Raw genomic sequence first — 125,219 nt, 5'->3', positions numbered from 1 at the left:
GTTTTTGGAGGATATGTAACTATTTAGTCTGATATACTGCAAAGGAATGCTTGTCTTTAAATAAATCCAAACAATAAAAAATGTCATAGGGCATTAAGTGTTTGAAGAGTATCACTGCGTTACCAAACTCTTGATCAGTTTTGTGATTGTCCACACCTATGTTAGGATTCTGAGGGTGGAATTTCTTCTCTCTGCCCCTTGACACCCCCCCCCCCCGCCCCCCCTTTTTTTTTTTTATTCCTCTTCTACCTACAGTCTGTTCCAAGGATTTATAATTCCTTAAATCAATGAAAAGGTAGATTAGGTTAGCTAGTGTTGTATCAGAGGGTGAAAGGGAAAATGCAAAGCTTATCTTGTTTTATGATAACACTGTTGATAATAGTGTTACATAAGAAATAATTTCTTTTTATGTTTTTAGTAGGGCATTGGCAAGAGGTAGGAGTAAAATATTAATTGGGCTTTAATGTTTAGAATCTCATTAAATAGAAAATGTCATGCTGTCTGCTGTAGAGTCCTCAGTACAGGAAAGTCATGCACCTGTTGGAGGGGGTCCAGAGGAGGCCACAGAAGTAATCAGGGGGATGGAGCACTTCTGCTATGAGGAAAGGCTGAGAAAGTTGCGCATGTTCAGCCTGGAGAAGACTCTGGGGAGACCTTATTGCAGCCTTTCAGTTCTTAAAAGGGGCTTATAAGAAAGATGAGAAGAGACATTTTAGCAGGGCCTGTTGCTATAGGATGAGGGGTGATGGGTTTAAACTGAAAGAAGGGAGATTCAGGCTGGACATGAAGAAAAATTTTTACAGTGAGGGTGGTAAAATGCTGGCACAGGTTGTCCAGAGAGGTGGTGGATGCACTGTCCCAGGAGACATTCAAGGCCAGGCTGGATGTGGTTCTGAGCAACCTGATCTAATTGGAGATGTCCCTGTTCATTGCAGGGGGTTTGGACTGGATGACCTTTGAAGGTCCCTTCAAACTATTGTATGATTCTATGATCTTTGGAGGTTTTCTATACCAGATTGGTAAAGCTCTGAGAAACCTGATGTGACTTTGGTTTTGAGAAGCTGAGCTTTAGACTGAGATATTGAAATGATTATGTACGCCTTGAAAAAGTAATTAAAAAAATACATGATGTGCATGTGTGTTTTGTTTAGAGCATGGATTCACAGAAGGATGTTCAGCCTCCAAAGCAGCAGCCAATGATTTACATTTGTGGAGGTAAAGAAAAGACATCAATTTTTTTACTTGTTACTGGAGATTTGGTGTTTTAATAATGAAGAATGCCTAATCATTATACTGAAGAGTGCATAAATATGAATAGTTGTAGTGTGGTTCCTGGTGTTCTTTAAAGTTTTACACACTGATGGTACCATATACATGGAGTGTATTTGGATAGCAATGTGGAAGTAATTCATAAGAGCTTGTGGAGATTGCTGCGCGGAGGTCATCCACCTCCAGAGGATGCTTTCTCCAAGTGTCTGCTTGTGGTGCAGACAGTGGACCTTCTATTTAGTGCACTTCAAGAGTTTTTTGAAAGTGCTAGGTGCACAGATGCTACTCATCTTTTCTTGAAGTGCAGTAGTCAAATCTCTCTTATCTATATATGTCAACAACTTAAGAACTGGTGATTTTGAGCCATCACTTTGGGAATACCTGAAGTATTTTGTCTTTAAGAAAATAAACTTGGGTTGGGAGAATGAGCTGAAGATTTCATTAGTAGGCAGTCTAGTTGTATCAAGAGTGGAATATATTCTATACAGTAACAATCTGGTGATTTTTAGCAAGATCCTCTTTGATCTTAATAGAACTGAAGATTGTGAATTTCTTTTTTTATGCAGTATCTTGATACCATTCAGCTCTTGCTACAGATCCTCCGCAGCTGGTTTTTGTTACATTTGCCACAAATAGGAATTTGACTGTTACGATTTTTGAAAGTTACTGGTTTTGTTTAACCACTCTCTTTATCTTCATCATGTCAGAATGTCATACAGAAAATGAAATAAAGGCAAGAGATCCCATCAGATGCAGAGAATGTGGCTACAGAATAATGTACAAGAAAAGGACAAAAAGATGTATCCTTTTACACATGCACTTGACAGCATTTGGAAAGTTGTGGATGGAGACAAGGTATATATAAGGGCAACAGAGTGGAAGATTTGAGTAAGGATGTAAGAATCTTTCAAGGCCAGAAATCAGTATAGTAGAGCAAAGTACTATAGGGAAATCTCTGCAGTGTGATTGGGCGCCTTGTACTTTTTCCTGGCACTTTCTCTCTTTTTGACATTTTCTATGCAAAATATATTAAGCTATGATAGTATGCTGGGTGGTGTACTATGGATTGTTGGTATTATTCAGCCTTTTAAGAAAAGATGCTGTGGGGTTAATTAAAGATGAGTTTTGAAATGCTTTTATGTAGTTACTTGTGATTTTAGATTTAGACAATCTTCTTCCCCCCCATCTTTTTGTTTTCAACCACAATGCATTTTTTTTTCTTTAACTGCACTATTTCAGTGGTGGTTTTTGATGCCCGATAATGTCTGCTGAAGATACAGTGATGTCATGAGGGCAGTTTAATCTTTCTGATAACTTTGCTTTGTAAATTCATTCATGTACAAATGCACACTGTTATTTGTGTTTTAAGAGATTGAAATATTAAAGTTTACTGTTATACTAAATTATGTCTCTATTGTCTTCCAGCAGTAGATTTCTAAACTTATCCTTTAAATTGTAGTTGGAGTATGCAGTGGTCATTTAAAGTTCAGTGGTATTGTGTTCTTTTTGAGTTAACCTCGTTTTCATTACTCTCATCTAAACATTATTTGCATTTTAACTTCTGTTACATGTTCTCTGGACTTTTATAGACTCCATAAAGTAACAGTGGTTTGAATAAATTCTACTGAAAATAAACAGGTTACACAAGGCTAGGCCTGGAATGCAAATCTCCATTTCAAACGAGCAAATCTCAAAGGACTCAAAAGCACCCAGTTCAGGCACCTGTTTGTAAAGGAAGTGTCAAAAAAATAATCTCTCGGAAAAGAAGAGGGGAGGCAAGGTAAACATCAGGAACAATGTGTAAATGGGAATTCCAGTGTGCTTCTTGTCTTGGTTGTGCCTGGGAAAGAATTAGATCTGTGCTATAATTTGGGTAGTGTCCCAAAACAAAAAATAGCATCTTGTTTTGTTTTTCTGGTGGCTTCTCAGGGGACTGTAATAAAAACATCAAAGTGGTTTTGTATTGATGAGCCAGTACTTTTTTTTTCACCTGTTTGGAGTGTGTGTTAAGATAGTTTATCTCTTATCATTATAGTGAGGTATCCTTGTGCCAGACTGCATGGCCATGTACTGGCTCATAAATGAACTGCAGTGGGTCATTTCCTCTGATAAAAAAGCATTCTTGAGATTGTATTTTGGAGCTGTTTGATAAATATTGTCTTAGGTATCTTATCTCATTTTAGCTGTAAATACATTTCTCATCTCATTTCTTGGAAGCCAGATACACTTCGGTGTAAATGCATGAGAATACAGCAATTTTACTGCACAGTTGCAATCGGTTTGTTCTCCCTACTGGCACACGTAGCATGCAGTGTGTGCCTGCACAACAGCAACGAGGGCTCGAAGGCTTCTGAGAGCTGCCCGCTGGGGAGAGGGCAGTTTTCATGCTGCAAGCGGCCTGCTGGCACGAAGGCACGGGCTCTGCGGGGCTGTGGGCAAAGGCACAGATGAGCATCTGCTCCCATTAGGAAGTGGTGCGGACGTGCTTCACAGAGCAGTGCCGGGGGCTGCAGGGCAGCACCACTGCAGGCACCAGAGTTGGGAGGGGATTGTTCTAAGCTAAATAAAATACTACATTGTATACTGTAGTATACAGTAGGGCTGTAGTTTTAATACAACATAACCTAAATGTTGTGTTTCTGTGTCGTGACCCCGGCCACGCCGTGCGAGGGAGAGGAGCGACCCCGACGCCATTCTCCTTAGGCCTAGCGTTTCGCTCCCGCCCCTCACCCTCCACTCCACACGGCTCAGCAGCGCATGCGCAGCGGGAGGCGGGTATTGGCTGAGGCGAGGCCTAGGTTGCGCTCGTCTCCCGGAGGCAGTGCGGCACCAGGTAGGTGAGTGCGGGTGTGCGCTGCGGCGGTGGCGCCGCTGCTGCTGCTGGAGCTCAGCGGGGCTGTGCGGAAGCCTCGCAAGGCGGTCACCGAGGGGGGCAGCTGCACTGCCCTGCCGTTGCCCCGCGGCCGTCCGTGCGAGCCGCCGGCCGCCATGTTGTACGTGGCAACAGTTGCTAGGGACCTGGTGGCCGCGCTGTGGTGCTAGGGGAGCCGGCGGTGTCGGCTTTAGAGTAAATTCCTGACGCCGTGGGTAAAGACGGTACTCTCAGAGCCGCGGAGCAGGGCTCGGCGGTGCGGCTGCGGGGAGCTGCCCGCAGGCGAGGAGCGCGCTGGGCTGCGGCGGTGCCGTGCGACCGAGGGGTACGTGTCACCGCCTGGCCCGAGAGCTGCTCCGGGCAGCTGCCTGACAGGTACGGAAATACTGACACGGGAGAAAGTGCTGCAGTCTGTGATGAGTGCCTTTCTTGCTTTTTACTCCTATTGTTTCCTGTATTGCTCTGTTTCTCCTCTACTGAAACCGCACATTCTCAGGACAGAATCCTGTCTTTATGCAATACCTAATTACGACCAATTACAATCGAGTATTGCTTAAATAATAAACTTTTTTTGTGCAACTAAAAATTAATGTAATTGTGTTACTTTAATTGAGTTTATACGTTGCTATTATTGTGTACTAGCTAGCTGTTCTTGTTAAAATAACATCACTTTACGCACTATATAACATGGGGAGGAAAAAAAGAATAACATCTGCTTCACAGAGCTTGAAATCAAAATAGAAGAAGATGCAGATAAGCAGTTCAAAGGTACAGGGAGACAGGAAGTGTCCCATTTGAAAACCTCATTTCATCAGCTAGAGACTTACTGGAAAAGATTTAGATTGGTAAACTAAGATAATCAGAGGTCTAGAAAATGCAGTTAGTGAAGAAAGACAATTGGTTTTATTTTGGCTAAAGAGAAGGCAAAAGTTACCACACCATTACATGCACTGAGTTGGTTAACATCTTGCCTCTGAAAAAAAGTACAGGGTACTGCACCATCCACACCACACTTGCTTAAAATAGATAATACCATACTGTGTTTAAAGAATAATGGAGAATCTAGTAGGCAAAAATTGATATCTTTAAGCACTCTTTCTGACATGTTCTGCCTTGCAGAATCAGTAGGCTTGTCCATATTCTTTTTTCCAAAGCATATCTCATAACTGTACTTCTGTAAGAAAATCTCTCTGAAAACCAGTTTGTGTGGTCAGGTCTTAAAATTTGAATTTTTTCTTTTGTGGCAATAGTTCTGCTTGCATAACAGAGTAGTACTTCTGAGCATGAGTAGAGTTATTTCTTAAATTAGCATTGCTTTAAAATATAACTGCCTATGGAATTGCTACATTTGTTTCTTTTTAATATTTAGTTATGGGTGATGAGTCAGTACCATTTTTTATGGATCAAGGAACCACTAAAACATTTCAAATACCCATTGGTCACTTGGACTACAAGTTCATTGAAAAATGCACAGACGTTAAACACCTGGAAAAGATTCTCAGGATATTAAGGTAAACATATTTTCTTACCTTCATTACTAATTATATTAATGCTCTGTAAAATTCAACAGAACCTGTACCTAAATATTCTATTTGTCTTGAACCTTTTTGTGACTCTCTAATTAAAAAAAAAAAAAAATTTTGTTAAAAGTGTCCGAATGATAATGCTAGAAATCCAAGTCTTGTTCTAACCATCCAAAAGATTTGAGTAACCCAGTGCCAGTTTTTCTCAAATACTGCCATCTTGCCTGAGTGTGGTCATTTCAGGTGAAATTCTTGTTTAAATTCTACAGAAAAAAAAAACACAATCATTTTTTCCTGAGCACTGTGATGATAATTTTGAACTGTGTATGTATGTGCATTGGAAAGTGGTTGAAGCCTAGCTGACTGGAATTTTCTGGTTATAGTCCTGAACCCAGGACAAATTGTAACAGGAAAATACTCTTCTTCAGTCTCTGTGATGACTATACATGAAGAGAAATATGGAAGATCCAGTGCAGTTCAGTTCTGTAACTTTTATATCTTTGAATTTTAAAGGTCTGGTGAGGAGGGATGTTATCCTGAACTGACATTGTTTTGTGAAAAGCGTATTGAGCGCTTAGATCCAAGGAGCAGGGCTCTGAGAAAAGAAAAGCCTGCAGCCACAGCTTCTGATTTCACAGCTGAAGAATGGGAGATAATTAATGGTGAACTGATGGTACAGTATAACTAATTTATAATGGTCATAATACAATCTCATTGATGTTATCAATCTTCCTCTTCTTGTGCATAAGTAGAATGCAATTGTTTGATTAAATGAGGAAGTGATCAAAAGATTATGGTGGTGGTTTTATTATTTTCTTGAGTTGGTGTCATTGAATCTTTACTCTCCTTTTTAGCTCTACAAATTTTTTTTGTAGATTTCTTTTTATTCAAAAAAGCACAATTGCTTTTTGTCTTAATTGCTTTCCCCATTAAGAGCACTGTATTATAAAGACAGTTATTAGTGTCATTGTAGACTATGAAGTATATCTGCTTTACTGCCTTAACGTACAGATACTTATTTTTTTTCAGAGCTGGGTGACAGAAATGAATGAAGATTATAAGAAACCGCAATTCCTGAGAACAGATCCACTACATGAAAGACAAGATAATTTGCCTCCTATTCGTTGTTCCAGTTGTTTTCCTGCTAATCAGGTATCTCTAGTTTTCTATTGTGTATTAATCATATGCCTTTCTAAAATCTGGAAATTTTATCTCCATAGACTTCCAGCCACTGAGCCTTTCTTACTAGTTTCATTTTGTTAACCAGGAAATATAAACCTTTTAAGTTTCTCTACAAAAGACTAATGTGCCTCCTTAGTACTAGCAGGTGTCTTGTAATAATGTTTTAATTCTGATGAAGCAATCACTCTGGAGCAAATCTTCTTAAATACCCTTTTATGTTCTTTGATTCACATTTCAAAGTGGTGTTAAGCATATGAGCTAGGTTCCTTTTGGAGAAGATTTTCTCCAGCTGCCAGTAGGCTTTTGTTCCATGAGACCAGACAGGAGCTAGTCCTGTTTGTTTGGAAGTGAGAAATTTTATAAAAGGATCCTTATAGGTCATGTGATATTTTTTATTAATTGATAATTTGAAAAAAATTTTTGGAATAATTATTTATTATTATAACTTTTGTTTTCCATACAAGGTTGAGGTGTTAGCATTATTACCCAGAAAACCTAGATACAGCTTTATGCCTTGCCTGTGGTATATAATTTCCATCCCTTTTGTCCAAGCAGATGGCTTCAGAAGTAATTGTAACCTGTCCTGGAAGAGTTCTAGAATTCAGTCTTTTAATATAGCAGTGTGGTTATAGCACTACTAGATAAGTACTGAATAAAAAGAAGCTGTTTCTATAGTATGCACTAAATTTATACCTGTAAATATAGATTTTTTTTTTCCTTTTTTCTTTTTTTTCTTGCTGATAAAGCTGGGTGTAATTTCACAAATTTTAAACAGTTTTTTGCTAGTCATTTAGGACTGTAATTATTATTTACACTGGCATCACATAATTTTGCAATGTGGTATCAAGTACAAAGTCGGGATGATAAATTTCTACTCTCTACTAGAAGAAAATCCACAAGCCCTTCTATAATTTTATGTTGTTATTTGATTGGAGACTCTTCATCTGATCTGATGCATAAAAAGTTCAGTATCTTCAATGAAGCCAATTCTGGAGAAAACCTTACTGACCCTAAAACAGTGGATTGTACCAATGGGTACGAGTTTGGTAAATGAAAGCATCTTGTGTCTGTAACCAGATTTTCTTGCTGATGTAGGTACAGTTTCAATTCACTACTAATAGCTTATAACTCTAGATGGTGGTCTCTTTTTATTGATGTGGCGTCATAGGGAATATTTTCCAAAAAAAAGAATAGAGTGAACTTTATGCCATATTTCCCTCTTTAACACAGTATGGAATTTTCTTATACCCCTGTTTTTCTTTCACACTGCCCAGAACTGTGAGGTTATATGTATACCCCAAAAGAAAAGAGGACTGGAGAGACAGCTTGAGTTTTTCTGTTCTTTACTGTCCACATTGTTTAACTGTTACTTTTGCTGCTTCACTTTTTCCAGGACAGAACTAAAGCATTGGTTTAAAGATACTTCCCAATGACTGCTGATGGGATTTCAACAGACTTGGGTTCCTTTGCCAAACACAGTTCTTAATACTATTCCAGAATGATTTCTGTCTTCAGATACCTCCTCACACTAAAGTCCAAGTTTTATGTTACAGAAATCCACTGTGATAGTATCTGTAGTGCCTTCATATATTTTGGATATTCTGAATTAAAAAGGAATACCGGTTAGCTGACACCGAGTAGTAATGTCTTACACCATAACAGAAAGCCCAGAAGAGAGCCAAGGCCTAATTCTGTGTCATCTGTACTGAAGCCAGTCCATGTTTTGATATTTGGTCTAGAAATTGTTTACTGGGCTTCAAAACCTGTGGGATCAATGCATTGTGAGTTGTGGCAAAAAGAGGACAAGGGCAGAGATTTTTTTGTTTCAGTTTCTTAGCATGCAAATGATCATTTTTCACCAAAGCCTCTTGGATGGGATGTTCTGAAGTATTACTCATTGAGAAATTCCTGACTCTCCTGGAGCTACAACGTGGTTACAGTGGTCCCAAGAATGAGACCTAGAACTTTAAAAATCATGCATTTTGAGTAAACTCTTCTGCCTTAGTCCTTAAAAGGACGTAGAATCATACAATCATAGAATGGTTTGGTTGGAAGGGACCTTGAGATCACCTTGAAGGTGTCACAGGCAGGGACACCTTCCACTAGACAAGGTTGCTCCGAGCCCCATCCAGCTTGGCCTTGAACACTACCAGGGATGGAGCATTCACATGCTGTAGTTTTCTCCCTAAATTAAAGTTGCATTAGTAAATACCTTAAATGAGTTTTCTTCAGAAAGTTTCACTATTTTTGTGTTCCTTTAAGATAAGGACTTCTTGTTTAAAAAAAAAAGATTTAACATTTATTAAATTCCTAAGTTTGTAATATAAGCCAGGATGTAGAATGGTAACTCATGTTTCAGGAAGCCATATTTAGGAGTTACCTCCTCCAAACATGCATTTAGACAAAATGTGTTTCTCATTTTGTCTAGCTTGTCATAGAATGGTTTGGGTTGGAAAGGATCTTAAGATCGTCTAGTTCCAACCCCCTTGCAGGGAAGCCTCACACTAGACCATGTTGCCCAAGGCTCTGTCCAACCTGGCCTGGAAGCTTCTATAAAGACTCAGAGCATTAAGAGTAATTCTGAAGTTGCATACTGTAAAAGTTTGTGTAACCTAACTTTATAGTTAGAAGTGTTCACAGGAAGGGCCACATTTGCATTATGTAAATTGCGGTGTTTACTTCAACTGCAGAGGTATTTCCTAGTTACAGTGTCACCACTGGTAAAGCTAGTTTAAGAGGTTGCTGCTTGTTTCTTTGGTCCAGTTTATCATGTGCTCAGTTGAAGTGCTACAGATATTTAGGGATTGTGCTGCAATTTCTATCAAATTGTATATTTGATCCCAGAAAATTGTAAATCTGCAACTCTACAAACAATTGCAGTGCAGCTCAGTGGATGTTGGATTGCAAGGTTAAGAAGAGGGCTGAACGGCCAGGACAGAGTAGATGGTAATATTTTGAACTGAGTGTTCTACCTGTTTGGAACCACACCTTGCTATTAAGTATTGTTGAAGTCAACAAGAAGAGAGGGACATAGCAGAAATATAGTCTCAGGACAGAGGTAGAAGGGTTGACAAAGGTGCCAGCTATGGAAATAGGTGCCATTAGTGTAGGAGATGGGTTGTGATACAAGCTAGTTGAATCTGTTACTGGGACTGATTGTTGCAGGAAGGTCCTAAGGATGAATTTTAGGTAAGGCAAACCTCAATGATGGATCTTATTTAAAAGCTAGAATGAGTGTAAATTATCTTGGGAATTTGCTTGAATGGAGTGTGACATAGTCAAAAGAAGTCCAGACACTATTTTGAAGTCAAAACATTGTAAATTTGTTTTGAGGGTTCCAGGGACAATATTAATCTGTGCATTGCATTATCTTGGGAATGGCGAGCCTAAAACAAGGTTACTGCTGCCAAACACCTCATCACAAGGCTGTGTTTTCCCAACACTGAGTTTTCCTTTGCTGTGTTGAAAAGATGGTTTGCAAGGTGGCAGCACAAGATACTAATTAAGAAGAGCAGTTTCCTATCTGAAATTTTTATCCTATTCCTCTGTGACATTACCGGCCAGTGAAGATAAAGTGTGAGGCTGAAGAGTTCCTCAGATTACTAGGATATGTGAAATACATGAAGATTTTCTTTAAAGCAAGACAAAGTTTTGAAGACTATGCTGAGAAGAGTCATGAATAGTGTCAGTTACTAGGAATATGTATTGCAGAAACAAAACAAAAGGCTGTGAATTTCCACTTCAGAAACTTGTTTTACAGGCTGGCTGTTTCTTTTTCAGAACAAAAATTTACAGAACAAAGAAAGAAACAAGAAAAACACACCACGGGATTACAGTGAATGGGAAAAGTATGTTAAATCTTTTATATATATATTTAATCTTATTTATTTGTTAAATGGAATATTGGTTGTTGGGATGAGGGAGAGAGGAAGTAATGTAAAAGCAGGGCAAGTGCACACACACGCAAAAGAAGCCAACACAAGGAAAGGAGATAAGATGAAACATCTTCTTCCTAAATAGTCATGGATAACTGAACACAGCCTTAAACTCTCTTTTCCTTTGGTTTATAATAGAAATATAGTAACCCTTTCTATTAGTAAAGGAGTCTTGTTATGCAGTATCATTAAATCTGTAATTTTATTAATTTAAGGTTCGATGTGGAAAAGGAGTGTTCAAAAATTGATGAAAGCTGCGAAGAAAGTAACTCAAAAGCAAGATTCTTTAGCAGGCCAAGTCCACCTATAATCAAAAAGAAAATAGACACAACTGGTAATGTCTTAGAAACGTACAGTTTTTCTTCAATTGTAATACTGTGTTGTAGAGTGTGAATACAAATTATAGAGTTGAAGGTTTCTATCTGCTTCTCAGTCCCTAGAGATGTGAAACATTAGGAGGTCAACTGAACATGAAGCCATATTTGAAATAAAATCTAGTCTTGGTGTTGATAATCAGTTAAATATTTATGTTGTGTTTAGGTTGAGAGTGCTAATTAAAGAAGTAGAGCATACATCTGTTACAAACCAGTGGTAGAGGTTAGCTGAGTGCTTTCATCTTGCACTCTGAATGCTCATTGGAAGAATTATTTTTAGAATAATTTAGAATAATTTTTATTCTAGAAAATACAATACAAATTTGTCTTTTAGTAAGTCATGTTCTTTTAAAAAATAATAAAGATTATGGCATTCAGAATATTTTAGCTGATAGTGTTTTGATTACATCTGTGCCAGTTATTAGTTTTTTATGTATAAATATTTATTTTTCTAGGCATGACAAAGAAGGAGAAGATTTTTATTGCTACTCGTGAAAAAGAAAAGGGCAATGAAGCCTTTGCCAGTGGTGATTATGTGGAAGCAGTGACATATTATACTCGGTGAGTAAATACTGTTGTGTTCTTTCATTTTAATGGCTATTACTTCTGAATATTATTTTTAGAGCAATGTAATTAAAGCAGCTTCTTACTGAGACAAATAGTGACAATTAGATTATTTTTTAAAAGGGCAAAAAGGTTTGACAGAAGAATCCTTAAAGCATTGTTGCATCCTGATAGTAATTTTTATTTATCAGGAAGAGAAATGGTTAAATAGTGATGGGATGTAATTTGCAGGTTTCACAAACTTCCTCAGATTTTTCAAACCCTGTGAGAGTCAAGGGCAAGTTTACAAAAATAAAAGGATAAGCAGTGTGCTGAAAAACTAAATTCATTACAAATTAATTGTAAAAAACCATATTGGTAGGATTGCTTCAGTTGGTAATAAGTAAAATTAATAACCTCTTCTTAGGAGAAAGAAAAATCACTGTGTACAGCATCACCATAATACAGTCTGTAATTAGCAGCAGTCCAGAAAAAAAGTATATAGACAGAGGATTAAAAAGAATTAAGACTCTTTCAGGTTACCTTATTTAGTGCTCAGTGCACTACATTCAGACATCGGCTTTATATTAATAGAGGTTGTTGCTACAAGATCTCTGTTGTATTTGTTTCAAAAGAAGAAGAGCATAAGATGGACAGAACAGACAACAGGAAGAGAAGGATACGATGGGGCAGCCACAGCTTCTCTCAGCAACCTTTGCCAGTGCCTCACCACCCTTACAGTGAAGAAAGTTTTCCTTGTATCTCTTGCAGTATGCTGTCACCCTGACACTTCCCTATTGTCCCCTCTTCACGGTGAAGAGTCCTTCTTGCTAGGTTAGCAAGGGTGTGGGCAAAGATCCTCTTGTACTATGTCATATGCATCCCAGTTGTCCTTGTTCATCAGAGATGATCCTGTTGTTATAGAAACTAAAGCCCTACCTGCAATACCAGCCACATAGCCAAACCTGGAAAATTCATCCACTGACACCTGGGTCTTTCCCTTTTACAAGCAAGATCAAGGAGAAGCTCGTGTGCCCTCCCGTTATAACTTCCAAAGATCTGTAGTTAACTCTTGATACTCTCAAAGGTTTCATTTGACAGTTTTATTAAAGACTAGATGGATGGTAGCAAGAGGTAACAGTTTAAGTGATAGGTGAGCCATAGCATCTTTCTGCAGCTTCTCAGACCTAAGCCCTGGCAAGCAACAGACCTCTGAAGATGGTAAATCTAGTTGGTGGATGGTTGCCTCTGGTCTCACAGGAAGGAGTTTAGAGTATCAGTACTAATATTGTTATAATACTGTTTTCAGCTTCTAATAGCAAAGTATTTCTACATTCAGGCTTTCTAGCTATGAGCCTACCATAGTCAATATTCCCTTCTTTCAGAAGTATATCAGTAATACCCACTGCAGCTGCATATAACAACAAAGCTCAAGCAGAAATCAAACTTCAGAACTGGGACAGTGCTTTGCAGGATTGTGAGAAGGTACTAGATATGGAACCTGGCAACTTAAAAGGTAAAGGAGAACATAAACTTGCTCTTCTATGTGGTACTTTATTTCTAGCAAATAAAATAGTACATGTCTATTCATGTTGTCCATTGACTTAACTGAGCTTTAGATCAGGTCCAAGTATGAATAAGGAAACAGATGAGCTCCCCAAAGTAATTTTAATAGTATTTCTGAGGTCAGGGAAGTTTTAGGCAGTTCATTCTGTTGATCTGTAATGCATATTCTTATGTGGTAGCATGGGGCTAACTTGTTTTTCATATGACGACTTAAGCCCTCTTTTGTGCATGCAATGCACTGTTTCCATAATACCCACACTGAAGTTTTAATTACTTTAAAAGCAACATGAAAACAATAGAAGTTGCTGATTTAATCTTTTCTGAAGGAAATGGCTATATTTGCATGGGTGGAGGAGAAGAGTTGGAAAAATGTAAAAAGATGCTTCACAGTTCATGATTGGCATCTCAAAAGGCATTATGTGAAATTGCATCATTAAAAATGATCAAGAGAACAGACACACTAATACAGTCATTATGAAGTAAATGCAGAATTTTAAAAACTGGTTTACTCTTGAAAAAAAGTGTATTTTTATCCACTTTGTGATTCAAATACATAAATAATACTCTTTGTTCCTTTGTAGCTCTTATGCGTCGTGCTACTGTACACAGTCAGCTGCAGAATTACCAGGCAGCTACAGAGGACCTGAACAGAGTATTAGGTGTTGAACCACAAAATGCTATAGCTAAGGTAAAGACCAGTGAGTTTACTATGTCTAGCAACAGGCTGTATGCAGTTGTAGCATGAAGTACGTAGAGCTTATATTGTTTGATTTGAATATGAGTTTTGAGGACGTGCTCTGCTGTGACAGCAGTCAGTTTCTCAAGATCACATAGGTACCTGTGGTGGAAATTAGGTACTTGAATGTGACCAGATCTTCAGCCTACTGAAGTACCTTTACTACTTAATTGTGAGAACTTGTAGGCACTCAAGTCTTCTCTACCAGTGTAATTTAGGTGCCTGAATTTTTGCTGCTGAACATGATTACAGTATTAGTGTCTTAGCTGATCAAAGTTACTTGGACATTTGGCTCAAGAAGATCCCTGGGATAGGTATATTTAAACCTGACACATAATTCACACGAAAAATCTAAAGAGATGATAAGCTTTTATTGTTAACCTAAAAGGAGATTACTTGGGTTCTGTCCTTAGTTCAGCATGATGTTATAAATCCTCATTTCTCACCCCCAGGCTAGAATGAAAAACCTTTCATACCTTCTGATGAACCTGGACCCTCCTTAGCCAATTTTGGATCTAAGAAAGCCAGAAGCTTTCTTTGGAAACTCAAGGTCAGGATGTGGTCCTTGTACGACTATTACTTCAGCTATTTAGGAGAGGATTGTTTGTGTCCTTTCATTGGTAGCTTCTTAGGGGTGTTTTGTGGGTTAGAACCTAAGCCTTGCATTTGGGCTCTTCTGTGTCCTGAGAATCTTCAGGACCAGGCAGTTCTGATACTAAATGTCTCTTTGTCAATTAGGAATCCATCAAACTGCTACATTCCCTTGCTTTTTTTCTTTTTTTTTTTTTTTTTACATATGACTTCTGGATGCTGTGCAATTGCCTCATCACCTGAATTCTGTTCAGCTGCTTTTGGCACATTTTGCCCTGCTATCAACTTGCTGATTGCTGCTTTTTTCCATGGAATTATATGATCGCTGCTATTGCTTGCACCAGTGAGGGAGGTCCAAGCCTATTATGTCAAATTCACTATATACAGCATTCATCCCTTTTAGAGCATTCTTGGAACTGAATTCCTGTCCAGAGTCCTGTTCCACAGTTTCACATCAACCAAGGAATCAACCTGCCTGATTTCCCCCTCCTTTCTTTTTAAACACCTGTCTCTAGATTTGAATTCTGAAAGGGCTTTTGGGATTTTTTTTTTTTCAGTCTGCAAGACTGAACCACTAAATAGCTTGTGAGTCTGTGTTGACAAACTCCACAACAGTCTGTGAAAAGATTGTCAAATCGGCTGTACTGACACTTGTTATAATATCAGGCATAAGGTACTCCTTCATTTTGAGTACTCTTCCAGAGATGTAAATTCATTAGTAGCTTTGCTGAGTAATGCTTCTGTAGCTGAAAGCAGATGTCTGTACTTTGTTCTTATCTCTGCCTGCTACTATGCCTTGGCTGAGACATTTAGAAGTGACAAGTGCTCGACAGGGAATTTTGTCAGTTGGTCTTTGCTTGAAGGATCCTCAAAACCCTCTTCAGATAAATATGAATGTACTGAAGACATGTAGAGTTAATGTTTATGTGCAGAGTCACTAATATAAAGGTAAATTGATTGTCTCTAACTGGAATTCTTCAATATACTTTGTTCACATGAATCATTGCCTGTTCCTGTCCTTGTTTTACCTTTTCCTTGAGGAAGTGGGTACTGAAATGGCATTTCCTTTTACAGCATTGAATTCAATTCAGAATAGTGCATAATGTTGGGTCTCTGCTCTGGAAGTGTAAAGTGCAGTTGGAGTATTTTATCTTGAGTAATCAAAAATGTTTATGGAATGAGAGGCTGTTTGGTCATCTAATTTGCAGTTCTTACAAGAGGAGCAAACCTTTTCATTATTCAACAGTGTCCTTCTGCTAACTGCCAGAAACCATAGCATAAATTTTGATAAACTGATTTTAGGGGTTTTTTTTTGAGATTCTGGAAATAATCCACTAGAAATAATCTGTTTTCTTACTCTTTTGAGTAGACCATGCCAGATACTGCTATAATGCAGTTTGCTGTTTTTCTGTCTGGGTTTTGGTTGGTTGTGTTTGTGTTTTTGTTTTGTTTGATTGTTTGGTTTAGGTTGGTTTTTTTTTTTCTCTTGAGCAGTTCATTCAAGAAAAGTATTTGTGTGATATCTTCCGAGTTTCTAAGAGACAGAAGTAGAGTGTTAATCTTGGTTTTGATACTGTCTCTTGGAAAAGTAATGTCATGTTTTTTTTCTGTGTTTTTATATTGCAGAAAAATCTGCTAGAGGTTGAAAAGAAACTGAAAGGTTTAAAGCCTATATCTGAGACTCAAGGCAAAGGAAAAAGGATACTTATTCAAGACATAGAGGATTCAGAAAGTGATGAAGAAAGAGGTGAAAATACAGTTGAATGTGAAAGAAGCAGTGGAAATAAAAGTAATGTCAGGTTACTTTCTGTTTACTTTCAATCTGAGAAAAAAATCTTTGCCTTTGTTATTGCTATCTTTATTCACACAATTCATCCATATTTGCTTGCAAAGAATTTTGCCTGTTTGAAGACTAAAATTGCCTTCACTACTTAAATTTGAGTGAAATCTAGAATTAAGTTTTATTACACATCTTTGGAATTATTTCTAGAAGGGGTATAATGGATGGATGGAAAATATTGCTATAAATCACCTAATTCCCTGAGTTCTGTATAATTTTATACCTATCCTTTGGTGTGGACCCAGTTGGGAATGTTCTCGGGTATTAGAGAACATTGTGTGTTCCTTAGCTCTTTCTCTCACACAGGTCTCCTGCCTTCCCATCATTGCATTTTTCTTCTGCATGTTTCTTCCCGTAACTGGATCAGAGGGTGTAAAAATAACCAAATGGCATGTAATTTGGTTATTTTGCTGCTGTTTGTTTTGAAATCTATCAATCTTTGTTTGTTTGTTTGTTTGTTTAACCTAACAGATCATCTGGTCTGAAAGTATGTATTAGAGGTGAACAATATGTAATTCTTGTACTGTATATAGTTTCCAAGCAGCTGAATGCAGCTCCTGTTCCTGGATTAGTGTGTGAATAACTGCAAGACTGCTGAGATGAAGCTACTGGTATAATCAGAATATATGACTTGGAGGAGGAAGGGAAGCAATAGGTGCTACTGAGGCTTGCACTGGCAGGTTGTTTTTAGATTCAGCTGCATGTCTGGGCTCCGGCCTTCGACAGAGTGACATCCTTAGGTTGATTCCCACCCTTTCTCCTTTCTGTTGGCTCTTTAAGGTAATGTGGCTTGACAACTGTGACTTCTGTGTTTTCTGTTGTCGATGTAGCTCTTTATCTTGAAATTAAATCAGTGTGTGGCTTTTACAGGTTAATTGTAAATATTAAACTGTGCATGTGTGAGTTAATAATGCCTTATTTGCAAAGAAATTTAAGGAAAATATATTTTTCAAAATCAGTAGGTATCTACTAAGTCACCTCAGCTAAAACCCTGGAAGAAAAGACGGATCATGTCCTTAGTCTTAAATACTAGTTAATTTGGGGCTGCTTTCATTGGGAGCGTTCAGATGACTAAGTGCCTTCTAGCACCATAGGAAGACTCCCATTCTGTTGATGAAAGGTTAGGCTTTTAAACAGGGGATTGTCAACTGACGTAAATGTCGCATGTGTTCATGTAGGTATTTCTGAGATTTAGGAGACAAGCACCTTCATATATTACTCTGTTTTCAAGTACAACTAGAAGCAAATACAAACTCAGTTCAGTTATTGAATAAATCTGGTATGTTCCATGAACCTAACAGCACTAAATAGACTAAACGTCTTATCTGTCTTTTTTATACATCTAGTCATGTAGTCACAGTCAGTCCAGTAGTCCATGTAGTCCAGTCATGTAGTCACACTGATTTCACATTCTAGTTGGTAAGCGTTGTGCATTCCTACTAAACTTATAGCATGGAGATTGGAAGAAAACAAAATATTTTTGTTTTCCTCAGCTCTGAAAAGTTGATTTCTCAGACAAAACAGTATATATAAAGAGTGTAGTCTCTCTTCATCTGTGTAACTGAGAGGAAAAGTAAATCCTTTCTGTACAATAGAAATGGAAAATTGCTTATGTCTTAAGACTGTAAAAACTAGCAGACACTGTAAAAACTAAAGATCTTGTATGTGACAAAGCGCCTGATATTTTGACATGTTTATAGAAGTCATACAGTGATAAATACGGTTTAAAGATAAATGTATTTTAAGTAGCCCTTTTAATTCATAAAAATTTGCTGACCATATAAAAAAAAAAGGAAAAAGAAAAATTATTATTAAAATTTAATCTGTGGAAATGTGGACCATTCCAGTTGTCTTCATATATAGCCAGTCCAGTGTGGATAAAAGACTTGGAAGTGTTTCCTGGCTTCATAATAAATGAATTAACTGTGAATTGAACTTAGATACTTTTCATTCTGCCACCATTATTTTTGTGCCATGCTTCTGGAGAATAAAAACTTTGTATAGTTGGAAACTACTTTCAAATGAAAGACAATGTCATCCATTAAAAAACCCCAAACAAATATTCCTTTTGGAGTATTCAGTAGCTTTTGTTTAATGACATTCCTTCCAATTTAAGTTTGCTATTTTAATGATAACATGAATTAAAATTCTTGCTAGTTTGTATTTGCTGTCATTCTAATCAAAATCCTGCCCACACTTTTCACTTTTTATACTTTAATTTTCAGTAACTTTTCTTTGGAATTTATGATCTATCCAGAGGGTTTTTTTTTGGGTTGTTTTTTTTTTTTTTTTTTAAGCAAAGTTTGTAAGTGCTTTTTTTTTATTTATTTTTTTTTCCTATGACAAGCCCAGAATACTGCTTTCATTAATATATTTCTCTGCAGCGACCAATACAAGAGTAGCGGTTATGTTATTAAGAGCGAAAGTGAAAAACAGTGAGAATGAGATTTGAGAAATATATATCTGAGCAATTTTGTGCATGGTGTTCACTCAGTTCAGAAATACTTAGGCAGTTAGCATAACCTGACAGCTAAACCCGTTGACTATAACTACTCGTATTATCAGGAGGGCTCCTGATAATAAGGCTATAAATGTCTCCTGTCCATCCAGGATCAGTTCTCTGCACTTTATTTTCAGGAAATTTTCTGCTGTGTTCAGAAAGTGATGTTCATATTAATGACATTCACGTCATTACCTGTCATTATTCACACATTATCGACTTTTCTGTGGCTCAGAAAGTTGGGCTGTGCTTCTAGAGTGTTTCACTGCCTTTTCTAAAATCTTGTCAAATTGCCTGTTTGTCCATGGCATTTAAAATGTTGGGGTTTTTTTTCCTTTATTTTGCTAGAAGGTGTACAGAGTATTGTCTGGTTTCGTGGATGTAAAGCAAAAAGTATTTTAGCATGTATCCTAAGGAAATTACTGTGATACTATCACTGGCTTCGCTCATTGGCCTAGCTAGCTTTTCTCCCCTCATCCTCTCAACCAAATGGACTTTAAACCTTTTTGGCATATTGGGCACTGCCTAACTGCATGGATGGATGTATGTCTCAAATAGAAATAATTTAAGTTTTATAAGGAGTCTGTGTGAGTAGAATAGATGTATCCTATCATTGTTCCCACTGTGTAGTATGAACTTATTATTAAACATGCTATTTCAAGACAGAGGCCAGAGCTAGGAAGGACAGTTGGAGCTTTTGTCTATTAGGCACAAGAGAATCAATTGTTTTTAAACCTCTTATGTTTTGCCATTCTTTTCAGTTTGATTTCAGTAGCATGTTGTGCCTTAAAAAAATAATAATCCTGTAATTTGGAACAACCTGGAATTCATCCATATTAAATCAACTTCATAAGTTTAGTTTGAATTATTGGAAGTGTCACTGCAATATACAAAGGCACAAAAAATGCTGTTGGACAGATGAACACATCAAGTTAAGGGAAGGTGAAATCCCAGCACCCCAGAATACCAAACACAGAGTTGCCTTTGTGTGACTGGTACTATCACTAGTCAGGCATTCTGCAGAAATCTGTATTTGAATACTGTGGTGGCAATCTGGTAGGAATTCAGGTGAAGAAGGAATATATATGTTAATATCTGATACTTATATGATTTTTCTGAATTAAACGAGTAATAAAGAATAGTGAAAGTTGAATCATCAGGATTATTTGTAAAAGGCTTTTTGACACTATGTTTAAATGAAACCTCTGAGAATGATTTATAAGCTTTTATGCCTCTTATGTTGTATTTGAGAGTTTTGAAGTGTGCAACATTACTGGTTTCCTAGCAGTGTGTTTTAATTTTAACATGCAAGCATTTTGATTTGGTCACGGAAAATCGAAGTACCAATACTGCAATAGCCAGTATGTAAAGAGTTAATTTCAAGGTGAACTCTGTACCATTCTGACACCACAGAACAGGGGTTTATAGTGTGCCCGGTGAGGGGAAATTACATTTCATAGTAATACCTTCTCAGTAATAATTGCAAGTTAGTTGTAAGTAGGAAATTTATCTGTGTTCTTGAAAGTGTTTTCTAAGGCAAATAAATCTTTATAACACTAGGATGCCTGAAGGATTTGGTCTTTAGCTGTGCACCCCTCTTTTGCCAGGACGATAGTTTCTCCTGATGATGCAAGCTCTAACTCAGCTCATTAACTTCCTTGTAGGAATTGGCGTGCCAGTCGGAGGAGAGGCGGCAGCGGGAGAGGCTGCAATGGGCAACGCGCTGAGGAAGTTTCATAGCAAAGGAGGGGGCAGTAAGGCGGAGGACAGGGAGACACAGAAGCAGAAGGAATCCACTGAGAGCAGATTAAAAAAAGGCACATCAGAGAAAAATACGCAGAGGCAGTTGTCAGACTGTGAAGGTGAAGTTAATGGCTGTTTACACAGTGATCAAAAAAGTGAAAGCCCTGAAGCTGAGGAGGTCTCCGGATCGCTTGAAGCAGGGTCTCCGTCGGCTGGTGGTGGCAATTCCATTTCACTTCCTCCTGCTGCAGCAAAACTAAAAAGTGAAGGAAACGAGTTATTTAAGAGTGGGCAGTTTGGAGAAGCTGTGTTCAAATACTCGGAAGCAATTGAGTATGTCAATGGTCTAGGTGAGTGTAATACCTTATACTTAAATCTAGGATTGTTGTCTAGATTATTTAAAGGGAATACAAATGAACTAGCCTAGCCTAACCCTGGATTTTTGGCAAGAGTTACTGAGCAGTAAATTCTTCGTGATTTCAGTGAAGGACAGTTTACATGACACGAAATAGAAGATTATGACTGAAACAATACTTTTAACTTCCTAGGGCAGAGCTGTTTGTATTTATTTATGTGTTTGAATAATTACATATTCTAAGTGACGTGATAAAGGAAAGCTGCTTGCAGCTTTGCATTGTCAGCAAACTACATCACTGCAGTGTCACAGTATGTGAGTCTTTAATTTTTGAATGTCATTTTAGTAACCATCTTTGATTTTAATTGTAACTTCTTCTAGGAGAACAGAGTCCAGATGATTTAAGTATCTTGTACTCAAACAGAGCAGCATGTTACCTCAAAGAAGGGAACTGCAGTGACTGCATTCAGGATTGTAACAGGTAAATTGCAACCTCCCATGTGGGGCGACAGCATTCCTGATGATGAGTAAACATTTTAACTGATATATTGTTATTGTAGTTTGACTTTAGAACAGTCAGTAAAGACTGATTCCCTAAATCTGATCTCTCTAAATAAGGGAGATCTTTGTCAGTTATGTAAACAATCACATGGAACCTAGGGACAGAGTAGCTTTTAACTTCCTGTCTTATGTGAGTGCAGTTGTTTGTTAGGCTTCTTGTGTATGCAGAAATGCATATCAGGATTAAAACTTCTAAGACAAATGCAGGTTTATTTCAGTGATGCTCTGTAATAACTTATGTGCAGAAACTTCGTTAAGCCAGATGGATATCACAGTGTTGGAGATTGCTTACAAGCATGTGCATGGTGTACATGTGTGTATTCTCTGTGTTTGGTTTGTTGTTTTGGTTTGGGTTTTTATTTAATACATACTTGTCATAGTTATAAACAGTAATTACAGCTGTTCAGGAATTGAGCTAAAATCCTTTCTGCTTATTGTGGCTTTTAAGGATACCAGATTTAGAGAAGATTAGACACCTTCAACAACTTTGAAACACTGCCTTCCACTAAATTATTAGTATATTTCTAGAAGTCTTTTTTTATATTTTCATAGTTAGGCTTAGTAAGACTGATGCTTAACATGCAAGAAAGGATCCCAAGGCAGTTAGAAATCATACTAATTAATAATTTTTTTTACAGCATAACCCAACTGTTGCAAATCCCCCAAAAATAAAAAAAAAATAAAGTACTTTTGTATTAATTAAATATTTGACTTACTGTATATATTCTGCCTGACAGAAAAGTTTTCTGAAAATGTAATCTGAAAAAAAAAAAGAATGACTTGTAAATAATATTTTGTTAAAATAGATGAAGGACCAAGCACAGCTGGCTGGTAAAACAAGGCATACTTAACAGCCATTGCATTTTTCAGGAGGTTTGAAGTATGTAAGACTTCAGTTGAAATCAGTAATAGGACAGGGGGTTTTGGATTCTTACCAGTTGGAAGCTTATTTTCTTACTGCGTAATGATAGTGTCCTTAATGTCATGCATATTTTACAGTTACACAAGGAGCCATGATGCCTAGTGAGCACAGCAGCGGTAGAAGTAATTTAGACTGGGAAGCAGAACTGCAAAACTGCAAATACACAGGAACCGGGAAATGTCAATTAAATGTTCTCTAGGCAGCACAACACAAAGAATGATCTATGAATAGGTTACTTGATTTCAAAGTAAAAAGTGGTGTAGTCCTTATATTCATGGCATAAAAATAAGTACTGAACATTTTATCTTTTATTAAGTTCTGGCTATTTAGGGCTTAGAAGTGTATAAAACCCCCTCTGTTGGATCTTGGTTTGTAGTGCCTTTTGATTCTTACTACAGAGGTGAAATAGAGCTTCTATGCACTAATGTTAATTTATTTAGTACTGTAGTGTGGTTTGGTCCCTGGCTGTATAGTTGCATTCTACTCTGGAACTGTACTTTCCCATTCCCACAGATGCTGTTCTTCAGGCTGTGGCTTCCTCTAAACTTATTTATAGTTGTTTTTTTTTTTTCTTGATGTTAGGAACCTGAAATCACATCAATACTCTTCTGAGTTACAGAATGTCAAGCATTTTTGCAAAGGTTTGCAGGTGCTATGATGTTGTGTGCTGTTGTAATTTTCAAATGCATCCAGCAATTTGCAAATGCAATCCAACATAAAGACAAATGGAACAGTAGTGATATTTATGAAATGGAAATTGGAAATATTTTTTCTAGTAATCTTTTTTCTCTAGCTTTAGGAAGAGTAATGGTGCAAAGCCAGTTCACAGAAAGGGCAGCCAGCAGCCTCCTGGGTTTCATATGAACAGGAGCACAGCCACTGGACTGAGGGAAGTGATTATCCCCTTGTACTCAGCCCTTGTTAGGCAATATCTAACTAAATTAGATGTTGTCTAACTGTGCTGGTTTTGAGCTTCACCAGTACAAGAAAGACAGTGATCAGCTGGAGTGAGTGAGTTCAATGAAGTGTCACTGAGGTGGTTGTGAACTCTGGAGCACTTGCCTGGAGAGGAGAGTCTGAGGGAGCTGGGTTTGTTCAGCTTAGAGAATGGCTTCTAGAGGTCCTAACAGCAGCCTGACAGTACCTGTGAGGAGGGGTACCTAGAGGATGGATTCTGACTCACTCTGGCAGCGGCAGGACAAGAGTCAACAGGCAAAACCACAAGGTTCCAACTTTGTTTTAGGAGAGATCTTTTCCCCATGAACAGTGTGGGGCATAGCAGCAGGTTGCTCAGAGATGTGCAGAGATTCCTTTAAAGGTTTTCAGGGCCTGACTGGATAAGGCCCTGAGCAACCTTGGCTGATCTCAGGGCTGACCCCACCTATAGCAGATGGTTGGACTAGGAGTCTCTCAGCTTTAATTACTTTACGATTCCATAAAATCAAATTGGCTAGATGCATCTTAATTTCAGTATTTCAAAATTTATATCTCTTCCTCTGTAGTAAGAATCACTGATTTATAGAAGGTAGTCTTTAATAAATAAGGCCTTTGTGGACTGCTTCTTCATATTGCTGTAAAAGCACATGGTATTTGGGAGGCGCTATGATTGCACACTGTCAGGAGTTGAGCTCAATGTTGACTAGGCACACAATCAAAAGAGTAAACAGGCAAAAGACAGGCAAAACAAAAACAAAACAAAAAGTCAAAAATAGGTGCATATTCATGTCTTATTAAATGTATTTTTTACATGCACGCTTCCATGTAAGGAAGAAGGATGGAAAATCATGTAGGCAAAAGCACCCTGTACTTGAAATCCCCATACGTCTTGGCATTGAAAAGAAAGATAGGTTTTGACTTAAGAAAGTTAGCTTTTGCTCTTGAACAGCTACCATTACAGTAATCTTTTCTCTCTGCTAAAAGCAGTTTTCCAGATGGAAGATGGGGATTTGAGTAGAGTAAGTTGTAAAAGCACTAACAGTTTCAGAAATGTGTGTCATTTGGAGTATTAATATAAACCACTTAGTGCCATTTTCCTTGCTTGTGTTAGTGTAAGACCCATCTGAAATAGCAAAGTTTTTGTGTATATCATAAAAGAATATTACTAATATTATTTCAGTTACTCTGTTTCAATCCTGCATTTTTCTTCTTTTCCTCCAGAGCTCTGGAGCTTCAGCCGTTTTCCCTTAAGCCTCTTCTACGACGAGCAATGGCAAATGAGTGTATGGAGCGATATCGACAGGCATACATAGATTATAAAACAGTCCTACAAATAGACAGCAGCATCCAAGCAGCAAATGATAGTGCTAATAGGTAACTCCACTTACAAATCTCGTATCAGTCCAAACAGAAAAGTAGAATTCAGTAGTGTTTGTTTTACACACACCCTCAGTTCAAAGTCAGGATCCTCACAAATAGTGTTATAACTAGAGGGCTGGCTGTCTCATTTGTTTTCCTGTAGCTTCACAGTTTTCCTCTGCCAGCAGTAGGTCGCTTTCTGTTTTAAAAACATATTTTAAAGTTTTTTTTTCTGGCACTTCAACATGTTTTCTTTCTTTTATTTGATACCACATAAAGTAGTTCTTTAAGGTCCATATTTTTTATCTGACATTTCTGTTTCCTTTTCATATTAGCAGTCTTCCTGTGGCAGCTGGAGATTTATGTTAAGTGTGAATCCTTCAGCATGCTGCAGTTATGGAAACACTGAGGGAGCTTGATACAGTGTTTGGCTGCAAAACTTAAAGGTGTAAAAAATAGGACTGAATATTATCTTAAACTGAAATGTTAATACTTCCAACATGAATTTTTGCTGCCAAGAGAGACTTCTCAATTTCTGTAATTATATTTTAATAGTGTAAAATTGGTGTATACACACCATAGTGACTGTCTTATTAACCCATAGTAAGTATTTAAGTGCATGAATGATAGGTTTTTCCAATCCCTTTTCTTTCCTTTTTTTCTTTAATGGGCAAAAAAAAAAGTATTTATGAAAGTGTAAGAGCCATTAATTGTTGAGCAGGAGCCCACATGCATGCAAGTCTTAACAATGGAACCTAGTACCTTTTTAAGACAAAGTCACGAGCACTTACATTATGGCTTCATTAAAAAGTGGATAATATCTTTAAATTCTGCTTACTTGACCAGAGGTGGACATGATGACACTTTATCATCTGCTCTTAGAAATCTTATTTTTGATAGCAACAAATTGTTACTGATCTCCTATATCTGTCCCAGTAATGGAGCACTTGGATTGGTGGGATGCATAACTGCTTGTCCTTGTATCTGTGCAATTATTATACTTTCTTTTTTTTAAATCTTACTGGCTTATTTTATCTCCAGATACTCTTTTCATACTTCTTGACTTGTAACTTGCTTAGTAATAAGCTTATTTCCCTTTATTTCTCCTAACACTCTTCCTTTTCTCCTCTCTAGGCCTTCCTTATACTTTTAGCTTCACTGCTCATTACTCTTTCCTCCCTGGCAGCCCATCACCTTATTTCAGCTGCTTCTTCCTTCTCTTCTGCTGGTAATTCATTTTTGCTTGCAGATACTTAGTTTCTAAAGCATAGACCTCCCGCATAAGTGAACTTTTGCTATAATTTATTTTTTTAATATTTATGAATTAAGCTGAAATTGTTTCCCAAAGTATTATTTCCAAAGAGACCTTTTTTAAAAATAAATGTTAACAAAAAATGCTATTTCCTCTACTGCCTTTTAACTTAAAGGGACAACCCCAAAACATAGTTCAATTTATTTTCTTTTTTCATTATTTTAGGAATGTCAGGTCTTAACAACCTGTTTTTATTGAATAATTTCTTTGTTTTTAATTTCTGGTGGGAAATCGGGTGGTGATGCTGAAGGAGAGGAAAAACTCATCATCCTGCTTGTGTCTGAGGGTGGGTTTGATAAATCATGTTAAGGCTTGTCTTTCTGTACTTCCCTAACTAAGCAGGCTTTCCAGAAATCTTAGAATGGAATGAGTGTTCAGTCTGATAGTTTTAATCTCACGTAAAAGACAAATATAATTTTTAATATAAACCCTTTACCTGGTTATTTTGCAATCAAAAGGAAATAATGATTATCATCAAATACTGTGGGATTCTTTCTGCTGATCTAATTCTAGATCAGGTTTTTCCTCAAACTTTTTAAGCCCATTATGATAAATAGAGAAAAATTGAACAGTGGCAGCATGTTTTACTGTAGAACTCTTGGTTTACTTTGTGGGACTTTCTAAAAGACCAAAACTAAGCAAGAAAACTGGATTGGATCCTTTATACTCATTCTAGTTCATTCTTCATGTCACATTCTAGGTTAGTTCTTTTTTGGGGAGATGTGTATTCATATAGTGGTTTTTATACCTGTGTTAGATAGAAGTACACCTAATACACAGATTTCAGGTTTATTTGCTGTGGTATCATGTAACTTGACCTGCTACTCAATTCAGAATTTTTCTTTGTTAAAGTAGATATTAGACTTGTCCCCAGTTGAACTTGACTCTTAAGATCACTTTGAGATTAGAAGATGTTTACCCCACTGTTATTTTCATTCTCATAATTGATGAATATGTTTTGGGTTTTCTCTTGGTTTGGTTTTCTTTTTTTTTAACATCACAGAAGTTGTAATGGAGCCATGAAATCTTATATGGCTTTAATCATTATATTGACTTAGGACTTATTCCAAAATGTATCACAGCAATGGGTAACTCCCACTTGAATGGATTTTGAATTGAACCTCTCATGTACAGAAATAGTTGACCTATATATACATGTACATATAATACATATATAGAAAATAATATATAATATATATGTTATATGTAATGCATACTGTATAATGGCTAATACATAATGTATAATATATAAACGTGTGTGTTGTAAATAGTTTTAATATATTTTATTATTTCCCATTTTTAAATGGGGATAAACAATGATTGATTGATAAATATCTGACTATTATTTAAAATGCAGCTTAATACCTGCTTTGTGACCTGCACTAGTTATTTAGAAAACTGTTGTGTAAGAGATTTCATCTGATATTGGCAAATCTAGGTATCACACTTTGAGGGTGTTGTAATCTACACTTGTTACAAATAACCTCTATGAACAGGTGAGAAAAGTAAACAAAATAAATCTTTTTTTCCGATTTATTTATAGCATGTGGTAGGCAGCATTTCAAGCTTAGTTGCAAAATCACTTGCTTAAATATTTACAGATCCTGCTGAACTCAGCTTCTTACCTTCTAAATGCTAACATAAATACTCTAAAAAGCAGAAAAAGTATAAATCTGAAACGAATGCAGCACCACCACTGACTGCTGTGACAGTCGTTTAAACTTATGCTTCAGGATAACTGCTTGGTTGTTTTTTTTAAAATGAGAACATCGCATTATTTAATTTGGGTGTAAGTCATTGAAGTGTGAGTTAACTATGTGAAAAGTCATGTTGGTGGGACTTTCCTCTTTCAGAATAACGAAGGCATTAATAGATCAGGATGGTCCCAGTTGGAGGGAGAAACTGCCACCAATTCCAGTTGTCCCAGTTGCTGCTCAGCTACACAAATGGGATGGAGGAAACTTTACTTCAGAAAATATGCCAAGATGTCCTACAGAGAGCGAAAGAGAACGGTTGTCGATGAATTGTACGTATAGCAAATGCATATATTTTGTGTGTGTGTGTGTATATATATATATATATATACATACAAAAAAGGAAAATGGCTTCTTGGCCTTTTGGCTAAAATCAAGTGTAGTATCTGTTCTTACCAGTTTAATGTCTGATATGATGAGAGGACTTCGCATTAAGTGACTTTTTGTCACTAGGAGTTGAAGCTGGAGCTTGCTCCTTTTTTTTGGACTTGATGACCTTAAAGATCTTTTCCAACCTAGTTGATTCTAAGAAAGATCCTAATTATAAAATGGAATAAGATTTAATAATGTCAAAGAAACTGCTTTAGAAAATATTTACCAGAGACCTTTGTGATAAACCAATTTAGGTGATTGTCATTTACATGATTTGGTTTCATGTGCTTCAGGGAGCCACAGATATGATTTATTTTAATTTCTTTTAAATTTTTATTTTAATTTCTTTTTTTAAACTAAGTGATGTAGTTTGCAGCATGTAATTTCCGAAGTTACATAAAATACATCAGAAATACTCATCATCGGTATACTGAGTCCTCTCACAAGTATCAGTGGTTTCCCTGACATCATACTACAGTTATATACAGTTTTAACCCCAAAAAACACCACACAAACAATCACTCGGTAACATAATCAGCTGCATAATCTGTAGCTGTCATTTAATTCTTCATGAAAGCATTACTCAGTTCTTCAGACTAGAAAGGGTAGACTTGTAGATGATAGTTGTTTGTGACATGGGCTATAGGAAAACACTTCTGAGTTTTACTTTTTTACAATGGATTCTAGCTATGACAGTGGCCAGTAGTCACCTTTCAAAGGTGTTAGTTCTAGATTTGTTTGTATATAAGCAGTGTGTGCTTAACTCCTTTAGGATACGTTCTTCCTTTTGACTTTTTTTTTTATTGCAGTTTCTATTTTTCTCTTCCTGTAAATCAGGTGAAGGAACCTTCCTGGAGCATTCTTTTTGCAAAGGCCTTAACTATGATTTTTCACTCAACTATTAATAGGTTCCCCTTCGAGTTTATTTAAATATAAAGAAAAATAGTGTTGAAGATAATCTTCACCTTGATTAATGCAGGGGAGGCTGCAATGCTAACTACTGGGTTGCTGGCTAAATAAGTAGCAGTGATTGGGTTATCTGTCCATAACACATTACTGCAGTAATGCATGTCCTCAAATAATCTGCACTTTTGGGCACTACAGATTTAATTACTTTAAAAAAATCTTTCAAATAGTATTGAATTTATTTGTACCTGATGTAAAACAACAGGCAACTTACATGTTTGTGAAAACTGGATGTTTTTCTCAGGAATAAGATGTAGTTCTAGAAACTTGCAGTAATGTGGTTAAGAAATTATTTGAATAGTAGTGTGTACTAAGCTTCAGTAATGCTACAGAAAATTGTTTTTCATTAAAGAAACGTGAGGCATGATGCTGTATAATTTAAGCTCAATTAAACTGATAAAAACTTTACTTTTTTTAAGATGTCCAATGTCAAGTATTTTCATTACAGTTGCCACTATATGTTGTTACTGATTCATGGATCTTAAGGAACAGGCAGCAATTGGGTTTAACACTTGGATTATTTTAATGAAATAGAAAACTGATACCTTACAGTCATTGCTATTAAACATAAATGCTTAGCTAGAAAAGTGCTCTTTGTTGTACTGATTGTACTCCAGGCTTTTTCTGCTATTAAAGAATATGACTTGTTGGATTTTTATTTCAGTGTATAACCAACCTTCTTAAACCTTTCAAGTAGTAAGTTTGGATCTGTGTAACCTTGTGTAATTTTGTCAAGAGAGAATTTGAAGATGCTTGTAGTGAAAGGTATACACATGAGTGACTCCTGAGAACAGTGGTGATCATGTTTAGCCTGTTACAAAAGTTAACAAAACCAGCCATCACTGTGTTTATGAAGTGCGGTATTTTGATGCAAAACATGCCTCGGTCTGTTTCAGATAGAGTGGGACTTTGGTTAGGCTTTGAGTTTAGAAGTACTAAATGAAGACTTTATTTTCTTCACTGCAGGCTGACCCTAAGGTTGTGGTTGCCTAGTTCGGCCTGTACTAAATCACTGGGACCTGTGCTGATGGCACAAGCATGCCAGCAATAATGATCAGTCAGTAGTTAAAAATTTCTCATGAATTTAATTAAATTAGTAAGTAAGGCTTTCTGTTGCATGACAGGGGTTTTTTGCAAGTTGTCTGTTGTTTTTTCTGTTTTACAACTTGAGTTATAATTTAGTTGTGTTTCTTGCAAAATTTAGTTCTGGTTTCTTGTTAATTTTTGACCCAACCACGCATGTAGTTTTTTGGCATAGAGGACTGCTATATTTTTATGAAAGAACTCACTGAGTTCAGTTATTGGTTAAAAATAACTGGTTATATCCATCATTTAAAACGTGATGGTTATTCTTTAGCAAAGTACAAAAAATAGATTTTTCCATTATGATTTACTTAGAGCTATGTTACTAATTACTGTTTGCTCACAACAGAGACATGAAACTGCAGTCAGGATTGGTTTTCCACTGCAAACATAGCTAAAAGTTGTAGTCTAACCCAGAAACATATGTAAGAAATGATGGGGAGTTTTGAAGGAAAGAGAGTTACAAAAGAACATAATATTAATAAAAAACCCCTAGTTAGGTGTTTTGAGGTTCTTCAAAGCATCTTTTATAAATAGTTATTAACAGGATATTACTGATAAATCACTAACCCCTGCTGATGTGATGATTTGTTTGTCGTTTGTCAGTTTAGCATAGTAATTGTGATAGATAGTTGCTTGTAGAAAGAACATTAGCTCAAATCATGGCCACCTTGGTGTGATGGTGGAGATTTAGAAGGCTTTTAATCTTGTTGATTAAATCTCCACCATTGTAAATAAAACTGGTATCCCAGTAGAGATACACAGTCCCTCTGCACACAGAAAGTGTAGAAAGAGGGAGATGAAAGCATAGAGCTGTCTGTTGCATTCCTGTTATTTTCAGCAAGGTAGTTACACTGGTAGATGGGGAAATATGTGTTGTGCCAAATACAGACATGGTAGTTCATGCCTTTCTTAGAGCAGGAGATCTGGGACAGAAATGGCAATGTGCAGACCAATAGATACTCCAGTTGCCAGGCATTTATTTTTAGTGTGGGTAGGTTATTCAGCTACCATTAATGAACTGACCTTCTTATGTAACACTGTGATCCTTTTGTAATATAGGTGAAGAAGCTGAGCAGAAGTTCAAGACTTTAAAAACTGAAGGGAATGGTTTTGTAAAAGAGGGTAAATATGAAGAAGCTGTAAACAAATACAACGAATGCATGAAGTTAAATACCAAGGAATGTGCAATCTACACTAACAGGTAAAGATGCAAAATATAAACCCACTTTTAGTGGTAGTAGTTGTATTTTCTCACTGGAAATACAGATTTTTGCATCCCTTCAGTCACTGTTGTAAAAAAAGGAATTTTTTTTTCCCACTTGATGAGTGTTTCTAACTGATCTTTTTGTTAAACCACATTATTCTTCAAGGGGATCAAGTAATAATGCCACTAACACGTATCTTTATATATCTCTATATAAATAGAGTATGCAATAGTGAAAGTTACAATAAGTGTAGCATTTTGCAGCATTTTGGAGAATACTGATACGACTTTAATGAAAAGCTAACGTGCAGTAGCAGTATCTCAGATATGAAAAGGAATAATTGAGAGAAAATGTACATTTTTGAGAAAATGAAAGTAGGAACATGGCCATACAACAGCGTTATTTTAAAGTTTGACCTAATTCTGCATCATAATTCTTTATGCTGCAGTCTTACCAGCTTTCACAAACTAAGAAGGATTTGATAAGGCTACTACTTGAAGAGGAGACTTCCAAGTAATAATTACGTGCAGAAAGAAGTATTGTTTATTTAATCTAGAACACTTCTATCAGCTACTGTACTATGATATTGTACTAGCATAGGCTCTGCCTTTAAAATACTTACATATCTGCCTAATTTCAAGCATTAGTCATACTTGAATTTTGACTTTTATTGCAGGAATTGACCTTCTCTATGCAGAGATGTCATTACTACCTACTGGGTTTTATGTGCTTTAAAAAATAACCACATTGAGAGTGAATTATGAGAAGTATTATAATGAGCATTTATGAGTCAGATACTGTTGGCACTACAGCACTGTAGAATTTACTTATGTTGCAGTGTATTCTGTTTTTCTGTGTTAGAGCTCTCTGTTACTTGAAACTGTGTAAATATGAAGAGGCTAAGCAAGATTGTGATTGTGTTCTTCAGATAGAAGATTCTAATATTAAAGCTTTTTATAGAAGAGCACTAGCGTACAAAGGATTACAGGTGAGGAAAAACAACATGGCAGGTATTCTTAAGCACTTCTAAACTTGCTTATCCTCTTCAAAGACAATCAGGTAGTTGCACTCAATAGGTGAATACAAAAATACAGAAGTATGCCATGCTGATGTTTTATTACTTTTTAGAGCATTAGGCATACATAAAATCTTATATAAATATTTTTGCAACATAAAAACCTGTTGACTTTATTACAGGAACATTGGAATAAATGAGGTTTGACTGGAGATTGGTTATGCAAGTTTCAGCTCTGTTCTAATGTTCTAATATTCTTCTGGGTATCCCAGTCTGTTTTTTCTATCAAGGTGTTCACTGTATCTTTGCTGATGACAAATGGATTCTCTTCAAGTCTGCCTGCCACTGTCCATACTCAAATCTCAAGCTGTCTTTTGGCATCTGCTCATATTTGAGTGCTTGTCATTATTAAACCAGGGTTTTAATTATCTCAGTTTTCTCTCCCTTCCTGAAGCACATTAAGAACCTTTGTTAGTGATCTACTTTCTCACTTTCTGGACAGTGTTGGTATTCAGCCTTTTCCATCTACACATTGGTGGTGGTTTCCATACTGTGCTCATCTTACAGTTTTTTGAGTATCCTTTTACTTGATCATCATAAATGCAGGCTTACATTGCTCATATCCATCCTAAATGTGACTGCAAATCTCGTGTTCCATCACTTGAATGACTTCATTCCTTTTGTCCCTGTTGGTTCCCATTCTTCAGTGGTGTTAATTAGCCCCTGCACTTCGTAATCCTTTGATAGCAGTCTTTACCCTATCTGTCAGCACTTACCTGGTATTGAATTATCAGCTTCTCACTTCTGTTGGCTCATGATGGCAGCTATCCTCATCTACTTTGTATGAAATTTTACAAGTGTCTTTTAAACAAGCATCTCACCAGCTTTCTCCCACGCTGCTCTTCATGACTGGAAGTGATCACTCCAGGCATCCACCAAGGTTTGGCAGTGCCTATCAAGTGAATACTTACCTCAGACCTCTGTTATATTTAATGTCTTAATAATTACCTGATGGTCTCTCAGCCCTTGAATCACCTGAGGAGGATTGTGCTTAGCCTTATAATAGGCCATTCTTGTCCCATGTTACAGTTCCAAATGCAAGTCATAGAAGCCATGAGATCTTCTGTTTGTGATAAATTTGTTCCTTTGTTGCAGTAGCTATGAAATTTTGAAAGTTTGCTTTAATTTTCAAAGGTGTTGAAAAGTCTTATTTTTCCATAAAATTTTTTCCATAATTACACCAAGCTACCCAGTATTAATCATCTGTAACCTTATGCTGTTGAAGTTGATAAAAAATTAGTATAAATATGAGGAAAGGCAGATAGTGATTCTATCAGTCAAAATAAAGGTAATTACCCGGTAGTGAAGAATGTTAAGGATTAGAGAATTTACGGCTTTTTGAATATCCTAGGAAAAAAATGCTGGTTTTGTATTATTGAAGACATAACGTGAAACACACTGCTTATGGATTCTTTCAGAACAGTCTCTGCTGGGGACTCCCAAAATACTCTGTTGTGGTTGGATTTAATGCCTTCATTGTTGCTAATTCCAGGAATGTGAGTGATTTGGAAAGCCAGAGAAAATAACAAAAGTGATTTGAAGTTGACTAATGATTCCGTTATGAAAAAATTTAAGAGCTAAAAGCATGTAGCTTGGCAAAGAACTGTGCTGGGAACTGGTTTTCCTGTATAAATATCCAGATACTTAACCACAAAGACTGCAGTGGAATTTAATGGAGTAAATGAGATTTTTTTAATAGATTGACTGAGATGTATTTAAGAGAAGATCTTGAAAAAAATCATGCTTGTGTGATGAATCAAGCCTGTAACGTAGGACAAACATAGTACATTTAGAGGACCCTGGTCTGCGTGTCCTTATAGTCTGGCTTATAGTCCAGTCTCTTGCTTTGGGTACAGCCTTTTTGTATGATTTTTGTTGAGAAGTCCGTCAGGCTGTATTTTTAAATCCGGGAGAGTTGGTTGTTTGCTGACCATTGTGATCATTTCCAGAAGACTGTTCCAAAATCTCGTTTCTCTGTAGTTGTGAATGCTCATACCTGTAGTTCAAATGGTTTAGCTTAATTAGTAGCTATGTCCTGATTGAAGCAGTATGCCCCTTCCTGCATTCATTTGCTAAAGCTAAATAATTCTAGTTCACTTAGTTCATGCTATAGCAGGCTTCAGTTCACTTACAGACTTATTGCAGTGTCTCTGCACCTTGAATACTGGTCATCAGTTTTGAACAAAATAGTTCGTGTAGGAAACAGAAAATGAGTGACTTGTATACTAGTGCTTTTATTTCAGTTGAGATGCTGAGGAAATACCTCAGCTGGTACATGAGGATTTTTTTTCATGCTAATATACATTACTTATAGTAACTTGATGATACTGCTTAGCAACAGAAGAAATATGAGGTCCCTCACACAAAGAAATGACATCGATCTTTTAATGTCTGCATGGTCTTCTACTATTTGCTGCTACATTTCATCCTTATTTTTAACTGCGGCCATCAAGGTGTCTTGATTTTCCTGTGGTATTCTAATCTTCCACAGAATTGATGCTGTTAACTTTGTCTCTCCAGAAAATTTAGTCTAAACCCCCATAATTTTTAATGGTAATATTTGAAATAAAAACATTAAACACAGGTCTGAGTCCTAATAACACTCTACGGCTGTGTTTGCCCTCCTAAACCTGTTCATCTCAGAGTTCATAACGTCATCCCAGTCTTCTTAAGTATTACCAAAAATTTACAGTGTTACACTGTAAGCAGTTGTGCTTAAAAGCAGCAATCTTCAATAATCTATTCTCTCATATAGGGAATTTCCCCTGAAACCATAATGAAATTACACTGTCTGTATTTAGATTATTTTTGTCTGCTTAATGTTGAGATCCCAGTATTTTTATTCTCCTTAATTGTAAAGGAAGTTATGGGTAGTTCACATTTGTTTTTCTAGTGGTGTGCATATGAAAAAAGTATTTTTCCTTCTGCTTATAGAATTATCAAGCCAGCATTGATGATTTGAACAGAGTACTTCTAATAGATCCAAACGTTCTCGAAGCAAAAAAGGAACTAGAGGAGGTAACCCAGCTGCTTAACGTTGACAGCAGTGCTGCAGCTGGCAGTCAGGAAAAGCAAAGGAGGAAAATAACCATACAAGAGGTATGTGTGTTCATTTGTAACAGCAGGCAGTATAGAAACCACACATTTGAGAAGATAATACTGAATCTTTTGGTTTGCACTTCTTAGCTCTAGCTTTTTTGGGTGTTGGGATTGTATTTTTCATGTTATCTTGAGGGCATGTTGGAGGATTCTTGCCATATGTATTGAGTGTCCATTATATTCCCTAGTAAAGCTTGGACTGCTTTGAAGTGTGTTCAGAACCATAGCAGGAATGGAGAAAGTACATTTAGAGGCCACGAAACTTGAGGGTGTGCTCCTTGTAAACAAAAACTGCTTAGACTTAGAGTACCTGTTTTACAGAATGTAACAGCAGTTGTGCTCTTAAATTCCGTGCTACTCAGGAAGCCTCTGGGGTTGTGCTGGCAGAGGTTCATTGTCAGCAGGCATGCTGGCTGTTCTGGTGCTAGCAGTAAAGTTTCTGAAGAATGAAGTCCCACCTTAAAGAGCAAAAGTATGGGTAAAACATCTGTAGGATCTTGTAAAAGAAATACGTGATGTAATGTTCCGTACTGGATCAAAATGTTAGCATTGCAGAGTTCTGGATAGAATTAGGCGACGAAAGGATTTTCTCAGTCATCTGATATTTTTGGATTGTAGCTTTGCTTGTCCTTTAAGAATGTTTCGGGTTTGGGGTTTTTTCCCATTTAATTTTGAAACAGATAAATACATAGTTCCCAGTCTGTATGGTGATACTGTAATTTGATAACATAATTTCAAAATGCTGGTGTAATGGAAACCTCAGTTATTAATACAGAAAAAAATTGTTTTACTGAAACACTTCACATTGTCGCGAGTTCATGGGATTTTATGTAACTGGCGTAAGCTGAGTGTAGTGTTAGTTAAGCTCTCAGTTGTGACAAACAAAGGGTCCTGGAGAGTGTTCACAGGAGGTTTGGGAAGTGACCACATTGTTCAGGGACTACGTTACTGGCAATGGTAATTTTTCCAGGGGTGGGGCAGGAATCATTCATGTTTGCTGTCATAATTATAGCTGCCCTCTTAAGAGAGCTTTCCCTAGCTCATCTGCTGTAGTATAAGCTAGGTCCATGAAAACAGGCTGCAAAGTAAAGAAAGTCAGAAATTGGGATTTATCGTTATTATTCCATTTTAATCAAGCTATAAATATATGAGACAATCAAGATTTCTCTTGTGATAGTAAAGATTGTTGAAAAACAGAACAAAATGGCTGTAAGCCCAGTGCAGTATTTTCCAAAAAAACCAACTTAGCCCCCCTGTACTGTGCAATACAGTGCCTTAGACTTTCTAAAACACTTGTCCTCCTTTGAAGAGACCCTGTTTAATGAGTTTTAGTCAGTTTATACAAATTCCATGACTCCTGGTAACTTGAAATAGAATTTAGAAAATGTAGTTGGACCCATGGTTAATTTTCTAGTGACCGATTCATGAACCTCTTTGCAGGCTGCACACTTGGGAGAAGTTAAGTGGGTATTCAGGCAGTCAGACCATGCTGAGCTTTCTCTTCCACAGCGAGGCTTCACCAGCAACCTGATGTAGCTGCCATATATAGCTGTGCTGTTCTGAAGGCACAGCAGTGATGAAATGGAACATTGGTGTCTGATGACTTGACTTGCATGTAGAGTCCTCCTTAGATTTCTCCCAGTGGTCTTCAGTTCTCTTTCTACAGTGGAATGCCAAGCAGTGAAAGGAAATGTAAAATACACACTTTTGACTACAAACCTTTAAAGATGAATTAGAGAGGTACTATTCTGGGGGGAAGTAGAACATAAAAGAGCATGGGTGCCTTTCTTTTATGAAGAGTAAAATGCTGACTTTAATGTGGTGACATTGATGGATTATATGCATATAGTTTATGAAGCTTCAGGTTGTCTGTATGTGCACGTTAAAATGATTTGTTGCCATTTTGTTTGTGAAGGTGACTGGATCTGATGAAGAGGAAGAGGGACTGTTTGCTACATCAGATGTGACTGATGGCATTACTTCTAAAGAAGCAGTTCAGGAGAGTGTGTCACTGAAGACCTCTGAGAAACTGCCTATTTCTGAACCAACTAATGCTTATGACTTCGGTCAGATTATAAATGCAGTGAACAGCAATAATGATAAAGCTGCTTGTGCAGATCTTTTAACAATTACTGATCCCAAAAAATTGCCAGTGCTGCTAAGTAACAAACTTGAAGGAGAAATCTTTCTGTTTTTCATCCAGTCACTGGAATATTATGTAGTTGGAAAAGATCCTGGTCTTGTATATCAGCACCTTTTCTACTTGAGCAAAGCAGAAAGATTTAAGGTAAGAACCTGGACTGAATGTGTGCTTCAGTTGCATGGAAACCTAAAGGAAATTTTCATATCTTAAAAGGAAACAGTACACAGATTTTGGCTCTGTCAGATACTATGATTTTCAATCAACCTATGCTAATTATAAAATAATCTGCTTTTTCAGGTGGTGCTGGCCCTTCTTAGCAAAAATGAGAAGGAACAGGTTCAACAGCTGTTCAATTTACTTCCAGAAAACCAGAATAATCAGTACTCTTCAGAAGATCTTGAGAGCCTTAAAAAGGTTTATGAACTTTAAGAACTTAAAATGTATTGGTTGCATGCATATAGTTGATGTTTAGAAGATGGATGTTTGAACTCTGAAGACTTGCATGGGTTGCAGTGGGTCTTTACCCAGGCTGTTTGAAATCTGTTTCGTTTTGACAGCATATGCACATTTAAAATTCGCTGGTCTTTTTTTTTTTCTTGTAGTTGTATACATTTTTAATCTCCAGAATTTAATACGTATCGTTGTGTTCAGTAGCAGAGTTCATGTAGTTTAGCATACTGATTTTATTTAGACTGGTTTAATTATATACCTAATGTAAAATATATTTTCATATATATAATGTGAAATATCTTGATGGTACGACAGAGAGCACTGTTAGTCATCACTTGTTATATCATTTTGTGAGTTGTATGTTCTTGTGATAAAGAAGTGTCTTCAAACTAAACGGGTCAGTTAGCAATAGCTTGTCATGGAACACTTTAAATCACAATAATTAATTATTAAATAGTTATCAAATGGGTATGGATTTTGGCAAGCAAGTAGTTTTCAGTGCACAGAGAATTCTGCTTTTTCTCTGTGTGTGGAAGGACCACTGGTTCATGTGGCCTTTGAGGTGGCAGTTACACACAGAACAAGCGGCTGCGCTTAGCAATAAAAGTACTTAACTCTGAGTTCCTTAATCAGATTATGTCAGACACCAGCTATTTCTGTTTACGGACATTGATAAAGCCAAAAGTAAAACCATTCTGTGGACCAGTATGACTTTTTTTTTATTTCAGGCAGTACTTTCATGTTTTATATTGGATTCTGACAAAGCTCCTTTTTTAAAGATAAAGCTTTTAAAATATCCCAATGCCTTCTTTGCACATGTGATACAAATGTCAAACTCACTGGCACTGCAGAGATAGCAGCAAGAATGTTGTTCTAATGAAAATATTGCTCAGGTGTAGATTAACTAAAAAAAATAAAGGTTTTTTTTTCTTGAAAAGTGTAATTCTGGAATCTCTTTCCTGGTTCTATACTCTTAAGGCTTGTAATCCTGACATGTGGAGTATGGCAGAAGTAGAGTGCCGAGAACAAGGCACTCTAAGGCAATTCCTAAAACAACTTAGGATTTTTCTTTTTAAATGCCCTCTTTTTATGAGGTTCTCATGTTCAGGAGAGATGAGTCACTCACCTGTCTCTGTGTGACCCATTGTACTTAACCAGCAAAGAGCCAGTTTCAGTCATGGTGGAAGGTACCTTCACTAATTTCTGTGTTAGCGATTGCAGTCTGCAGTTTAGTATGTTCAGAGAACATTCATGTGTGCAGCTTACTGACATGGTTTAGAAAACTTAATCCATTTTCATTTAGTAGAATTCAGAGTGGTTTTAATAACAGTAAGTAATAAGTTGGAGGATTGTATTAATAATACATGGATTAGGAAAAAGTTACTTTGCCTAAAAGAAAGCATAAAACCCAGCTATGTAGTCCTAACAGTTTTAGTTGCTTGGAAACTGTAGTTGAGTAAGAGCCAGTGGCAAAAGCCACCACATCAGAAAAGCTCATGATGAAATTAAGTATTTTTTCATGCCACCCAAACCCCCAAGTATTAAAAACTCCAGATATCTTCTGAGAAGCAGCCCTGACTGCTGAAGTTGGTATTTCATATGTACAGTTCCTTTTGATGCTAAAGACAAACATCAGAATAGTTGTAGCAGTAAATCAAGAAGGAATTTAGCACATCTAGGAGACAAGACAGACATTATTAGAAATACAAAGATTTTAAATAGAGTATTCTTGATAAATCTTTTATCCATGAAGAAAAAGAAATGTGCTGTCATAGATGGGTGTACAGTATCACAGTAAAGCTTTGGTCAGTCCCTAGCAATTAAACTAGAAAAAGTAATTCAGGGAAAAGTAGCCCAGTAGTCCAGGAGGATACCTTTTCCTGTAATACCTTCCACTTGATTGTCAGCTGAACCAGAGGTTAACTGGGTTTGAGGTGGAAATGATGGAGATGAACAGATCAGGAAGCTAAAATTACCCCTTGGTAAGAAGTCCTAAATGAAGAACTGTGGCAGTGCTGGTAGGAGGGAGCTGTTGCTGCAAGCAGGGCTCTGTACCCACGTGTCTCGCATGTGGTCAGCAGGAGATTAACAGGAATCCTCTGATTCAAAAAACCAGCACTTTGCTGTGAAGTCACCCATCTCCTACAGCAAAGAGCTGATCAGGAGCGTGTCTGTCTTCAGTAACAGGAGGGCAGGATTTCCTGGAGAGCTTAAACTTGGCCCTAACAAAACAAATAGGTTTTCATTTTCTGTGTGTGATTAAGCCTGATCTCCTCAGTCTTGAGGCAGGCTATAAGCTTTGGCTGGTTGAGTATTTAGACAACCTCCAACCTACCCCAGCCACTCTGTGTTAGACATCCCCTTTCCTAGAGCTTGACACTGATCTCAGCCACCATTACAGTATGTTCCCAGCATTTGTTGCATACCAGGAGCTGCTTTTTAATATCTTTAAGCTCATTCCAGTCCATGATCCCAAAGGGAGTAGACATGTTCTTGAAGTCATGAGTTCTTGAAGCTGCCACCAGGCCGGGCACACACTCACAGCAGCTCCAGGGCATCAGCTGCAGCTCTGAGAGATGTCTGAATTTCCTCCAGCACCGTATTCCTCACCTCCCTCTGAAGTGAACCTGTGACACAGAAGACCTTTAACAGCCACTGATGCAGTAATTACGAATGCCCTGCAGTACGAGTAGTATACCTTTAAAGCTGTAGCTGTGTTAAACCTTTGCTACGTCTATTCTTAAAGTATCAGGTCAGCTGTATTACCTGCACGCCTTGTCCGATGTGCCTCATACCTGTCTCAATCAGAAACTTTTGGTCTCAGCTTCCAAAGTTAAAGAAATACGTGAACTACAAGGGAATAAAAAAGAAACTGAAATGTTTCTTATTTTAATAACAGAAAGACTAAGTCAAATATGTATTTCTTAAACAAGTTAGCAACTCTCAAATGTAAGAAAAATGGCTCAGTTTGCCAGGTGAGCTGTTTGTCTGTCACACCACCAGTGGGCTAGCTGTGGTTGCAGTCATTTTGGTGGTGGTCCTACCTCATTCAGATTTCATTGAGATTGGCTGCTTAGTTCAGACTGGCACCGGGAGGGCTGGACTGACAGGCAGAAAGATTCCTAGAGACGTAGAATGAACTTCCAAGAAAAGTCAACTCAAACATCTCGTTAGGGCCTGTACTGATTTGGCCTGAACAGATCAAGCTGAAGCCACGAGGCTTCAAAGCCTGCCCCTTCTGCAGGGCAGTGTTTGACTGCTGGAAGTCATCCTGGGGGCACAGGGGGTGAAAAGGAAAACTTCCAGATGATGTCCTAAACCCACTTACTTGGCAGGTGAGGGCTGCCTAAACCTGTGCCTCCTGGGAACATCTGGGGAAACCTCATCAGGGCCAGAGGGAGGAACCTCTGCAGCCCTCAACAGCTGATGCGTGTTTTGAACACTCCCTTGCACATGCATACAAACCCTGTTTTTAACGCCAGTGGAGGCAGTGAGTTTCTGTAACTACTGGAAAGATGGCTGGTGTCCAGGGAACAGGGCCTGCCGGGAACCAGGGCTTCACTGCTGTTGCTTCGATCCATTCAAAGTATTTCTGAAATCCACAGGGAAGCAGCTCCAGGTGGAACCGCTGCTGCCACCCAGAGAGGTGCTCCAGGGGATGAGCATCATTACAGCACCATTGTGTCACTGGCCAAAAAGCTGGTTTACTGCAGCGCCCTCGCCACCATTCCCTACCACTCTTCCCGCACAGCGGTGCGGGCAGCAGAGACCTGTGGGAGCCCAGTTACTGGCAAACCACACGCTTTGCTCTGATGTCTTTTTCCACTCACCAGAACCCGCTCTGCTTTATGTAACACAGCTGCCCAACTACAGAGCTACTCCCCGTGGCTGCCAGGCCTTTCATAAGCAAACTGAAGTATTTGCACTTGTTCATTACAATAAACAAAAATAAATATTTGTGAACAGCAGGGAACCAGACTCCTTCCCCTCTTGTAAATGGAGGTGTGTGACCTGGGTCAGTGTCACTGCTCGCTGCCTGCGAGCTGCAGCTACCCAAGGATGAAGGGCAGGCACCTCGGAGCGGGTTCAAACCCCAATGCCTGGCTGAAGGGGCATTAAACATCACTTCTCCAGGAGTGCTCCCTTGCTCAATGGGGCTCTGCCCATGCGGCACTGTTTTCCTACACACATCCCAGTGCAAGGCACATCCTCCAGCTGCAGCAGTGCAGGGCCCTGGTGTCAGTTCCTTGCAGCCCAGTGCTATTTCTCAGTTGCTGCTTGCTAAATAAATAAATTGTAAATAAATTCAGCAAGAGAGTGTTTTTGTTAGGAAGCAAGAGGGATTATAGGGGGATAAAGTTCTTGGCCCAGAATGGTGGGTTCAGAAACAACTTGAGCACACAGCCTGTGAGGAAAGGGTAGCTTGAGCCACATAAACCCCATCGTGCTGATGGTCTGCTGCCTAAACCCAACCGCTCTAATTCAGGCTGTTGTGAATTTTAATTTCCTTATTGTGATAGGCAATAACAGTCCTTTTGTCAAGCACACTCAACAGGATCTGGTGACAGGAGAGCTGTGCCTGGTCAGCTGGATGGCTTTGTCCACGATGGATGGCTGCTGCTGGTACCTGGTGTGCAGGCAGGTGCTGAAGCAGTCATGTCTCAAGTTTATGCACTGACCCGGCCTGGCCCATGAGCGAGGTGTGACAGCAACTCTGTGGTTGTGGTTGAGCTTCCGGCTGCTCCGAAGAGGCAGGATTCTGTGCCAGGAGGATACCTGCCCCCTCTGCTGCCTCAGCCAAACCCAGAACATCTCAGGGGCAGCCGAGTGCAACAGCTTCACTTGTTGGTATCAGCCCAGAGGTTGGCAATGGAATGCTCTGCCCCTCCTGTGCTCCCAGAGAGCATACAGTTGGAACATCACAGCTGGGTGCTGCTGGTGGGGCAGCAGTGCTGGCAGGAGCTTCACACACAGCTGCCTGTGACTGAGGAGCAGCAGGACAGACTTCCTCAGCCATACAGTCCCACTCACTTCGGGCCTCCCGTGTCGCTAAGTGGCAGCTCCATGTTAGTGCTGGCACCAGAGCAGTGCTCAGCCCTAGCCCCATGCCCACCATCCATCAGTTCATATTTTTCAGCCATCTGCTCGGTTACCTTTATAAAGCACTGCTACCCACAGGAGTGATGCCATCACTAAATAGGCAACTATTTAATTTGGATTTTCAGATCAAAATGATTGGAAGCGGTACAAGCCATGCAAAAGATGTTTTCATGCACTAAAAAGGTGCCAGCTCACTCATGAAGAAGTTTGTGGCACTGATTCAATGAAAAGGGATGTAAAACTCCAGATGCTTTACTGCCAAAAAAGGCAGCTATTGCTTGAGACATCAGATTCAAAACTAAACCAAAAATAAAAGCCAAAGGGGAGGTTCACCTTCTGCTACATGGCATGGAGCAAAGAACATCTGGCTTAAAATGACAAACTGAAGGTGGTCGAGTGAGACTGAAATTTGACTTACTTGGAGGTTTAGAAACAGGTCTTGCAGGACATTCAAGCAGCTGGACTGCCTGTCACTGTGCAGAGACAGAAGCACGACTGGCTCACCAAGGCATGTTTTACTGTGTTCTCTGGCCCCTGGATGAGAATCAGTTAACACTTCAGTTCATGACTAACAGACATTTCTGTACAGGCCTGAAAAATCACAGTGGAATTCACACACTGGTGCTTCATTCAGTTAATGTTGACCTTAATTCAATACAATTAATCTTCGGGAACAATGTCCTTTATAAAAGCATTCAGATGGGGCGGTATCAATCAAGAACAAAACACAAAAAGGAGCTGTCAACACAAACCTCCCCACAGAACAAAATTTGCATCTGCGTCCAATTCAGAGTGCCTGATGACATGGCAAAAACTGCCCATGTGCCTTGCTGCCATTTCTAGGGCACACTGCACCACTTACCTGTTACATCTCTCTTTGAGCTTCTGCCACTGGAAGTGGAATAGACAATGCTCCAACTGTAGCTTTAGACTTGACCCAGCATAACAGTTCTCCTCTTGTTATTCCCTTTGATATATATATCTTACATATGGGTTTGGGATGAAGTAGATTCAGCTGTGTGTTCTGTAAGGCATCCCAACCAGTTTCAGTTTCTTACTTCCTGAGTCTGTCACAATGCAGTGAGGAAATAAGCCTAATGAATAATAGGCTGTTCAGCCAAGCAAGAAGTACCAGTCGTCACCCAGAAACTCTGGCCAGCCTGCAGAGTTTCACACGTAACTTCATACAGACTGTGGAACTGAGAAGAGCATCACTTTAGATGCAGAAAGTAGAGTTTGAGTTTAGTGCCACAATCTCACCACAGCCTGTCTACTTGTGCCAAGGCAGTGCAATTTTGTTTAAACAGTAATACACTTATGCCTCTCAAAGCTATTCTATGTCCTGCCTGCCACAGAGGCTGCTCAGATTGCTCCCTTCTGTAGAAAGAAATCAGGCTAAAGTCTTCTACAAAATGCAGCTTTAGATCTTGTATTTCAAGGTATCAGAGCATTCAGCTGCCAAAGGACACATCAATAAAAATGTTTGAAGGCAACAAGAGATGTCAGCAGTCGGCACCTTACAGGAAAGGAAAGGCCTCACAGCTCCTTCTGGGAACAGACACATTCTCATACAGCTCATCAGCACAGCAAGCAAAGGACCACTAGAAGTCAGTATTTAGACATTTATTTCAGATATGCAGTTTACACGCATATTACTAAGGAAACTGAACTGCAAATATACAAATACTGTAACAAGCATTACCAAATAACAGAACTGGCACTAGTGTTATAAGCATATTACTGAAACTGGTGAGGATAAGTCATGGAAAAGGACTGTAGCTCATGGCATGTTCTTTGTATCCAACCAAACTTCCAGTAGCACCATAATGGCAATACATGAAACACAAGACAGAACACTGTTAACTGTTATTCTGATATTCACAAGGGTTTTTCCTTTTTTTTTTTGTCTTTTTCTTTTTTTCCTCCATATTAGTGAATTACATAGCAAAAACCAATGTTAACGGTGCAGGCGCTTTGGACAACTTCGGCCTGTGTTCAGCTGTACAGCTTCCAAATGCAAAAGGAAAAGAAAAAAGCCAGCATATTTGGAACCCATCTTTGCAGTCGGACAGTCATTGCACTGCACTTTGATGTTGGGACTGAAGGTACACGTCTTGCAAAGAGATGTCATGTCCGCTAAAGCCTGAGTGAGTCTTTGGTAGGCTAATACTTCAGTATTACTATACATTTATCTACCACAGTCATTTTATTTACTAGAGTTTTCTTTTGAGATGCAAGGTGGCCAGAGAGGACATTTTGGAAAACATTACAGTAACATCCTCAAACGACCAGGCACTTCAAACCCAGTCTTTTCCAAAGGCACCAAGAATGGATGGGGCACTGTTTTTCCCCCTACTGAAAGGTGACTGCACCTGCTTCTCTACAATGCTTATAAATCACTGGATTGGTATTTTACAGTTTTTATACACTATATAGTAGACCTTATCTGCTGTGTGGTCGGTTGCATGAATAAATAACCCCACTGTTCTTCACAGGCGATGTCTCCGTTACACCACATATTTAAGTACCAATTGCTTCTGGTTTAAAATTATGTAAAATGCCATAACCCTGCTCAAAATGTACACACACACAAACTTCTGACACAGGCTACATCCATCTGAAGAGACGCAGTTCCTTATACATGCATTCTAAATAGTGTGTCCAATTATGAAAACAAAACTGTCATTGCGAGTATTCACCGTAGAAATATGTTTGTCCAGGTCTCTGCAGAACCTTTGCTTCCCTTAAATAGAGTTCACACAAGAATGGTTTTAAGTCACTAACTCTCAGCTAACACCCATTTAAACCCAAACCCCATATTTTCCAAGTGAACAGTGCAGGACATATTATTCATTTCAGCATTTAACATAGTAAGAATTTACCAGTTTTTATCTAAATACACCAAGTATATGCTTTCAAGCAAAGTTGTGGCAAAAACCCAAAACATGGACGTATCTGTACTGCTGTAATGCACTTGGTTAAAGCCTTCATGTCTCTTCACACAGGTCTAAGATCCATATTAAGTTTTTTGCCTTATCAGACAATGCAGTTATATCAAAACCTCGCTTCTGCTGGTCACCTGAAGCTTACAGAAGTCATATGTAATTCAACCAGCTTTCAGACAGGGTTCTTTAGTGGTAAGTATATATTTGCAGCACTTATAGACTTAAATTTCAGTCTGAATAGCAGTGCTTAATTCCACAGCATGTTGTGAATGGTTGTTGTTTGTTTCTTTCAGTGTTTCACCAACACCTAAACCTACATCCATTGAAGATCCGTTGTTAATGCTCTCCTCGGCAATGTAACTCAGTTGTGGAACATCAGTGCTTGGGGCTGTTGGAACAGGCACAGGGATTCCACTTGGCTGTGGAGAGTTTTCCAAGCGATCATTTTCCACCTCTGGGAGAACACTGACTGTGGTAAAGCGAGTGTGATAGTCACTGGAACCATGGCTACAGGAAGTCTTCATACTTTCCATATCTGAGCAACTAAACTCAGAAAAATGACTCGAGTGCGAATCTGCTACAGATGGAATACTATCGCTAAGAGAGGGAGAGTCAAATTCACTGGAGTTTGTGCTTTGCTGTTCCAACAGCTGAGCATCCATGTCCTCTCTTGTCTCGTATATCTTCATGCTACTCTTCTTTCTCAGCTTACCTTTACTTTTTTTCCCTGCTGTTGTTTCTTTGGACCACTTGGTGGCACTAGATTTACTTTCTGGCATGCAGGCGGATGAGGAACCGGCATTACTACGACCTGCAGCACTGCCGTCGTCAACACTACTGCTGCCGCTGTTGTGTCTGAATTTGGCTGGCTTTGACTCAATGTCCACTTGCACTTCCATACTGTTGCCTTCCCTAGAACAAGGCAGACTCGTGAGTTTAAGTGTTAATCTAAGACAAGCCAGCTAACACAGCAGAACAAACTCCCACTACTTTCCGAAACGCATAGCAAAACAGAGTTAGAGGGCCATTAACATATTTTAAAGAAGTGTTTAACCAAATAAATAGCCCAAAGAAAAACACAAAGTCTGAAGACCAAACACTTCACTGTGCTGCCGTGATAGCATTTCTCTCTGGAAATAACCTTGGCAAAATGTAAGCAGTCACATGTAATTCAGTTTGTAACAAAATCCGCAGTTTCAAAGGGTCATAATTAAAGCAGAGCAGCTGAGTCATGCTTAGAATATCCTTTAATAAAAGCAAGGCTTATTAATCTGCTGTTTTCACCACATTTCTTTTACCTGTCCAAAGGGATGTAGGAGTTCAGAATGGATCCTGCCATTGCTTTGGTACTGGCATTGTCACTAACTGTTCCCAAGCTAACAGTGCCAGATTCTCCACTCAGACTGTATCGTTCTTTCTGCACATCTGCTTGTACTTCCAGTCTGGGAGAGAAAGACAAAGACTTGCATGTACTGTTACTGCAGTTAAAGCATACTAGGTGAAAATTAGTGTCACCTTGTAGAGTTCCTCCCCCATTCAGTAGTAAGAGTTTTAGTTACTCCAGATGCACGTATTTACCTTATTGAAACAGGTTCTCTCTTCCCACTATCAAAAATGACTGGTTTTTGACTAAGAGACAAACAAACTAAAACAGCTCATAGTAAAACCAGATTAATTTCCCAAAAAGCAAAATACTGTGTGTTAACCAGAGCTCCTGGATTCTTTCCTCCCTGAGATTTACAAACAACTACAATTCTTTTACAGGTAAGCGTCCTGTACCTTAAAGATGGAAAAAAACAAATCAGAAGGGTATAAGGTCAAGAAATTACACTACCCATGCTTCTCCAGCTGCAAAATTATTACTAACCAAATAACAGACAGAACTGTGTTCTGTACTCTGCTTTATATTGTACTATTATCAATTGCAACAGGAATAATAGAAACCTGAGCAATCTTAAATTGGGCTGAGCAGATAAGCCAGAAATCTAATCACAAGCTTTTTTCCCTATGCCTTCTTTACCTACGCTCTGTCAGTGAACTGGAAGCAAGCTTTTGTTCTGTTTTGTTTCCACTCTTGGCTCTCTAAAGAAAAGGACAGGTATTCCTCACTCAGCAGTCAGAGCCTGGAACACTGTCCCAGCCTAAGGGATCTCTTGATGCTAACCTGCACTCCTGAGCACACCGGGATTTCCAAATTACTCAAGAAAAAATCAGCAGTGTTAGCACCTTGTTCAAGGAGCAAAATCTACCCTGAACCATAAATGTTAACAATCCTTTCCAGATACTCCCTTTCTCTCCAGGGTGCAGGACAGCCAACAAACAGTAAGGCCCCAATTCACAGGAGGCATTGAGCACATTAAGTGACAAGAAGCTGCCACCTCAGCAAGGCCAACTGCCCAATTGCCTCTCTTCCTGGCTATGTCCATTCTGAATCCACACTCCACCCAGGTGTTCTGAAGGCACAGCTTGGTACTTGCAGACTACTGAACAAGTCAGCAGTTCTGACTTCAGGGCGAGATAGCCCACAAAACACAACTGTGTTAGTTAGACATGAGGTGCTGCCCTCTGACTCCTGGGTAGAGGCTGTTCTCCTGGGAAGCAGGAACAACATCTCACACCCTGCTCACCCTGAAAAAAAATGCAAACTCTCTTTTGAGCCCTGTGGTCTGGCAGGATCTACTAGAAGCCAGCAACTTTATCAGAGATAAACTGTCTCTATCTCCCAGACATAGCTCCTTTTCATAGAAACCAGTTTTAAAAAACTAAAACCAAAAAGCCTAGTAATACCATTTTGCCTGCTTACATGTAGAGCAGGATACTGTATGGCAAGAAGAACGTCTCTTACCTGTTAAAGCAGTTAACCATTGCACTTCCTGAGAGACTCCCAGTTATACTGGCCCCAGCCAGGGCCATGGTACTGGCGGTTTCGCTTAGGTTGTCTCGAATGGCTCCAATTCTATCCATGTGGCTACCGCTTGCACTCAAGCTGCCAGTCAGGCCTCCAACACTTCCTTCACCTATACTGGGGTTGTGACGTGCCTCTGCTACTGACGTGGTATCTAGACAGAAATAAAGAAGGCTTCTCAGTTATGGAAGTAGAGCATAGTAGTTTCCAGAATGTGACCATGGAAAGCATTCCTGAAATTATGATGACAGAAAGGATTTATTAAACATACTGTTACAAAAGAATAGCTTGGGGGGGGGGGGGGGGGGGGGAAGAAGGAAGAGAAGTAAAAGAGACCATCACATAAGGTTCCAAATACCAAAATGTTAACCAGGGATATGACAGGTAACCTGCAGTAAAGGAACACAGAGACACCCTATCACAAAGAATATTGCCATGTAATTAAAAAATAAGCTATCAGATCATGATTCAGTTCCCCAGTTCCCTCTATTGTAGCAAAAAAAAGGCATCCAGCTTCCACAAAATCAGGATGCTAAAAAAAAACCCAGCATTAATTTTACCTTAAAACTTGCCTGTGGAAAAGACTTGAGCCTGGCTTTGATTAAAGTGGGCAAGAAAATTCATGATGCTTGTATTACAGCAGAGCATCCCTGAAGACATTCAAGGACAGGCTGGATGGGGTTCTGGGCAACCTTATCTAGTTGGAGATGTCCCTGCTCACTGCAGGGGGGTTGGACTGGATGACCTTTGAAGGTCCCTTCCAACATGAACTATTCTATGATTCTATGAACACAGAGAAGCTACCCTCATCTAGAGGTGGTCTTCCAGCAATAAGAAGTAGTTGTCCTAACTGCAAATAAGTACTCTAGTATCTAAGGCCAAACAGAAGCCAAAATCCATATTTATAGAAAATGAAACACTGAATTTTCTTACCTACAGCCGCATTTGTTCCACCAACATTTATATCATTTTCATCATCGAATTCTATCCTGACACCTTTTCCATTGCCTGCTGACACACCACAGCCTCCACTTCGGCAGAGGGAAATTGGAACCACTCCATACACATAAGCCAGCATAATAGGAACACCAATACCTACACAGGAAAATACAGTCTTTTATTAAATGTGATATTTTAGAGCCTTTCATAAAAGCAGTTCCATTTTCCACGATTACTTAGTATTTTACACTTGAAAGAAATCAGGAGGAAACAAAATTAAGATAGATTGGTAAATCACCAAGGTGAAATGACAGAAAAGTACTTCCAGTAGGCAGAGTGCCTTCCATCAGCATTGGCAGGTAGAGAAGCTTAATGCTTGATGAATTAATACTTCCGGTACATCCATAACAACTTTTACAAACAAAGTACTTTAAAGGTTTATATAAACTCCATTGGGGACTGTGTAATAATGTGCTACTTCAGAAGCAGAAATCTACTACAAATGTTATCCAACTAGAAGCGTTAGTACCTCTACTAATTTAATAAGGGGCTTGATTTTGCATCCACTCAAGTCAGACACAGCTTTGCTATCAATTTACTAGGACTTAACATTAATATTACTGTGGGATCTTTCATATTAATTGTATCAGACTGGTTCAATTTGAAATTTAATTATGCAAGTTTTCCTTAAAAGAAAACAATTCTGTGGAGCAAGATGGCAAGAGCTAAGGGAAACCAGTGAAAGCGCATACTATATACACACACATCCATCCCACCACTGCTAGTGGACTGTCAAAATTACTCCTTTGGCATATGAATTACAGCATTCTGTAGTTCTGCTGATGGAAGTACACAGAAGGTATGGAAAAATGGCAGACTGAAAAACACCGTGGTGGAGGCAGACCCAATGCAAAGGCTCTGCAGTCTAACCTAAAAGAAGGGTTCCAGTTATAGGGAAGCCCCTTCACTAGAAATTCCACAGCATTCAAGGAGGAAATCCATGTTCTCAAGGCCATTATTTTGGAAGCCATATAATGCCCTGAGACTGGAGGACACATGTTAATGGCAATGGGCCAAGAGCAAAAACTTCACAAAATAAAACACAACTGCTTTCCCTAAGAAGACTGGTCAGGAATAAGAAACAGCTTGAAAGAACGAGGCAAAGCACAGCCATAAATACAACTATGAGACTGTGTCCCACTGCCTGTTTAGTAGGGATCCGACATCACAGCTACGTGAGAACAATGCAACCAGAGGCAGTTTTGACTAGCACATCTGCATTTGCACAGCAGTCCACCAATGTTAACAAGCAGTTTAAAGCCACAGTTTCATGGCAATTTAAACTACCACTTGCTAAAAGCAGCACTGTCTTCCTGACACCACTCATTCCTCTCTAAGCATTACTTCTGACACAGGGGGGAACACAACTGCATGATGAACTGGATCAGGGGGCTGAGCCAGCTTAAAACTAAATGGTGGATCATAATGTTAATCAGTCCTACACAGGAGCTTGCTGTGCAACTGTAAAGATGCCTGTCCTCCAACAAAGGAGGAGCAAGGCAGCGCTGGGCAAGTCCTCAAAAAAATGAGGGCTTGTTTACAGTGATCTGGAAATTACATGGTAAGATGAGACAGGTGTTCTGTAATGTACAGCCACCAGATTTTCCTCAAATGCTATTCTCAACATTACCTATGAGAAAAAATGTGACAGAATTCAAACTGACTCCTAGAGCATAACAAATAGTTTGTCAGCTACTGTAACATTAAGTGTAAGAGACTGTATTTGTCTCCTGCATTGAGAAAAGTTTAATATGAAGCTATTAAAACACAAACAGACTCTGTGGCAAGTTTTTTCTTGGTCAATCATTTTAAAAAATCTTTATGTACTTCAGCTTTAAAAGCCAGATATGATAATGTGATAACTTCAGTTTGCAAGATAAAAATTATATTTAATATAATTTAATATTATTTTTCTCCAGGAAATGCTGCATTCAAATTAAGTACTGAATCTTCCATTTTCCCTTAATAAATATATAGTCTCAGACTCCTCGTTGTCTTGGTTCCTTCACCTTTAAAAGGAAACTACAGGACTTCCCAGCTGTTTTATTCAAAAGTGCTTACAGAGTTCTGGTTGCAAGGTGCTACCAGTACACAAAATAATATTTGCTTACCTACAGTTACTGCAGCTACAACTGGAGAAACAATTACAGATAAGGTTACACCACCCGCGATAGCCAAGTTTCGCTTGTGCTTTGAAATGTCTTTGCCTTCATATCGATTGTGAATCTGAAGAAAAGGGAAAGAGGTTTTAGAGTATTATCATCAGTAATATATTGCTTCAGGGATGGAAGAACCAACATAGTTTGGAACCTGTACCCTGCTCTCTTTCAGAAAGATCACATTCTATGTCACAATTTACTCTTTATCTCAAAGAAAAATTCTTCATTTTAGACAACTTCTTAAAAGCTAGAAGTCCTCCCATCCACCAATTAAGCATTTACTTTCAGCCTCAAGTTAGAAGAGCCAAATCACAAAAACAGCTGTTTTTGTTTGTTTAATCACTACTCCAGCTTACAAGGTTGGGAAAAGCAGACTATTTTCAAGATCAAAGAATTACCACGTCTGATCACATTGATACTTCTTATTCCCAGCCATCTTTCCCCTGAACAATACAGAGTGAAACTTTCACAGAAACATGAAAACAGAGGTTGACATAACACAGCCACAAAATCCTTGTAGTAAGGCATCCTTCACCAAACATAGCCTGGGAGGAAGGGAGACCAAGCACTCCATTGCTTTGGCACCCCTCATGACAATCTATTGACACAAGAAATATTTCAGCAAACCTGTTTTTGCTGTGCTACTATTTACCAAGGAATCTGCTAAGCAGTATCCTTACTGATGGCTCAAGCCTGCAGCAACTCTGAAATGTTACTGCCTCAAACTTATCTGCCAGAAACCCCACATGAACCTGGAAGGCCTTCAAAGATCAGTGTTTTACAGGGTTTTCCCACTTTTTGCGAGCTTCATTTACTCTCTCTGAGAATGTGGCTTTCCAGGGATATGTGCTTCATCTGTCATCATTCTTGCTTAAGACATAATTACAAAAGAACAATAGGTCGCTATCTTAATGGATGTCATAAAGTTAAATTAATCCTCACCACATCTCAGGAGGAACATACAAAATATTGTAATTATTCTAATTTTTACCAATATGCTACTGCAAAAAGAATGACATGAGTGGAAGTCTTAAGTATTTGGTTTCTAAGTTAAAATTTTAATTAGAGATTTGGTAGGGTAGTCTTCATTTTGGAATAAATGTAAAATATTTGTATTTGTTCAGGCAAGACAATGAAAGAAAGGGCAGAGAAGACGCTGCATTCCATATAAAGAGAATGCATTTACTTGCTCTGAGGTACATTTTGCGACTGAACGTGGAACATAGCTACTTGCGGATTAAAAAGGAGAAACTGAACAGTATGAGTGTATAAGAGTTTCAAACCCAGGGAAATCAGGTTTAATGGGGCTCTGAGCAATTAGCAGGATCACCTCAGGCACTGACTTTTACTGTTAAGTACAGTTCTAAGTACCAAAACAAAAGGCATACAACTATGTATAAAGGCTACTGGATTCCTTAAATGTAAAGCAATAAAAAGGACTGGAAGGGAGAGGTTGCAGAGAAGAAACTGATTGAAAATACTGAGATATAAGGTTACACTGGTAGGAATGATCATGGAAGAAGACTTCAGACTTTTTTTCAAATAAAAAAAAATAAAACAACAAAAAACTGGGCCAGAAGAAGAGGGATTTTCAATAAATGTCTGGTAGGTTACAAGACATATCTATAAAAAGAAAGCACTAGCACTTCCTTAACAAAGCTCCATCAAAGCACAAACACAAACTCTTCCAATGCAAAGGACAGACAGAATGTTTTAAAAGAACAAGAAAGCTTCCTTTACCAAAGCAGCAGCAGCAATAAGAAAATAGAAAGTAGGTCAGATTACTATGAATGGATAGAAAGAAACAGCATGAAGGTGTCAGGACAAAATCAGAAAGGTTAAAACAGAGGAGACAAAAAGCAAGGGACATCAAAGTCGACAAGAAATTATTCTGCAAGTACACTGCTAGTAAGAGGAAGACCAAAATGGATCAATCTGCCATTTAACAAAAAGAAAAGACAGCCAGCAGACAAAACTGGAGCCCTGTTCAGTTTTTTTCCTCTCTAGTTGTCACTGAAGATCAACTGTGAGCCAAGTGACTAGTGACAAAGGAGTAAGATCTGTAGGAAAACAGCAGGTTAGAGTGTACATACATGAACTGATCTAAAAAACACCTCAGCAGGCACAATTTCAGAGAGCCTAATAATAATTTTCAAAAATTATTATCCATAGAAGATGTCAAAAAAACAAACAAACAAAAAAAAACCCAGTTAAATTGCAATGAGTCTTTAAAAAGGTGTAAAACAAGAGGCTGGGGAATTCAAGACCAGTGAACTCAACTTTAATTTCCTGAGAACTGAAAACTGAGAACTTGTAGATACCAAAGCAATAGGAATAAAGAGGCTAACTGATTTGGTTTTTTTCAAGTAGAAATCATGATGATCTAATTTTCTTCTGTGACAAGAAGCCTTGAGGATAGGGAGAAACAGATGTCATGCACTCATTCAAACAAAATTCTGACATTTTCTTGTATTACACACAAACAGGTTATAATAGTCCAGACTGAAAAATGGATTAGAGAAATCTATTAGCTTCAAGGAAAATTGACAGAAAACATCTGAGTTGTGATTAGTTTCTTTTACTCCCCAGACTGAAACTATTCACTCTGTATTTTTCTTCCCCAAGAGATATACCCTGGATCCAATAGCATTAAACATTTTCATTAACCAGGAGTATGGAAGAACATGTGTGTTGAATTTCAGGTCAATACAATTTGGCAAGGTTGCAAGAATGCCAGAGTTCATACGAGCCTTGAGAAGCTGACAAATGACTAAGATGCAGCACAACAGCAATGAGCTCTACACTACCCTTAGGAAGAAACCAAGAGCCTAAATTACCAGTATGGTGGGGAAGTGTATGTGTTTTAGAGTATACAAAATGAAAATAGCATGTTGTTGAGAGAAGTAACTGGCAGTTACATGCAGAGGATCACCCTTTCATTTCACTCAGCAGTAGTAATGCTTCAGCTTCACTGCTATATTCAAACTGTACAAAACCAAAGGTGGTATGAACAGCTGGAAGGAAATCCAGAAAAGATGAAAATCAGAAGTCTCAAACCATGTGGTTTCTCGAGAAGTGGGCAAGAAAAACTGGAAGTGCTGTTTGTTTAGAGATAAGACTTAAAGTGGACTTAAAAATTATCAAATATGTAATGGGATATTGTAAAACAAAAGGATTCTTTATGTCAGCTGAAGACAGAATAATACGAATTTCATGTAGGAAGACAATGTTAGGCCTATCCCAAAATCTAATGAGTAAGAGCAGAACACACAACAGCAATCTGAAACAGGTAACTGCTGCCTTCTTCCTCTTACCCTTCATACAGTTCTAATGACTGTATGTGACTAAGATAAAACAGAACAAAAGGGTCAAAAAAAACCCACAGCAGAAGGTAGGAGTACTTGCTTGAAAGTAAAAAGTAAAAAGAATACAATTGAAAAGCTGCATCTCTGGACTTTGGCAGCAACAGCTCATGTGAAAGAAACACCCTCCCCTCCACTCCAAGTAAAAGTAGAATTATGTGCCTGTGCCAGTCACTGTGAGAATCCATGCTGATAAAAGCAGAAACACCATTCTGATTATGCCATCCAGGACATGTAACTGAACACTCAGTGCCTACTAAAGCAAGTCATCATTTCAGAAAGTCCATTTCCAAAAGACTTGAATAACTTACTACTTTATCCTAAATAGGAGATGGAATTCTCTTTTCTTCTCTTTGCAATCTGTCATTTATTTTATCATAAAAAAATGCTACATTTTTTAGGGGAAATACATAAACTACCTTATGATTAACATCATCATTCCTAGCTGATTCCCACAAACACTAAATGAAGACAGATGCAGGCTAGCTACCTGCATGGAACACTGCTCCATATAGTGGACTGGCCCAATGCAACCAACGAGCTGTTGAGTATAAATGCTTAAATGTGTACAGGCAAACACCTATACTACCAGAACTTTGTACTAAAATACTGCTAACTACCCGTTTTTAAGAAAAATAAGGATACCTTTTTTGCTTTCCTTCTTTTCTGTTGTTTAATTCTAAGGGGCACAAGGGAAAACAGTAATTAAAAACAAAGCAACTTGGAAAAAGAAGCATGCAGGAACTTCCATGGCAAGATGCAGAAATTGGAAGTTGTTAGTGTTTTGCTCTGCCTGTTTTAAGAGGAACTGCATTCTTAAACACACTGCTTCTCCTTCCTGTACAACTGAAATAAGTTGTACAAGTTGAACAATTCAGAGGTTGGTTGGTGTGTCTTCTGGGGGGTTGGTCTGTTTCTGTTTTCAGGGTGGTTTTTTTTTTAACACGGGGGAAGACTGCCTAAGTCATACAAAGCAGGAGGTAAAAAAACCTGAAGCATGTTAGGAGTTGTAGTACATTTTACCTTGCGCCCCACATACACAGGGATTCCAATAATCATAGCAGGAATAGCAATGCCAGCTATTAAGGCAATTCCTACAGGAGCTCCAACAAGTGTTCCTAGCTGCCAGAGTATCTTCTTCTTACGGCTCCATGGTTTCTTTCCCCAAAATGTGCAACCTGAAGGGCTAATAGAAAGAAGTGTAAAGAAATTGTAAACAAATCAACATAACTATACGCTACTGTTCTTTAGTTCCAGAATTATTAGATTGAAATTACAGATGTTATGGATACCAAACATCAGTTATTTGTGGTTTTTTTTCTTTATAGCATATTTTGCAACACGAAGAGAAGCATTTTGTGTATTCATAGAATCATAGAATAGTTAGGGTTGGAAATGACCTTAAGATCATCTAGTTCCAACCCCCCTGCCATGGGCAGGGACACCTCACACTTAACCATATCACCCAAGGCCTCATCCAACCTGGTCTTGAACACTTCCAGGGATGGAGCATTCACAACCTCCCTGGGCAGCCTATTCCAGTGCCTCACCACCCTAACAGGAAAGCATTTCCTTCTTATATTCAATCTAAACTTCCCTGTTTAAGTTTTAACCCGTTACCCCTTGTCCTATCACTACAGTCTCTAATGAAGAGTCCCTCCCCAGCATCCCTATAGGCCCCCTTCAGATACTGGAAGGCTGCTATGAGGTCTCCACACAGCCTTCTCTTCTCTACATGCTTATGATAGCTTATATAAACAGAGTTTCTGTATGACTATGAAGACAATACAGCAGTATATAAAAACATCAGTGAAAATAGTAGGTATGTTAATCTAAACCCTCATTTGTTCTACTAAGTACATGTTGCATGCATGAAACTTAAGAAGGTATTTTAAGATAAAAATGTCACAGCACTAATTTTAATACATGCATTAAAAACTTAACTTCTCAGATATAGATACTTCAACTGTGATTCCCAAACAGGAAGAAAGTCAGACTTACAGCACCCAAGAATCTACTTTTAAGCATTCTGGAAAACAAATTGCCAACAACACAGGTATTTTTTGTTCTATGTACCTTAAATAATGTAAATCTGAGATCTCTTTCATACACAGCCAACAGAATTCACAGCCACAAACAGCACAAGTCATATGATTGCAGCTTCCATCATTCATTTTTATTATATAAGCAGCACAACGGGGGCATGGCTTTATGTCATCAGCTGTTTAAAAATGAATATTAAGATCATATCAGTTCTTGATCAAGCAGATTTAATCAAAATAGACATTTGTTTGAGAAAACTGACTGAACCATTACATGAAAAATGGAAGAAGTTTATTGTAAGTTTGCTTTACACATCCTGATTTGGCAATGACTTGATATCTTTTTGTATTTGTAAACCTTGGACTGAGTAGAACTAAAGAAAACAAGGCATATCACCTCACATTCAAGTAATTGAATAGTTCATGCACTCGGTTCAAGGATTTTCTAAGCTTAATGCAACATATATTAGAATCAGACATTAAACATGTATGTTAATACAGGACTGATAATATCGTCTCTTTAAATATAATCCTGTTTTACATTTTATGCTGTTATCAATGCTTTACTTGAATACTGAGTCTCCATTCTTATTTCTTCTTATCTTAAATCCATCCCCCCTTCCACATCAAATATGTTTCTTTGGTATCACGAACCTCCTCTTGAGTCCTTTTCACAGCCCTACTTAGTACTTACTCCCTACAAAAAAAAATATTGTAGCAAGAAGAAAATTCTGGAAGTTCTCCTTGCTCCCAGGTCAAATACTGAAAAACATGGATAAGGGACCAGCTCTGTCATTAACAAACAAGGGGTCACTGATCAACAGTGAAACACTTGTATGCTGACACAGCCATAGTTGTCATCTTCACATTACTGGTTAGCACCCGCACTTTGGGACAAGCTATTTATTCACAGCAGCAGAAACACCCTGCAGTGCCTAGTTCAGATGTCCAAGTGTACTGCCCCTGTGCTACTAGGCAAGACAAAGGGAAAAGAAGGAATATACTTGGTATAAAATATATCCAAAGAGGTGCAGAACCAGCACAAAACAGTAACTCTACCAACTCCAGTGCACAGGGACAGACAGTGAAAGAACACAATAGCTACTCCCAGATGGGAACAGATGCACCATATATAGGGCAGTTACTAAACTGAGCAAGTTCCTGCAGCACAGGGCTGCTGCTGCTCATGTTGGGAGGGACTGAAAGGTCCAGGAAAGAGCTGGCATGCCCATTTATTTGAATTTTATTATTTGAACATATTTGATAACTAGAGCAGGATGCCAATTTTTAAGGCAAGATGGGGTGCCTTGTTAAAATAAGCCAGCAAGAAAAACAAATCAGTCTCTGAAGTCTAGGGCTGGAGAACAACAGCTTCATTCTAGGTCCAAGAGAGACTCGCTATAGGTACAAGAGAGAGTCCACCAGGTATTTACCCTGATTGATCAGGCAGACACAAAGTTGCCAAATAAACCAGAGTCTGGTGTAATTGGAGCCAATTCTTACCAATAGCAAACTGGACTCTTGCGCTGGAAAATACTACTCTAAATAGTTTATCCTCTTTTTGGCAGGAGGTACAAACAAGCTCGATTTTAAGATACAGAATGGCCTGCTTTCTAGTAGACGAGCATTTTACTGAAAAACAGAAATTAGTACTAACAAACATAGATGTCAAACATCAGAGCTGGCATCAGACTAACAGCCTATTTTGAAAGCAGAAAGTAAGTAGTTTTATTTTTAACAGCTTTTTTTATTGGCAGCTCTCTGAAATTTCACCTACAGTGGAGAAAGTAAGTGTTCCCAGTGTGTGATGTAACTAATAAAGGCAGTGTGCCAAACACAGAGAATGCTTTGCAGAGCTCCTTCGACTTTTGTATTTTTCAGCTAAGTAGTAAGAATTTAAAATGCCTCCAAGAGTGAAGTCAGGTGCTCTGGTCACAGAATACTTCAAATTATAACATTTAAAATTTGAATTCTATCTTAAAATAGTAATCCTATGTTTCTGAAATATAAAGACAAAGCAGCTAGTATCTACCATGCTACTATTTAGTCCCTTTGCTTTTTAGGCTTAATTGCGCAAATGTATGAAAAAAGATATTTTACAGACACAGTATCTTAACCATAAATACCTGCTGCTCCAGATTCCTGGCTATAACTAATAGATGAAGAACGAATTGTTCTCAGGCGCAGACTCTGAGCTCTCTCCTGGCGAGCAGCATCGCAGGTCTGGTTGGGATGCCAAATCTGCTTACAGTGGTAGCAAAACTCAGTTCCACAGCCTTCTCGTCCACACGTAAGCTTGGGACAGCTGGCACATCCAAAAGCGATCACAGCATATCTTGAATGATCAAGAGGGGCAAGAGAGAATTTTGTTAATAAAACCAATTCTATCTATAGACCAAAGCAGACAAGACAGCTGCCAGAGCAGCTGAAACAGGTACAGAGGCAGGACACATCAGGAGCTGACATTAGCTTCCTTACCACCTCCTTCCACAACTATCACATTAGACTGTGGTTGTACAGAAATATTACAACCAGTGCAACACTTTGCTAATCCCCACCTTAATAACTTAAATCAGTACTGAAATATTCTGTATTTAAGGCTGAACGTACCACTGTAACCTTCACAGTCACAAAGCACCACAGTTTAGAAGAATGGGACAACAAAATCAGAGAAGGTATTTAAGCAAACAGAAAAAGTTATAGTTTCAAAAGTGTCCCAGTCACTATGAACATGTTTAAGCTTGATCCTTTTTATATCTGTGAGGATCCCTGCTAAGTGATCTGTCACAAATAAATTGCTCCATCAGGTTTGCATTTTAAAGTTTACAGGATGAAAATACAGTGTGTATTACAGTTAATATTAATCCTAAATATATATATATACACATGCAAACATACATGCCTTAATTCCTACCCATTGTAATTTTTTCAATTATTTTATGCAATAGCTTTCTTTTAAATTAACTAAGTCCACTGGTATGAGCACTTAGAACTTTTCACATGAACAGTCCCCCTGAATAGACTTCAACAGACTTATAAATGCAGTAGGGCTTAAATTTATGGCTATTCAAATGAAGGTATTTCCATTTTAGAAGACTAAATTGTTTTTTTTCTACCCTCTTCTCAATTTATAGCAGTTGTATAAATTAACTCAAAATATTCTTTATCAGTAATGATACTAAAATTATCCCCACTCATATATGTACCTGCACATTTAGCTATTACTCATTTTAGAGTAGCTAGATCTGGAGCTCTAAAGTTAATGCAAATCCTACCCCTTTCGTTGGTGTTTTGAAACAGTGTGTTTGAGCTTCACTCCCCCCAGAAGTTCTGCAAACAACTAGGAGTTTTCAGCCTTTAAGATGATGCAGTGACAAATAAAAATGAGATATGTGCTTGCCTGTTTTCAAATATTTCTTACTTTCCAAGTAAAAATTTGTTTCAGTAATTGCTAGACTCTTCTATATTGTTGCCAAGTTAATCGGCTCTATTATCCCCACTTACTGCAACTGAGAAGATAATTGCTTTGTGTGTACACAAAGAGACACTGATCCAAATGCTTCTTCAGTACACACGGACACATTCAGGACCCACTAATGTATCAAAGAATCTCAACTGTAGACCACAGAACAAAGTATCAATCTATATCCTGCCTCCCACTGCTAATAAAGAATGGGCACATATCTGAAAGCACTCCCCATTTGGGTCTGATTTATTACCTTTAGAAAGTAACTTTTTAAACCAAAGTTATTCTCAGTTCAAACTGTACAAGATTACAGATTTAATTTCAACATTTTGCATTCATTTTACAGGCGATGTAAAAGCCAAAAGTTCTTGTCAGGCTGAGAGAAGGGACAACCAACCAAATTCAAAGTAATAATGAGTAAAACAAAAACCAGAGACAAACAGCAATTAATTAGAATCATAGAATAGTTAGGGTTGGAAAGGACCTTAAGATCATCTAGTTCCAACCCCCCTGCCATGGGCAGGGACACCTGACACTAAAATGTATCACCCACGGCCTCGTCCAACCTGGTCTTCAACACTGCCAGGGCTGAAGCATTCACAATCTCCCTGGGCAATTGAAGAAAGGATGTACAGCAAGAGGAAGAATGAAGGAATTTGCACTTTTTTGCCCAATCTGCTTTTTGCTTGACAAAGATAAACGATAGGAATTGCTGCTCCCTTCTAATACTGTCAGCAATACAACCTCAGAGCAAAATCATTAAATAATTCAGACAGAAGAAATGACAGAGCACATTTGGAATAGTGATTTACTAAGGCTTGCTAAAATGACATTGGAAAACTGATATGAGGAAATAGAATCTAAAAAATGTGGTCTGGAACAAAGCCCAAAAGGGTTCCTTATCCATGCTGCTTCCCCAGGGAATGGTCACCTACTTGTCAATGTCCCCTACACAGCCACTACAGGTAGGCTGCAGCCGTTCCAGACTTTTACAATATTTCAGGTACCATCAATAGTCAGGATGCATTTGAGCTTGCAACAAAAACTAAGGATGAAGTAGCCCAGGATCAGAAAGTCCGTGGTGCCACCAGTATGGACCATTCATGGCATTAAATTGCTTTAGTAAAGATATCCCTTATCTCCCAAGCAGCTTGTTGAGGACATTAACTACGACAACAGAGATTCTCCTCCTAACAAATCTCTAGTTTCTTTCTTGGGGAAGACACGATATTTTCCACTGGAACAGAATTAGTAGCAATATACTCACTACTTTGTTTCAAGATCTGTTTGGTTCCAGTTTCGCCATCTCGAAGACCTATTTTTACCCCAAATAGAGTGAAAGACATCTCAAAGATATTTACTTCTTAAATAGTCTTTGTTGCTTTATGGGGGCCCATGATGTAAACCAACCCCATTATAACAGAGTAACCCAGTGTCATGGTTTAAACCCTAGCCAGACAGCTTGTTCACTCACTCCCCCCCCCCCCCCCCTTGCTCTCCCCCTACTCCCAGAGAGACAGACAGGAGAATCGAAACAAATGCAACTCCCACGGGTTGAGATAAGAACAGTTTAGTAACTAAGGTATAACACAAATCACTACTGCTACCACCAATAATAACAATGATAAAGAAAATAACAAGGGAAGAGAATACAACATCTCACCACCAGCTGACCGATAACTCACTCCCCCCCAGCCCGACCAAGCTCTGACCGATGTCTCCTCCAACCCCACAGTCCCCCAGCCTTCCGGCTAACTCCCAGTTACATCCTGGGCATGACGTGCTGTGGTATGGAATACCTCTTTGGCTAGCTTGGGCCAGGTGTCCTGTCCCTGCTTCCTCCCGGCTTCCCCTCCTCCCTGGCAGAGCATGAGGCTCACAAAGTCCTTGGCCAAACCAAAACATCATTGTTATCAGCTCTGTTCCCGAGCTGAAAGTCAAAACACAGCAGTGCACCAGCTACCAAGAAGGAGAAAAATGACTGCTGCTGCTGAACCCAGGACATTATCCAGCCCTTACTCCATACCATTCACGTCATGCTCAGACCCCACATTTTCAATACACTACCATCACTCTTATCTAAGTGCATGCACCAGTCCCTATAAAGCTGTTGAGTCCATCTGGTCCATGATGTCAGGCTCCATCCCTTGTAACAGTCTTCCAGAGCAGGAGAGACTGTGTGCAGTGTTCACACTCGTGAATAACCTGGGCAATAGTGTCCATTGCTAAGTCCACCCCTCTATCAGGAGTCCATCTCTATGTTGCATTTCTGCCCTGATGGCCTGAATGTCATGGGCCCACCAGCCTCAAAATAATTCACAGTCCCCTTAAGCAGTTTCTGCAGCTTGTTTCTGGGGACTCCATACAGCTGCCTTCCATCTCCGACACTTCCAAAGCACTGGAGGGGCCTAGTGGACTAGATACTTGCCCATACTGTCCCACACACCCTGCCACTCATGACTGTCCAGCCTTGGGGAAAATCTCCTGGTCCTCCTATATAGTCGTCTAACCCCAGACAAGACCCAAACCTGACTCTGCTTAACTTCTGAGATCAGACAAAATGGTCGTGGGTAGCACACAGTCTGTGTGTGCGTCAACATGCTGATCCCCATCACAATCAGCAGGCAGGTCCCAAGGGCACCCAAAGGCCATTCAAAACCTTCAGAACTCTCAGTTGATGCTGCTGCACTTGTCACTGGGGCTGGTGTAGCTGCTGTGCTTGCCGGCTCTCCCACCACCAGCTCCTCTTTTCCCGAGTCCAGCTCTTCCTCCTCTGCCTTGCTGGGAAATGCTGCGTGGTCTCCTGCACCCTCCTGGGGGTCGGCGGGCAGCTTCCGGGGATGCTCTCGGCCGTCGTGGGGCTGGGCTCGGCTGCGGGGCTCAGCTCCTCCGCCGCCTTCTCCCTCTGCTCGGCGGCCGCCTCCTTCCGCTCCTCGACCGCCCCGACCTCCTCCACCGGCAGCCGTCCCCTCCGGCCTCCGGCCCCGCTCCCGCCGCCGTTCGGTCCCCGGGGCCGCTCTCCCGGGCCGCTTCAGCAGCCGCCGGCTCCCGGGGCCGCTCCCCCTCGGCTCCCCGCGGCCTCACCAAGAGGGAAGCGAGGGCCAAGACGGTGAAGAGCAGCCGGACGGCCAGGTACAAGTCCACGGCCACGTCTGTCCCGCCCTGCTGCTGGAGCCCGCCCGTATTACAAGTCATTGCCATAAAGCACAGTGAGACAAGAACCTTAGCCCAAGCCCCACACTTGATAAACACTATCACAGCAAATACAGGCTGTAAGTAAGTTACAACATTCTGAAACTGTGAGATCAACGAGAACAACTCTGAGAGCCAGTAAATCAGCATTGTGACGAGTGACTATTAATCCGGTCAGATCTGTCATTATCTCAACCCCTCTTGCCCCACGTTGGGCACCAAAAGAACTGTCGTGGTTTAAACCCTAGCCAGATAGCTTGTTCACTCACTCCCCCCCCCCCTCTTGCTCTCCCCCTACTCCCAGAGAGACAAACAGGAGAATCGAAACAAATGCAACTCCCACGGGTTGAGATAAGAACAGTTTAGTAACTAAGGTATAACACAAATCACTACTGCTACCACCAATAATAACAATGATAAAGAAAATAACAAGGGAAGAGAATACAACATCTCACCACCAGCTGACCGATAACTCACTCCCCCCCAGCCCGACCAAGCTCTGACCGATGTCTCCTCCAACCCCACAGTCCCCCAAGCCCTTCCGGCTAACTCCCAGTTACATCCTGGGCATGACGTGCTGTGGTATGGAATACCTCTTTGGCTAGCCTGGGCCAGGTGTCCTGTCCCTGCTTCCTCCCGGCTTCCCCTCCTCCCTGGCAGAGCATGAGGCTCACAAAGTCCTTGGCCAGACCAAAACATCATTGTTATCAGCTCTGTTCCCGAGCTGAAAGTCAAAACACAGCAGTGCACCAGCTACCAAGAAGGAGAAAAATGACTGCTACTGCTGAACCCAGGACACCTAGCTTCCTTTTTTTTTTTCTTCCCTTTCCTCATTATTTCCCCATCAGGGATCAAAGTCTTTAGAATTATTTTCTCTTTATCTGGTCCAGATCTTCGTCCAAGTGTGATGCCCAAACCCCGGAATGATAATTACATGGGATGTTTTGTCAATGCTGAGGGGAGCCTAAACACTGTCATGCACTATCCACTCAATTCCTTCTTACCTATTTGTGCAGTAGTTTTTTTCTTCCTGAGATGCTCTACTTTCCACCTATTCCCTACTTATTACAGTACTTATTTTACTTATTTTTAATTTTAAAGACAACTTTAGGAAATAATGCTACCCCCTAAAGTTATTGCACGTCTTCTACTTTGGGATTAATTGCAAGTTCAGTAAATGCATTCCATCCAGCTCCTTCATGAAATATTTGACCCATGCTAAAATCAGTTCAGCTATCATCGTAACCCCAATGCATTCTGCCAGCACTACGTATCAAAAACTGTTCAGAAATAAAGCCCTCAATTTCAATTGCATATTATACAAGTTGATTACAGTTGCCAAAGCAATGAAAAACTGAACTGCTATTGTATCACGTAACTGTTAAAGTGAGCATCTGCTGATGTGAAGCTTGTGCATACTGTGCATGATACCTCATCATTAAACAATGCTGACATAGGCTGTTCAGTGGAAGTCTGAATAGCACTTGCATCCCTAATCCTCACACCTATACTATTCCTTCATCCCCCTCCTACGCTCCTCAACAACATTAAGTCCCTGTTACTACATTCTATACCTCTGCCACTTCTCCCCACCTCCCTGTGCTTTCTCTCATCTCCGCAGCTGATGGTGAGGTGAGAGACCAGTGCTGCAGCAGGCTCCCAGCCAGGCACATACCAGCTTGCAGACACTGCTGCAGTGGCTGCCTGAAAGGCCGAATTGAAAAAGGTCACTGTAGGATATACATGCAGTTATTTACTTCACTTGGAGGCATTACTGATGTCCTCTCACTTGCTCAAGTAATATGTGGGGTTTTTCCCCAAAAGTTCTTAGATTAGCTTATGCTGAGTGCTCACCCCTCTCTGCCCAACATATCTGAAGGTGCTAAAGGTTTCAAAAGTGACCAGGATAAGGTTGGAAAAAAAAGACAAAACATGATCACACAAGCTCTTGTTTCTTTAGGATGACAACCATAATGAATGATCCTGCGGAGAAGTATCCAAGTAACCAACTTCATCCAACTTTATACTAGTAATCTAGTAATGAGAACTCCCCTCACACAAACACTGCATTAGTTTAGCTTCCTGGCAGCATACTGTGTTTTCCACAGGATTCACTCTCAGAGTAAGGAGCATGCAGGAGGCAGTTCTGGAGCAGCAACTTAAATATTTGCTGTGGTTGCACATGATTGTGCTTAACTTTCACTCTGAAGATCCACTTTTTATAATGGTATATTACCTATAGCAGTTATCATTACAGCTTCTGACCATTTAAAGGTACTTCGGATTTACTTTATAAGAGATGACTTATGCACAATAAATAAGCACAGTGAAGAGTCTCTATTAAACAAATCTGACTTTGACTACTTACAGAAGTACTAAATCAGTATCTGAATCACCAAATCATGGTTTAACAGAAAATGATTTAACAGTTCTTACATACTTCCCATTACCCTGAGTAACATTTGTCCAGAACACAAACACTCAGGGAAAGTTGAGCAAAGCATACCTATCTAATAAAGCCTTCTAGTGGTTGTTTCCTTTTGCAGTATCAAAATATTACAGGCAAGCTATAACTGGTTCTGCCCACATGGCTGTTAAATGCTTAGGCAACCAATCCATCTCTCAAGTAATTTTCCTTTTCAAACTATACCACAGGAATGCCATCCACTTTGGACCAGAGCACATAAGGGACTATCACCTTCTCGGCCCCTGCTTTTGACCCACATTAGCAAATTTTGTTTCATTTAAAGTATGAAAGCAAAACTGCATTTCAAGTAAGTTTCTTAACATACAGGTTAAATTTGAAGGCCTCCTAAACATTTAGACACCTAAACATTAATATATGAATACTTAATCTACCTAACAGTCTACAATTTATATAGTCACCAATTTGCTTTTTACCTTCCAACATTCTTCCTTTTCTTCTTTCTACTTACTGCTCATCTGTGAGATTTTGAAACAGATGTCACCTTCTTCGTTTCCAGTGTGCACTGCACATCCGGACTGTAGTCATGGCTATAACCTTTAGACATTATAACAACACACACAATCTCTAAAATAGCAACTTGAAGGGCATTATGAGACACCAGCAGCAGAAAAGTGTGATGAGCTGCTCAGCAGCATTCAGCCTACTCACATCAGAATTCAGAATGGTTTCAGAACTGCTGAAGTATTAAAGCAATGATAAAACACTATGTTCCCCAGATAATAAGCAGGAACAAACTGATTATTATCTTACATTACAATCCTGTTGACAGGCAACAGGCAGTGTCTCAACCAGTCACAAGATGGATGATATCTAAGGCTGGAAAGGCTTTTTTATCAAAAAAAAAATCTTCAATCATTTTTTCACACTTAAAACCCACCAAAATACCCACTGTGCTTTAACAAATGGACTAAGTTAAAAGTACAGCCACCAAGTTTTCACCTCTCTTTAGCTGGAGATTTGCACTGTTGCCTTGGAAGTGCAACATCTCAATTTTTTTTTGCCTGACGAAGGTACGTAGCAACTACCTACCACTAAGTTTCATGACACTGCTGTAATTCCCTGTTTAGAAAAAAATCCTACTTGAGGATGAATTTTACATTGGAAAGTGGGCCGTGGCTTAAGGAGGGGTTTTTTGTTGTTCTGGTTTTCATTTGTTGTGTTGTTTTGGGTTTTAACAGAATTCTGCCTACCACCTACTCAAACACCACAAAACAGAATACTAAAGCAAAGCAAGTAACTTTTCAAAAAGCATAATGTTATGAATATTATTTATGCTGTCACTTTTTTGCAGATATTGGGAAACAAAGTACATACCCACAATCCGGAGCTGGGCACCACCTACAATCAGGATCCGCAACCAGCCAGCGCCTAAGCATAAACTCTTCGTATTTTTCCATCAAGATGTCATCATTTAGTATCAAACGAATATCATGAGGATTAAATCGTTCTGAGCATTCTGGACAGCTAATATTAACTCTGCTCTCAGAGATCTCTATCCGGAGATACTGACGCAAACAATCCACACATGATCTATGGTGACAAGTCATTATCTCCGGGAACCTGTCCTTGGAGTGCCGCAAAAGGCACAAGGGGCATTCCATGAAGTCTCCGCTTGGTTTGCTGCTAGAGGTTGTTCCGTTATCAGACGAGGTACACGTGGAGAAAATAGAGTTCTTGTCTGTACACATTTCTGAATGAATACTTTCAATACTTGCAATTCCATCAACACCTCCATTTAAATCCCTAGACTTGCGTTTTGTGTCTTTTTTTCTCCGAAAAAGAGAGCCCAGTGAAATTCTTCTTTTCTTTGGTGCCTTTTTAACTGATGGCAAGCTCACAGAGGAGGCAGAAGACTGGAGGTCCCGATCAGAACCCATTTGCCGATGTAAACTCATGTCTAGGTCACTCATCAGAAATGGTTTAAATTTCATATACAACGTTAATCATTTTTAAGGATCAAAATAACAGAGAATACAGGCATATTATTATGTAATCCAGTTTGAGAGTTTTCATGCAGAAAATTCACATGAAACCGCTTCCAGCATATTCTTCAAAGGAATTCCCTGTATTAGAAGGAAAGATGAAAAAACAAACAAAAAATCAGATTAGAAACACACCCATCGCTTTCGGTTCTGAAAGGCCACAGCACTCTAATGACTTGTTATTCGTATTACTACCATCTTGTCACCATCTGACATGATACTTTTTCTGTCAGCTTGTTCTATCCTTTACATCCTTCTCATCTTAACAAGCCTGAAATTTCCCTGTGGTCAAGGAATATCCTTACAACACTTAAGTAAGTGCTGAGAACGGCATCTTTACTCCCCTGCTCCCTAAGGGAGATGGTATGTGTGCATGTGTAGAAATTACCATATCCCAAGGTGACAACTAAGAAGTGTATAACAAGTTCTTCTACAAAGCCTAGTAATAGGCTTAGAGCATTGGAAACTTTTCTGTTTTCTCTATGTTACACGTTCCATATGTCATGTACAAACCCTACATAGTTAATTAGAAGAAAGATGTGTCTATCTGGAATCCATTTAGACAGCAGGAACTGAATCACTGTGGATAAACAACTCAAGATATTCTCAAAATGTAAGGGTTCTCAGGGAAGTACCCAGATGCATTTTTATCATGCAAGGCACCTGAATATTTCAGGAAGCAGAGCCACATAGTGAGTGACAGCCAATGCTGTCTTGCCCTTCAACTTCCGTATTGCTATTCAAGCAATCAGTAGTTAAGGTGACATTTGATTTTCTCATTATACTGACTTTTATTAAAAAAAGCCCCAAACCCCAGATTCTCATCACATATAAAGCTTCAACTATTTCCAACTATTTCCTGTCTTCAGGACAGGATCACTGAAATGACAGGGTCAAGACCAGGAAGTTTCAGAGGAAGGCTGACCACCAGCAGCAGGAATCCCTCTCTGAAGAGGAAACATAGAAATAGCCCACGGGCTGTTCAGCTCACCAAAGCAACATGTGCATCACACCCACTGCTGGGTCCTCTGCAGACTGCTGTAGCTTGATATTATATACATACCAGCAGGTAGCCAAGTCAACATTACTCTATTTATACTTTCATCTAGTACAGTAGTACCCTACCATAATACTACAGTAGTACCTACCAGAATACTTCCTTCCTCAAGTGTAAGAATTTAAAAAGAAAAAAAAAACAAACTAACCAAACAAAAAAATCCACCCAAACAAAAAAGGGAACCCACCATAAAAAACATAGTACCCACACCCCCCTCTCATCTGACTTATAAAATAGAGGTCATGTGTTTTAGACCACTAGACTGTTTGTTTGATTTTTAAGAAAGTTTAAAAGCCACTATAGTCTGTTTTTTTTTAAATGCTGAATTAGTATTACCTCCCTCCCAAAGGAAAATCTTACCTCTGTGGAACACTATCCAAAAAAATCTTATTTTATTAAAGCATATTTCAAGAACATAACCCACTCTTCATTCCCTCCTAAGGGAACATTTTCAGCCTAAAATCTAGTCAAAAGGAATCTTGGATACTTTACCTGCTTCTGTTCCCAGAACAAATTTAATAGCTTTATAGCTGCTGTTTCTCATTAAATGAGCTAAAGCATTCCCTTATCTAAAGGGAAAAGGTGAAATAAATGAAACTGCTCAACAGTGATGACAGAAAGGACATCCTTCTCTCGCGGACTTTGACATGATGTTCTAGATACATACAGTTGGTGGACAGTATCCAATACACAAATCCTATAGCCCATGGCTGGTGATAAATTATATCTGTATGTTTTAGAAGTACAAGACTAACCTTGAAAGCATTATTATAACTACATTCTTACTAACATTCATATGTTCACACAGATCCTACCAGACAGTGGAAATTGCCATCCTCTCCAAGCATTCATTTCAGGCAAGACAGTGGTTGGTTGGTTGGTTGTGGGTTTGGTGTTGTTTTTTTTGTTGTTTGTTTTTTGGGGTTTTTTGTGTGTTTTTTTTTTTGTGTTTGTTTTTGTTTTTTTTTTAAAGAAAAAATAATAGAAAAAAAGTAGGAAATAAACACAATACTACAGCCAAGCCTGTGACCACAAGCCTTCCCCTCCTCCCTTTCTCTGGAGAGGAAAGAATGTGTACTACAGCATTTTTGCCAGTTCCAACAGATGTACAAAATCAAGAAATCAAGAAATAACAGCTCTGGTGATGAACCAGTTTTACTTTTTTTTTTTTAAACAAAGATTCTCCCGTGTTCTAAAGAAAGAGACCATTAGTTCTATAGTTCTCTGCGTGTAATGGGATCTGATAAGCAGTCTTTCAGAAATAGCAGACTGCTCTTCTAAAGAAAATAGTTAAAACTTTGTCAGGGTTTTGAATAGGAAAGTTGCCAGTTATTTCAGACAATCATCAATTATGCTCTCTAGATTTAAATGCATAAAGCCAGTTTTAAAAGCCATACTCTTCCTTATATAGTAATTTTGGATTACGATTTTAGTGACATTCAAAGATGACTTTGCTGAAAAGATACAGCAGATGATTTATTACAGGAAAAAATGAAGACAAATGTTACAATGCTAAAAACCATAAAAGCCTTACTAGCACCATCTGGAGCACTGGCCAGTTCTCATGTTGCCCAACCCAACACAGCATCTGCATGATTTTACTGACAAAAAGAAGGAAAAAAATGATCTGATTCTGTACAGCCAGAGAACACAGCGCCTGTATTATTCCAGTAAGTGTGTCCACATGAAATACACTGTGTGAAAAATGAAACTCCGAATCAAGTAAGTCTTGAAACAAGCCGAGACACACAATTAGGGTAATAACAACAAAGGATCTGATTTTGACCAGCAACATTCTGCAAGTTCTGCCCCATCTGACTAGTATAAACTCCATCAACATACAAAGGAAACTAACATGGGCAACGGCAAAGGGTTAGGAAAACCGCACACAGAGTATCTAAAAATGTAAGTTCACCACTGTCCTCAACATTTCCTCAAAAGCGCTTAACTGACTAGAGAAAAACCATGTTTCTGGCTTCCTGCCATCCCTAAAGCCCTACCACAAATCCAAATTCCAGGCACGCTTCGCATTCTGCTCATGCCACAGACTACCACAAAACACCAGTTGCCAAAGCACAAACACACCTTGTCATTTGAAGAGCTCCAAAAGCACAAAATGACATTTAAAGATGTAACTTTCAAAAAGCTCAATACTTAACTGCAATCTGTTCCTTCAGAAATCCTTCCTAAACTGTTTGCTGAGGAAAATTAACTAACATCCAGCTAATGTCCTTCTAGAATTCTTCTTGACCATGCTGCTTTAAAGTATGTGCTATCACTGACCATATAGCAGAGGGGGAGAGAAAGGAAAATCAGAATAATCTTGTAAAGGGAGAAATTTTCAGCTGACAAAAATCACAGGGGTAAAAAGTATCTTCTGGTATAGCTCTCCACGACAGAACTTTTCTTTGTCTCATCTTACAAATTTCCAAACTTTTTTGAAAATTTCCAAACTTTTTGGGGTAGCCAAGTACAACCCTACAGATTTTGCAAGAAAAACCCCTACACTTCTATAAGCCAGCTGCTGTGGAAGACTAACTCCCTCATGCTCCAAACACACCAGAGGCACAAGTTCATTGTTCTGCCTGCTCTTCCACTACACCTTCAACTGAGCATACCGGACCAACAAACGTGGGAGTCTGCTATCAGGCCAAGCAGCTTCATACACATTTGCAAAATGAAGGCAGGCTTAAACATTTGTCTAGCAAAGGAGAAAAATCACCATTAACACAGATACAGCTACATCCTCACTAAAATACTCAAACATTCCCTCATGTAATTGGTGCTTAAATGGCAAATGAAGACTTTCTGTATTGCAAAAAAAAACACCAAAAAAACCCACTCTTCATTTCAGGCATTTGCTCTTCCTTGCAATTTAACCATGCACCATCTTTATGTTAGCATACTGAAAGCTACTGCTTTATTAAAACTGACTGCTACCAGCTTCATTCTCTTACATTTCTAATTTCTAACATCTATGCTCTGTAGCTGCTTTTTGAGATGCTTAAACTGCTCCAGCTTAAAGAGAGCTGAAAAGAAAAAAAAGAAAAAAAAACAGAGCTCAAAGTTCACCCACTGACAATGCATCACAGATCTAAAATACATTTCTGCCTTCCTCTTCCAAGGAGCATCTCCTGTCAATCACATAGTATCCTGGAATTTCTAAGTTATGATGTTAACATCAAGGTTATCTTTAAGCATCTATAAAGAGGCATCAAAACCGCATTTTGCTTCTTGTTTATGGTGCAAAAATTGTAAAACTAGTGGAATGAAATGTAGAAAATATTCAAAAGCTTAAACTACTAAATTAAACTGGGGGAAAAGAAACGCTTGCCTGAGGATTTCTAGAAGAACATACCCCTGCTCGCTCTACACATGCCTCAGGTTCAGCTAAAAATCTGGCATGGCTAAAACAGTAAGGAACAGTCTGAAAGAGCTAAACAATTTTGACAGCTATGTGCTTCTGCAGCACTATGTCCCACTGAAAAACCCCACCGTATTCACATCAATGCATATGGTCTCAGAGCATGCTAAGGCTGTTAGGTGGTTTAATCACAGATGATTTAGTACAAGCAGAACCAACACTTTGCAACTTGGAAGTAAACAAATGAAAATTATGTGGAAACAACAAACGTTCTGGCAGAGCTTTTATACACACCAAGTTGAAAACTAAAATCCTTTAATGGTAACATAACACAGTATAAGTGAAATGCTTGACTGCAGTAAGTGCTTTCTGCTAATTGTGACTCCTTCAATGTATTTCCCCTCAAAAACCAAAACCAAGAATAGCAATGTTTTCCATTACATCTTTAGAAGACTGACTTCTAAACGTGTTTAATTGCTGTGGCGTTTTTGGATGACTTCTAAGTTTGATTTCTAATAAAAGGTGAAATAAAAGGGTTGATAATATTTGGATTAAGCTGAAAAGTTTATTCTATAAAACAAAGTTAACAAATTTGTATCAGCAGATTTCTCAAGCTTTTAAACCAAACTTAAACCTACAGATACTTATCAGACATTTACAGTGATTTGTTAGGGTTATGCCAGGATGCAAAAAATGTGAAGTCGAAGTGACTTAAGTCATTTAACTCAAACTGAGCTGTGTAAAATGACTTTAAAAATATACTCATGTAAATGTCACTTCATTACAGCTTTCCTCTTTTGAAAAGAGGGCACTGATATGGTAGTTCACATTTTATGAAGTTTATCTAAGCAAAAAAGTAATTTTAGTATCTCAGACACTTTTTTCAGGAAGGTATTTTTACTCTTTATTCTAGGAGCCACACAGGTGAATGCTTCTCTTAAAGCATGAAGACCATTCATTATGGAAGCTACCAGAGTTGCTTCTACTTCTAGTAAATCTTTTTCAGAGTTAAAATTACTTGATCATTCAGTTAATTAGGCTCTCATTTCTTTATACTTCGTATAGCCTATTGAAATAATGGTCCCTGCGCAGCTGTCAAAACCAGGACTCCCCTGATCAAAGACAAGTTTTTGAAAGCCTTTAGGAATCTGCCATGTCAAGTCTCAAATTTTACGTATCTTCAAACAACAGAAGAACAGGTTCAGTGAAATAATCTTATGTTTTTAATTTGTGCATATTCCAAACACTGGGAGTTAAGCTGCCCACACTTATTGTACCAGGCATTCACTGACCAGTTTCACACTGGTGTTTGCATCAGGCTCAGCAAAGGTGCTGACAAGATCTGGGACATACCCATACCAGCACAGAACTGATAAGCAGAACAGAGTAGGGCCCACATCCCTAATCTGAAAAGAAGTTAAACTCTCTTGGACAAGCCCACTTGACACATGTAGACCACTAGACCAGTGCCGAGTGAGAAACATGAGGTCTTCCAGGAGCAAAAGGACATTCTTTGGGGTTCCTATAAACAGACTCTGCATTACTTTTGGGAAGTCTTGTAATAATTGGGATCAGCTCACAGACGCTATGTAAAATGCCTTGTAAAAATTAAATAAAAGACTATCACTAGGTACCAAAAGCAGACAAAAGGCTGGAGTAATTCCCTTATCACATGCAAGCTTTTCTCTTCAGCTGATAATCTACATTTCAACTGGGATGTTCACTAAAGCAAGGAGACTGCTATTTATTTGTAAAGTATCTTTCAAAAAACACTGAATTAAAACATTATGGTTTCTCTAATCAACTTTCTGTCCAGATTGTTACTTCATATTCCAAATCATGTTATAAGAAAATCCGCTATTCAGAGATACTGTTATACAAGAATTTAAGAGAAAAGCACTTGTGAGACAGAGATATTTTAATCTCTTAAAAATCTACATACTGCACTGTTACCATGTCCCAGTTTATTCTGACTGCACTTTATTTTTCCTTAAAGTCCTGTGTCAATTATCTGGAAATTCTACTTTCACTTCCAGAACAAAGCAATATTGTTTGTAAAACAATAAAGCAAACACACAGACTAGGAAACCACTTAGGTTCAAAGCCTGAGACAGCCAGACTGACCAGGCACTAAAGTCAAAAGATTGACCGTATTTAAAAGACACAGAAGCCTGCAGAGTACACGCTGCAGAACTGCCAAATGTTAACTGATATACAGTGTTCTATTTTAAAAGTCACAGTGACACGACAAACCAATCCTGAAGCTAGAAAAATCTTCAACAGCTTATTAATAAAACAAGTTATGCTTCTTCCTTAGAAATTTCTGTGCAATACATTCTGCATCATGTGTCCATGACAGCTGCTATTAGGAAAGGAAGTCTCACAAGCTGCTTCAACTCATTCCGAAAGTCTCTGAATGACTGATTGCCAACTCCAGCAAAACTGTTCCTCTTGCACATAACGCTTGTTAAAGAAGAGAGTTCACTTCAAGCACCTCCCCTCAGTCTGGTGACAAACAAGCAAAAATTCCTTAAATTGTAAAAACATTAATTTTCCAAACCAGCAGCATTAAATCTGGGTATTGAGTGCAATGGTTGATCAAAGCTAAGAACTCACTGGAGAGCTGCTTCTTTGTGAATCTTCAGGCCTACATCTTTCTCAAATAAGACTAGTAGGATCAATTTTCCCTTATCTAACTCAGCAGAGCAGTCTTAGTTCAACTATGTGCTTGCTTGCTGTGTTGAAAAGCTTATCCTATGCACTGTAAGCAAATGTACACCAAACTCAGCCAACAGAAACCAAAGTCTTGGAAAGACAAGGAGAGGAAGGAAGGAAAACAAAACATCACCAGAACTTTTAACTATGTTAATCCTTTAATCATTAGAATCCTCACACTAGCATAATTATTTTCTTGCCTAAGTGATGGGAATACATTCTCTGGGCAATGTTGAGCATGTACTTTCATTTCTAAATATTGTGGGGAGATTGATTTTTTCTATGTATACACTGAAGTAATGTTCCAGAATATCTGACAATTCCAAAATATAGCTAGAGATATGGAATGTGGAAGCAGCACTCCAGGATTAAAAACCGCACAAGCTGCCTATGCACAAAAAAAAGTTTTAATCTAACTGTATTAGAGCGTTCTTTATGACCATCAGCTGAAAATTAGCCAGTATGAACACATCATTCAAAAGACTGACAGATGACTTTGCCTGAGACAAATACAAAAATTCAAACCCAAAGTCTTCCCCACCCCTAAAGTGAAAATATATTGTAAATTCTGCTTTTAAAATCCTAATCATCTGTAAGAGCAGTCAATATAAAAGAGCTAAGGAACTTAATTCTGAATTATGTCTTCTGAGAAGGCTTATATGGTATGAACAGACTGATTCACCAATGCAGCCTGAAACTATAAATAAAACAAAGCACATTATCTGGCAACTACTATAGCAAAATAATCCCAAAGCAAGCGTTCAGGTTTTCAGCTCTATATTTATTCTAGTTAAAAGCAAGTATCCACCACTTCGGGTTTTACTCTTTACTACTGCTGAATGATACCCTGGAATTTCCTGCAGCTGCTTTTTATTCCAAACTATACATTGCACAATAACTGGAATAAATATACACACCAGTGAAACAACTTCAGAAAGTTTTGCTTCCAGCAGTGTCACCAATCCTGCAAGTAGAAAACACTGCAACACTCCTGAATGCCGAGATCATTCCTATAGAAAAGCATTCCCAAATGTCATTTCAGATCTGTAGTTTTGCCCAATCAAACAGTAATGGCTATATATTGAATTCTGACAAGCTTTTGTTTTCCACCAGGCTTTAAAGTTTGTCCTACTAGAAAAACAAACCAGATGTAAGCGTATCAAGATACAAGGTGAGACATATTGTAGTAGAGGGATCTGAAATCAATAACAGAATTTCCAGAGACACTACACACAGAATCTGAACAGTACGCCACAGAGATGGCAGTCTGAAAGGATATATAAGAGTTAGCAGATCTCAGTTCCTGGCCCCTATTGATTCTTAAATTCAACAAGGGCCAGAAGTTTGTCTTGAACTGAAGATATTCTTGATCAGCTAACAGGCAGCCTCTTCCAGCTCTGTCTTTTCTCTGGCATAAAATTAACCTCTATTTTCAGGGTGGGGGAGAAAGAAAGAAAAATATATTAATAAACAAAAACAAAAATAAACAAAGCCACCCCACACACTGATCTTGAAACAGCTTTGCCTCAACACAGAAGTGCTGGAAACTATTAATGGATTATTTTTTAATCCTCTGGTGCTATTTTCCCAGTTTTATTAACAAAACAGATATACTTTGGATAAAACTTGTAAACTAAAACAGTTAAAAAGAGCAAGTTAGTAACAGTTCTGAATTCTTCCAGTGAGATCAAGTTTGGCTGTGTTACCTTACCATGGGCTGTCATAAGAACCGGGTTAGTTTCTAAAAGCCACTGTGATGACTTACAGCAATTTACTAAACCACTGTAGACTGACAATATCTCGGCCCTTGAGAACTGAATAGCCACTGTGTATTGATCTCGGCTGATGCCTCTTTACAGAGAAACTACTAATTCTGGTAAATATAATTCAATATAAAATTTTCAGAAAGACCTGGGTGATTGTGTGTCTATTTTAGCAGCATCAAGCCCATGATACAGACAAGAACTATGAGTTTTCTGAATTCTGCTATGGCTAATCCCATAACTGCTGCAACTGCTCTCAGGTCAGGTACAAAGGTACCCCAGTGTAACTAACTGCTCCTGTTCACCCAAGAAATGAGATTAGAGCAAAGCCTAGTATAATATACCCAATCCTACTGCTGCCTGGCCTGTGAATTTATTCCGTTAGTATGTTACTGAAAAACTCTGCATGGATGTATTTCAAATCACCAAGTCCATATTTTGTTTAATGATAGCTCTGGTTAAACTGGTGCAATTTCAAATACAGACCAAAATGAAAACAAAACAAAACAAAACAAAAAACAAAAGAGAGACAAAAACAAAGACAGGGAAAGATCTAGCCAGGGAAACAAAAATACTTCATCCTGCCAGGAACACTGCCTCTAGCTTCCAGACAGGAAACACTCACTGCCTCCAGAAAAACCATTGGCGTCAGGAAATGGCAAAAGTACCACGAAACTTATGTCAATGCCAAACCTAATGTAGAACAAAAGGAGAACATTACAAGAGGAAGGTAAAGACAAACTGACTAGGCATCAAGCACTGATGTATTTGCTTGTGAATACATGAGGTGAAAATTCCAGTGTTACTGACGTTTCTTTGGGGGCAAGTCAGTGGAAAGGATTCTTCCAGTCCTGCTGAAAATAAATAAATAAAAAAGACCAGGCTGAAAAGCTAGAGCCCATTCAGCATAGACAGCGCAAGAGAAGGGGAATTATCTGGCAGCCTTTACAGAAAGAGTCTACTAGCACTATAAACAGTGTAACCAGTAGTTAAAAAGCACAAAGCAAGAGAAAGCTGAATGAGTGACTTTAAAGTGTACCTGAGGCTGTACCTATGCTGGAAATACAATATATGTCAACCAGAGGAGTTATTCTGCCAGCACAGTTATTCCACCTACAACAACGTAATTTCCAATGCCAAAAAATATGCTATGTCAGCACACAGCAAGGCTTAGCCAGTTTTAATGCAAGTTTTTCCAAACATTTTTCACTGACAGCAACACAGTGTAACTGCAACCAACTGGGGAGTAAGCAGTTTCTCTACGCTCAAAAACCTGCCAATGGCTAGAAAATTTTGTGCAAAAACACCCACTCTTGGCTTTAAAGACTTACTCTTGTGAAACTTCTAACTGTTGCCTTGTAAACGGCACCCAAGCATACAGCAATACAGGAGAGTTTGTGAATCCTCTGCAAGCCACTGCGCATTTGCGCATTAGCCAGCGGTCATACAGTCTTTCATGTCAGAAGACACTGCATCACACAGTGGTGATGAAACCCTGGCAATGCTGTGATATTCTGGATTGTCAGAATGCTTCACAACAAACTTGTAAAAAAACCCCAGCATTCCAAGGTTCCCTGCTGTGCTCAATATACTTAACAACTGAATACAAAGTCAGAAGAAAACGCACAGGACCTGGAGTGATTCCACCCTGCCAGCTGAGGAGTGCTGCAGCAGTGCTTGCTGGCACACTTGGTGAGCAGCTGCCGGAAAGCAGAAAATAAGTGTGGGTCAAGATGTATTTGCACTATTCCACTTACTCCATGACTTTTAAATTAGCAAGCTACACCTTCACTGCCAGGCCCCATAACACAGGGAGTATTTCTGAAATACAGCTCCCCTGCCCTCATGCTTTTGAGCAGAGAGCCTTTTTCCCCCTAATACCTTCCCCCTCCATATTTACATGTGCAATCTCACATATGCTAACACATCTTTAAATACACTTTTGGTGGATGTTACTCTTTTCTTCCACATAGCATCATCTTAAACAGCTCTTTCTACACAATTATGGAATCATCATTAGTTAGGCCCCTTTGTTGGACAGACTGTGACACATCATCCATTTCAAAGAATTACAGGCACAAAAGTTCACACATAAATCAAGCATCAGGCAATTCCTAGAAAAGCAACTGTGCTTTTCTCCATTACTGTGAACAGCTAAACACTTTCTAATTACAGTCTCCAAGCAAACCTGTGCTATTTCAGGCTCTGAGGTAAAAACCGTACTTTGTGGTTTTCAAACAGCAACACTGGTAATACGCCTTCAACTATACCCTTTTTAGTAAAACTCTAAAAAAACCCCCAACACCTTAAGTCAGATATAAAAGCTTCCTAGACCACAGAAACATAACATTTGGTAAACTGAATGAGTGCAGAAGATGCTGCCTCTGGCCAAGAGTACTTGCTAGCCTAAACCTGAGACAGTCCTCAAATGCTGGGATGATTTTTTCCCTTTAAAAACCAGAGTAAGTAAGCACTACAAAAGCTTTTTGCTTATTTTTTTACATCAGCTGCAGTCTTCCAGCCAGACTTTGAATCCCATCACAGTGACACAAACAATTCTGTTCAGGCCTTACACAGCTCTCCTGAGCTGTTTGCAGCCAGATAAATCCCAGACGAAACAAGTATCTTACACTGAATATAAAGCACAGGCTTTCATATTTAAACAAACCTCTTTGACTTAGAAATGATCAACAATAACAAAAGTCAATTCTTTGTTCATCTTAAAAGTAAAATACAGCTTTCTCTGGCAGCTCATGAATTCACAGTTTTTAAGTCTTTGCTTTCTTTCTACTTGGAAGTCAACCACTAGGAATTTCAAATTGCAGTAGATGAATACTGTTTTTTTTCTGCTTATCTAAACCTCATGTTAACACTGGGGAAAAAAAAACAAAAAAACAAAACAACAAAAACAAAAACAACAAAACCTTTAGCAATACATGGGGTTTGCTGCTCAAAAATACTTTCGCATGGAACACCAGCAAAGAACTGCTACTATAATCACAGTTTAAAGAGCTAAAAGCAATATCCTGCAAGCAGAGTGTCAGGCATAAATATTTACAAAACAATCTGAAATGCCTGTAATAAACAAATGGGACAACATATAGTTTGTCAAGTACATTTTCTACCCACAAAACACATACACCTAGAAGTAATGCTACAAACACCATTCACAATGATTCCACACACCACCACCACCCCCCCACCACCCCCCTCCAAATCCTGCTTCAATTCCTACATGCCATTTTCCACACCAGCCGGAGTGGTTGCATGTGCACAATGCAAACCTCACCCTAACTCTGCTGACGTCAAAGTTTTCTTGCCAACAAATGCTTCTGAAGTAGTTACATTAAGCCTTCATTGTGCTGTGTAACTCAGAGGTTAGATTCCTGAATCAAGAAACAAATGCAGAAGAGCAGGAAGTGAGAGAGGACAATTCAATTTTTCAGTCCGAGACTGCTGCTGTATCGGGCACAGTCTCTTCATCTAACTGGCTCATTTTCCAGGCTTCAGGTAATTCTCTGTATCAATCAAAGGCAGAGGGAGAACAAAGCAGTGCCCATGAAAACTGAAGAGGTCAGCTGAAGCAACCAGCTAAGCAGTGACCAGAGAGTAGGCAACACAGAGGCACAGCCTGCTGCCCTGTTTATGTCCTCCTGTCCCATCATAGCAGCTCAGCCAGAACCAGCACAAGCCCTCAACTAGCACACCTTGTCCTTTCGAGTCAAGCAGCGTGACCCAGACAGAGGGAGGGCAGACGGCAGTGCACTTGTCTTCTTTTCCATCTTCAAAAACAAAGCAGATGCCTCAAGTAAGAACATCTGAAATACTCTAAAAGCAGAAATTGGAGCCAAAGCTAACAGTTTGTATGCTCCGCAGATCATTTTAAAAAGATTCCTGAAACTGCCTGCAGACACTGTGTCTATGATGGTGGCAGAATACCTCACACTAGCTATTTGGGGAATGAACAATAATACTAAAAAGATCTCAGAAATTAACTCAAAAGGCTCCTCTATGCACTCAGCTTTTCACAGCTACCAGGGTTCACCTCTGCACCAATCCAACAATGACAACATTCTGAATTTTCACTCAAACATAGCAAGCCACACACAGACATGAAGGCACATTCACAAGTGGGACTGCTCATGTCTCAGATCCTCAAGCTCAAGTCTGTACACAAAAGAGCACTTGCAGTCCACTAATGGCACTAGGACCTTGCAAACCATCCTCACACCTCACTCTCAGCTACCCCCATACATTTACAATTAAAGGCTCCTCATTTCTATCAGAGCTTCTGTCTGACATATTGAGAGTCCCACACAAAAGACAAGACCCTTCACAGAGGACAGCAGTAGCTGAAGCAGACTTTAAATGGATTTTACAAACCTGCACACGAACATTCAAGGGTAACAGCACTCAGCTTCCCCAGCCACTGACAACATTACTGTTCTCGAAAGAAAATCAGTTTCTGGGAGAAAAATGAGCATCTGGCAGAGAAACCAGACAAACCAGAGATGATGTTGACATTTGAACAAAAAACAAACCCAAAGAGCTTCAAGTTTCATGTTCACAAAGGGCCACGTCGGCCTCTAGATAACCTGGTGACACTATCAAACATTACCTGGAGTTAACAGCAGCCAACTGTTCAAGCTCAATGGACTGTGATCTGGACAAACCTGAATGTGTTTGCCATCTCCCAGCAAGACTGGAAAAATATAAAATACCTGGACCCAATGCCAGCTGCGCCTTGGAAAGTCCAGCTATCACAGCTTACTTCCCCTCAGTTGTAAGAATCACTATACAGGTATGAATCCTAGGCTTTAGTCTCAACCCAGACCTTTCCTCTGGCTACCAAAACCAATTCAACAAACACTGTTATGTGTATTCAGGAGGGTGGTGAAGAGGAGGAAACAGCCAGGGTAAACAAACTCCAAAACTCTTTGAGGTTTCAAGAATGGAGTATTATCACCAGCTCCATTCTTCAGCCGGCACGCAATTGCCTACGGCAAAGGTAAAACATCTGCCAAGAGATTCATTTTCCCCCAGATCTGCTTTATAACGCAGGATGAAAGTTCCACAGAATTAATAAATATCCTTGATGACTGTTTCATATTTGATTTGAAATATACTTCTCTAACCTTGTTATGCTGCAATATGCTTGTGGTTTCCTTGCTAGCATGAGACAAAAATGAATCATACACTGTACCAGTGCCAAAACAGAGTAATACAGGCCCAATAACCGTTACTGAGGAACTAAAGTCCCCTGCAAATCCCTGAGCTGCACAACTGTTTCCACTGTAGGATTAACTTTTGAAGTAATTTTGAAATTTAACAATTTTGCCCCCAAAAAGACACAAGATGTCAAAGTTCTAGTAGTCTAGAAGTGAGACGTTTTAATCAGATCACTTTAACATAAGTTGTTAAAATAGGAATTTTTATGATTTGTTATTTAGAAGCTTCAAGTCTGTGATTCGAAATAGTAGATACTTCCACAAATTTTACTTACTTAAAAAAGTCAATTTTTTCCATTTCTGGTATATTAAAGTATTTCAGTAAGGAGGGTTTAGAGGCTAGTCTCTAACCAGAGGATAGCCTATAAACATTGCACTAAAAAAAAAAAAGTAATCAAAAGCTGTAACTGAAATGTTATTCAGAAATTTAATTCTGAGGTTTTAGCAGCTCTTTTTCCTGCTTACATCTTTTAAGAATACCATTATTAAGAAAGTATTAATGACAATTCTCTTTCTGTCCTTATTTTTCACCTTTTTCATGTGCATTCCCACTGTTTAGCAGTCATCCTCAAATCATTCTACTGACTGGAAGCTATCAAATACTGGATTGAAGGAACATAAATGACTCCTCACTCTGAAACAGCATGCAACTACAGAAGTAGTCTGCTGCAAATTTTTAACCATTATTATTAAAGAATCCTCTTTAGAAGAGCAAAACTGTTGCCACCCAGCAAAAGGAAATTGTCACCTTGTAGTATCACAGTTGGATACCTGTGAGAGGTGGGCAATGGAATTTAAGAAGGCAATAAGGCCATGGCACATTCAAAAGGATTCTAACATGAAAGCAGGTAGAGAATGTGAATAATAAATGCAAATAAACAAGAAAACCAATCTGCCAAGCCAACACTTGTGTCACAATGCAAGACTTCCATTATTTACCTATACTAGCAAGCCTTAACTCAAACTGAAATGTACACTGAGTGCAGCCTTTATAAATAACCGCTGGTCAGGATGACATTGTTCCGTACAGGGAAGATAACAGCTACATTTAAAAAGATACCGCTTTGTTCAATTTTTTATGTAACTGGAGTAGTTTATATCTGCCCACACTTCTCCATTAGAGAGGTTACAGCAGCTTCAGCTACATTTGCAGCTTTCCAACGGAACGGCAAAGAGTTTGTGTCAGAAGCAACTAACAAGTTATTAAAGCCTTCCCTGTCTGGACACAATCCCTCTCCTTTCCATTTAATGTCCTCCAAATGTCCAGTCACATAGTCACCTCTAGAATCACAATCCTAGAGAGAGGATTGTGCTCCTCAGACAGAAGGAGGGCGAGGCAAAGGAGACAGGCAGAAGAAATACAAAATGGGTGGAGTGAAAGATAAGCTACCAGAGAAATCACAAGTGTCTACAACTGGCACACTGCTGCAGCATTATTTGTTCACCAATTTCATTTCACAGTAACAATATGGCATACAGATTACTGAGAGGAGGGAAGGGGGGGGGGGGGGGGAAGATATGACACGAACTGATCTCAAGACAGTAAGAAAAAAAAAAGTACAGGTTTTTAGAAGCTGCCCTTTTTTTCATTTGTACTCTCTTACACAATTATTTTACACTAGGCTAAGCGACACCTTCGACTCCATGCCTATGTTTCAGCATTTGTGACAACTTTAACTTTCTATCCTAATGACATCTTTTCTAATCCTTTTACATTTGTCTGGAGTACCAAAATACAACAAGAAAGCTGAGACACCGAGTTTTTTTCAAGCAACCAGGGCAATAAAACTGTTATATTAAGATGATCTTTTTCATGTAGAATCAAGTATTTCCCATTGTGTACTGAACTGTATTACATAAACTCCAATGCAGCCATGCCGTACCTAGCCAGAATTGCATAGCAAGGCTACCATAATCATATTGCAAGTGTGGTTACAAGAGAGACAATCTTATCCTTCTTCTGGCCCAAAAAAAGTCCTTGCTGCAATAAATACATTATCTGCTTCTGACATACAACATTATCAAATATTCTATGGATAACAGAAGCACACAGAGCTAAATTAAGAACTGTCTGGACATCTAACACTGTACACTTGAGTGCTCAAAAATTAAGGGTAGCAGAATGCAAGTTGTCCATAAAAACTAAATTCAGCATCTCCTGTCCATACATTTAAGTGTGTAGTTGCTGCATTGGAAGACAATGCAAATGCTGCTCTAGTATCCAGCCATTATATGTGCTGACGGGACTATCTGATCTTTGTCACCATTTTCAGGGACATCTCCTCCCCTGTCCTCAGAGATGCAACTGCAAGGGTGCTGTGGCAGACTAACTGGGGCCAGCTGCTTCCCACCCATGCAGCTGGCTGATTACTAGAGGAACAAGTTGCAAGTATAATATCATGTAGGTGAACTCGAGTGAGAGAAGATGGAAGACTACTGCTCTTTGGATGCCACTTAGTGCTCTAGCAGCCTGTTCCAAGTCTTCGGGAGAAGGGCACGAAGCCAGATGGAAATATCCTAAAGGCTGGGTCTGGCTTCTGAACTTCCTATAGGATCACACAGACATACTGATTTTTCTGGAGCCAGCCACCCGTAGAAAGGCATCATTTCTCATTTCCCTATTAAAGGTCACGTACCTTATATATTGTAAATTTTTTTTGCTTTACAACAGCATTATACAACACTGAACTCACAAATACCACCCAAGTCTGCAAGACATATTTACCAGATTAATGGCTTCAAAACCATTAACAAATCAATCTTGAGAGCACTCCTGTGAAATCTTCATGGTAATTCTGCAATGGAAAAGTATGTTTTCAAAATGTGCAAAATGGGAAACAAACGTGAAGGCTGAAATTGTCACCTGAAATAAGATTAAGATACTGCAGTCTGCCGCAGTTGTAAGGTTGTTTTGTCTCATATAGAAATGTATAGGTTCAAAACTTATACTGAGCACTGACAGCAGTAGGGACCTACAGATCAACACCTGAACGTCTAAAGATAGGCATAAAGGAAAAACACCAAACTACTCTGTAATGGCCTTGCCCAACACCAGATAAACACTCTACAACTAGGGCTACCACAGACACCTCATTCCAGCATTTCCTACCCTAAGTTTATAACCCAACATGCTCCACATAATGTGGCTGTTGTCTATAATGATTTAAATGTGAACAATACTTTGTTCTGTTGATATGGCATAAGAATTTCTCTTACAAAATTTTATAGAATTTAGTTATGTGCAGACACCAAATGAGAAGACTTAGCTAGCATTAGCCAGAATTAGCTTTTATTACAGATTTTATTAATACTGGCTCATGGGTTTCTAAAAAGGAAAATAAACCTAGAAGAATGCCTTCCCTTATGGGGACTACAATCTGCTCCAGTGGTATTCAAACTAGAGGTTGTGGAATACATCTCAGTGGAAGAATACAAGAAATTGCAAAATAAATCCATGCACCTGCAACAGCAGACACAGGGTATTAAGAGAGCTATCCAAGGCTAAGCTTCATTTAACCTCCCACTCCTCCATCCCCAGGAACCAAATCCACATGACATGCTGGCCCTGATGTTGGCCAGTACTTAGCAGAGGTTAAAGATAATATCTGCGAGCAGTCCCTTCTTTCCTACTATCATTTTCTTTTGCAGATGCTGAAGTTTGAAAGCTACAGAAATACATGTGTGGCAGGAGGGGAGCAATAAGGGGAAATAGGGAAAGCTATCATAAAAAGGGAGATTTGATCTGAAAAAAAAATTAAAAGCAGCTGTTTCAGTATTTTCAGTCTTCATAGTTGTTCTATCTCAGCATGCAACCTTTTCTTCCTGATCTTCCTCATAACCTACACTTATCTCTTTGCTTTCTCCCTCCTCTGTTGCCTCTACTCACTACCTTTTCTCCTACCTCCTCTGAACTGGAGGTAGGCATCTTCCATTTTAAGCCTCTTGACCTAGCAGAGGAAGCATTTCCCCCTCTCACTTGGGTCTCTAATGACTCGATGCCTGGCAGCTGGGAGACAAAATTTAACTATCTCACCAGTTGCTGCAATAGCTGAAAAAGCCTAGTTGTATGTGAAATATTCAGGAATTTAGGTGCACACCAACCAGTGTTTAAGGAAAATACTCAAAACCATTTTCTAAAAATTTGCCATTCTTTTCAAGTTTTCCCAAGGAAAGAATAAATATGGAATAAGGCTTCTTTAAAGAGAAAATTAAAAATAAAAAAAACGATAAAAAGACAACCACCTCTGCTCCCAAACACAGACATTATATATAACTTTCTCAGAACAGTTGCAAGGGATTATATTTTTAAGCAGTAAGAAAACCTTTTCTCTGCATTCACAGAAACAATATTTGGTAAGGTTTTTGTTTGTTTAAATATCCACATTGGGCCACAAAATATAGATGCTTCAGACCAACTACATTTTGAATTAAATATAATAAAAAACCTGGATGCCTGGTTTCATAATGTAAGTATTTAAACAGTCTTAAACAATCTTATTTATAGAAAATACGGTCAGTTCCAAGCATCGTATGCACATACAGCCATACACTCTTGAATAGATGAATTTTTGCTTACTTGATGATAGCAGCCCTACACCTACCAGGACCATTTCCACTACATTGTACACTTGGCATATATGTTTCTTTTCATATAGTGTTAATTCTAAACACAAAACACGAAGGATGTATTGCTCTTATTTCACAGGTAGGAGGTTGAGGCAGATGGATAGTGTGACTTCCCAAGCTCTCACACAGACAACACACAGAACAGCCTAATGGCAGACAGAATGTGTCTTATATCACAGTCAGCCCGGGATTGCACAAGCGGTCAGCCTCCTGTGTCCGAGTTACTAAGCATTAAGGCACAGTAACTTCACAATTCGCATTCATTTGCCTGTACTCTAAAACATATAGCACACCAGTCCAGTCTCATCACCATGGCTATCCTTAGAATCATTTGTAGATCCCACCACCATTTGCAGCACAAATAAAGCATACATACCCCATAGTTTCTCAAATATCCACCTATGTCATCAGAAAAAATTTTGTTTCTCCCTTTTATTCACTGCTCATTTTACAGTACAATATCCCCCATATGACTGACATCACTGCAGAAAGAGCCCTTAAATTTTCCTTTTCTCAGCAAAATACATGGTCTGTAATGGTAGCCTGGAAATATTTGATGTCATTCAAGAGTACGTCTTTCGCATCCTTGAAGGACCCACATACCTAGAAGGAAGACAAATACCTGATAAAAAAAAAAAAGACAAAAACAATTCCAAAGAACTTAATGACATTTCCAGTACTAACTTCATAAACCATAACAGAAAAAGGTCAGTACTTTTAGATAAAATTTTTTGTTGTTAAGCGCCTAATAAAACAACCTACACATACAAAAGTTCACTATAAAAAGAATCTAAAAGCTTGAAGGTCTTGCCTTTGCTTCTCCAAAGTGAAGCAGCCTTCCCCAACTGAGAAATAAATATAAGACCAAGCCTGCTATACCATCTCTCAAACTAATTCTGAAAGACAAATTCAAAAGGACTTTAAATACTATACTACTGTAACCCCAAACTTAATTTTAAAAAGCCATTTAAGCAATTATTTCATTTGGTTATGTTTTGTAGAAGAAACTGCAAACTTTCAACTATCTCTTAGTTCAAAAATTTGTGAATTACAGCTTGAACTATAGAATCATATATACACCCTACCGGAAGCGCTTATCTTTTCCCAAGCCTTTGCTAGAAAAGGGATGGGATTTAGCCTTTATGTAAGACAATCTTTTGATACACCTTTAACATATTGCATATCTGTATTTTACTCAAACAGCATAAATTTTAGAATTTATTAAAATGTTACAATTTTAGTATAGTTCTAGATATCAGTAATGATGAGAAAAAACACACTTTTATTTCAATAATCACTGACATTCCCAACTATCCTCAAAGGTCACTAGAACATAAGAACACAAGTTGCATGAGTACAGGATCCTGTTTCCAGAGCATGCAGGACTCTACGGTACAGATGAAAGGTGAAAGGCATCTCCCATTGGGCTCATGCCCTAAACATGAACTCTTAACCTCAGACTGCTTTGAAATCCAGAAAGTAAGTTTATCTCCATGTCAGTATGTTCTAGCACTTTCTATATTGCCATCCATATAAATATCAAATCTCAATGCAGTGAATCCCCAAGAAGGTCTACGGCAAGGAGATCAACAGCCTAATGAAACACAGCTCAAAAATAAAATTACTCCTTTAAAATCAGTACTTAATTTACTACTAGTATTACTCCATATCTTCTTGTTGTCATGAGAAAAGTTCTAACTTGTCCTCATCCTTCTCATACCTGAATAGAATTGTCACCTAGAGAGATGCAAGACCTTGGAGCAGCAAGGTTAGCCAGGGAAGCAAGTGCATGACCAGAGACTGGCAGAGGGGACTACTGTATAAAGTTCTGCATCATTTGCAGCTACACACAGCCACTTGCAATACAGCAGATTACATATTTTCTAGATTTACAAAGTATTGAAGGGTATTTGTTTCTGCGTTTGTCAGCGCATTAACAGAAAAACAGGAAATGAATCAGACTGCAATAATAAACCTTTAGAAGAAACACCATGAAATTTTTTGGTCTTACATAAAATTCATTCTCTTTTAAAGTGACAGGAACTTCGACAAGCTGATCTAAAAAAACTGGTTTTAACAGTTAGCAACAATGGATTGTTCAGAGAAGAAAAACAAATTTGGGTCTTTTTCTTTATTATGACATATCACAGGTTTCTTCCACAGTCTTTCTGATGCATCACATTTTCAGCTGGCTGTGGAATAAATGGGACTTAAGCGATCCATATATAAGTGCACTGACTGAGGGAATAGCAGCCAAGATAAGAAAAGCCAAATAAACATGTGAAAGAAAAGCCAAATTACAGTGAACCCTTCATTTTCCTTCCAGCTGTGCACATGACAGGCTTTATTTTGTACTCCAGGCCTCTGTTTTACAGATATGCTAGTGATACAGCACTTGCATCCCACTAAGACTTCCTTCAATGAAATAAGATTACAACAACTGAAATAAACCTCAAGTTCTGAAATCACTTTCTCATGCAAGTGCAAAAGCCTGTTATCCTTGAGCACCACTTCAAGACTGTCTCATCTCTTATTTAAGAGGATAAAAAATAACTGTAAAAAAGTATATAGAAAAGCCAATTTCTCATGAAAATGTCTTTCCACAAAAATTAAAATGGCAGTCAAAAGCCAGATTGAATCAGGATGTCACAGTACATTTTAAGATGACTGTGTAGTTGCATATACAGAGGAACAGAATCAGACTAACCACAGCTAGGTACCACACCACTTTCAGTTTTGGACTAAAATATTTTTCCCCCATAATCCAAACTAGTATACAAGGGGGAAAAAAACAAGCAGAACTTCATCCTAAGAAGATATGTTTTTTGTAAAGCATTATTAAACTTGTAATAGAATCCCCTAGGAACATGCTGGATGTCTTTCAGCTGACACTGGTATCCGATTCAGTGATTTAATCCCAGGCTGCAAAGCTTTCACCGGCCACCTGCAGGGGTCAGAAGTCATTGTGTCTCCCCAGCCCAATGCCTGACTTCTGTCCTCTCCCAGTCTGGACTGGGGAAGGGACTTGGATTTGGTTTGGTTTTGTTGTAAAGGCAGAGGGAAATATGACTTCTTGTCAATCACTGTATCAGCTACATTAAAAAAAAAAAAAAAAAAAAGAGATACAGCAGGAGCATTCTGATACTCTGCATATTGCTACCAGGTAAAGCACAGTCAAACCAGGTACCATACTGTAGCTCAGAGGTGAATTCCCTTCCTTTGTTTCCTTTACAGCAGACAGTGAAATAACTCCCGCATACTCTATCAAAAAATCACTGAATTAAAGAAAATATCTAATACTGTAATAGCAACCCAATTATGCAAAACAATTGCTTTTACTCTAAATCTTTTTTTTTTTTTTTCAATCATTATTTTAAAAGCCTCAGATGTTTTAATTAGCCATAAACTAGTCTGCAACCACAACTGGCAAGAGGGAAAATTTTTCAAACTGATGGCTTGGGTTTCAGATGCTCCAATAATTCAAAGTTTTGCCTTTGAAAAGAGTATTAGTATATAATTTTTGGTGAGGAGTGTGAACTCACTCAGAGTTAACTGTTAGCTTAAAGCTCAAGAGTGTTAAATCAGCCTTGAGACTGTTAAATTAGCTTTGGAGCTAAAATTTTAGGGCCACCTAAATATACATCAGTACTTTAGTTTTCTAACAAATGTTTCCTTAAAAAACAGCCTTCCAAAAATACCAAACACAGGATGGAAAGCAATGGACTTTATTACAATGTAAGCATACTAGCCTACTCTAACTAATACTAAGCTTGTGAAGAAAAGCTTCATTTAAAAACAAACAAACAAACAAAAACCCAAGTAACTTTATTCTAAGGTAACAAAGTACACTTTTATCTACTGTGACAGGGATTTTTTCCCAATGATTAAAAAACTTTGATTTATGACATTTAATAATATGTCCTGATTAAAAGCAAGAAGTAGCCAGACCAATTACTGAGCTAGGGACAGTATTTAGTATATAAAACATACTCCTAGTATTCATATGTAATTTACAGCTGGTCTGGCTTGTCAAGAAGAATAAACTATTTCAGTCATCATGGACTCAGAAATGTTTCTCCCATCTATGAAAAAACTGCTGTGAAGTAAAGCTGAACTGATAGAAATCTTAAAAATGATGCTATTTCCAGGAGATGAAAGCACTGTATTACAGAGGGTAGGATTAAAGGAGCACACTTTAATAAAAAGTCTGGATAACAGACCAGAACAAAAAAATAAAAAAAAAAAAAAGTATCAAGTTTTTGAAAATGTTAAACATACACTTACAAACACAGCAAAGAGCACACACACTCAGCATCCTAAGAGGATGGGGGAACTGGTCCTTATAGGTCAGGTATGCAGAAGAAATCTAACCAGGACAGAATTTCAGAAGCATTCAATACTGTAATTATAATAAGAACAATGAAAAGAAATGGGTGTTCAACACTTTTGAACATTTGATCTGTGTGTATACATAAGCTTATTTGAAGATCAAATATCTTGCAGGCATCCTAATTAAGCAGCCTTTGCCAGTAAAAACTATTATGTTTTAATTATATTCCTTAAGTAATGTGTTGGTTAAGCACAGCATGAGAACAGATGCTATCTAGTCTATTTTTGGGATACTCTAAGTAAGGAGTCACTGAAGAAGAGACACTGCCCTGCAGCCTCACTACAGAAAAAATCACCTGTAGCACCTCTTCTCATCTGGGGAGCTCATCTCCAAGGAGAACTTTTCTTTTTGCATCACTATAATAAAGATAGGTAACAGATGAGAATAAATTAAGTAAATATTTTCCAACACTAATTCACAGAAGCATTTTGGTTGGAATAGACCCTCAAGATTATTTCGTCCAACCATTACAGAAGCATAGAATCAAACAGGATGGAAAAGCTGCACGTCAAATCCTGCGTTCAGTTCTGGGCCCTTCACTACAAGAGGGACATGGAGGTCCTGGAGGAGGTCCAGAGAAGGGCAACAGACCTGGTGAAGGGTCTGGAGTACAAGTGTGATGAGGAATGACTGAAGGAACTGAGGGGTTTAGTCTGAAGAAGGGAAGACTCAGGGGGGACCTTACTTGGGGGTGTTGGTAGATGAGAAAATGAACATGAGCTGGCTTCAGTGTGCACTTGCAGAAAGCCAACCATATCCTGGGCTGCATTAAAAGGAGCGTGACCAGCAGGTAGAAGGAGGTGATCCTGCCCCTCTACTCTGCTCTCATGAGACCTCACTTGGAGTATTCTGTGCAGTTCTGGTGTCCTCAACATAAACAGGACACGGAACTGCTGGAACAAGTCCACAGAAGGGCAATGAGGACGATCAGGGGGCTGGAGCACCTCCCGTATGAAGATAGGCTGAGAAAGTTGGGGCTGTTCAGCCTGGAGAAGGCTGCTTGGAGACCTCACAGCAGCCTTCCAGTATTTGAAGGGGGCCTATAGGGATGCTGGGGACTGTAGTGATAGCACAAGGGGTAACCAGCTAAAACTTAAACAGGGGAAGTTTAGATTAGATATATCTAGTGCCTCACCACCCTTTCCTGTTAGAGAGGTGAGGCACTGGAATAGGTTGCCCAGGGAGGTTGTGAATGCTCCATCCCTGGCAGAGTTCAAGGCCAGGCTGGACAAAGCCTTGGGTGGTATGGTTTAGTGTCAGGGGTCCCTGCCCATGGTAGGGGGTTTGGAACTAGATAATCTTAAGGTCATTTCCAACCCTAACTATTCTATGATTCTACTGCTCTCTACAACTACCTGAAAGGTAGTTTTCATCACAAAGAGGGTGGTCAGGCATTGGAATAGGGTGCCCAGGGCAGCGGTGGAGTCACCGTCCCTGCAAGTGTTCATAAACTGTGTAGACAAGGCCCTCAGTGACGTGGTTTAGTGGTAGCCTTGGCTGTGCTGGTGGAACAGGTGGACTTGATGATCTTAAAGGTTAACCTAACACTACCAAGTCTACCACTAAACCATATCTTCCATGTAACCTTATTCAAGGCATCCTATACTAATAATTATTTTCCTATAAAAGACCCAAGATGAAAATCCCTTTAGATCTATACACATTAATGAAACATATAACAAAGTAAGTTACATTTGGGTTTTATTCATTTAAGAAAGGAAAGTGAAGTTATTTCACTTTTGAAGGAAGTTCTTTGAAGTCAGGAGCTTTGCTGTTTATTTGAAACCCTTTATTTCCTCCTACAGTTCCAAAGAAAATAGTTACACAAATACATTAGAGGAAGCAGGTGTGTAATTTCATTGAAAATCTATTTAGTTTCTTAAAAAAAGAAACTTCATGTCAGCACAGGAGATCCTTCAAACATTTCTTTAAGTTACCTGCTAGAACATACACTTCAACATTTATCTTACTACTTTACAAAAGGAAAGTGACCACAGTTATTCCACAGTACTAGCAAGCATTCTGTAGTATGGCCTAAGCACAAAATTAAACAACAGTACCAGAAAAACACCAATGTCACTTCAAGTTGTAAATACATGAAGAAAATCCTGAACATCACTACAATTAAACAGTAAAATACCTAGGGACATGACAGTTATAAACAAAACCCAAACCCTTTAAGCCTGACTGCAGAATTCCGTAAGACACTACCCTGTTTTCCAGATGCCCTCAGTTTTAGTTCAAACTTACTGTATAAACCAGTTAGCACAAGTTACAGTAACACCTGGAGTTAAAACTAATTAAGATATATATAACTTTAAGAAACTTACTTTGGTGGGGGAAAAAAAAATACATTTAACAAAATTATATTAATGTGCAGGTAGGCAACTTGCAGAGGTTTTATATTTTAATATAACTTCCTCCAACAATGCACACAGCAACTTGATGTGGACAGAAACATGGCAGACAAGTTCTACAGGAATGCAGACAGATAAGATGTTATTTTCCTGCATTTTAAAATGTTGAATACTAAAGGGAATGAGTCTTCTCCAATGCTCAAAGCAAGATGCTCTGGTATACAGGGATGGTATGCTCAGTAAGCTTCACTACATAGTTTGAGAGTCCTACAGATGAAGCCCTACTTAACCAGCCTAAAGTGTTTAAATTACTACAGGTAGTTGCCCATGCTGTCTCAGTTGTAGATTAACCTACCCTGCAACAGAAATTGAGAACAGGGCCACCTTGCACTCTTCTGATGTTCAGTTTAAAGTGCCTATAAAATAGGTTAAAGCTGTATCTCCATATCTGAATGGAAACAGGGGCATTCATTTCATTATAGATGGCTGTAGGTTAGTAAATTCCAAGAAGACATTAATAAATAGGAAGTGGCAACAGGTTTAACATTTTAAACCACTGTGGCTATTTGTGAAATTAAGAATCTCTTTACAATACCAGCTAAGCTTCTGAAGTAGCTTCTTACACTGCTCTGTGGGACTAACTCTCAAAAGGCAATCATTTACCAGAACTTACTCTACAGGCCAGATACGAGCAGCATAAAAGAGTGCAGTACGCCTACAAAAAGCAACAGCAGGCTTAAAGCAAGGATGGATATAGCACTTCACGGTTAAACAGCAGATGTTATGGGGGAGGAGAATGTAAGCAGACAGTCAGATTAAGTCAAATTGGAAAATATAACCATGCTATTGAAAACAAAAGCTAAAGTAATAAGTTAAATTCACTGTGACTCACCTAATTTTTACAGTTAAGTCATTCACTTATTTCAAAAGACAATCATTTCTTCTTAAAAGAAAGGCTAGCAACTCTTATCATTATGATTGACTGACACTTCCAACTATTTCCAAAGCTGCTCAGAATCTTTTCAGGCAAAACTGGGCTGAAAGTTGTGTACTATGATCTTCTTCAGCATTCTTGTTTCAACCAAGCTACTTAAGCCAATAACAAATAAAACCCCACACATCTTAAACACAACATTTTAGTAAAGAAAATCTTATAAAAGACAAAAAACTTTCAGTATTTCCTCTGAAAAGGTTTAGCACAAGCACACTTCAAAGCTGGAATTTGAACTCTGGCCTATGTATCTAGGATGTGCATTTTATGAGCCTTCCAGAAATGCAAATACAGCAAATATTGCAAGTTTGGGGGAATGTGAGAGGAAGATATACAGTTTTCAGCAAAAAAGCATGTATTTTAATCTGCTAAAAGCTCTCCCAAACTTGATCCAGCCTGGAATCAGACTCTCCCTTTCACTTCCAGGCATAAAATATGCTGGGCCAAAACACCAGAAAATAAAGCTAAGAAGCTGATTTACCCTAAGATCCCACTACAAAGTAGCAGCAACGTAGAAAATACTCTTATGGCGGGGGAAGGCCCAGGATTCAAATCGTGGAGGGAGGAGGGGCCGGGGGGGGGGGGGGGGGGGGGGGAATAATAAAAAATGGCTATAGTCCAAACTTGCTTAGACACAATCCTGAGCAACCTGACCAGGAATAGCCCTGCTTTGAGCAAGGGCTGTGCTCCAAAAGCCTCTTTCAACCCAAACCATGCTGCAATTCTAACAACAGTGGAAGTGGTGGCTGCCAGAAGGGCAACCGAAGTCTGCACCAGAACTCCTCCATGGCTGAACTCCACCACAGTGCTAGAAAGAATTTAAATTAAAAAAAAAAAAACAAAACAACACGGAGCACAGAGTGAGGAGAGGGACAGGAGCTGTTCAAGGGAAGTAACCTGGGAACTCCAGCACAGGTAAGAAACACAACATATCTCATGAAAAATCCAGTGAGGCAGGAGAACTGACTAGCTAATCACAACACTAGAAGGTATCAATTACAGGGGAAAGGTAAGAGAGACCCTAAAAGAGCAATTGAACTGGAAACAGGGAGCATCCTCAAATGACAAGACAGAGGCATCAGATTAGGCACTGAAAAGGATATGAGTTTAGGCTGGCTAAGATATCTTCCTAATAAAAATCCTGACTACACACAAACAGGATTTGGAAAAAACACTATGAAGTATGTAGAAAGCAAAAGGTATGCTGTTAGTAACAAATTAAAAAAAGCTGCCAAAGCAGCTTGCACTATCAAAGCATGGCTTCCTCTAGGGCCCATCCTTCACAGTTCAAAGACATCCATAAAACCCTCTGCATAAGCACATGGATCATACCGTCTAGGGTTGATCCCTATAAAGCATGAAAGAGTATTATTAGATACCACTAGCTCAAATAGCAGCAGTCTGCCTAGTGGGTAGCTCCTAAACCTGCTGATATGATTGCAATTATTATTTTTAACAGCTAGGACAGCACACAAACTACATTAGAAGTAACTTCATAAAGTAAACAGAATTGAGCCCTGGAGTGTGGATATGAGTGCTGAAGTACATGATGACAGTTTAACTGCATGGCTCTTACCCCTTTCACCCCATAGAAACTTTGCCAGGTTCACATTTAATCAGGTCACTACTCAATATTTTATTTGTTCTTACTGATCATACCCTCTTATCTAATTAAAAAAACACACTAAAACAAAACAAACAAACAAAACAAACCCACAAAAAACAAAACCCCCAACATATATATATATATAAACAAACCTGCATATAAATGGGCCACTGCAGAGCACAGATATGTTAGATTAATACTGCTGAAATAGTCAAATAGCATATTCATCCCACTGAAGTAGCATAGGTATAATTCCTATTAACAGACACAATATTAAAGCATATGATTAAGGATGGATTTATTTACCAACCTCAGGTGCTTGATCCGAGATACCCAAGAACTTAATTTTGTTTAGGCTATGCTACACAGCAAATTATATGTTCAAAGACACCTGCAGTATCAATTTTGTACACACACACGCCACCCCAACCAAACCAGTAACTACCAAAACACATAGCCAGGATTCAGATAGCTCCATCAGGGATGAAGAAAATCTTTTAAGTCTTCTGCTTTATTTTCATTGTATCTCCAAACTTATTCAAAGGAAACAACTGCCCCAGAGACTAGGTTTATTGCTGTCCAACCTAGATAGACTCACCAGTGGACAGGGCAAAGCATTCTAAAGAATGCTCCTGCAAGGAAGAAACCAGAAAGTCACAGCTATGTATTTAAGGACTACAACTTAATAAAAGTAGGCACAAAAAGCAAGCTAACTATGGTTGCTTCTTCAGCCTTAATTCTGGCTTTTCTTAACATTTGAGAATTTGACCTGAAACATTAACATGACAATAAACTGTATGCAATGGCAGAATCAGTTTCGCTTTGACATGTGCAATCCTTCACATTAAAAAAAACAGGGCAAATAAGTCACCTAATCACTGCTGAAGCCATACCTACCTATTTCTAGTATTTCTAGTGCATTCACCATCATGTTTTCTGAGAAACAAAGTTGAACTATCAGCATCCTAAGGCACCTTCCTTGTCTTTACACTAGAAAAAGTTCTTGCATGCCACACACCATTAAAGCCTGAGCCACTCTTCACCTTCAAAATGCAGTTTTGCAGAATGCCTATTACATAATTTAAAATTACTGCATGTATGCACACAGACAATATTTACTCAAAGCCATACTCTAGTCAACTCCTTTGATGACTTGACAATTACATGATAATGAAGGTATATCCAATCTCCCTTTCTGAAGAAAATCAAATCAAACCAAGGTTTACTTTTCCTCATCAAATAATCCAAAGCCAGCCATATTCTGTTACTAGTCTACAGTAATACTGCACAAACGAAGCACACATTTCAGACAGCTGAACTTTAAAGGTGAATAGTTCTAACTTCAGAAGGACTACATTTTACAGACAGCTTCAGTACCTCCATTGCTTTTTTACAGATGAAAGCATCAATCTACCAAAGTTTTCCATGAAGTGTTGTATTTTTGCTCATTGTACGGCCAACTGGAAGCTCCCTCCTTTCAGAGTTCTAATTTGTTCTTGCACTGAATGACTTTCAGTACATAAAAATGTTATGCATACTCTGAAGAGGTGCATTTCACGTGTGTCAGGAGGAACCCCAACCATATCAAAATACATTTGTTGGGTTTTGTTGTTTTTTTTTAATTTTCAACCAGAGATGAACAAAGGCAAATTTACAGAAGGTTTAAAAGAATCTGTCCCACAAATGCAGCATATTGTGGCTCTACATTTATTGTGCATATGCCATTTTCCATGTAATGGCTTTGAAAGCCATACAGTGCAAATATCCCCACAGCTTGCAGGAGATAATCCAGGCTGAAACTGACTTAGAAATTATTTGTTACCCTTAAAACAGAAAGGTAATATAGCATGAACTTTGAGATGAAGATATGATTATATAGCCCTAAAAAAAAATAGGGCAGTACTTCATACATCAAACAACAGAGGAAAAAAAAACAAAAAAACCAACAAAAAAAACCCCAACCAATGAAAACAAAACCATGTCACTGTCTTCATATTTTACTGAAACAACACTTCTTGGCCTAGATCCAGCCATGATATTATGTTGATTAGGGCAGGGTGTAGGAGGTGGAAAGAAACCATTTTCACTCCTTACTGTTTTAGAGAAAAAGCTGGGCAGGACTAAACAGGATGCTGCTTTTTCTTAACCCATGCCCCAGTAAACACCACCTCCTTGCAAAGCTTCAATTCAACAGCAAGAGATAAGGTATAGTATGTGCCAGATATACCTTATCTACTAACTAAATTAACACTGAAAAGAGGAGAGCTTGTACTGCCTTTTTCAGACAGGCAGGCAGCATGTAATCCTAATAATCAGGATCTTTCTCTTTGTTTATCCTTGTTCTCTTTTCATCAGTTAGTTACTCCATTACCTAATTCATCTTGGAATCATCTTTAATTGTTAATAATGGAAAGACTCAGGAGTCCTGTGTTGAGCTTACAGGGCCCTCTTCTATTCTTACCCTGGCTGAGTTTCTGCCTGGTGTCAGGTCACAGAAGGAAAAGTCTACTTTTCTGCAGCTACATACCACCACCAAAGATAAAGTCTGACCAAAAGCAAACTGCCACATAAAGGGGTAAAAAAATAAAAAGCAAGAGCAAATAGGAACAGGAAGCAGAAGGAAAAAAAAAAAGGTAACTTGTTAGGCAGGAACTTAAAAAGGAAAATACTTTTGGTCACTAGTTAAAAAATTCCTCAGTCTAAATGGAGATGGCTTAAAACCATGATATTGCAAAATTAAGAAAAACAGTGAGCACAACAGAACGTTATATGTTGTCCCACAGATAAACTTACATTGACTGCAGAATCTTACACTTTCAGGAAAGCAACAGCCTGGCTTCACAGACTATAAGCACTAAAGATCCCTTTGCTTAAAAAGGACCTAGAAGTTTGATACCTCCATCTCTGACCCTGAGTAAAAGGGCTTCTGGCCTCCCACGATGTATTTTTAGCTGTGTCATATAAAGGAAAGCTTGACTCCTTTTTTTGAAAATGCAAAGTCAATCAAAAAGAAAGTATCAGATAAAGCTTCACATGTACAATGAAACTGAGAAGGTAACTGTTCTTCTCAGGAAACTGAAGCAAGGTCTTTAATTTAAAAAAAAAAAAGAAGTAATTTTAAAGGCTTTATTCTGTTTATATTTGACTTAAGACAGAGGAACACAAACTCAGAACACCTCCATCAGGACACACAGTGGAGAAATCTCTGATAAGTTATTTTTCCAGTACACATTCTAAAAATAAAGTCTTAACCTTGAATACACTTCACCTGACAGTCACATTTCTTTGCATTGATCAACATATTATATTACTTATTATGAAAATATGAAAGGCAAACCAAAAGTAAGATACTTTCCCATGGCTGACCTGACAAAGTGTTTCTCAGCAAGCTCCACCTTTGCCAGTTGGGTGGTCTCACTACAGCCACTATTTATTGACATCCAACTGTTCTTCCACTATCAAATGTTTGAGGGACAACTGGATACTCACTACATGTAACATTTTGATACGAAGGAGAAAAGCCAAACAGTATGCAGCAGCAACTGCTGTCAGCTTCTTCACTTATATACAGTTCCCTTACAGATGTTAATACTTACAAAAACATATACTGTCAAGGTACAATTAGAGCTTAATATAAGGAAGAGCTGCAGCACCAAATATAGACTGAGCATATGGCCTCCAATTTTCAGGTCATAAAAAGCCCAAAGCATTCATGAACTATTTAATTCACAGAATAAAAGCCTTTTATTTCCTAAAAAAGGTATAAATCTTTATTCTGCAGATTGATACTGCACTAGATCTGCCAGAACATCACTCCCCTTGTACAGTTGCACTGAAAGATACTGCAAGTTCTGTGCACCATGTACTTTCAGCAAAGAAAATATGACGCATATAAGCGTGGCACCACTGGTAGTCTCTTCCTCTGGAATGCAACCATTATGGTGCCAAGACAGACTCTTATTTGTCTAAAAGCAGATAGTTAACTAGGCTATTTTATATAAATATTTAAAAACAAAACCAAGGTGCAGCAACACTACTGCTGTGATGTCATATCCAAAATGCTAGCCAGGCAGTGCTGCAAAATCTTCATGCATCAACTACAACCTTCAGCCCCACCTGAACCTCTGCTATTCAGCAGATCTTCCAAGGTGCAGGACCACTTCACACTCCCTACAAACTATTTCTTGAAAATATAGATGATGTAAATTTGTCTCACTGGAAGTCTAACACAGGGCACTTAACAGTATAGCTGGAACTGTCTTACAGATTAGGTATTTTCAGATAAAAATAGAACTTAACTCTGTGGCTTGCAGAGTCTGGTTTTATGTGAAAAACCTGATCATTAACTGGGAAATTTAAAAGCGATACGTTGATTTATTAAGGATATGCAGCATCAGTGAAACACAATGAGAATAAAGCAACATGATTCTTACTTTAGACAGTTCCTCCAGTTAGTTCTTTTGCTGAAGCAGTTCTTCATTCACTAAATGGAACAAATGAAGGGGACAGCCGGGGCTCCAATTTAGAATATGAGGTCTAATCTGCCTTACATGAGTAGCTAAAGGACCTATGGAAAAACGTTTAACGGCAATTTGTCTCAACTATAAATGGAAACAGAACTGACACGGTCCCACAATGACAGTTTGGGCTGAACAATAACAGGATACTTGCATTAACAAGGGTTGTGTTCTACTTAGGAAGCAAAACCAAGCAACTATACCAAACAGAATTGGTACAAACACTTATTTCTGCAAGATGCCCTTCAAATGTCTTGCTGAAGATATCATTAGGGGATGTGCTGGCCTCTAAAGAGAGGAAGTTTTAATGCCTGAGGAAACACCTGTGTATATGTAACTTTTATTTAAGCTCATTCCATTAGGTCTCTTTGCTAAACTGCTTTAGGTTAATGCAACCCTTACATGAACTTTCTAGACTGGTGAAATGTATCTAGATGTGAAGTGAACCTGATGGAAACTTGCCCTTTAGAAAAAAAAAAAAGGAAAAGCTACAGCTGATCTTGTCTTGTAAATGGCAATTACAGCTGGCAGTGTTCTGACTACCTGTCCAATAAGATGCTAGTTAGTCACCCAGCAGGTAACTGACTTCAGTCCACAGTTCAAGAATGGAAAAGCCCAGAGCAAACTTCCCACTGGAAAAAAAAAAGTAAACTAAACCAGAAATACTCCTACTTCTTATTTCATGGATAAACCTATAGGTAGGGTTAACTATGCCACAACTTCCATGAAAGTGAAGCAAACCACAGTCAAGACCAGCCCAACCTACCTTAATGAGGAAAGATCTAAGGGTGACATCACAAATGACACCTCATGACTTTTTTTCCTTCTCTGAATTCTACTTTGAGGAACTCAAAGACTATCCAAAGCCACATTCACAGCAGGAAGAAAATTTCTAGTACAGCCCTGTAATATTCTAGTCCCACATAAAATTTACATCTCTTTTTAGATAGCCATTGCTTTATTTTGGATCCTTGAGTACCTGCATTAAAAAAGAAGCAACTCACCACACCAGAAAAGGACCAGCAATCAAAACCAAGATAAAGCATAGTTCTTCAGTGCCTGAGAAGTGCCAGAAATGTACATGAAACAAGCAGAGATCACTGAAGACTAAGCTGTCTTATGACTCCGAGAAGCAAAGACTCTTCACACAGACTCTTCTCATCAACTAAAGAATAAACTTGTAAGAAAATCTGAGATGAGGTGAACATTAGCTAACATAAGTTTGGAAAAAATCCATCAATCGATAAGTATCAGCAACAGACCAAATCCCTACTTACACAGTAACTTATCACAAAGCACTGAGAATTAAAAAATGAGTGCCTGAAGAAGTCTTTTGAAGTAACCTTCATAGGGAAGACTGAAATTCTACTCTAAATTCTACTCTTTAGTTCAAACTCACAGTTGTTTACCTGGATTTTTATTTATTTCTGAGTTGAAGCAGATCACACCACGTCTGAAAACTAATCTATATACAACACAAAAAGGTTTCGATTTTTCTTTAAATATTTCACGGAATATTTAAAAGACAAACTACCAGAAATGAACTATCAGACTAAATCACAGTTAAAACTTCCACTTCAGAAACTCAGAAATAAAAGGAAGTCTCCTCTTGTGAAAAAAATAGGAACACTCAATTTAAAAACAAAAAACGGTTTTGAGGTACTAATGCACCCTCTTCCACATTCTTCCTATGGAGTGGGATCATACACTGCAACACTACTTACAGCAACCAGTTCTCTAAAGATGAATGTAACATTTTACCTTCTTGGTGGAAGTCTACCTCCAGGTGCTTTCAGCAACGGGAGATCCAACACCATTCTCAGTATCTTGAAGCTGTGTTTCGGACACCGATTCCTTCAGCTACACATCTTCCAACAGTTAACACAGAAGGGACAATGGAAACTTAGAGCTAAGACAAATGCAAAAAGAGAAACATCTGAAATCAACTTCTTTATGGATAAGCCAGTGTTAGAATATTATTACTAGTCCTTCAAAGAATCTTTTCTCATCTTAAGCAAAAAAATCAGACTGAGTCGCAACTCAGCTGCAAGTCAGAATCACTTTAAAAAGAGTAAAGCCTAAACATGTATCCATCAACTCAGTTAAGTCAGGTGGTATAATTTATTCTACTAGGCTGGTATGTGGTATTTACGTACAATTCAGAAAACAAATCACAACACTAACTATGATGTCTGACCATGGGCCAGAATAAACTGACCTCACAGTGAATACAGTTGTATTTCAGCATTCAAAATTCTTTCTTAGCACCTCCAAACTGGGATTCAGAAGTCCAGTGAAAAAAAACGTAGGCATCCTACTTTGTTTCCCTGGAAAGAAGTGTGTGGAGGGGGAATCTTTGTGAGAAATACTGCAGCATGACTAAATAAGGATCAAAAAAGCCCAAGCAAACAGGAAAAAACAAACCCTGGACTGGTTAGGGAGAATCCCCTGCCCACTGAACAAAATCAGTCTTTAGTTTTTGTCAGGGAGAGTAGCACCTAAATGCTGGTAACTAATAAAAGGAAAAAGAAAAAAAAAAGGTATATTCATTTTCCACCACAAAAGGCTCTACCCAACTGCCAAAAGAATTCAAGGGCTTGTGTTCTTTCACATGTTGATAATGTTCACATAAAGCAAGTTTTCCTAATGCATATATTAATGCTGGCTGTGAATCCCATAGCTGAGGGAGTGTTAATGATTCATTTACTAATGGAGAGACCAGGATTTGTACACACTACAAAGGTAAACAAATACATCTGTCAAGCATCTTCCTTCTGAGGCTCAGCAAGCATAATTAATCAAAATCTGATGATTGCTCTGTGTAAGAAATGTCATTTGTCTGACAGATTTTAAGGAAAGGGGGAGAAAAGAAAACCACATACACACTTCAACTCCCTCTTTTAGAAAAGATGATCTGATGTCCTCGAACTTAAAAACAGCTGACAACAGCTAGAATTCAGCACTTTATTGTGTAAAACAGTTGAAACTCTGGCACACTTCAAGAAATACGGATATAGAGTTGTGTGTGGAAGCCTTTTAGTGGATTCATTTTTAAGAGTTGTATTACTGCCATTATGCAAAAGTGAAACTTTCATTTTCTGATCCAAAAAGGCCTCCTTCACATACAATTTAAAAAAGTGCTCTCTCAGCTCTCTGAAAGCTTAAACTGCAACCATTCAAACGTTTATAGGCAACAATGGCAAGATTTTGGAAACTTAAGTAATGTTACACTGCCGTCATTTCTAAGCATGCAAGTGAATTCTGTTAGGTAGGCAATTCAGAATTTATACTTCAGTTTAATCTAGGTATTAAACTGAAAACCTTCTTTTCCAATGAACTTGGTAAATAACATTTCATCAGATACTGAAACGTGGTTCTTCAGCTGGGAAAAAAAAACAAACCAAAAATACACACACAAAAAAAAACCCTCCACCAACAGTTTGAAAGAAAAAAATATTTTTTTAAATCATCAGTAGCTTTGTCTACAGTGCGAGACACCTCCCAAACTGCCTTTTGCTTTTTATAAATAACGCTGTCCTTGATGGCAATTGAGATAAAACACTAATCAGTACCGGTGCCAACTACGGTATTTTAACAGAAACAAGATTTGTCGTGCTCCTCACAGAGAAACACAGGCACATTTCCAGTAAGCAACCACAAGGGCATGCAGGCTTCAAATTTTGATTTCTGTGCTCAGCAGTAACTGCATTCTACTGCTGTCCCTTTGGCACATCCCCATAACTGCTCCACTACTATCCCTCTGGCAAAGCCCCATTTCCTTCTGTCAGGGAGCACTGGAGCAGAAGGGGAGAGGCAGAAGGACACTTCCCTTTTGCCAACCATCACCTCCTCAGCTCACGTACACACACGCTGGATTTCAAACTGTTTGTTACCCCTTTTTCCCCTATCCCTCCAAGCTGCGCCTGCAACAGTCCACTGCTAGGTGGAAAACTCCCAGCTCCGCAGAAGGACCTGGGCAAGGAAAACACTCAGCAAGACGCTGGCTACCGCAACTGCTTGTGTCCCCAGCGCCTTTACAGCCGAGATTCAATATCCGCGGCCACTCGAAACGCCTCCACTTCCCCCGGTTCACCAGACCCTAGATGGACGGCAGAGCAGAGAAATAAACGAACTAGAAACTCTCAGAGGCGAGCGGGCGAACCCTGACCCGCTCTGCGCCGAAGGCTCGGGAGTGGCAAGCACTGCTCTCCCTGTGCCCTGCAAGTTCAAGTGCGAGACTTCCCAGGGCCGCTGCCGGGCGGCAGGAGGGAGGCGCCCGCCGAAGGGCCCCCCGCGGCGCCGCGGCCCACCCGGGCGGCAAACAGCTCCCCCCGACAAACCCCCACCCGCCTTGCCAAGGCCAAACGAAACCCACCCAGCAGCTCCCCCACTTCGCCAGCCCCCCGGGCCTGCCGTGCCCCCCTCCTCCGCCAAGGCTCGGGGCGGGACGGCCCCCTCGCTCCGCCCGGGGGGAACCGAGGGGAGACAATGGGCGCGATGACTTCACCCTCCAGCAATGTGAGGAGCAGCGGCGGACGCCGCCGGCTTCCTCCCGGGCCTCGGGACACCCCCAGGCCGCGGCTCCCCCGGACGCGGCTGAGACCAACCCGCGCCCTCTCCCACCCGAGCTCGGGCCCCCGCCCAGAGGCGGCTCCGGCTCAACGGCTCCGCTCCACCCCTCACCCTCCGCCACGCTCAGGGCGGCGGCTGCCGGCCGCCGGCTGAGGCCCGAGGCGGGGGACGCCCTGCGCCACTGCCGAACCCCTCCGCACCCGCTGCCCCGTCGCGGGCTCACCCCCGGTACCTGCGAGTCGGCGGGAGGAAGCGACGCCGCTCCGCCCGCCCGGGCCCGGCCCCGCGCAGGAAGCTCCTATGTGTGTGTATGCGCGTCTGTGTGTGTGTGTGTGTGTGTGTGAGGCGCGGAGGGGGGCGGTGCTGCGCGGGCGGGGCGGGACAGGGGCGGTGCTGCCCGCAGAGGGGAGGTGCTGCCCGCGTGGGTGGTTTCCGCGACGCGCTGAGCTCACGCGCACGGCGGTGCCGCCCCCTCGCCCTCTCCCGGCGGCCGTTGCGGGCGGGGCGATCCCCTTGTGGCGCTGGGGACCGGCGGTGCTTGCCCGTCTTTCTGCTACCCGCCGCGCTCGGGCTCGGTGTGGCTCTGCCCGGCCATGACCGGCGGTTGCGGTGTCCGCTCCCCGGTGGCGCTCAGGTCGCTTTGCCGGTGAGTGCGGACTCCGCAGCGCTGCCCACAGAAGCGGCAATGCGGAGTAATTATTGACTGTTCCGTGGGCTCCGTTCTGGTTAAAATGTGAAAGCGCACGGAGAGGAGTGACCTGTCGAGGCGTGTCGATAAGGTTATGACGCCGATTCACTCGCCGAAGCGGCAACGCGCCTACTCCGTGCTGTAAAATACAGGCGGATCTTCCTTTTCACCACCCTTTTTGACATTTGGAACGAATTTCGCCCAGCAGCCCCCAGCTTCCCTGCCGTGGCATGTCCCTGCGCTCCGTGGTGAGCTGCAGCCAGCCCCGGGCACCGGCCACCCGCTGTGGTCCCGGTCGGCCCCGGGCCGGGCTGTGTAGCTCACCCGTCCCCACCTCTCGGTTTTACGTCTGTTTTCAATACCGACCTTCACACGGCCTTCCACGGGATTCCCTGTTTCAGCTGCTGCCCTCTCCCACAGTCTGTCTGCTCCTGACCTGTGCTTCTGGATGAGCTCCGAACCCCTGTTCCCTGTCCTCTGGCACATCGTAAGAACTTGTTGCACACAAAAATACCACGTTGGTTTAAAATCGTGCGGGTTTGTTTTGTTTTGTTTTGTTTTTCTTCTATAGTTAATCATTCATACTGTCTCATGTCATCTCTGAATTCTCTGGAACTGGGGTTTATCCTGTGGTGCCTCTGTTAAGCTGGTATGAAACCTGAAAGCTCACTCTGGAAAAAGTTATTGATTACCCAGCCGGCATTTACCATGTGCAAATATTGTAAAATGAATAAAATGTACTGTGCTTTTCCTGCGTGATTTGCGGTGTACAGTCTGATAAAGGCTTGTATGTATACCTACCTTTATTTGTGTGCATAGTTCCATTTAAGTCAATAGGACTACTTCCAGCACATCAAATTAGGAGTGAATACAAGTCATTCCTGGTGAGATACTTAATCTGAAATGACAGAATAGGCGATTACAACAAACGGGGTGGGGAAGTGGAAAATGAGGGTAACAGCAATGAGATTACACTGGAATTTTGGTATGCTGTATACAAACCACAGCAGTTCCTTTACTTCTAAAAAGCAGTAGCTAGGTGAGTTAGTTAGGCTCCTAAAAGGCGGTAGCTAGGTCAGTTACTTAGACTGCAGTACTGCAAACATGTACATGTAATTCAAGGCATGTAAATGGTGCCATTGTATTCAGATAGATAAGATAACGCAGAAGAATATAGTGTTTACACAGGGTGACTGGCCACTTTCTTACGTATGGGATTTGGTACAGAGAACTGGAACTGGAGAACTGAAGTTCATAAAATGAGAGGAGAAAAAGGAAAGGCAAGAGTGGAGGTAAATGATGGAAAGATGAAGGGGGGAACAGCAAGATTAGTGTGTAGAATAGCACAATAGGACAGTGAACATGTTTGGACTGGAACAGGAACAGCTAACCATTTTACCAGTTCAAATGTAATGCAACCACCAATAAAACAAAGGCCAGCAACAAGGAATGCAAAGCAATGCAGTAATGTATTACTTTCTAAATGACCAAAGGGATTCAGCAAATCAGCACAAATACCCTGAAGTCTCTTGGCTAATGCTAGAAGTCCAGGGTTTTAAAATTCGGCACCAGGAGATTGAACAGACACTGTGGTGGTCAATGAGGGACAAAGCAAACCCCCAAGCAGCCGCCCTCCTGAGAGCTCTGCTGCAGAGAGCCTGCAGCCAAGTAGGTGCTTTTCATCAGAAGCATTCAAAACAGTCAATTAACAAAACACAGAAAGCACAGGGAGGAAAGAGAATCTTTCCTGCACAAAGCTGTACGCAAAACCTGACAGTGGTTTGTTATGATATGTAGGGAAGATAAGTTTGCTTGCTTGCTTGCTTGCTTGCTTATTATCCTAGAAGAGGATAGGTATTAAAGAAAAGTTGAGGCTGCTCAAACCCTTTAACACGCACACTGCATTTTGTGAAGCATACAAGATTTATGAAAGCAAACAAGCCTGTCTTTCCAAAACACTTGCTGGAGAACATCTAGAATTAAAACGTTCTGGTATTTAATTCAGCTGCTGGCACAGAAGTTCAAAATATTGTATCAGAATACAAAAATACTGCCTTTCAAGCAAATCATTGGTAGTTCTAAGGAGGCATAAGTGCGCACAGCACATGGTCAAACATGGAAGGCAAAAATTGTATCATTAAGAGAAGTGAGCACACAGGGCTGAGAAAAAAGTGCTTTTTTTCTTAGTGGTAGAGAATGTTGAAAGTGCATGATATGGACAACCTTATCTTAATTTAGTATAACCTCTCTCAATCTCTGCTCATATAGAGCGCTGGCCTCTGTATAGTTTCAGTACTTACAGATGAAACACTGCTATCTCATATGAAAAGGCACTGTAAAATCCATTGCCTTGGGTGAGAATTTCATGTGTGTATGGTCTTTTCTTTAAACTTATGTTGGAAGAGTATCAAATATGATGGGTAAATATTTCCATGTCTCTGATCCCACATCTGAATAACTCTTAGAAATCTTTATCTGAATATTCAACCATCATCTTCAACGTAAAATTGTCAGTCTTTTTTCTATAGATAATTGTGTATTTCCTGCAGCCTATGCCATCATCTGGTCTCCAGTCCATCATTTTTAAGGGAAAAAGAGACTTCCTCAACCTTTCCCCTTTTGACACACACATTTGTGTCCCTGACCTTTCGTTCATCTTGTTCTGAAGAACACCCTTTGTTTGGGGATTCACCGCTCTCCTACATTTTCCAGCTCAACTGTCTTGCCAATTTATTTTTTTTTTCTGGAGAGTTTATTTTTAGCACCCCTGATTTTAGCAATCTGTCTTACAGTGTTGCCCCACAGATGGCTGCATTTGCACAAAAAGCATAGAAGAAGATTGATGTGGCAGCAGGAACAAGTGGCATAGGGAAGGAAAAGAACTGTCTAGATCAATTTTGCCACTGGAGAAAATATAATATAAAAATGCATTCTGACTTGCAACTAAAGAAGGAAGGAGAAAAGCCTTTGATGAACTAAAATGTCTACAATATCCATTGATAGATAAACATATCTTTCAACCAGGCATGCAAAAAATGACAATACTGACGAATACCAGTACGTAACTGATAAATGTCTTGTTACATATTAGTATAGCCTAAGATACAAATTGCATAAACAGTAATAAGTGTTGAATTCTGTCAGGCTTCTTGTTTACCCTCTGTGAAAGATTGCCATACACTGATTGTCATTGATTGTATTGAGCACAGTAGACTAAAACATGCATACTTTGTAAGAAATCTAGGTTAGGATTTTCTCAAAAGGCATCATTAGAATAGAATCATAGAATCATAGAATCATATCCTGAAGATAAAATGAAAGTATATTCAAATAGAGGGTACCATGATGACAAACCTAGGGTAATAAGTCAAATAGAGCTATCTGATGTATATGCAACCTCACTGATCCAAGTTAGAAAGTGGTAAGATACCAGTAAGCAATGTGCAGGCTGAGAACTTTCCAAAATATCAGCATGTCATAAAACATTAAAGATGAAGGCTTCTATAGCCATTTCAAACTTCTCAGATATCTTACAGTTACATCATCTCATCCAATCAGTTCCTGTCATGGTCAATAAAGAAAAAGCAAGGGTAGAAAATTTAGGATATCTACAACCAAAACATGTCTATTGCAAGAAAAAAATCTGTTTGAATCAATTAAATAGGTTTATTGACAGCCCCAAAGAGAGAGAAGAGAGAAATCTGGATGCCTGAATACCGGAAGTTGCTCCTAAACACGTATCAGTTGTTAGCCTTAGAAGGCTCCAGAAGGCTGTAAAAGACTGGTTTCTGGTTTATGAGCTTAATAGTTCTCTAACACCTAAAACCCCACTCCTGGATGTAATATTTAAACTCTGGAAACTATTCTGGAAGTCAGATGCCTAACTGTGAGGAGCTGCAAGATGCATGCGTGATACCTATGTAATTTTTTAGAGATAGCCCTTTTTAAAGGTCAGTTGCTATAACTGTCTGTATCCTTAGGTAGCTTTAATTTGTTAGAAAAATTAATGAAAAGCAAGTAAGAGTTACATAGTGAAAAGCAGCAGACTATCATTTCTGTTGCACAACACTCTTTCAATTCTAGTCCCCTGGGCCTTCCTCCTCTGTTACTCAGAAAAGCCTGAAACTTCTGGTTTTCTGGGTTGAGACTTTGTGTGCTTAGGCTCTGCCCAAAGGTGAAATAGTTTCTGCAAAGCTTGAGCAAGAATGTTTTTGCTGTTCTAAGTGTGAAAACAGTGGGTTAGGAGGAAACACTGCATAAAGGTAAAAGTGCTTGAGGGTTTTCTAAATAACTTTTTCATCAGCATCAATAAATGTGAAGAGATTCAAATCATGGTGGAAATAACCCTGCTCAGGAAAGGCCTGTACTTTTTCTAAAGCTGGTCTCAATTCAGTCAGAGGGACCTTCAGGTAGTTCATCTACAGTCCATCTTCGGCAGAGCCAGAGGACATCTAGACTTGCCCTTCCCTGAGGAGCTAATCAGATTTAGCTGTCCTTTGAGTCACAGTTACTCAAAGGTTTGTCTTTGCCTCCATATTTTCATGGTGACACACTGCCCTAAGCCAGGCCAGCTGGGGGGGACAGGGACAGCCCCAGTCCTGGACATCAGGCACCTCCCTGGGGACAGGCTGAGGCCAGGCTGGGATGTGAGCCCACAGCTGGGCCTGGCTCAGTGGGACCCATGGATGGGGAGGGCAGCTCTGTGGCCCTGCTGCAGTGTCACTGGGGCAGGGGCTAATGGCCCCAGGGGGCTGTAGTGGGGTCCCTGGGGAGGGGACAGTCAGGACTGTGGGTGCCCTCAGGGTCCCAGCACAGTCTTAATGGAGAGACTGCACATGGCTTTGGCCATTGCTGACTTCAAGAGGTGCTTGCACAGGCAGGGCTCTGTCAGGAGCACTGATGTGTGCAGCCACATTGGTGGTGGAAAAGAGCAGAGGTGGGGGGCAGTGAGGAGTGGTTGCCTTTAGTCCCAGTTTAGAGGGTACGTGGTTCTGATACAGTGGCTGAGGCTGTGAGAGCCAAAAGACAAGCAGCAGTAGGACACAGGACCTCTGTACAGGGAGAGCTTTCCAGAACAGCATCACCCTTCCTGGCCTCAGCAGGGTAGATAGGCCATTCATGGGGAGAGTTGCCTGCTCTACATGGGAGCTGCAGACACTGCTCTGCCAGATTGGCTGGCAATTCCTGCTTGCAATAAAGCATCCTGCAGCCCCAGCTGCTGTCCAAGGGTGGAGGATGCGAGCAGGACACTGAGGTAGCCTGGTCCTCCCCAGCACCAGCAGGTGAATTGTACATGCCTGTGTACAGCTGCTCTTCTCTACGCCCTGAGGCCGCCACCAGGGTGCCAGTTTCACCACAAGCACTGCACTTGTGACCATGCCTGCCTTCCTGCCAACATCTCTGGCAGGTTTGCTCTTTATTGTGGTTGCGCTCAGCGTGACCCTCATGAGGCAGCAATTGTGGCTTTTGCCTCTTGCCCAGAAGTCTCCTCTGTTGTCTCTCCTTCCTCAGGTTAGCCAGGAGCAGGCCCCCCCCAGACTGCCTCCAGAGTAAAGTGGGAACCTCTTACTTCCTTGCATGAAGCTGACTCCAGATGTAAGGTAGTTACAGAAATTTCCCCGGGTCAGGAGCATCCAACTCCAATAATCCCTCCAACAGCTCCCAAGACTTCAAGACCCTTTTGGGGCAGTCATTGCACAGAGAGAGGGCAGTGACTGCAGCGCTGTGAGATTATGCAGGAATGGTATATAGTTAAACCTGTGACAGAGAGCTCTAAATAGTTTTGATTCATGGTAGGCAGCATACCAGAACAGGCCTAGTTTGGCGTGACTGGAAGATAGCTACTGGTCTCAAATGTCTTTTCCACATGCAAGGGAAGTATTTGAAGCAGCCAAAGGTTTTCACTCTAGTCACCACTCAGACCATGCTACAGAGAAGGAGAAATATCAATGAAGACCACTGACATAATGCTCCAAACATTTGGTACAGATTAGCTTTGTGTATTAAGCTTCTTCATTTTGCAGTCTAAGCTAGTGCTCACAGAAATGTGCATTGTCTAGGGCTGAGCCCCACTTCCTGATACCTCTTCCAGATACTTCCAGATACTCTGTTAGCTTTGGAGAACTACTCCAAATAGCACTTTGAGGATGCAGATTGCAAAGGGTTGAGCCAAGCCTCTGCATCCATACACAAGGCTGCAGAGGGTGCACCTATCTTCAAGAGCCATGTTCCAGTGGGGCCTGGAGAGCATTACAACAAAGGAGTGGCAACAGAGCTATCTCCAGCAGCATTGCCATCAGCTGCAAATCCAGCCGTTATGGTAATCTTTTCTCCTGTGTATGAAAGGCAGCTGAGCTGGCAAAGGAACCATGAAGCGTTTGTTCTGAGACTTCAAGGGCTGCCACTGTGAGCTCCAAGCCTGAAGGGAGATGAAGAGACCGCTTCCCACAGGCTTCATCCTTTTAGGTCCATAGCAGTCAGCCTGCACACTGAGAGGGCTTGTGAGGGGTGAGAAGTCCACAGGAGCATTGTGGGAGTCCTTTCTTTTAGTTTGCTTAAAGACCAACTTACTTCATGGTGAAAGGGTATTTTAAATAGCTTTTTTAAAACTATTAATATTTGTTACAGAATTTGAATTACTTTTGTCTACTTTCTAGCTTCTCTGCATTCTTGAAGCCTTTGACAGCTCAGTTTCTTGCCTGCATGGGGATGAGCCAGCCACCTTTACTCAGAGGAAGAACACATGGGTTCTGGACCCATGAAAGACAAGAAGTGAATCCTACTGGGTTCATTGAAAAGGCCTATTTCTTTTGTCATCCATTAGCCACGTAACTACATAGTTGGCAGAACATTCCTGGGCATATATCAGATTGGCTACAGACCATGGTAACTGGGAGAAGACGAGCTGTGTGTTGTTAAGAATGGGCAGTGGGTCTTCATCCATAACAGCTTCCATGCTAACGACCTTCTAGATCAGCTATGGGATAATCCTCTGAACCACATCTTACAGAGTCTTGTTCAGTTCAGTCTATTTATCATGCTTAAAACTATAGGACTAGAAAACATATGCAGTTTGCGCATTTTATGTGCAGTTGCATTCCTGGCAAAGTGAGGAAAATGCTGTGCTGTGTTTTCTTCCCCCTGCTGTCTAACAAAGTCCCCAGGAGCTGACCCTCCACCTGGCTTCACCTCTGCCACCTCTGCCATGCTACAAATGAGTGATACAGCTCTTGGTTGGTGTGCCGACTTTGCCTGTCCTCAGAAAGAAAACTGAATTGATTTAAAGCATATTTAACATATGTTTTTAAGGCTGCAGTTGTTAATTTCTAGAACCAGATGTCTTGAGTTAGCCTCTTTCTTTCTTTCATGCTAGAATTTGTCTACTGTCCTGAAGTAATCAAGGCAGGAATCAGTGGATTTGGCTTCTTTGAGGAGTTGTGTCTGCCTCCGGTCCTGCAGAAAGTGCTCTGTGTGTTGGTGTTGCTTCCCTTTTTTTACCCTTGGCCTGTCTTCACAGGGTTTCTTTCCCCCTGATTCCTTTCTATTTTTGCATTAGATCAGCTAAACATGACACCTAAGACTTCATTCACTCTGCCCCTCTTCACCCCCTGCACTCAGGTCTGGCCAAGATACAGGGACAGAGATTTCCTCTCACCCAAGGGTAATGAGTCACAAAGTCTGGATGATGAGAAGGAAGGATTAGAGTTTCACCTGCCTTCTGGGAGATCATTTTCTCCTCCAGATTCCATTCCTAATCCTATACTCACTGCAGATGCAGTCTACCATAAGACCTGCAGAAGTGGGTCCTCTCTGGAGACTGCAGTTCTACCTGTCGCTTTCTGGAAGGTCTGCAGTGCTACTCATTGTTTTCTGGAAGGTGTTCATGCACCATATTTATTTCTAAAGGTTTAGAACTGACACTTGACACTGAAACTTGTTCAATTTTTTGTTTTGTTTCAAGTTTTGATTAAATTTAACCACTGAGATAGTCCAGGTTTCTATTTGAAGCAACAAAAGGGCAGCCATACTGCTCAGCAAGCAGACTCTCGGACATTGTTGTGGGTTTATCTATAATGCGGGGGATGAGGATGCATTTGGGCTAGCTCTACATGGGTTCAGCCAGCCGTGCAACCACAGAGCACAGAGCCCAGTGATGAACAACAGCTCACCAGCCTTCCAAGCAGAGAAGTGCTGTGCTGTTGCAGCATTAATGCTGAAGTAACTGAGTCAGTTGAGATCTTGATAACCTAGTCTTGCCATTGATGCATGATTGTTTTCTCCTTCACTTCAGTAGGGAATGATGAGTTAGAACAAAGCAAAGATTATGGGATTTGGTACAAATTTATCTCCTGGAACAGTAACTGGAAACACAAATCTTTGCTCATATGGGGGTCTTTCTGCAATGCCAGGAGTGTGTGTTTTAAGCTTTAGGTCACCACAGTTCATGATGTATTTAGCTGTCAGATCTGGGCCATGCAATCTACTAACCACCAACCAGGAAAGAATTTGCCCCTCCACACGTGCATTCAGTCTTCATAGTAGAACAGTTCCTCTGGAGCCTTTGATATTGTCCATTGCTAGAGACAGGGCTCAATGAAGCAATTACTTTAGTCATAATGACAGTCCAATGCCATCAATGTTTGCCATCCCGTTTGTAGTGCTGAATTACAGCTTAACAGCAGAGATTTCATGACACACTCCTGCTTTTGATTCCCTACCTCCCTTGTGACAGCTGTATTGCTTGGTTACATGAAAAAACATCACTGCCTAAGAAATGACAATAAACTTTTATGAAATCTTTAGGCTCTTTGCCATTTCCTATTTTCTTTTTGCATTTTTTTTTATTTTTCCGTTTTGCAGGATTTTGCATTTATTGGGAGTGAATCTTTTCATTGCTTTGTAACTTCCTATTGCTCTGAAGTGATCACTTTCCAGTTTGCAGTTTCTTTCTGTGTGCTGCTAGAAGTTAGAGTCCAGTGTCACCACTGGCATTTTACTAGGTTGTAATTTACACCAGTGAAACACCTTTCCACCCTAAAAGTGAGGTTAAGGTAGTTGTCAAAGCATGGAAGGATGCTTGCTTATTTTAGTTTTGTTGACAAAAAGGGAAAAATATCTCCAACTCACAAACTGCGTTCCTGTCATCTGATAATAGGAACGCAGAAAGACTATGGGTTTAGTTTTATTAACTTTTTTTTTACTTATCATGATAAGAAAAAACACTTGGAGCCTGAGCACCTGAAATTAGGATATGAAGGATATACCCTGCTGTTCTGAAGGCTGGAGATACTTAGTTTATATTCTGACACTGAAGTCATAGGCTAATGTAAACATTTTATCATATATGTAAGTCATGCCATTTTCCCATGACACACTATAACCTCATGTAAACTAGTTGTCTATGAAACACCTTCTGGCTCTGTCTGTCTCTCTTCTTCCAGCATAGAGAAAGCACAGATTATGATCTTAGATTCATGCTTACCACTTGAACAGTTACGGTTAGGTAAGATGAATTCTGCCCTCAAATTAGTCAAATGGCAGAAGATATCAAATGTTCCTTTCTTCCTTCTTCCACAGCATTACTAAAAATCTAGATAGTGATTCTTGCAGAGTTATTTGGTATAATAAATGCTCGTACTTAAAAGCAAAGTGCTGTAATTAGTCAGTGATGATAGCTTACATAGTTTAATTTGCAAACAAACTCTTATCCCATTTCTAAGACCCTTAAACCAATTTTTCCACAGCTGGAGGATTTTGTCAGCCACATCACAACGGGCAACTGGAGGGAGGCAATGAGGCAATCTTCAAGGATTTCTTTTTTTTTTTGTTGTTGTTGCTATGGAAGGATGTGAGCAAACAATTTGGTGGCTTTTATTCCTTTTTATTACACATGAAATCTTGATGTAGTGCTTGTGCAATACCAGAGGCATGTAAAGGACACTATAGCCAAGTAAAAGCCATTGAGAGTACCCTGTTTGGTACTAAAGCATATCAGGACTAATGGGGAGTTAGAATGAATAGAAGGAGAAAGTGCAAGATCACAGGTACTTCTCACCATACTGAACTGTTGTGTTTACCCTTTCAGAGTCCCTTTTTCCTGAAGAGTCCAGGCTGAGCTATCAAGCTTACTATCAAAGGTAGGACTCCCCAAAAGACCATTTGTGTCTCCTGCTTGAAGAGAGGAAGGGGCTGGCATGTGTGATGCAGCTAGCATGGGCACCCAGACCCAACAGCTCACAGGCATTAGTTCTGCCTTTGTAGCTCTTAGCCATCCTTGAAGATAAGTGGTAGGCTGTTCAGCAGTGAATAAACTGACAAGAGGAGGCTTTCTACAACTCCCTTCAGTTATAGCTGAGGCTTCAATGGGATAAATGGTATAAAAGCAGGAGACAGAATGCTACTCTGGAGCATCTGCTCTTGAGCCTCATTGCATTTCTGAGTCCAAGCCCATGTTCCCCGCACAGAAGCCAGAAAAGAATAATTCTAAACATGTTGCTATAAAACAAGAATCAACCTCAATACTGATAGGTTAGGATGAGCTCAGTGTTAACATCCTCATAACACATGATGGCCTGCTTTCTTTTAGTGCTTACTGCTAAGCAAAATACAGGATGCATAAATAGAAACACTGAATATAGCATGCTGGAGATTATTTTAGCATACTATGAAGACATGATGCCGGTAAACCTGTAATATTTTTGTTGCAAGATATAGTGTTCTGTTTTACACACAGACACATATATATAACAAGAGAAGTGAAGCTGTCAATTATGGCCATCTCAGCAGTATTGCAGAATTCTGAAGATGATGACAAAATGTTGCATTCAGTTGAGAAGTCAATTTAAGCAAAATACTTAGAGAAAAGATTGTTGCCTATAGAAAATGAAAAATTAAGAACAAGTAGAACTTCACTAAAGTATGTCCTGCTTTGGAGAAAACAGAGGAATTCTAAACCACAACTGGAGTTGAGCAAGTTGACAAGTTAAACAAGTTGAGCAATTAAACTTGTTGAGCTAGTTTAATTACAAGAAGAATAATCCATAATATCTAAATATTATGTTTCCTGAAACTGAAATGGACACTAGCAGAGTATATGGTACTTCTATACCAACTGTCAAAGAAATATTCAGAATAATCCATGTGTGGAATGAAGTAGCAGAGCAACAAGAAAACCAGATGCAATGTTTTAACAGGACTTAGGCAAATCTTTGGGCATCCAAACTGACTAGTGCTTCTGTTGCTAAATAAAAGTACCTAGATGTACCTTCTGAACATTTTCCATTTCCAAGTTCCTTCATCCCTGTTGCTCAAGGATCTCTCCACATTAGAATATACACTCTGGGGAGAAGGGTTTGATTGATAAATAAAACTGATCATAGTTACATCTCTAATCCTAGTGCCATTCTTTGGAGCCAGGTAAATGAAAGACAGTTTGAAAATAGCTGTGTGGAAAAAAGACTCTTTCCTTCCCTTCTTTCATGTGCACAAATATGCTTGGAGGAGAGTATTGATGGCATTTTCTTTCCTTTGGGAAATACAGGAAGCTGTTCCAACTGGCTTGGCCAGTTTGACAGAGCACAGCCCTGCCATGCACCCCCAGTTCTCTGAAGCTTGGTCACTTCCCCAACTCTTATGTCCCTACCAATTTAATGACATTATTTTCCCTTAGTGTTTTGCAGGTTTTTCCTGTCCCTTTTTTGGTTTTCAAATTAATAATCGTGCTTAACTAACATCTTACCCAAAAGGGCAAGACTTCAATACAGCTTTGGAAATGCTGCATGCCGTGAGCATTCATTTGCCTGCTCTTTGAGCCTGACTTTAGATTATTGATAAAAAAATTCAGAAAAATCATAATCCATATAATACTCTGCTAAATATCCTTCTTGGCACAACTAGACAGTGTCGGTGCACAGAGGAACAGTGAGACCAGTTCTTTTCAACCTGTCTAGAAATTTCCAACTGTGATCTATGGAGAGCTGCCTGGGGGTCCCCACAGACTCTTCTGATCACGTATTGCTGGCTCCGCATCTTTTCCAGCTGCTAGTTTCTAATAAAAGCAGGGGGAAAACGGTATTCCACAGAAGTAATGAATATGACTGCCCCAGGAGTATTGTGAATGTGTACTGGAGAAAAAATGATCTCCACAACCCTGAAAGCAGGGGAGATAGAGTTTGCAAGACAGTCTTTTTGTTGACCTGTGATCTACCATACAGAAAAGCTGGATATTTGAGTGGCCTATTAAGTCCTAGTTTGATTAGCCTCTCTGGGGCCATTCTTTAACCTCATCTTCTTCCCTACAGTTGCAATACACTGTTATAAAGCACTTTTCCTCTAAACCTAGATTCCTGGAAACTACATGTACAATAAGAGCCTTAGTTCCTGAGGCAGAGCCATTTCTCTGCCAATACAGGACTTTTTAATAGCCCTACTCTTAATCTAATTACTTCTCCAGTCTAGTTTAAAATTTTCTCAGTCAGTGCAGAATTCAAACAAAATTGTAGGCTGTATGAATAAGCTCAGCCAAATGGGAGTTTTATCTGACTAAAAGGTCAGGTTTGGCCTCTGAAGAACAGCCTGTGTAGTAATGAGCATTGGGCTCCCTTGAAAATTGCAGTTGTATGGAAATGTCACAAGAATACATGCATCTTCATTTAAAGAACTTTTTTCTTCTCCTGTCTGGGTTGCTTAAAACCATGACTGAGGTATTTTACACTGCAGCTTTTACAGATGATCAATGTAGAGTCATAGAATGGTTTGGGTTGGAAGGGACCTTAATGATCATCTAGTTCCACCCCCATCCCATGGGCAGGGACACCTTCTGCTAGACCAGGTTGCTCCAAGCACCATCCAACCTGGCCTTTAGTGCTGCCAAGGATGGGACAGCCACAACTTCTCTGGGTAACCTGTTCCAAGTGCTTCAGCACCCTCATAGTGACAAATTTATTCCTAATAACTACTCAAAATCTACTCTCAGTTTAACATCTCTTTTACAATCAGAGGGTGGCATTGAAAGTAGCAGATCTTCAGGTAAGAGAAAAATCAGTTGTAGCTGTGCTTAGGTTTGTCACTTACTTCTTTTTTCAGAAGATGATGTGGGTCAAATCCTGCCTTCACACCCATGGGACCTCACTGCAGGCTGGAGAGTGGAGGGGCTCAGCCTGGCTCCACACACCACCCACTGAGGGGCTGCCTGGAATTCAGCCTCCTGAGACGCCACTCACCTCCAAGCGCTGAAGGTGGGGAGACCCCCTTTCATTTCAGATCCTCAGGACAGTGAGAAGAGCGTGCAGCAAGCTCACTGCCCTGGACTCCAAGAGAGCAGACTTCGGCCTCTTCAGGAACCTGCTTAGTAAGGTTCCATGGGATATAGCCCTAGAGGGCAGGGGGTCCCAAGACTGTTGGTTGATATTCAAGGATCACCTACTACAAGCTCAGGAGTGTTGCATCCCAACTGGAAGGAAGGGCAGCAGGAGGGCCGGGAGACCTCCTTGGATGGGTTAGGAGCTGCTGAGGAAACTTCGAAGGAAAAAAGAGGCTTACAAAAGGTGGAAGCAAGGACAGGCAGCCTGGGAAGAATACAGGGATGTTGTCCAGGAAGCTAGGGACCGGGTTAGGAAAGCTAAGGCCCAGTTAGAATTAAACTTGGCTAGGCATGTGAAAGATAACAGGAAGGGATTCTATAGTTACATTGCAAATATGAGACAGACTAGGGACAACGTGGGCCCTCTCCTGAAGCTATCAGGAGAACTGGCTACCCTGGATTTGGAGAAGGCTGAGGTTCTGATTGACTTCTTTGCCTCGGTCTTCACTGGCAAATGCTCTGACCACACCACCCAAGTCTTGGAAGGCAGATGCAGGGACTGTGAGAATGAAGACCTCGGGCCCACTGTAGGAGAGGATCTGGTTCAAGACCATCTTAAAAACCTGAATGTACACAAGTCCATGGGACCTAATGAAATCCATCTGCGGGTCCTGAAGGAGCTGGCGAATGAAGTTGCGAAGCCACTGGCCATCATATTTGAAAAATCATGGCAGTCAAGTGGAGTTCCCTATGACTGGAAAAAGGGAAATATAACCCCCATTTTCAAGAAGGGGAAAATGGATGACCCGGGGAATTACACACCAGTCAGTCTCACCTCTGTGCCTGGCAAAATCTTGGAGCAGATTCTCCTGGATGACATGCTAAGGCACATGAAAAACAACAAGGTGCTTGGTGACAGCCAGCATGGCTTCACTAAGGGGAAATCCTGCCTGACCAGTTTGGTGGCCTTCTATGATGGGGCTACAGAACTGATGGACAGGGGCAGAGCAGTTGGTGTCATCTACCCGGACTTGTGCAAAGCATTCGACACTGTCCCACACAACATCCTTGTCTCTAAATTGGAGCAACATCAATTTGATGGATGGACCACTCGGTGGATAAAGAACTGGCTGGATGGCCGCACACAAAGAGTTGTCATCAATGCCTCAATGTCCGGCTAGAGACAACTAACAAGTGCTGTCCCTCAGGGATCGGTGTTAGGACTGGTCTTGTTTAACATCTTTGTTGGTGACATGGACAGTGGGATTGAGTGCGCCCTCAGCAAGTTTGCCGATGACACCAAGCTATGTGGTTCAGTTGATACCCTGGAGGGAAGGAATGCCATCCAGAGGGACCTTGACACGCTTGTGAGGTGGGCTGATGCCAACATCATGAAGTTTAACCATGCCAAGTGCAAGGTCCTACACCTGGGTCGGAGCAATCCCAGGCACAGCTACAGGTTGGGCAGAGAAGAGATTCAGAGCAGCCCTGCGGAGAAGGACTTGGAGGTGCTGGTTGGTGAGAAAATGAACATGAGCTGGCATCAGTGTGCGCCCACAGCCCAGAAAGCCAACCATATCCTGGGCTGCATCAAAAGGAGCGTGACCAGCAGGTAGAAGGAGGTGATCCTGCCCCTCTACTCTGCTCTTGTGAGACCTCACTTGGAGTATTGTGTGCAGTTCTGGTGTCCTCAACATAAAAAGGACATGGAACTGTTGGAACAAGTCCAGAGGAGGGCCACAAGGATGATCAGGGGACTGGAGCACCTCCCATATGAAGATAGGCTGAGGAAGTTGGGGCTGTTCAGCCTGGAGAAGAGAAGGCTGCGTGGAGACCTCATAGCAGCCTTCCAGTATCTGAAGGGGGCCTATAGGGATGCTGGGGAGGGACTCTTCATTAGAGATTGTAGTGATAGGACAAGGGGTAATGGGTTAAAACTTAAACAGGGGAAGTTTAGATTGGATATAAAGAAGAAATTCTTTCCTGTTAGGGTGGTGAGGCACTGGAATAGGTTGCCCAGGTAAGTTGTGAATGCTCCATCCCATTCAAGGCCAGGTTGGACGAAGCCTTGGGTGATATGGTTTAGTGTGAGGTGTCCCTGGGGGTTGGAACTAGCTGATATTAAGGTCCTTCCCAACCCTAACTATTCTATGATTCTATGCTACAATGCCTTTCACATGACTCAGGCACTGCCCCATACTAAATTCAATGTCCTGTTTAATTATATTCTCTCTGTACCTGTCTTCCTCTCCAGTTTCATGCTCTAGAACAAATGGTGATCATGGCATGTCCTTAGGCTAAAAGAGATTTATTTTAGCTAAAAGAAAACACACAAGAGAGTCTCAAGTAGCTACTACTGATGAGCAAATAGCTTTTATTCCAAAAGAAAACATGATGCTAAAAAGTATCCTTCAGAGAGAGGATTGTGGAGGCATATCAGTGGATGTTCACACTCAGCATGGCACTTATTGCTACTCTTTCAACAATTATCACCTCCTGGGTGTAACTTCGGGGCTGCTGAGCTGGCAGAGCTGGCTCTCCCACCACACAGGGTGCCAGTGGGGTTAAACATATCACTGAAGGGGCAATGTCTTTCTGATGTGCCGCTGGAGCAGAGCCGTGGCCATTCTCAGCTCATCTCAGGCAGCTGCAGAGCACCACTCTTCCCTGTCACCCCAGTGCCCTTCCTTCCCCAGAGCACAAGCCCCACTTTTTGCTAGTTCTGAGCATCATATACTAATGATGCCAGCCCAAATGCTTGCTAACAGCATGGCAGGTCCTGTGAAGCAGTTCTAGCCATAGTCAAGTTATAGTTTCTCCTTGAAAGTGACTGCATAGAGAAAGGGAACTTTCTGGAAAGGAAATGAAAGCCTGGATAGCCAGACAGAGATGTAGGGGTCAGACAGGGCCTAAACATTCAATATTCACATTTTGAAATATTCTTTTAATTCTGCAGCCATAAAGATTAGACATTTTACAGTTTTGTAAATGAAAGTGAACTATACAATAACTTGCAGAGGCATATAATAGCTTTTTACAGGAGGCATAGACAATTTTCTGACTATTGCTAAGCTGTAATGAATGTAAAAAAACTCACACTGGCACACAAGAAAGGGAGGAGGAAGACAAAAGAAAGCCTATTTGCTTTTAAAGGCATGTCGGCGGCTAACATAAGATAAAAATTTAGGTTTTGAGAAACAGTACATTTTACCAGGCAAAATCTAATGAGGCTGATTTTTAAACAACTTAGCACAATTACATTGATTGCAAGAGAAATTTGGGTAATTATATGTGGAAATAACCATAATTAGCCAAAAACGAGCAAGAACCTTGCAAGTGTTCCTATATAGAAGAGTTTCTTCATCTTTCCATGAGATATTCTGTGCTCAGTACAAGTTTCTTTCTTTAAGCCAATAAAAAGGTGTGGTTAGATTAAAGACAGAGTCTGTTGTCTGTTCATAAATGGTGTATCATAATTCAGACACCCAAAAGCACCAAAGTTTGGGGACATTTCTGAATTGTCACACATTATTGGATTTTTTGGGGAAGACTGCATGTCCACTGTTACAGTAGCAGTGTCTAGTGATACATGGAGCAGCACTGAGGTATGCAAATGTGGAGGGGGAGGAATTGTGCATTTTGTATTGAAGTTCTGCCTGGCATCATGTCAAAAAGTTAATTTGAGTGTGTTAAGAAGAGCAAAGAACAATTTTAGGAAGGGTTTGATATTTTATTCATATTTAGATTAGGTCCAGAGAGATGATGAGAATGTTAATTGGTCTCTCTGAAGAGACAGACATTCTCACCAAGAAGAAAAATCATCTCAAGCAATTGGGTCTTTTTTTCTTCATTATTTCTTTTTCTGTTTTAATCTTCTCTGTACAAAGCTGAAGAGAAGCTGAAGAAAGCCAGGCCAAATGGCAAGAAAATAAGCACAGGAACAGAAGAGACTTCAACTCATGAAGGGAACTCTGGACAGCAGGGACAATAGTCAAAGCAGGTTCTATCTTTATGGATAGAAATGAGTTGGCTAGGACCTTTCATAATTGTTTATGATCGGTTATTATTGTTATTATCATTATAGATCTCTAAAGAGAGAGGGAAGTAGCTGATGGAAAGTTATGGTAACTTCAGAGATAAAATAGTGACTGTAGAAATTTCCCTGCTAAAAAGCCACGTTGTGTGGTTGTAAGAATCTTCTCTGTTCAAACAAGTGGTCCTGGTGATAAAGCAGAATGCTCAAAATAAGAGTCTGCAGTGACTATCACTATAAAACTCAACAGACAGCTAGCAGAGTTGTTTTTTTTGGCAAGATTCACCCCAGTGTTGACCAACATAGTGAACTTTCTCTGTAAAACTCATCCATGACCCAGCTGGACAAGATTCATAAAGTAAATACAGCAAAGTAGATTAGCTGTAAAGATCGAACTAAGAGGTAGCAAAACCAGGGAGGACTGTGCCGAAGCCCTGTTTTTCAGCTGTGACAGCCTATCTCCTAGATTAATAGCAATTTTCCAATGTTCAGTGTTATTTCAGCTGGCTAGAGTACTCTTGTTTCCTGGTGGTGTTCCATCTCTGTTAACATTTTATATCTGCCTTTGGACTATTTTTTTCCACTGAACTCTTCTGCTTCCTTAGCATTGCTACTAAACATGATGCATGAGCCTGGTAGATGTTTCTGGGGCAGTTGACTTTGCTAGGACCTGATGCCCAGCTCAGTCCCACCATGTCTGGCTTGGCCAAGCCCTGGTAGCCTGAGGAAGAACAGCAACCATGTCATAACTAATGTGAAATACATCCCTTTGTTATGATAGCAAAGGGCAAACCAACCCTACATGACTAGGGTGAGTAGAAACACTGCCTGCTTTTGGAATCTTCAGGTAAAGAAATTACAGACAAGGAGTGAAAGTGAGAAGCTGTTTGCAGGCCTTCTTCCCAAGCAGGGGACTCACTGCTCTCCCTGCCGCTGCCAAATGCTTGAACAGTGGGAGTCAAAACTGAGCAATTTGCAGGGGGCTGAGGAGACGGACGTCTCTGTTTATCCAGCCAGAAGCAGTGGGGGACGGCAGCCATCCAGCCTAACAGGTTTCCCCCAAGAGTCAAGCTGTGGGTTGACTGCTTGTCTTTGGGGAGCTT

At 39.8% G+C, this 125,219-nt stretch overlaps 3 protein-coding genes, 1 long non-coding RNA gene and 1 pseudogene across 7 annotated transcripts; 3 read left to right on the top strand and 2 right to left on the bottom strand.

Annotated features, from left to right (window-relative positions):
• Positions 1-335: 335 nt before the first annotated feature.
• POLR2K (RNA polymerase II, I and III subunit K) lies at positions 336-2,672 on the top strand. Its single transcript, XM_061448047.1, has 3 exons — positions 336-1,215; positions 1,977-2,069; positions 2,509-2,672. Exons 1-3 carry the CDS (start codon positions 1,155-1,157, stop codon positions 2,529-2,531), a joined length of 177 nt encoding a protein of 58 aa, XP_061304031.1. The 5' UTR covers positions 336-1,154; the 3' UTR covers positions 2,532-2,672.
• A 1,352-nt stretch (positions 2,673-4,024) lies between these two features.
• On the top strand, positions 4,025-38,526 carry SPAG1 (sperm associated antigen 1). Its single transcript, XM_061447994.1, has 19 exons — positions 4,025-4,106; positions 5,511-5,652; positions 6,178-6,337; positions 6,694-6,816; positions 10,627-10,694; positions 10,997-11,115; positions 11,611-11,716; positions 13,084-13,214; positions 13,846-13,952; positions 16,218-16,380; positions 20,596-21,024; positions 21,411-21,510; positions 24,670-24,822; positions 27,973-28,145; positions 31,357-31,498; positions 32,364-32,490; positions 35,512-35,676; positions 37,592-37,963; positions 38,117-38,526. Exons 2-19 carry the CDS (start codon positions 5,513-5,515, stop codon positions 38,246-38,248), a joined length of 2,910 nt encoding a protein of 969 aa, XP_061303978.1. The 5' UTR covers positions 4,025-4,106; positions 5,511-5,512; the 3' UTR covers positions 38,249-38,526.
• On the bottom strand, positions 27,992-28,560 carry LOC133266613 (uncharacterized). The gene is made up of 2 exons (XR_009742461.1): positions 28,270-28,560; positions 27,992-28,109 (listed from the first exon to the last, which is right to left on the bottom strand). It is a non-coding gene; the product is annotated as an uncharacterized LOC133266613 (long non-coding RNA).
• On the top strand, positions 28,221-28,383 carry LOC133267399 (U2 spliceosomal RNA; annotated as a pseudogene).
• Positions 38,527-44,977: 6,451 nt separating the features above from the next.
• Positions 44,978-106,422, bottom strand: RNF19A (ring finger protein 19A, RBR E3 ubiquitin protein ligase). Of its 4 annotated transcripts, none has more exons than XM_061447983.1 (11): positions 106,328-106,422; positions 103,285-103,432; positions 68,242-68,990; positions 59,908-60,116; positions 57,816-57,960; positions 56,763-56,925; positions 52,330-52,444; positions 50,153-50,314; positions 49,160-49,373; positions 47,613-47,756; positions 44,978-47,226 (listed from the first exon to the last, which is right to left on the bottom strand). In XM_061447983.1, exons 3-11 carry the CDS (start codon positions 68,856-68,858, stop codon positions 46,536-46,538), a joined length of 2,460 nt encoding a protein of 819 aa, XP_061303967.1. In that variant the 5' UTR covers positions 68,859-68,990; positions 103,285-103,432; positions 106,328-106,422; the 3' UTR covers positions 44,978-46,535. The 4 variants fall into 4 exon arrangements, with proteins under 4 accessions (XP_061303967.1, XP_061303969.1, XP_061303968.1 ...); XM_061447985.1 differs by having other exon boundaries at positions 106,319-106,400; XM_061447984.1 differs by lacking the exon at positions 106,328-106,422 and adding an exon at positions 105,899-106,037.
• Between the last annotated feature and the right edge of the window lie 18,797 nt (positions 106,423-125,219).

This window comes from Pezoporus flaviventris, unplaced genomic scaffold, assembly GCF_033815535.1.
Source record: "Pezoporus flaviventris isolate CSIRO_AGI_PZ_B2104156 unplaced genomic scaffold, CSIRO_AGI_Pfla_v1 ptg000007l, whole genome shotgun sequence".
Taxonomy (NCBI): Eukaryota; Metazoa; Chordata; class Aves; order Psittaciformes; family Psittacidae; genus Pezoporus; species Pezoporus flaviventris.
This window is presented reverse-complemented; position numbering and strand designations above follow the sequence as displayed.

What these genes read in the sequence shown, in the direction of transcription:
- POLR2K (XM_061448047.1), top strand. Translation starts at nt 1,155, where the DNA reads ATGGATTCACAGAAGGATGTTCAGCCTCCAAAGCAGCAGCCAATGATT. An exon ending in AATGATTTACATTTGTGGAG is followed by an intron (nt 1,216 to 1,976) that starts GTAAAGAAAAGA and finishes TCATCATGTCAG; the next exon opens with AATGTCATACAGAAAATGAA. An exon ending in CAAGAAAAGGACAAAAAGAT is followed by an intron (nt 2,070 to 2,508) that starts GTATCCTTTTAC and finishes GCACTATTTCAG; the next exon opens with TGGTGGTTTTTGATGCCCGA.
- SPAG1 (XM_061447994.1), top strand. Translation starts at nt 5,513, where the DNA reads ATGGGTGATGAGTCAGTACCATTTTTTATGGATCAAGGAACCACTAAA. An exon ending in GCAGTGACATATTATACTCG is followed by an intron (nt 11,717 to 13,083) that starts GTGAGTAAATAC and finishes CCCTTCTTTCAG; the next exon opens with AAGTATATCAGTAATACCCA. An exon ending in CACAAAATGCTATAGCTAAG is followed by an intron (nt 13,953 to 16,217) that starts GTAAAGACCAGT and finishes TTTATATTGCAG; the next exon opens with AAAAATCTGCTAGAGGTTGA.
- RNF19A (XM_061447983.1), bottom strand. Translation starts at nt 68,858, where the DNA reads ATGAAATTTAAACCATTTCTGATGAGTGACCTAGACATGAGTTTACAT. An exon ending in ATGGTTAACTGCTTTAACAG is followed by an intron (nt 47,757 to 49,159) that starts GTAAGAGACGTT and finishes TTTCTCTCCCAG; the next exon opens with ACTGGAAGTACAAGCAGATG. An exon ending in TCCTACATCCCTTTGGACAG is followed by an intron (nt 47,227 to 47,612) that starts GTAAAAGAAATG and finishes GCCTTGTTCTAG; the next exon opens with GGAAGGCAACAGTATGGAAG.